This window comes from Amblyomma mixtum, chromosome 9 (genome assembly GCF_055824585.1).
Source record: "Amblyomma mixtum isolate Tamu chromosome 9, ASM5582458v1, whole genome shotgun sequence".
NCBI classification, from domain to species: domain Eukaryota; kingdom Metazoa; phylum Arthropoda; class Arachnida; order Ixodida; family Ixodidae; genus Amblyomma; species Amblyomma mixtum.
Genome location: NC_143020.1, coordinates 79,880,058 through 80,024,236, shown reverse-complemented (window position 1 = coordinate 80,024,236; position 144,179 = coordinate 79,880,058). Strand labels below are relative to the sequence as shown.

Genomic DNA, 144,179 nt, shown 5'->3' with positions numbered 1-144,179 from the left:
CTTGGTGGACAATGAACATGTTTGCCGTTGCCGCTTACTCTCTAAAGAAGAAGTTTTTTTATTATTTCACGACACTAAAATAAGTTAGTACAATGGTTTGTTCGCGACAGCTGAAAAAAAATCTGTGCGTACTTCATAAAGCATTTCTTGACTAAACCTTTGCCTTCAGAATCGGGCGTCAAACGGTAGTTTGTTCCTAATATATGTCTAAGTTCTGGTGTCTCAATGCAACACTTGTATGGCTCATTCACTATCTATGCGCGTTTAAAGAGACGTAATCCAAGCGAAAAAACTTCATTTGTAGAGTGCGAGGATGCCCCTGCAATGGTTGCAGTAGCTGCTATGATTAGACTGTTGGAGAACGCCCATTATCATGTGCTTCAAGCTCTTCTCACCACCCTCACCGAATGCGCACTGAGTGCCCTTGCATTGTGGGATTCTACGCTCGCCTCAGCCCTTCCTGCCAGTTCTTCCTTTCCCTTTTTCGCACTAGCCTCTTCTAGGACCTGACAAGTCCAAAAAGGAATAAGTAAACGGAAACTATGCATTCGCTACTGTCGTTACAAGAATGTTCCATCGTTCTTAAGGATAAATGGTGTTGGGGCATGGATAATTTTTCACTAAATGCATTTTTCCACGTAATGTTCCTCTGGTCTACCCGTGACTCACGGAGCCATTTCTCCCCTAACGTCGCGCGATACAGAGGCCATTTTATCTTTTTAAGGAAACTCCGAGTAACGGACTCGGTGCCCGTTTTGTTGTTTACCGGGCTACCTTTACTGAACATGGCGTAATAGTATTTCTTTCGGTTTGCTCAAATGCGACTGGAAAATACAGCGTATTAGTTTTCCAAATGGCAGACAGATGGCGGCAGCGTAGAGCCATGCAGAGGTAGGATTGCCAGCTGAGTGGAATCGGGTTACATCACGCCGCAGCGTGCGCCAGCTGCTTTGAAAAAGGCTGCGCTAGGGTTTACGCCTTCCCACATGTAAACAGTCTGCAGTGTCTCTGTCGTCTTTTTCTTTCGAAAGAACCCCAAAAACACTCCGTTGCGACTAGGCCTAAAGCATTTGCGCTTACCAGTAATAATTCCGTCTTGAAATAAATATATTATAAATATTGCGGTGGCGATGCTTTCAGTCGCCTCATAAAGTATGCGAAAAAAAATTTCAAAGAAGGGTTTATTTTTAAGGGAACTTAAAAATTTAGTTTCGTATGTTTCCAAATTGGCAACACTGGCAAGCAGAAGGTTAAGATCAAACTACACGCAATGAACTCCGCGACCCAACTGAATGGCGCAACACGCAAAGAAATTCATCGGGAAGCACAAGACGCCTTTTTTTTCTTTTAGTCTCAAATTGTAGAGTCGTAATACTAAGCGATAATGTTTTTACCAGCAGACAACATTTTAAAAAAAGTTAGTGCTGGTGTGCAATGCGGGACTGATGTCTCCCGTTTTTCTCTTGCCGGAGAAAAACGGAATCACTCTCCGGAGTGCCTGCACCTAAAAGAGTGAAATTAATCAACCTGGGCTTTTGACCTGTCCGCCGGCGTAGAGGAGATGGAGTAATGCTTTGAAGAGGGTACGCTTGTCCCCACGAACGAAGAGGCCGGCCGGTAGCCGGCAAATCCTCGGCACGTGCGGAGGAACTTAATTTTATGTAGCTGGCGCTTTACTGCCCGACCCGTGTGTCAATCTTTTCTAGTTGGGATAGTGCGACAGGAATGGAAGCCCAGTGAATGTGGTGCCTACTTCAAGGCTAGCCGGCGCTCACCGTCAGCAGTTTCTTGAACCTACTGAACTCATTAACTAAATGGGCTTTCGGATATTTATCATTTCGGACGTCATTTATTAATTTTTCAATTCTTTTGTTTTCACCGTAATCTTAGCATGTACTTAAAGCCTCTGCCTGGAAACTACGAGAGAACATGTGCGCAGTCATGTGACTTCTAGCAGAATCACGTCTGTCAGCCTCTGAAAGAGGATTTACGGCAACGACCGGAACGTGTTCACTCAAAGCTTTTAGTGTGTCTCGAGAAATGTGGTCACTTGAATAGATTTGCTCTGGCACGTTGAGCTTGTGGGCCATCCGGCATGCTCAGCGTTAAAGCTCACCCCCTGAGTTAGGAAGCGCGGACTTAGAAAACTTGCAGACTGCAGGCTTAGTAAATATATTAACAAAAACAAATAGAATAAAACGGTGAGAACCATTTTGCAGTACTGAAAACGACCTCAGTACTCAAAAGCAATGCATGAAAAGCTATAAAAAGTTGTTTTGCTGAGCTACGGCTAATATGGTTGAGCTGAAAGCAGCAAAGTTTAGGAGCTATGTAATTGGAGTTACCCTAAGCGCTATAACAGCGGAATTTGACTCCGTAGCGCTTTGGTAGCACGGACCGCTCGGAATATTGCGCACCCTGCCTCCGTAATTAAAGGTCCCTTCCGCTGACCCCTCGCTATAGTGCTGCCTAGCTTAGAGAGAGAACCGCTTCTAGAATATGTCGGTAAATACAAAACTTGTTATCTTCTCCGCTGCCAGGCCTTGGTCAGGAGAAATTCTAATCAAGAGCAGTCAAGAGTGCCAGCTTGTATTATTTATGGTTGGCTAGCTTCTTTGTTTTTACTTCATTAAACGAAAAGAAGTTCACACATGTGCTTGTGCGAGACATTTTGAAATTGCACTTCAGTACGTACTTTGCGGTGTCTTTCTAAACTAAGCTCTGTTCTTCAGAACCTTGTTTAACGCTGGAATTCGATGCCAAGAGATTGCTATATATAGATGTCTTACTGCACAAATTTTATGGCGTATTCAGATTACAAACTGCAGTTTATAAATAGAGAGGAATTTCAACGCGTGAAAGGTTCATATCCACTTCAAGGATGTGCATAAGATGGTTACAGCTGCCTATTCAGTTTACATCAAAAGCCTTCAAGCGTTGCACCACGTTAGTTTCCGGAAATGACGCTTCTTTTGCACTGTGTTCAAGGCTATAATGTGGATAAAACTTTGAACTTCAGCTTCAAGCAGTGTACGGTGGGCTCGCCTGAAATAGCAGCCACATCTCCTCGCTGGTTTAAACTGCTTGTGAAACGGCGTGCAATGACACTGGTTGCAAAAAGACTGCATCGTGGATTCATGGGGAGCCCGCGAAAGCGACTGACATGATGCGAGGTTTTCGGTGATACCTAAATTGGTGCAAAAAGTGCGCATGCGAACACCATGTCCGCCTCGAGAAGCCTTTAGTACCTTTAGTTGGAACGGCCTCAGTTTTATTACTTTCTGCCAAGCTTCAGAAGTGGCTTTTTCAATACTGGGTTCATGAATTTTGAGCTCGCATGGTATTTACTGTGCAACTTCATGCAAATAACACTTTCTTGATTACTCAAATCAACTATTGACTGACGGACCGATGAAGGTAATAATCATTCAATGAATGTATTGATTTTTATTTGGTTTACACGCAATGCAATGAGAAGCAGAAATGTAATCGTTTTGATCGATCTCAGTTCTTTAGTTTTCGCAAAATAGATGATATTCACTATCACAACAGCCACTATCTTGCGAAGTCGGCAGGATTGCCAGAGCTAGTTGATAAGGGGCAGTGAATACACTGCTTGATGGCGTATTCGTTATACAGAGCACTATTTTTTCTGCTCGAAACAGAGGTTCAAGAAATATGAGAGGAGTCAAAGAAAGCTGGAAGGAGAGGAGACGAAAAATTATTTGGAAAGGCATTGCTGCCTAGATAAACAGGAAGCACCTCAGCTCACGTATGTAGCCCATCCTAATTTTGTGCACGCCATTCACTGTTAAACAAGAAGTTGAGATCACCTTTCCATTATTGCAAGAGTTTTTCACAGGGAGCTGAAAGAGAGAGATGAACCATTGGTTGAGTAAACAGGCTTTTGTGCTAATGGTTGTATAAACAAGGCATCAAGAAGCGCCTGTCAAGGAGAGTGGTGCACTCATGCTACGTAACCTGGAATGATTTTCTTGCAGAGATGCGGTGTCTTTCGGTTTTAAGCATGAGACGACTTGCGATTCGCTTTTATCACTTAAAAAAATACTATGTACCGCATGAAAACCTGATACCGGACACGACAAAAAGATGAGACGTATCTCTCATGCATCGAGCCATCTGGGGAGTCATGTACTAAAAATTATTCCGCGATCTCTTCTAGTACGGCAGGTTTGTTACTTGAACTTGGAAGTAGGATTTTCTTTTTCTCGCCACCGATAATGTGAGATTCGGTCCGTACTAAGCGTGCTGGATTCGGATATCTTGCATTAAGGCAAAAACGTAACCAACATGTCTAGAAATTTTCACTCCAGTTAAAAAGTGATGAAAGAAGTTCGTCACTCAGAAAGATTAATATTCATTACTATCAGACATGTTCTACACTCGACTGTATGTAGAAGCTAAGGGAGGCGAAAATACATTCATTATGCTCAATTCTAAATTCCCATTATGACGTTTCCCACCCTGAGCAACGCCTTTTATTCCGACAGCATCAAAGCAGTATGGGGTGAAAATATGCGTCGTCGGTCATAAGCTTTGCCAATTGGCTGCAGGGTCAGGCCACTCCCATTGGTTTCAGAGAAGTGACGTCACCAGACGCGGAAGTGATGTCGAATCTGGTATAGGTTTGGTTTGGTTTGGTTTGGTTAGGTTTATGGGGTTTAACGTCCCAAAGCGACTAAGGCTATGAGAGACGCCGTAGTGGAGGGCTCCGGAAATTTCGACCACCTGGGGCTCTTTAACGTGCACTGACATCGCACAGTACACGGGCCTCAAATTTCTCCTCCAAAGAAATTCAACCGCCACGGCCGGGATCGAACCCGCGTCTTTCGGGACAGCAGCCGAGCACCATAGCCACTGAGCCACCGCGGCGGCGTGAATCTGGTATAAGCATCAGCAGCTGGCAATATTAATGAATTCCCACCACATGCTGGAATTCTGTACCCCTGAAATTTTTAGTGACATGATCTTTGGAGTGCTTTGTTTGCCTTCTGTTGCAGTGTTATGATGCCAACATTCAAGACTTGAGCCGTAATCTTGGCCACGTGCTGTAGCACTTACCGGTACTTAAATAAACATGCCCCCAGAGAAGGAAGTGCTTTTGACTGAGGTGACTCTCAGATGCGAAAAGAATTTCATGCTATCAAGCAATGTTTGTTTACCTTTTTTCTTTCGAAGCTGCGCGGCTCCGTTTCGACTGTCGCGCAGTCGGGTGGTGCAAGTAATTTTAGCCACAGCCTTAACGTCCATCAGGGCCGAAAAAACTGACCTGTCAAATCGCCGCTATGGATCGAGTGCTGAAGAAGGCCCAATATCATGAGCTCCGAGCACCTTCCATCACCGGCACCTTATGCACCCTGAGTGGCCTAGCATTCTGGAATTCTAGATATGCCTCAGCCCTTTAAGCTAATTTTTCTTCCTTTTTCGCTCTAGCCTCTTCTAGGACCTAACAAGTCGCGAAGAGAGACGATGGAAGCTAAACTTTTGCAAGTGGCCTTCCTTGTATGTGCTGTTGTTCCTGAGAAGAGAGGGTGCTGGGTACATCATTAATTTCTCACTAAATGAATTTCTCTACGCAATCTTCTTTCGTTCTACCCATCTACTCTTTCAGCCATTTCTCCACGAACGTAGAGCGATATACAGGCCATTTTCTTTTTTCAAGAACTCTCCGAGTAAGCGATTTGATGCTCGCTTTGTTGTTTACAATACTACCCACACTGAAGATGACATAATAGCTTTTCTGGAAGTTTGCTTAAATACGACGGGGAAAATTGCAGCCTATACTTTTCCAAATGGCATTCACGTGCGGCTCCGTCTCTTACTAACAGTTTTCTGTATGAAATATTAGTGTGTTCTTTCTTGTCCGCCTTTTCTTCCAGTAAAACTCGCAACGTCATTGTGATCACGATGTTGAGGTGGTGCCTAAAACGTAATTGGCGGAACTTTCCTGAGACAAGAAAGTTTGCGAAAAACTCAACAAGGTCAAAAATCAAGAGGGACATACGACTAAAGGAAATGCAAATGCTTGCGAGCGCAAATTAATAATATATTATGTCGCTGTTTTTGTGAAAGAAAGTCAGACAACATCAGCCAACTTCACCCACTCTACTCAGCATATGTTTACTTGCGCGGGTGACGCAAACGCTACCAAGACTGTCTCTGCAAAGATATTTTGCTTCTTTTACAAAAAAAAAATGTACGCGAAAGCTATGCTCTTCTTCCTCTCATATACAGCTGTCCATCAGGAATACACTTCTGTTCCTATAAAAAAGTACTGTGCAATATACATCCCATGGTCACATTCCTACAAAAAAATATATTTTGTATGTTCGCTCACCTAGAGTTAGCTCAGCTTTCATTGCGAATTGCAGAACTAACTCTAAAGCAGTGGTAGCAGATGACTACTTAGAACTAAGGTCGCGTTGAAGATGCTGAAGCAAAAAATGCCGAATCCATTTCTTTTCTATCTTTTTGCGGTAATGCATTTATGAGACTAGGTTTGCTTCCCCGTAGTGCGTCCAGTTGCATCTCGGTATCCAAGCGAACAAAAATTCCCCAAAGCGGACCTACATTAATCTTTTAAACGCCATGCTATGAGGCGGTATTTGAAAGACGAAACTGCTACTGACAATTTACATAAGCTTTCGAAAATAACCATGAAAAAAAATGTAGCCACCGTGAAAATGACAAAGCATTTTTTACAGGTTCCTTCTCAGGAACAATGGCGCTTCTTATATAAACAGGATGGTGATATCGTATGAAACAGCTTTCATGATCACTACAGTGCAAACTTCTTGCTATATAAAGACAACCGCATAGCTGCCTGCAATGTTTCGCAAAATCTAGGGAAAAGCTTTATGATTACAAAGTATTGTTTTCTTTCACTGTGCGAGCTGCATCGCATTCAGTGTTTCAGAAGCCACGGCAGGCAGGAGCGCACTTCTTGAGCAGTGGCTTTTACAGCATAGCTATGACAGACACGTCGCCCGAAGACACACCAGTGGCTCAGTTTCGTGATCACATGACCAGCCTTCGTCGTCTACAGGTGGGTTGCACGCTAGTCGGAGAGGGTTCCTTGACGGGCGGGAAGTCCTTTCTCTTCGTGCAATATTTGCCGTCATCGTGTCGGAAGTGAGGCCACGAGGCGTTCCCAAACGTTTCCAAATGGCTGGTAGACGCAGCACTTATACGGTAGATGAGAGGCAGAAGACATGCGGCGCGTTTGACATACGTCGCATGCGCTTGGGACTCTGCCTGCGAATGCACTGCCGTGGGTAGGTGGGTGGGTGGGTGGGTGGGTGGGTGGGTGGATGGATGGATGGATGGATGGATGGATGGATGGATGGATGGATGGATGGATGGATGGATGGATGGATGGATGGATGGATGGGTGGGTGGGTGGGTGGGTGGGTGGGTGGGTGGTTGGGTGGATGGATGGATGGATGGATGGATGGATGGATGGATGGATGGATGGATGGATGGATGGATGGATGGATGGATGGGTGGGTGGGTGGGTGGGTGGGGGGGTGGATGGATGGATGGATGGATGGATGGATGGATGGATGGATGGATGGATGGATGGATGGATGGATGGATGGATGGATGGATGGATGGATGGATGGATGGATGGATGGGTGGGTGGGTAGGTGGGTGGGTGGGTGGGTGGGTGGGTGAGTGGGTGGGTGGGTGGGTGGACGGACGGACGGACGGACGGATGGATGGATGGATGGATGGATGGATGGATGGATGGATGGATGGATGGATGGATGGATGGATGGATGGATGGATGGATGGATGGATGGATGGATGGATGGATGGATGGATGGATGGATAGGAGCGCCCCCTTTGAAACGGGGTGGTGGCAATTGCCACCATGCTCAGCTTCTCTTTATTTATTATTTTTTTGTTTACTGTGTTGGCAATTCTCATTAAGATTCTCCATCACCTTTGCCTACGCTTTCCTACAATTCTAACCTTATGCCACATCTCTGCTTTTCAGCCACCAATCCTCCAATCGCTTTTTGCTGACTTCCACTGCAGATTTATTTACATGACCATTGTTATCTTTAAACCCTAGGGCCTCAGAAAGAGTGACTGTGCCTGCATCGACATCCGGATGGATACCATCACATTTGATTATGAGGTGTTCAATTGTTTCCACAGATCTACCGCACACTGCACATGTGTCATCTTCTTCGTTAAATTTCTTTTTGTAGCTGCGCGTTCTAAGACACCCTGATCTAGCTTCAAAAAGTAGGGCACTGCCTCTTGAGTTACCATAGAAAAATTCTTTCCTGATCTGCCTTTTCCAGAATCGATATAGTTCTACACTGTTTCTTTTCCATTGAATTCATCCAATTTTTAACTTCCGCGTTTTTAACCTGTCGCTTGATGCTCTTTCTTTCTCCGTCCTCATGACCGGCATACTTACTGGTTAGTTTTCTAGTTCTTTTCCGCCACTGTGAGCCAACGTTCTTTCTTGGACACAGGCAGCGCCATCTACATGATAAATTTTGCACTACTGTTGCATTTTAGAGCCAGCTTCGCTACGCCCAGTATATTTCCTCCTTAAATCTGTTAATAAATTTTATAAACGTGTGGATCACAACACGACGAATCGTCTGACACCATCCGAAACACCCTGCGCCAAACGGTTCGCCCGTAACGGCCGTCTGAAGGTCCTCGGTATGCACGGTTTGGGGGCGGAAAGGTCGTCGTTGCGAATCCCACACATATTTTAGGCTTCACCTCAATTACTAATTTTATCCTCAGGAACACGCAAAGTCATTTGACACCACTTCGAACATTGTGCGTCAAACGGTAGTCCCCCAAATTTGATGCAAATCGAGGCCCGGGGGAGGGGGGCCCACTTCGATGGCCGCCATACTGGCACATATTTAACGGATTGAAAGTGTAGGTATCAAGTGAGGCGCTACGCGCCCACTGATGCTATGTAATATACCTTGGTCACTTTGGTACTGCTTTCTTCAATTTCACCTTCATTCACACAGACGCGTCGTTGATAAACGTGAGCAGTGAAAGCTAACGCTCTAAAAAAAACGTTGGTGCCGGCATGCAATGCTTGACGGGCGACTAAACGCACTCGGTAGCTAGAAATAGGCGAAATTACTCCCCAGAGTGTCTGCGCCTAAGTCCGAGTGAAATTAAGCAACTTGGACTTTTCGGCTGCCCTGCTGATCCTTTCCCGCTGGGACAGCCCCCGTTATCAAGTTGGGAGGACTGGGAGGTCGTGCTCTCGTCTCTGGACCCGCCATCGCAGCTTGCTGCGGTGCTTCGGAGTGCCGACGTGATTAACAAACACCACATGAACGCTTCGACGTAGAGTGGGACCGTACGGTGGTCCAGGGACCCAAGGGGGGTCCAACACACTTGCCTTAATAAAGTTTTTCTCTCTCTCTTTCTCTCTCTCTTGGACTTTTGACCTGCCCGCCGGCAAGAGGAGATGGCATAGCACTGCGAAAAGAGCCAGAGCCAGGCTATCCGGTAGCCTATAGATCCGCCGCACGTGTGGCGGAATTCAGTTTTATATATGTAGCTGGCACTTTAACGGCCCGACGCGCCAGCCTATCTTTCTTTAGTGGACCTAGTGTGACAGAAAGAAAGCCCAGTGCGTGCGCTGCCGCCGTTAAGGCTAGCCGACGGTCGCCGTCAGCAATATCCAGAACCTACTAAACTCATTGCGTACATAGGCTTTCGGATATTCGCCATTTCAGATTAATTTTGTTAATGTTTTGGATTTTTTGTTTGAAGCGTAATCCTAGTATGTACAAAAAGCCTGAAAGTACGCTATAACATGTGCGCAGTCTTTCGACCTCTCGCGCAGTCACGTCGGCCCCCTTCTGGGGGAGGATTTGCGGCAACGACCCGAACGTGTTCACTCAAAGCTTTTTGTGTTTACCGAATGCCCCAAGAAATGTGATAATGTGGACCTATTTGATGAGACACGCTATGCTTGCTGGCCATTTAGCATGATCAGCGTTACAGCTCACTCGCAGAGGAAGGATGCACTAGGGACAGAGAACATTAGGAAACTGCAAGACAAATTTAATGCATTGCACGTATCATAAAACAGTGGGAATCGCTTTTCGGTAATGGAAACGAACTTCAGTTCTCAAGATCAGTGCACAAAAACCTATAAAAAGTCGTTTTGCTACTCTATGGCCAATTTTGGTGACATACAGACGCTAAGTTTCATGAGCTATCAACCGGCTTTGTCCTATTAAGAGCAGCAAAGCGGAAAGATGACTGAGTAGTGCATGGAAGCGCGGGTCACGCAGAATGTTGTGCACGCTGCCTCTGTAAGTGAAGCTCCCTGTCAGTGAACACACTCTATGAGGCTGCGAAGTTTAGATAGAGAACGGCTTCTTGTTTGTGTTGGTAAATCGAAACCTAGTTATGTTCCTGGCTGTTAGTCCTTGGTCATGAGGGAGTCGAGGGCGAAGAGCCAAGCTTGTAGCGTTTGCGTTTGGAGTAGTTCTTTTTATTGCATTACACGAAAAGTAATTCACACATGTGCTTGGGCGAGACATCTGCAAATTACACTTTGTACATTCTTCATGATGTCGTTATTGATTAAACAGTCGTCTTCAGAACGGCGCTTAACAGTGCAATTCGTTCCTACTTGATTTAGATGTACGGGTGTCTTATTGCGACGGTTTTCGGACCTTCAGAATACCATCTGCGCTTGATTAAAAAAACTTATACCATGCACAAAATGTTTTATGCAGCGTTCAAGGATGTGCGGCAATAGTTACAAAAGCCTCTTGAGTTTAAATAAAAGCCTTGAAACATTGTGCATCTTTAGAAGCTTGAAACGATGCTTGTTGTGCAGTGAATTTGCGTCTCGAATATGGCATGGGTACTACTTTAAGCAACGCGCGATTGGCGGGGCTTGATTTGGCAGCCACATCTGTTGGCAGATTTTAGCTGCTTATAAAATGGCCTGCATCGTCTCTGGTTGCAAAAAGAGTGCATTGTGGATTCATAAGTAGTTGGTTAAAGCTACTCAAGTGACGCGAGGTTTTTCTCATGCCTGAACAGGTACAACACGCATGTGTGACATTTTCTTCGGCCTCGAACAGCCTTAGGCATAGTGGTAAAGGTGTCAGTTTGATTACTTTCTGCTAAGCTTCACAAGCGTCTTCTTGAATGCCCACTTATTGCATTTCGAGTGGAAGTGAGTTTCAAGTTGTCACATTCTGAACGGGTTCCGAACAGGAGTTCTAAATGCTGTGTCTAGTGACGTACTTCAAACGCCAGAAATAACTTCTCATTGAAAGTTAAGCAGCAGTTTCTTACCGCTTGGAGAATAAAGCAGGGAAACTGGTGGCAAGCATCAAAGCAGAATAAGGCGTTCTAATTAATTGATTTATTGATTGACTGAAAACGAGAAATGCAGTCAATTTGACGCATCAAATTTTCATCACTTTTTATTCAGATGATATTCGTCTTCGTCACAACAGACGCCATATTGTGAAGCCGGCGGGATTTCCAGAGTTAGTTGATTTCGGATTTCGATTATTGAATACACCGCTTGTTCAGACGTGCATTGCACAGCACTTTTTTCTTCCTCCTAAAGCTTGAGATTGAAGCAAGGGTGGCGGATAGAAGTAAGAAAATTAATTAGAAAGTCAAGTCAAGTCGTCTTTATTTACATCAGGAAGATATAAGTAGGCCCCGGCAAAAACAAAAACTGAAAAACATTTCACTTGGAGCAGCCCGGGCCCCGAAGCAATCCCGGAGAGGCATTACTGGATCGACAAACGGGAAAGCGCCTCATCTCTCAAGTCTGCAATCCGGGCTGCTCAGAAGCAAGCCATGCAATGCTAACCAAATAGCGGGGATCAGCTTTATGGCACTGCCAGAGCCTTTCGCAAAGATCTGAGAGACAGAAAGCATGAGTTAATGAAAAGAGCTTTGTGCCCGGAGTTGTACGAACGGAAGCAATAAAACCAATTTATCATTAAATACGCTGCACTAATAATACGGACCATGCAAAGCTTTCTTTGTAAAGATGCGAAGCTTTTCTCTCTGAAGCATGCGGCCACGTGCGATTCGTCGCTACGCGTTTGCAAAAAAAAAAAACGGCCTCATATAAAGCTGAAGCCGGACTGGCGAAAAAGATTACACGACTCTTACACAGCGAGCCACCCAGGGAATCCCGTAATGAAAATGTTACCGTTATTTTTTCTGGGAATGTTGGTTGATTACTTATGCTCGGATGTAGAAGTATTTCTTTTTCTTCACCACCCTTAACGTGAGATTCAGTCGGTACTAAGTAATTGGAGGGCTCGGATTGCCGGGATTAGGAGAACATAAGTGCCATTCCCGGAAGTGCGCTCTCCGAATAAAAAAAGATGTAAATAAGTTTACCAGTCGAGGAAATTAATTACGTTCAGTACTTTTAAGCAGTGCTTTGCATTGCACTGAATCTAGAAGCGAAGCAGGCTGGATATCCATTTGTTATGCTGAAATCTACAGTTATATAATGCCTTTTCACATCCGGAGACAGCCTGTCTCATTTTCGTTTCTTAAGAACTGTGAAGATCTTGGCTTGCTTTGTGCTGCATTATATAAAGCTGACATCAAAGCCTAGGGCCGCAATTTCCACAAGCAGCACATTTAATTGGTCCAATATTGGAAACGTATTAGCAAATGCCGGTCCTAAAAATTACCGGAGCGATACCATTCATTTGTAGTATTGGGCAAATTACCTGTGCCGCATATGTCGGCCACGTGCTGTAGCCCTTATCTGTACTGAAATAAACAATCTTCAGTTCAAAAAGGCATTGTTAAGTGCGTATTTTCTGAGAGGCTGAAATAGTTTCATTTTGCGAATGAGCGTTTGTTGAGCTTTTTCGCTCGACGTTTTCGGCGCCGTTTCGGCTTTCTTCCAGCCAGGTGGCTTGAAATTCTTTAACTAAAGTCCTAACATTCATCAACGCCGAAGAAATGAGCCTGTGAATAAGCTGCTATTACTCGGCTACTGCAGAATGTACATTTTGTTAAGCTTCAAGCTTTCCCATTACTCACACCTTGTGCGCATTGAATTCCATTGCACTCTTCACCCGCCTTAGCTCTTTTTGTTGTTTCGTTGTCTCCTTTTTTGGCTTGAGTTCCTCCTACCCCCCCCCCTGCCTTTCCTCTTCTTCCTCCTCCTCCTCCTAGCACCGAGCAACTCCAGAAGAAGATAAGACGAGGGAAAGCAATCTTTCGAGACGGGCGGAGGAGAGACAGTGCTGAGGCCATTTATAATTTTTTGGTATTTTTTTCGTATTGTTCCTCTGATCTGCCCGTACACTAGCTCACCCATTTCTCCTCTAACGTGGCATGATACAAAGACAAGTTTTTCTTCTTAATGGGAGTACGAGTAACTGATTTGCTGTTCCCTTTGTTGTTCATCATGCTACGGTTACTGAACAGAACATAATGAATGGCCTTTTTGTCGGTTTGCTTACATACGTGCAGAAAAAATACTGACGTACTTTTCCAAATGGCAGACACGTGCTTCTTCATTCCTTATAGGACATAATAGACTTTTCTAACACAGCGGAGAGGTACTAGCGCAGACGTATACCGGTTTACCGGCCGGCCGGCTGGTGCGCATGCGCTGTGGCTGGGGCGGAGCCCAGGGGTGCAATCAAATGTTTATCCATTTTCTGCGCCGGAAAACTCGTTTGCCGGCAAGTCGTCGTGTGGCGCCACTTCACTGCTTAAAGCCAGGCAGATAATAGGCTTTCGTATGACTTGAAAGCTACGCCGTACACAGCATCTACGAGCGATAATATTCATTATTATCCGCGCTAAGGAAGTCATGCGTTCACAAGATGCGACCGAGTTTTGAAAACCAACTGGCTAGGCTGGCTTCAGCCGGATTCCCTGGTTCGCTCGTCACAGGGGTCGCCGAAAGCCTCTTACAGAAGTTGAAGATGAGGGCAGTGAGAGCTGGGGCAGAGGTCCTTCGTGAAGAGGTGGGACCTGTGGCGGTGCCGTATGTGCACAAGTTGGCCCACAATCTGAAGAAGGTTGCGAGCAGGCATAGTATCCCGCTCGTTTTTTCAGCCCCCCTGAAGCTCGGAAGTATTTGTCCTCGAATCGACAGAAGAAAAGAAAAAGAACAAGAAAGAGGCTGTGGTATTAAGCATGGGCGACCTTTCATGAAATCTCCGAAGGGGTAGTTTACGAAATTCCCCTCTCGTGCGGTCGTTCCTATATAGGACAGACAGGGCGCTGCGTGAATGAGCGAATCAGGGAACATGAACGAAACGTAGAACAAAATAAAGAGGGCCCAAATTTGCCGAAACATAGAAGATCTTGCCCTTCACGCTCTTGTGAGCCATGCTTTTCATCCGTGCGGATTCTTGCCAGAAGCAGCAACATTAAAGACCGAGAACTGATTGAAGCGTTTTATATCTGTAAAAAAGGCAGTGCGTGTATGAGCGAAACTTACATATCTCTCTATCAGACGGAAAGAAAGTTTTTTGAGCAGTCGTTATCGCATTGATGCGTAATTTTGTTCTTTGCGCAGGCGCTGGCGTTGTGTATATATGTATCTGTGGTGTGAAAAATAAAATAGTTGTGAGTGGCGCTCTGTCCCGTTCTCTTGTTTTGTGTGTGTGTATGGTTTTTTGGCGCCTTTACTTTTACAATGAACCAAGGTTATCCGGCCCCGATTTGCTCGCAGCCGTCAGGAGTGTTTCTCGGTTTGCGCCAGAAGCGGACGCCCAGCGGTGCATTTCTGAAGGCGTTGACATGCTGGCAAGGTGTGAAGGTAAGCATACTGAAAAAAATTGCGCAGGAAAAACGAGTACGAAGCAAGACGAGACAAAGACGAGTGCTAGCGCTTGTCTTTGTCTCGTCTTGCTTCGTACTCGTTTTTTCTGCGCAATTTTTTTCAGTATGCATATAAACCAACTCGCCCAGCTTTCTGCTCTTCTAAGTGTGAAGGTAAATTTCCCTCAGGTAGCTTTTGCCGATACACTAGCGTTCAAAGTATTTAAACTGAAACATGCAGAGCAATGGCTTTTAAAAACTACAACCGCTCCCGGCGAAAGGTTTATAGGCAGCTCACGCCTAGCAAGCACGTAAGTAAAGTGATCATGCCTAATGTGTATTGAAGTTAGCCTAATGAAGTTTTCTAAAAATCCCTTCCAGTGGTCAGCGCTCCGTTTGCTAGTACTCGGCGCAGAGCAGTTCCAAAAGCTCGTAGCAGGAGCCTTAATTGCATCAGCATGTTCTAAATCTCCGAATATGAGCTGCGTGCTTTTCCTCTTTTAGGTTTTTGTTTGTGAGACAATTCTGCTGTATGGTCTGTTCGGTAACAGAGATCGGTCGCGGCTAGTTTACAGTAGGATGAAGTTAGCTATTTCCGAATTCTCATTCCCGAAAAATAATCACTACATGATTATATACGTTTCCAAAACTTATCACAGTGAATCGGAATTATCATAACACTTTTTACGCACCTCCTTCTTCAACTAGACTTAAACAGCCTTTATTAAGGCGAAAGACTTTAATGCCTCATCGTTGTCGACAGAAGGTTGTCAGCAGAGGTGTCAAGCTTTTTCTAGTCAGGCCAGAAAAAAACTTTGTGCACGATGGGATTCTAACCACCATCCTTCCCTTCCGCAGCCGAGCGTGCTAATGGCTACGCTACTTCCTACCAACGCATATGTAGTTCTCTTTGTCTAGGACGCTGGAGAGTGTTTGCAGAAAGGCGCCGAATCAGACGGATACCTTCCAAACGCCTTCCAATGTCTCCAGCATTTTAGATTCGCAAACAATTGTGTACTTAATTAACATCTTAACCACACATCAGTGACACAAGCAGCAACACCGCGCTAAAGGCTTTCGCTTCACTGCACTCTAGGTCAAAAAAGTGTCCTCCTGAATTTTTTTTTCACGTGTCAGTCGTTAAGTATGCGTGTAAAGCGTGAAATTCTCTTTTCATAATTCTTAATGGTTCTAGGGCCATCATTTTGTCCTCAAGGGCAGCTCTAAACTCGTTCTTCACAATTTGAACAATAACTTCATTCTGGACGTGACTGGCCACAGTTATATCCATCCGGCTACTTCCAGTGGCCCGCCTTCTGGCGAGACGACAAAGCGACTGCGTTATTTCTGCCCCCCTCTCCCCCCTTCCCACCACTTCCTCTTTAACTTCTCTTCGGCGCCCCTGCTCCACCGTTGTCATTCTATATCCGTCCCTTCCATGGTCAGAGGCAGAGCTTACGGCATCTCCAAAGTCGCAGGCAGGCACGACCAGAGTGAGTTTGGGAAGTAAATACAGGTAGTCGCGGATCTGTCAGAAAGTAGGAAGTAGGAGACGCTATCAGCGTAGGTACCTGTCAGTCTGTTCTGCTCTCGTGCAGATACAAATAAGCAATGGCAAATGGTTTTGTCTAACACGCGAACAAACAGGGCCTGTCGAGGACACGCTGTTGCACACGCCAGATCGTGCTGCTTCCGCCCGAAAAGAGTGCCAGGAGAAGAATGTGATTAGGAGTTAGGGGGAGGGGGGGGGGGGGCGCCAGCCCAAGCGTGCTCTCTTGGAAACGATAAGGAATGCAGAGTCTGTCGTAATTCACGGGTGAGAACTCTTCGGGGGTAAACAAGCAGGTGTCCTATATATATTAATATTTTTTCTTACGTTGGTACTCATATTGTGTGTTCTCAGAGGCTGCTACCTTTTTGTTTATTTTATCCTGCGACGGAGAAGAAATGCAGGATGCATCCAGCTCTTTGTAAATGCTGCCCGGCCCAGCCGTTCCACGTCCGAGCAGAACTCTATCGCACTGCCAGATTCCGCGCGTCAAGTCCAACTGGTACTTTCGCTTATGGTTTGTGAGTGTTTGGAGTAAATATCAACTAATCTCAAGAACATATGCCTTGCCGAAGAGATGCTGTGTGGTATGCGGTGTTTAACATCCCTCAGCACGTGTGTGCTCTTGTGAGCGCCAGAGGAATGAAACATTCTCTGCGTGGCATTTCAAACGGTTTTGTTCAGAGCAGTTTGCTCAGTGTTATGGTGAACCGGCAGTTTTCATGGAACGTAGTACACAAAAACAAAAAGCTAAATCAGGTGGACTTGGTTTAAAGGAATTCGTAAAGGACATTATTCACCACGGGGCCAGAAGGAGGAAGACACATGCCGCTCCTTTTTTATTTTTATGTTCTACAGCTGCGAATTTTTGGCACGTGCATACGCACGCACGCACACAATATTAATGAATACCTCCTTATTAATATTACTATGTCGTAATGAATAAGTGACCAGCTTTATTTCTTTTGCGACTATGTGCATAAAGAATTAATTATGCGGTAAAAAGAAGTTTCGATTGCCGTAGGTTTCATCTGCTATACGAGAGGCTATCGTGAATTCCATGCGGAATTCACGATAAAAATTTAGCCAGCTTAAATAAACGAATGAAGAGCTCGTTCTGAGAGCCAAGGTTAGTTCCATATCGCACTAAATGAACAATATAAGGAAAAATAATTCGGGAAAAATATATCGCTTTCATTTTGTTGCACCTCAGGACTCAATCGATAATGGAGAAAATACTGCCAGATAACGTCCACAGTGCGAGGATAAGTAAGCGTCAGCAACAGTAGAAAGACAGATCGCGAAGATGACGCAGCGAAACAAGAAATTTCTCTTACTTCAGGGTTATACGGTGATTTATCGGTTTGGTTTGGTTTATGGGGTTTAACGTCCCAAAGTGAATCAGGCTATGAGAGACGCCGCAGTGAAGGGCTCCGGAAATTTCGACCACCTGGGGTTCTTTAACGTGCACTGACATCGTACAGTGCACGGGCGTCTAGAATTTCGCCTCCATCGAAATTCGACTGCCGCGGCCGAGATCGAACCCGCGTCTTTCGGGTCAGTAGCCGAGCACCATAACCACTGAGCCACCGCAAGTTAGAGTCATTGACAACCGCCTGTGTCCGCATTCTCAAGCCGAACAGCCTTTTAGAAGAGCACAAACTGCGTATCAAAGAGTAATAGTATACCATTCCGACCGCTTGCGATAATAATCAGGCCGTAAATAATTTCCTGCTTACGAAATAATAGAAACTTTGCTCAGTGCATCAGGTGGAGGGCTTCCTGAGTTCTTCCTCTGCACAGGTAAAAACACGGATGGTTATGCCTACTGGGGATTATGGTCACCACAATGCTGAAGCTCGAAAGCAAGGTACCATGCGAGGAAGTTTTTTTTCTTATTCCAAGCTTTTTTTACAACAAGGCCGCCTAGCCGACACCGATGAGAGAGCCCAAATTTCTGAAAAGCCATTATCTCATCGCTGAAAGAGTGTTGTTATCTTTTGGAACGAGCATCTCAATTCGGTATCGCAGTCTCCATTTTGATGAGAACTTCTCAGTGCAGAGAACTCTTTGTCGCATCCGACTGTGAGTGATGAATTTATTGATCATCATTTTCTGCATAGCGTCAATAAACGAAGAAAGCAAGACAGGATTTTTATACATGCCATTTTTTATACCGGCTCAATTTGTTGTTTGCTGCCACGGAGCTCTTTTCGCTTCAAGCGCAAATGCCAAGCCAACTGAAAACGCCAAAACGAAAGCTTTTTGGCATCTCAGCTCATCAGTGCCTGATATTTTCGCTGAGCAAATTTTTTCGTTCCGTGACTCATCCGTTTTAAGACTGCATTTCGTTCTATCGCTAACTAGGTTACTAATAAGGGAGTAATTACTCATTTACGTCCACCCGAGCGCAGCCATACGGCTACAAAGGAAAGCTATACAGCTTTCTCGGAAACTTCGTAGTTAAAGAAAAAAAAAACTTTTTCTTTAACTACGAAGTTTCTGAGAAAGCTGTATAGCTTTCCTTTGTAGCCGTATGGCTGCGCTCGGGTGGACGTCAATGAGTAATTGCTCCCTTATTACAAATCTACTCCACCTTGGGGGATCCCCCTAAACATTTGGTTACCTAGGTTACTGTTTAGATCCGATGGACGGACTAATGAAAGCCAGAAACGCAATGTCGCAGAACGGATTACGTCCGAATCAAGCCCCGCCACCGGTATTTTTATTTAATGCATTACGAATTCCTGGTTCCTTGAAAACCATCAAGAGCTCAAAGCGAGAATGCCTTGAATGTTCAGACGCATAATTTTTTGAAAGATTCTGCAGGCCGTAGGTGCAAATCTTGTTCTTGTTTTTTTTTTAACATTGCTTTTTCAATTTCTTATTATGACTACAATGGGCAATATTTCAAAATGTGCAAAGCCTAAGCATTGGAACCGTTTCCACGGTTTTGGAATTTACATCGAAGGTGCCCTTTATAAAATGGCCTCTGGACGGAGTGTTCCTAGTGGCGTCTGTGTGCGGTTGGGGCAACTGTAGTTACGACAAGGTGACGGAATTTGGTTTGGTCTTCGACCTCTGCCTTTACCGAGGAGGTGAGCAAACTGCTTTTGTCTCGGAAGGATGTCAGAGCGATCTTTCTGGGACACTTAATAAAAGAAAGTCACCAGATGAATGTTTATTTGCTTTGTACTTTTATTAAGGGTTATAGCGATAACAAGAACGGATATTGCAGTAAGTGGGGTCATTATCTCCAAGAGATTATATCCAACCAGGATATATATCCAACCAGTGTACCCAGTATATCCAGTATATCCAACCAGGATATGAGAAAAGTGGTTACAGCCAGGTCGGGTATTAGTGGAGCTTTCATTGATGCGGTTCCTATTCAGGGGTCGATCTGATTTTTTGGAAGTATTCATGCATGGGTATGCTGACGATTCCTAAAATGTCGCCTGTGGTTCACCGTCTTGTTTACAGGAAGGTCCCGCAGCCGTACGACTGGTAGACAGACCGGGAGCCTCTCGGCCGGAGCTTAGCCATGGCCCTGACCGCCAACGTTCATGGTTTCTAGTAGACGTTAAAATCTGTCGCCACGGTTCGTGTTACAGCTTCGGTATGGGAGCTAAGGGTCCATGATGGCACACACATAGAAACTTGGTGCAAAACATGGTTAATGTCCTTGAATGTGAAAAAAACTTCGTTAATTTCTTTTCATCGGCGACGCACTTACCCAACTCCTTGCTACTTACATATCGCACGATCTTTCTTAGTCCACCCATATCACTGCCATTACTAATGAAGCTAATCGTGTCCTGTCTTACTTACGACGTAATTTGTCAGTAGCTTCTTCGTCTATTAAAACTCTCGCCTACATAACGTTGGTTCGTCCCAAGCTGGAATATGCATGCGCAGTTTGGGACCCTCACATTTCTTATCTAACTAAAGCACTTGAATCAGTGCAAAACCGTGCAGCTAGATTCATCCATTCAGACTACTCCTATCGTTCTAGTGTGACTGCCATGAAGTCAAGAACTAACCTGCCTGACCTCGAGCTGCGACGCAAAATCTGCCGACTAATCCTTTTCCACAAGTTTTATCATTCATCCCTTGCAGATCTAAAACCAGCTCATCACGTGTCTCCTCGCACCAGTCACAGCAAAGCCGTTTATCCCCCCCGCGCACGCACCACTGCGCACCTTCATTCCTTCTTTTCCCAGACTGCAGTAGACTGGCATGGCCTGCCGGTGCCGCACTCCACACCAGCCCCGTCCATTTTAAAAAAAGCCATTGAAAATGTTCTGTTTTAAATGACCCGAATGCGGAACAATGGGAGGGCCTGCTGACCAGCAGCGAGCTCACGGCCCAAAGGGCACTGGTGCAGCACGCCTGCGAAGCAGCAAGACTCAGCGGTGCCCTGGAATAGGGGCGCCGACCTTGTGAAGAGGCCGAAGACATGACGACATCGGCCCACCGCTAAAACCTGATTTTTGGAGCAATAAATGTTTTTCACTCACTCACTCTCTTTTAAACCCCATGTCATTCATTTCAGATTCATTTTTTGCATTGTTTCCCCTCATGTAATACCCCTATTCAGGGGCATTTGAGGTGTACAAGAAATAAATAAATAAATAAATAAATAAATAAATAAATAAATAAATAAAGAAGCATCACCTTGACACTCAAGGTGCCCTTGCGTGATTATATATAGTCCGATAGCTAGCGGGTAAACTATTCGCTCCGGTCGTGGCATATGACTTTCTCGAGCATCGTCCAGAGCGGAGTAGCGTTCCATTGTATAGTGCGATCCGAAGCGCGCCTTTGTGACCTCCGTTTGTGCGGATCTCATGGGGGAGTCTTCTTAGATTTATTCTGCGAAGCTCCCAAAAAAATGGCCTGGCTCAGCTTATGGTTAAGCCTACGATGCGAAGCATACCGCCGGCAGAGGCTGCGCGTCCGCAAGCGAGCGCACGAGTTGAGCCCCAGCTTTCACAGCTGTTGTGACGTCATATCACGTGGTGCGCCGATGTAGGTCAAGTGGTAGCTACGCGGCCGCGCGCGGCGCAGCAAGGAAGAGCTCGGTTGTGCGGCTAATATGATTCGCATAAAACTTCTCATTGCCACGTGGCATGGACTGTGGCCGCATGGCTGTGCCAATGACGGCACTCCCCTTCGTCGACCAGGGCTTTTTGTCCTCTACGCTGTAGGCAATGACAAATTAGCGTCCATCTGCGACTCAGTGACATTGGGCCTCATCTTTTCTGCCTAGGAGAACTTACCCTCCCTGCCACACCCTTTCACGTGTCATATCTGGCAGGCACCGCCACTGCCCTGCACCTTGCCTTTCAGTTCTCGTAGGTCATCTAAAAGACTTTAGCCCACAAGTCGCATTAGAAAAACGTGCCGAACTGGAAGATTTGTCATATCACCGTAAACTTGCTCGCTTAACCCTTTTCCATAAGCTTTATCACCACCCATCCCTTCGCAGTGATTTGTTTCAGTCACCTGATGCTATCTTTCCACGCCGTGATCATTCTTTCAAAGTTAAACGCGTAAACTGTCATTCATCGTCTTATGCCAATTCATTCATTTCCTGTACTATCACTGAATGGAATAGTTTGCCATCAGTCATCGCCACAGAAACTAACAATAAAAAATTCCAAGAGGTTCTTCGTTGTGACGGAAATGTGTAAAAGTTTGCTGTTTATGTTAGTGTTCTTTTTTCCTTTGTGTTCTGCCTTATGTTTTAATTAACATTTTTTGCTACACTTATCTGTTAAAATGTATCGGATTACTTATATCATTGTACACCCCCCCCCCCCCCCCTTATGTAATACCCTCTTCTAGAGGGCCTTTAGGGGCAACTTGAATAAAAAATAAAAGTACTCGTCTACCTAAAATCATGCATACAACTCAAGCAAAACAAAAAAAAAATAAGCAGTGAAAAAGGCAATTCGAAGTGCTTATGGTGCTGGGCTGCTGACATGAAAGACAACAGTTCGACCCTGGCCTCTGTGGTCGCATTTCGACGGGGACGTATGCTAGGGGCCTGTCAGTGCGATGTCAGTGCCCCACGTGGTACGTTTTCGGCAGCTGGTGCGAGTTGTGAGAAAAGATCAAATCGAAGGTCTCGAATTGACTCGACTGTCCAGCAAATTACAACAAATTGCTTCTGATTTTCCCACATTTGTCAGGAAGTTTGAGACGATATTTTTCGCGGTCGGTAGAAGTCGCATTCGTGTAGCTTTTTACTTCGTAGATCTATCTGACAGTGACGTTAAGCATTTAGAATGGGAAGCGCAAGCTGGCTGAGATCACGTTCAAGTCAAACTTGGTATACACGCTGCATTTAGTAATGACGGACTCTCGCGAATTCGCCATACTGGGCAATGAAGGATTAAGTGCTTTTTTTATTTTCCGAAATATACCCCAAAATAAACTTGATCGCTTAATCGTAACTGATATTGCCAGATTTTCTCAGCATAGAGTTATGCAATGCCATGCTGAACTGGGATGAAAGAGCTTTATGCAGTTTCACTGTTCAGTTACACAGCACTATGGCCATCAAATACAAAGAAACGACAAAGATATGAGTGGCTAGTACATCACTCCATCAGTGTTATTTCTATGTTTTCCGATGACAATGTTATCACTGTCCTTGTTAGTTACAAGTCGCATAAATAAACCAGACGAAGGTTATGACAGACAGCAATGAAACAGGTTATTTTAAAGTAATTTTTTCGAGCGATAAGTGAAAATAAACGGCAAAATTTATTTTCGCCTCTTGATATCATCGCCCTTTTTCGGTCGCATTTTATTTTCCTCGCTAACCATTCAATCTGCAACCGAGCACCAAAAATGCAGAAACCGAGGAATTCTTGCCGGGTTGATATTGTTTCAGAATAGTTGCAACAATTGGCGGGATAGGCATAAAATTGCGTCAATTCAATTATTATCGAAAAACTCAGAGTTGTTTCAATATGCACCACATCGATGCAGTATGCGACCTCTTTCTGCTCTCGAAGTCCGGAAAGCCTTTAGCACAAAGGCGTTTCATTGAGTCTGGCGTGACCTTGTCATATTCGAGCCTTAACAAAACAATCGGCGCCGTTCATTTATTCTCAATAAACAAAAAGCGAGAGTTTCTTTTATGGTTTCGAACTCCCAAAGTAAACTGAACCTCAGCCCTGCTGCATTTTGTGAAACGTTTTGTAATCCTTTCTTATCGCAGTCGCGAGAGTGAACAAAGAATACCAAGCATAACACGATTAGTGGAAAGTGAAACCTTACAGATAAAACGTGTGACCGCCGTTGCACAAAATAGCGCTGCCACGCAGGGCGCTCAATCCAAGTGACTGACTAAAAAAGTAACTTGCACCTCGGAGTTTTGTAACCTTCACATTTGAGAGGCATGGGAGGGAATGCTCTTACATCGATTTATCTCACTTTACCGTCAGTCAGGAGCTTCAGTTGGCGCTTGTGATGTGAACTAACTCAACCCCCCCCCCCCCCTTCAAGAAGAAAAGAAAGGGGACGTTTGAAACCTTACGACAAAGAGTGAACGTATATTACGGGAGCGTTTATTTCTCAAGGAGCCACCCTAGATGATTGTAAGTTAGCCGACAGAAAAAGCGCGAGTTTCCCTCATATTCGCACAATAGTGTGAAGCGCTATTGCGAAGTATTAAAAGAGTTTAAATAGGCAACCGTGTTCTCCAAACGACCGCCGTTTATCACCAGGCTACCTAGTGCAATTTCTGAGCATAAGGAAACAGCTCGCTTCTTGAACTTGCATGTACTTTGACTTTCTTTTTTGCGTTTCCATTTCCGCAACTTGTTTTTCACAATCCGGCAACGGCACTGAAAGACATTCCATTGGCAGACCATGACTGCAGAACTTAGAATCGTTTGTCACTCGGTTTGTGTCAGCATCCACTTCGGAGCAACTTGCACGAATGTGGGTTCCAGCGAAAGCTTACGCGTGGAGTACTTGTGCAGGAATGCAAATTTTATTAAACAAGCTAGAAATGAAACTTCATTTTTTATATTTTTCGAAGCAACATGACACTGGGGTGAACTGCAAAAGATCCTGAAGTAACTACTGCGCAGCAACCAATTAAAACTTGGCGCTTGGATGCACTCTGTAAAAAATGTCGCCGAATTCATACCTGCTGTTTGTCTAACCGAGTCTTCTTGCTTGTTCGCGTCTTCAAACTGAACATCGTTCTGTTAAAAGAAAATGTAACGTATCATGTTCATCCAAATGGAAGATGGCCCCAAATGCATACTGTCATTCGACAAGTTATGAATTTGCGTCTGAGCCAATGTCAGACCCACACCCAGTATTGATTTTCTCTGCAAAGTTCTGTCCTTAAGTTGTTAGAATCAAAAAGGGGCAGCCGCCATTTTAAAAAATCGCTACTATATATAACTAAAACTTCAAATATTTTACTGCAATCACTATATTGATACAGCTCAGAAGTGGACGAAGAAGAAGTGCTTGGCCATCTCGCTGCAATGATACAGCTCAGAAGTGGACGAAGAAGAGGTGCTTCGCCATCTCGCTTGTGACGAGGAAGAAGAAGTGGTTCGTCTTCTTGCTGGTGACCGCTCGGCAGACTGGAGCAGTTCTTGTGTCTCTGTGTGCTGTGTAATATTCGTGACAAATCTGGTGGAGGTGCTGGGTACGCTTCCAGACCCGCGTAGGCTACCGACCAATACGGATCTCACCCCAGTTCACCAGCGCCGCGGCCGCCGCCTCCGTGTAGCGTCCCCTGAATTTGGACTCCTTCCGGCTGCAACCAGGGCGACGCAACCCCGGCCTTCGGAGGCACCAGCTGCCATGGCAACTGAGACCACGCTCCCGGCGCACATCCTCTGTCATCAGCCACGAACACCCCCGTCGTTTCATGGCGACGTGTTCGAGGACGCCGAGGATTGGCTCGAGATATTCGAACGGGTTGCCCGTTACAACGGCTGGAGTGACAACCGTAAGCTCCACAATGTCTATTTTGCACTTGAAGAGTCGGCTCGGACATGGTTCGAAAACCATGAAGCTTCGTTTACGTCCTGGGAAGCTTTCTGCCGCAATCTTAAAGCCACTTTTCCGAATGCAGACCGTCGAGAGCGAGCAGAAGCTGCGTTACACTCGCGCAACCAGCGCCACAACGAGAGTGTACGCATGTACTACGAGGACATGACTCGCCTTTTTAAGCGCGCGGATCCCAACATGACAGAAGACAAGAAGCTTCGCTACCTCATGCGGGGTGTAAAGCAAGAGCTCTTCGCAGGACTCGTGCGCAGCCCACCAAGCACCGTGGCAGAGTTCCTCACCGAGGCGGCAACTATGGAGAAGACGCTGCAACAGCGAGCCCGCCAGTACAATCGCGACGTCAACACCTTCGGGCCTGATCCCATCTCCACGCCTCCCGGTATCGACGCGGCCTTTCTACGCGAGCTGGTCCGATCTGTCGTCAGAGAGGAACTGCAGGCCTTCCGTACGCCGTCCGAGACGCCATCTTTCACGCCACTGAGCGAAGTCATCCGGGACGAGGTGCGCCTGGCAGCACAACAGCACCAGATTTCCGAGGTTCCTCGCCAGCCTGATGCAAGGCCCACGTATGCGTCCGTCCTGTGCCAGGCCCCTGGGTACGACGGCACTGCCGCGACTCCAGCAGTGCTCTCGTCGAGCTCCCCTCGTGGTGACGCTCCGCCAGCCTATCAGCGACCGCGAAAGAGTGAAGTGTGGCGTGCCCCGGATCATCGGCCCCTCTGCTATCACTGTGGCGAGGCGGGTCACCTCTACAGGGCGTGCCCATACCGCCGCGTGGGCCTGCGTGGTTTCGCGCCGGACGACCCGTGCCCTCAGAACGGGGAACGACCGCAGGAGATAGCATTCCATCTGTCGTCGCGCCAGAACCACATCACGTCAGGCCACCAGGAGGCTCGATCACCGTCGCCGCGACGCTACCGTTCTCCAAGCCCCCGTCAATCCGCAGGCTACTCCGGACGCCGTTCTCCCAGTCCACGCCGGGAAAACTGATTCCAGCGGCCTCTGGAGGCAAGGCCGCTGATGCCGGGACTTGTGAAGATCCTCCTGCGCCACTACCACGCGACGATGTTTCTCCGGGAGCGAGTAGCGACAGCATCCGACGCGCTACCTCCGATTTGTGCGTCAAAATTGACGGAATCGACGTGACCGCTTTGCTAGATACTGGTGCCGACTATTCTGTCATGTGCCTGGCCCTTGCCGTACAACTGAAGAAAGTATTGACGGGGTGGTCGGGGCCTAGCATTCGCACTGCTGGGGGTCACCTGATTATCCCTGCCGGCAGGTGCACAGCTCGTGTCGATATCCGTGGTTTTGTGTACGTCGGCGAGTTTGTAGTCCTCCGTGAGTGTTCGAGGGACTTGATCCTCGGTCTTGACTTTCTCCACACGAACGGTGCTGTCATTGACCTCCACGAATCACGGGTCACGTTCTCGACGAAACGGGCCGTGGCACGCACTGACACAGACGATTCACGCTTCACTGCTCTGCGACTTGTTGACGACGACGTAATGGTGCCACCCCGGTCCAGTGTGCTAGTTCTCGTGAGGAATGATTTATTCCACGATTACGAAGGTGTCGCTGATAGCCACGTACCCCTGCTGCTCGAGAAGGGAGTAGCCATCGCTCGCGGGCTCGTCCAACTACAAGACGGTTGTGCTAGTGTGCTCCTTACAAATTTTGCCAACGAGTTGCAGCACCTCGCCAAGGGCACGGCTGTCGCCTTCCTGCATGACTTCGCTGTGGTGCCTCAAGTGTGCGCCCTGGAGACAAGCCCTGAAGACCAGGCCCCACCATGCCCTGTCCTTCCGTCCGTCAGAATCAATCCCGATTTGGCGCCTGAGCAGAAGGCTCTTCTCTCGGCGCTTCTAACCGACTTCGCGGGTTGTTTTGCCACAAGCTCCAGGGTCGGTCGTACGCCTGTCGCAAAGCATCGCATCATCACCGACGAGACTACACCACCCGTATGCCAGCGCCCATACCGCGTTTCTTCGACGGAACGCGAAGCCATTAAAAGGCAAGTGGACGAAATGCTCGCCGACGATGTCATTCAACCGTCGACAAGTCCATGGGCATCACCGGTAGTCCTCGTGAAAAAGAAAGACAACACCCTGAGATTTTGTGTCGATTACCGCAAACTGAACAACGTGACGAAAAAGGACGTTTACCCGCTCCCCAGGATTGATGATGCACTCGACAGACTACGTGATGCCAGGTTCTTTTCCTCCTTGGATCTCAAAAGCGGCTACTGGCAGATAGAGGTGGACGAGCGAGACCGCGAGAAAACTGCTTTTGTGACGCCTGATGGTCTATACGAATTTAAGGTGCTCCCGTTTGGACTATGCTCAGCGCCGGCCACTTTCCAACGCATGATGGACACTGTCTTGTCTGGGCTCAAGTGGCAGACGTGCCTCGTATACCTGGACGATGTCGTCATTTTCTCGCCCACCTTCGAGCAACACTTGAGCGGCTGCGCACAGTGCTCCGGGCGCTCCAATGTGCGCAACTTACGATGAAGCCCGAGAAATGCTATTTCGGTTTTGAGGAGCTTCGTTTCCTCGGCCATGTTGTCAGCGCGCGCGGTGTTCTCCCTGATCCCGACAAGACCGCTGCTGTCTTCAGTTTCCCGCGTCCCACTGACAAAAAGACTCTTCGACGTTTTTTGGGACTGTGCTCTTACTATCGACGATTCGTCCAAGATTTTTCCAAAATAGCTGAACCCTTAACAGCGCTGACCAGAGACGACACACCCTTCTTGTGGGGAAGCGACCAAGAGGATGCTTTCGTGGAGCTCCGCCACCGCCTGCAACGTCCACCGATACTCGCCCATTTCGATGACGCCGCAGCAACTGACATACACACTGATGCTAGCAACGTAGGCCTTGGGGCGGTCCTGGTACAGTGGCAGGATGGCGCCGAACGAGTCATCGCATACGCAAGCCGTACACTTTCGCGCTCGGAATGCAACTATTCAACGACTGAGAAAGAATGTCTTGCGGTAGTCTGGGCCATCAGTAAGTTCCGCCCATACCTATACGGAAGACCATTTCGCGTTGTCAGTGATCACCACTCGTTATGCTGGCTGGCCAGCCTCAAAGATCCATCTGGGCGGTTGGCGAGGTGGAGCCTCCGTTTGCAGGAGTACGACGTAACGGTCGTGTACAAGTCGGGGCGGAAGCACCAAGATGCGGATTGTTTATCACGCGCGCCAGTGGACCTTGCTTCCCCGGAAATCACTGAAGACTTCTCTTTCCTTGGTGCTGTTAGCGCAACCGATATGGCGCAGCTTCAAAGGGAAGACCCAGAGTTAGCGCCGCTCATCGCGTACCTGGAAGGCTGCGACGGTCCCCGCATTCCTCGCGTTTTTCTTCGTGGACTCAAATCCTTCACTCTGCAGAACGGCGTCCTCTACAAGCGCAACTTTGAGAGCAACACTGCAACATTTCTGCTCGTAGTCCCGTCCGAGTTGCGACCTGATATCTTGAGCGCTTGCCACGACGAACCATCTGCCGGCCACCTGGGGGTCAGTCGTACCTTAGCGAGGATTCGGCAGAGGTACTACTGGCCAAGATTACTTCCATCAGTGCGGACATACGTCAAAACCTGTCGCGACTGCCAGCGCCGTAAGTCTCCTCCCTTCAAACCCGCAGGATTTCTTCATCCCATAGCGCCTCCGAAGACGCCTTTCTAACAAGTGGGAATGGACCTACTCGGCCCTTTCCCGAAGTCATCCACTGGAAAACGTTGGATTGCTGTCGCGACGGATTATTTGACGCGGTACGCTGAGACAATGGCGCTTGCAAACGGAACTGCTGTCGAAGTAGCTACGTTTTTTGTACACAACATCGTGCTGCGTCATGGCGCTCCTGCGGTTATCATTACTGACCGTGGAGCTGCTTTCACAGCCCGCTTGACTCAGGCAGTCCTAGATCTGACCCACACCAGCCATAGGCGTACAACAGCGTACCACCCACAGACAAATGGTTTGGTAGAGCGCCTTAACAGAACCCTGGCCGACATGCTCTCCATGTATGTGGATGTGGAGCATAAAACATGGGACCAAATTCTCCCATACGTAACGTTCGCTTACAATACGGCCCTGCAAGAGACAACGCGGCTCACGCCCTTCCAGCTTGTCTTCGGTCGTCCAGTTGTTACTTCTTTGGATGCCATGTTGCCCGTCGACCCTCAGTGTGACCTAGAGCCAGATCTTGACGTCGCCACTTTCGTTCAGCGGGCTGAAGAAGCACGTCAACTGGCCAGACAGCGAATACACCGTCAACAGCACGCCGACGCTTACCGCTACAATCTCGGACGGCGATTTGTTACGTACGAACCAGGCGACCATGTGTGGGTTTGGACACCAGTTCGTCGCCGTGGGTTGTCCGAAAAATTACTGCGCCGATACTTCGGACCTTACCGAGTTCTCCGCCGCATTAGCGACGTGACGTACGAAGTTTCACCGGCAACCCCAGGCCGCCCTTCGCGCAGACCACCGCATCCGGATGTTGTGCACGTTGTTCGTATGAAGCCGTACCACGACCGTCCTGCTGATTGTACTTGACGCTGAGTGCCGCCGGTTGTGTGTCGTGATAGCTGTGTCTCACTTTCTGTGTCTAACCCATTTTTCCCTCTGTGAAAGCGGCCCGCATCGAGGCGATGCTGCAGGGGAGGGAGCAATGATACAGCTCAGAAGTGGACGAAGAAGAAGTGCTTGGCCATCTCGCTGCAATGATACAGCTCAGAAGTGGACGAAGAAGAGGTGCTTCGCCATCTCGCTTGTGACGAGGAAGAAGAAGTGGTTCGTCTTCTTGCTGGTGACCGCTCGGCAGACTGGAGCAGTTCTTGTGTCTCTGTGTGCTGTGTAATATTCGTGACTACGCCAATATTTGAATATTGGCGTAGCCAGCGTGTGATTGTCAAATATTTTTCCAGTACGTGCCTTTACTTCGGAACTTCAAACAATGTTCTAGCATTATTTTAATTTATTTTCACACGCTTTCCATCAATACAAGGCATCTGGAGATCGTTTCTATGTGTTCTTCAGGACTAATCTGTCGCACAAACAGGCGCATGATCCATATAGGCAATAGGCAATTCACATTACCAATCAAACAGAACTTTATCAACAAGTATTCTGGCGATGGAATATGGATGCGCTTTGACGCAAAGGTACGATGCGAAATAAACAAAATACGCCCGATGTGGTTACCAGTCGGTGTCAAGCCAAAGGCTTTCTTATTTCGTTCCCTGCACGTGACCGTTCTCGCAGCACTTTGAGCATTGGGCTTGACACCTCCTCCAACTCGAATTGCGAGCTAGGCCTTATCTGCGCGTTCTAGGTGCGTGTATTAATGCGGGAAGTCAATAACACCACCCACTGACATAGCAGTACCACTGGCTCTTAGCAAAAATGCCGGCTTTATATGTTTAAATCCTCGAGGAGTGAAGTTTAAACCTTTCCACTTACCTCCCGCCATTATCGATCCACCTCCCAGCCACACCCCCCCCCCCCCCCCGCCCACCATTTGCGTCTAGAAGTACCTCCTACCGCCAAACCATATAACGCCAACCATTACAAGCCTGCGTACACTCTAAACACAAATACGCCTACATGGGAGTAAAAATAGACTAAGCAGTCCTTTAGAGCACTCCCTTTTAGAAAAGGAGTGCACTAAAGGAGAGCTTACAGAAGAGGGCAAATACGGACTGGTTGGTACATGTTTTACGAATTGGAAAAGCGCTGGTGTTTCGTCCTTCTCTTGTGTCTCGTCTTTGATTGCGCTGTTTTTCCAATTCGTAGAGAGCTTACACCTTTTTTACTCCTTTCCGTTTATAGTTTAGCAGCGGAATGAAAAAGCGACGGCGAATCGAATTCAAATACACCCTGGGAAAGAATCCAGCTGTCCTCTAGAGGCACCAATCACTTCCTCCTACCGCCCTTTCATACACGGGGTGCCGACCCACCTCTCGCCACCCTCGGCTCAGAACCACCTTCGAAAAACCCCAACCACAGCCCTCCCGCCAACCCACCACCGCCCATCATCACCCTCTAGAAAAATGTGGTACCGTATGTGAAGCCTCGGCCTAGGGTAAAAGCATTCATTAGAGTAAAAGCCTGAAAGTTCTCCCCGAGGGTGAATCCAACTACTAACGGAGCTTTCTCGAATTGGGTTTCATGGCAGTCCTCTCAATTCTTTTGTTATGAAATTAAATGCTTACTGCCGCGGACATACAATCATATGAGCACATATCACGTTCAAAGCCTGCAGGCACACATCTAACGGCTATTTGCTGATAAAGCCTCAGTGGCCTTTTTTAAATTACGTTCGCGATTTCACTTGAAGAGTTTCTGCAGAAATCGACATGTAAATGTAGTAGACTAAGAAACGATGCCGTTTTAATATTTACAGCGGTGCTTCATCGAAATTTACAGCGGGCATAATTATGAAGGGAGTATTACCTCCTTTGATGAACCACTCGCATTACCAGCGCTTCTTGTATTCTATTTTGAACACATTTGTAGAAGGTGCCGTCGCTAAATGAGCACCAGAACTGCACATATCACTTAAAATCAAGCATTATTTGCACAGGTGCACTTAGTATCTCCAGTATCTCCACTTAGTATCTCTTACTCCCAATACCACCAAACATAAAACCTTTTCTGCATGGCAGGAAGCAGAGCGACATTTCAGGAGTCATAGTGCGCGCTTTGGCATCGCAACTTATTTCACTCGCGTACTCACTACTTTCCTAACTTTACATGACTAAGGAGCGGTAATCGCCTAAAACTGCTTACGCCTAATTCGCAGATCTACTTTTTGATCATTAGTGAAATAAAAAGCAGCTTCCCTGGAGTCTGTACAGAGCACATCCTTATCATGAACAGGCTGGAAATATATGCTGCATGCTTAGTGTCAGACAAGAAATTTGCGACATGTTTTGCACCGTTAGCATCTTAATGTTGCCCGCATCAAATAAAAAAAATAGCGGTACAAACATATGCCAGAATAACAATTCCGTAGGTATAAAACCTCAGCTTGACGTTCCTAGAAAGCTGTCCTGACCAAAAAAAGAGCAGGGATGCGTACGTTTTTTGGTGCAGCAAGTCTATCTTTGTCGCTTCTAAGAGCCAAAAAAGTGTGAACAGTTTGGGCGCTTTTGTTACCCTTATCTTTTTCTTACCTTTGAGTTCTCGCAGAGAGCGGTTTCAAAACACGAAAACCTTTAGAGTCCCTTTTTCGGAACAGCGGCTTTTCAGGATTGCTTGGTGAATGAAGAACGCCGAGCGGGAAATCTGAGCCTTCAATAAAAGAACACGGTTTCAAACTCTCTTATCTTTCGCAACGACGTTAAGGCTGAGCTAAAGAAAAAGCGTTAGTTGAATGTCATCTATATATATGTTTCTTAAAGGGGCTGCGAAACACTGCTTGGGGGGATACCGGATATACTTCAGGTGGATTCTTTACGTCACACAGATGCTGACTTAAAAAGAATTTCTGGTATCGATGCACAGGAACGGGAGTTATTCAATGAAGAAATTTCAAAATACAAGCAAACAAAACGCTGCCCTCAACTCGATTTTGGCGGGGCTTCCCACTCCTATTCCGCTCTCCCGATGACGGCACCTGGGGCAACCAATCAAAACAGCCTGCCAGGGAACGTCGCGGAAGTTTGCACTCCATGGTTGCCTGCTCTCTGTAACTCGTTCTTGCTGAGACTGGCAGCGTCGTTTCCATGCCAGAGCCCCTGGTGGTGTATTTTTATTTTACTTGCTTTGCAGGGCTTTTATCTAAGACAAACAAGTTGTTTTTGTTGATCTAATATAAAACACTGACAGGTGACAAATTGCGTCTCTATTTATTCACACAATTTGCAGTATATTTACTGTTTGTTCAATCTTCAAGGTCGCGCCAGGTGATGTCATATCCGCTGCTAAAACCGCCACTGTGTGGGGACACCATCAGAGCCATGAATTTGTTTTTTGGAGGACATTAAAATATTAAAAAACGAACTATACGCGGTATTACCGCCGCTAATAGCGCCATTGTAACTCACTGTATGCAATCAACAGGCAAAACAGTCAACTAGGATTGTGTTTCTGGGCCCCTTTAAACACTGTAACGCAGTCCAATTATTAGTCATAAAAACAAAGTTTAGAAAATACTGAAAGGTTGCTCGTTAGAGCAAATGAAGCCTCACTGCGCTGTAGCCTAGGAAGACCGACGCACCGCAAAAATAGAGAAGCCTTCCAACCAGGATTCTTGAGAAGGTCCTAAAAGCGAAACCCTTGCGGTGCTCTTCTCAGCAATCTAAGTTGGTGCGCTTCCATTGCCCTCAGTCGTATATGCTATCCTATTATTCATGGCTTCTTTTCCGGGTCCACATGTGCAAGGCGAGTCTTTTACCGACGAGCTTTAGTAATGAGATCAGTTTCCTAGAGCTTTTAATGGCCTCATATCACCACTACATTCTATTTCGTTATGGTAAAGCTTCTGTCGCTACCGCTCTGCTCTCCACATTTGAATACATGAAACTGCGGAAGACAGTTGCAGGGTTATTTTTCGCGGGAGGACAGCTGCAACGATCACAGCGCTGAGAAAACGACTAAGACAAATTCACGAGCATGCTAGCCATTAGCAATGAAAATAGCTGGTTTCTTCCTGTCAACATCGTAGTGTGCAGCGTATTCAGGGCGGATAAACTAGGTTTAGGTTTATAGGGTTTAACGTCCCAAAGCAACTAATACCCGTGCCACACGCTCACAAGAAATGGCAGTAAATGCTTAAGGCCTTAAGTTTGTTAATGCCATTATTTTCGGAGTTGGTGCTACACGTCCACATTTAATGCCATTATCGAAAGTGACGATGACGATAACGCTTGCAAGGTAGTCAAAAGTTTCATCTGAATATAAATATTGCTAATGAGCACAATATATGGGAAATGTTGTTCAAATGTAATATAAAATCGATTTTTCAGAAAATACGGCTGTTCCTGCTTTACAAGTCGAAAAAGTAGCCATAGACTCGCATGTCAGCACCCAAGTCGAGAGTACCTGTCAATAAGGCTGATAAAAATGGCGCTCTTCGCATCGAAAATGCAGTATAGTTGCCTCATCTGACTGAAAGTTAAGAGTTAACTATTTCCTACTGGTTAGGAAGTTGCTACTAACAAAGCTGCATGCTTTTCTGCGTGTGGAATGGGAACGAGAGTAGGCATTGCACGGGCGAATGAGTTGTGGCGAACTCAGTAGGTCGCGAATGGCAGTAAGGCTAATGCCATTAAATTTGTGCGTGTGGCACCGCACGAATGCCATTAAAACTTAAGGCAGTAAGCACTTAATGGCATTAAATATGTCCGTGTGGCACGGGTATAAGGCTATGAGAGACGCCGTAGTGGAGGGCTCCGGAAATTTCGACCACCTGGGGTTCTTTAACCTGCACTGACATCGCACAGTACACGGGCCTCTAGAATTTCTCCCCCAAAGAAATTCAACCGCCGCGGCCGGGATTAAACCCGCGTCTTTCGGGTCAGCAGCCGAGCACCATAACCACTGAGCCACCGCGGCGGCTGGGGGGCGGATAAACTAGCGACAGTTTTACCTGGAACTGCAGCCTTCTATACCGAACTTGGAGCTAGAAGCAAAGGACTTAAGTTTGAAATGTAGAGTTTGAATACAGCCCTGGAGAGCTACGACAAAATGCCTGCTTGTGCCTAGCGTCTTGCTGTTTGATGATAGAGAGACGGCGTATGATTTTGAAAACGAAAAAACACCGTCGAAAGCGAACGCAAATCATGTCGCTTCCTCTGGCGACAAATACGACGTTGAATAATATGGAAGATTCAAAATAATTAATCGAAAAAAAAACACTTGTCAGATATTGGAGACTCTAGAAACACATATTATGCATAAATACAGATCGCTATCTGGTCGTTGGCGCCTTCCTTTCTTTATTGTTTTTCATACATGGGTAAAGCCGTGCCTGGTGTCTTCCCACCTTCTTTCTGACGCAGCTACGACACTAAAACGAATAAAAATTGTACGCGAAATTCCTCAACAAGGAATTGTCATTACAAATAATGTCATGCACAGTATGGAATATCAGAAAAGACATGCGAGGAAATAAAACTATTTCATCCCTTCAATTTCTTATAAGTGAGAAAGAAGTCAATAATAAGGCATTCGCTTTCAGGTTCCTCAAAGCATTATCCCAAGCTGCACAGGTAATCGGCCCAATATTGGAAACGTATTGGAAAATGCCGGTCCTACACAGGACAAGAGTGAAGCCATCAATTTGCAACACAGGGCCCATTACCTGTGCTGCTTGGAATGGCCTTTATTAATGCCATTCCATCGCTCCTAACTGTACCTACAAGATAATGCATCTGCTTCAACACGCACGGAGAAATATTCGAGTTGTTCTGTTCTATTGTAAACAGCAGAACGCTTTTCACAAGTCGGAGTGTTTGAGTTATAACCAAGGGCCCTGAAAGTTTAGCAAGCCGGCTCAATAGCGCACGATATAATCGTCAGTCGCCAGCAATTCATTTGCTGTCTTCCACGTGTCCCTTCTAATCTCGCAATTTTCCAAGTTTAGCGAAGCGATTCGTTTTACTTCTTCAGTGCTCAAATGGACTACTAAGCCTGTCTACGCTGAGAATCCAGGTCATGTCACGAGAACGTATGTCTCCAAGGAAGAAGATAAAGGGTCGCCTTTTTCTGAGCGTGAGCAAATGAATTTAAATCTATTTCTTCGGCAGCGGTCTATCCTTCTGAGTCCCAAAACGGAGGGTAATGCTGTGTAAAAGGGTACTGCGTATTCTCAAAAGCAGGTCTCGAGCACAAAGCCGACGAATATCTTCCAAGGTTTTGAAATTTGGAAGGTCTCTTGAATACGGAGAGGTTAGAGCTTCTTTGAAGAACCCTTCTGGCACTGCGCCAGCTAAACTAAACTCTAAATCAGCAGCTCATTGCTGATAGCTTGTGGTTATGGTGCTTAACAAAGTGGCAATGTTTCCTACTGCAAATTTATCACTACTTAGACGCAATCTGCAGCATTCCCATGCAACAAATGTTTTACCTGCATGGATTTATTAGCCGCTACCATCGCCCATTCAAATAATTGAAGATTTCAATGGACTCTGTTAAAGCGCGTAGAATAGTAAAGCAGAACAAAAATTGGTTTGGTTTGCTTTAGGGGGTTTAACGTCCCAAAGCGACTAAGGCTATGAGAGACGTCGTAGTGGAGGGCTCCGGAAATTTCGACCACCCAGGGTTCTTTAACGTGCACTCGCATCGCACAGTACACGGGCCTCTAGAATTTCTCCTCGAAAGAAATTCAACCGCCGCGGCCGGGATCGAATCCGCGTCTTTCGGGTCAGCAGCCGAGCACCATAACCACTGAGCCACCATGGCGGCTAGAACAAAAATTAAATACTGCATTCGTGTGTATCGACAACCAAAAGAAACGGTCATGTAGACCCAGGCTCCGTCAGATGCTTGTGCATGAGATCTACTGAAAAATAAGTTAAACGAAGGACAATGAACTTCTCGTTAGTGCTTAAGACTGCGGACACATTTTCTTAAGGCAATTTTTCGCCCATCCTGTTTAGATAAACACTGAAACATTGAGGCAGATTTAATGGCAAGAAACTAAGACACTTATTTACATAAATTTACAAAAGAAGAACAAGGAATCAGAATTTAAGAGTTCATGACATCGAATGACTGGATGAGCCTTTTTCCCAGGGCCCAGAGCCAATGGATGAACCTATTACCCAAGGTTCTGAGCCACACTGGATGAACCTATTACCCAAGGTTCAGAGCCTTCGTGCTCACTTTGGGCGCAGGTTAAATAGCCCAAGGCTCCGCCCTTTCACCAGGCGGCAATTCATCGTGACACAAAAGATCGGCACCACACGTCACAGCCAACGAAGACCTGTTGAGCCCTTTCACCAGGCGGCAATTCATCGTGACACAAAAGATCGACATCACACGTCACAACCAACTAAGACACCTGTTGAGAGCCCGCACGTGGGAACTGGCGAGGAGGAAGCGTAAAGTCCGCATCACTGTAGCACTGAGTTGGCAGCTCGCGTCCATCGAACACAGGTGTGGCATGTTGACGTCGCAGACGCAGCAGCGCTGGCTACCTCTGATTCGTTCCGGGCCTCTTTCAGCCGAGGGGCAACCTATCTTCCCCGGCCGTCGGTCCTTCCAGAAGGTCGTTGGCACCGAGCCGTGGGGCCATCTTGGGGGTCAAACGACCCGTCGAAATATCCGCTGTTGAATCCACCACCGTTTCATCGCGGGTCTCAAGATGGGTCGTAACAGGCTCAACTACACTCTGACTATGCCAAGGGTCTCACGATATCCCGCGTGGTTTCGAGCCTCGCGTGGTGTCGCGAGGCCCTCGGCGCACTCGTTCTCGGTTGCTATGACGACCACAAACGCTTCTCCGTCAGGCTTAGGAGCTGCTGAAACTGATTTCTATCTGGAAAACAAAAGCTAGCTCTAACCTAAACCTTCATGCGAGAGCAAGATTGGGCCAACTGAAGGCAAATACAACAGTTTACAGCAAGAATACCACGTCGAGGGATTAGCGACGAAGCTGTATTCACTCTGAAGCGGGCGGGCAGGGCGCCGCCATCTTGCCAACGCGACGTACGCAAACAACGTGAAGACCGCAACGCAAAGATCCGAATCTCACGTACGTCCGTGAGACCTACGCAGACACTTCACGTTCTGCGCATGCGCACTGGTGACCCATAAGCGCTCTACGTACGTGAAGCTTCTGCGTACGTGAAGCTTCTACATACGTGAAACTAAAACTGTCTATTATTAGCGGCGTCCACAAGCCGCTTTAACGTGAGGTCGCTTGCGAAAGCATCCACCGTACTCACAGCATGGATTTCGATGTCACCTTCACCTGCTGCGTCATCTTCTGTAGTGGCGGCTGCGGCTCGAGACAGCATGTCGGCCAGAAGGAGCCGTTTTCCTGGAACATATTGCATAGTGAAATCGTACTTCACCAATCGCAGAAAGAACCTCTGAAGTCTGGGTGGCATGTCCCCTATTGATTTTTCAGCGATTGCAAGCAGTGGTCGATGGTCCGTCTCTAATATAATCTGTCGGCCATAGATGAAGTAGTGAAATTTCCCACCGCCGAATGCCACTGCCAAGGCTCCTTTTTCGATTTGTGAATAACGTTGCTCAACTGAAGTGAGCTTTCGTGACGTGTACGCCACGGGCCGCCAGTTATCGCCTTGAAGATGCAGTAGGGCCAAGCCGAAACCATTCCGTGACGCGTCTGATGCCACTTGTTTCTTTGCGAGGGTCGAAGATTGCAAACAGTGGCTCTTCGCTCAGGCATTTGCAGATTTCTTGCCATTCTTGCCCGTGGTTGAGGGCCCATTCAAAAAATGCGTCATGCTTAATCAAACTGCGCAACTGCGGCGTCTTTAGTGCCAGAGAAGGAATATATTTCGAAACATAATTTGCTACGCCGAGTAGACGTTGCACTCCCCTCTTGTCTGGTGGTACAGGTATTTCATTTTTGGATTTGACGAGTGCTTGGTTAGGCGTTGTACCTTTTTCCGAAACTATGTCGCCTAAAAATTCCATTTCCTCGACTCCAACCTTACACTTCTCTGCATTTAGTGCGAGTCGGGCCCGCCTCGATGATTCAAATACAGATTTCAAGCGTTGATCGTGCTCCTCCCTTGATGTTCCCCATACCAAAATGTCGTCCACGTAAACGTGCACACTAGGCAGAGACTCGAAGATTTCGCTCGGTATCTTCTGAAAGACTTCGGACGCGGAAGAGATGCCAAATGCCTCAAGAAATGGTACCTTCCAAATGGTGTAGCGAAAGTACAAATGAGCGAAGTCTTATCGTCAAGAGGGGTTTGATGGAAGCCAGCTTTTGCGTCTAGACGGCTGAAAACTTCCGCGCCTGCCAATTATGCTTGTATGTCTTCCCTCCGCGGCATCTCGTAATGCTCTCTCTTTATGCTCGCATTAATCATTCTCGGATCCATGCAGAGCCTTAGCTTTCAGTCTTTCTTTTTAACAATGATTAAAGGGCTCACCCAGTCCGTCGGTTCATTGACCTTTGTTATGATGCCAGCCTCTTCCATTCGTTGCAGCTCGTGGCGCAGGGGCTCTCGCAGTGCCAAGGGTATACGCCGAGCAGCTTGAATGGTTGGGACGGAACCTTCACGGAGCACCATCTTGTATTGGCGTTGGACGCACCCGGCGCCTTGAAAAATCTCGCTGTATTCTGCAAGCAGTTTCTCGGAGCTGTTCTTTATCACCGAATACACTTTTCGGGAAACCAACCCGAGCCGTTCAGCTGCTTGAAGACCAAAAAGCGCCTCACCTCCTTTCTTGACCACGAAAAATTTCAAGCTGCACTTTCGATCGCCGATAGCCAAGCGTTGGTTGATAACGTCCAAGTTCTTGATTGTGCATACACTGTAAGATCGGAGGGTGGAACTGATATGCTTTAGCGGTGGCGTCGGCTTGATGTTCTTGTAGACGGAGTAAGGCAATAGGTTCGCTTGCGATCCTGTGTCAACTTTCAACAAAACAGCTGCATTGCCAACGTTTGCCTTAACCATCCAGTCCCGTCGACTTGCCACGCTGTCCACGCAGACGTGTAAGATGTCGGAGTCTTCATCATTGTCCTCTCTCAATTCACTTACTTGCTGTGGTTTTCTTCATCATACGGCGAAGTGATCCTTTCCCTGGCATGTTCTACAGGTCTTCCCATAAGCAGGACAGTTGCGTGGCTTGTGTTCTCTGCCATACTTCGAGCACCTTGATTGGCTTTGCAGCCTTGTTCCTCTTTGAGTCTCCACAGGATCGGCCTGTTTTTCTTTCTGTCCCCATGGTTCGTTCTGAAGAGCTGCTGCTTCGAATGCTTTGCAGATTTGTTCCGCTTTAGGCAGCGTCAGCTCATTATCCTGTAGAAGTTTTGCCCTGAGGCGCTCATTATTGATTCCATTTTTTTTCTTGTTTCGCTGAAATTAGGAGCTAACAGTCACCCATCGCGTTAAATAAATAAATAAGTGAATCAACATGCTTGAATATTTGGATTCTTTCGTCCTCCCCCGCAACTGCGAAAGCCACCCTCGCGTTGTAGTCGTAGTTGCGCCACATTAATAATATTACTATTTGCAAATTACGACGGACACTAAGTCCAACAGGGTGGGCGTGAAGGGAAGCGAAATTGCAAGCAAGAAACACTGCGAAAAAAAAAGGCACAAATAGTGCTTGCTGCTAGATTTCACGGGGAAATAGTTCAGTTGTCAGAATATAAATCGGTAAGCCATTTCGTTTTTCAGAAATCGCAATACCGCACATTCGTCTGCCTTGCAAGCTGTCTGAGCAACGCCTTGAGCGAGTTCGTCAAATGCCCATATTTTTAGCGCGATGACGTTAAGAGCGTTAACGTTAACGTTCAGCGGCAATCCCGGCGTCTGAGGCGCTGACGAGCCAAGAAAAGCAGGTGGACAACCTTACACCTCGGTCACGTGATCTGGTGGCTTCATCACAACCTGCCCGCCGGATAGTGAGCAAACTGGCACCACTGCGCCAGTAGTGGTATGAGGACTACCTGGGATCTATGAATGCAAAGTAGAGAGGGACCAATCCCGCACATATGGGCATTACACGTACTAACGCGACCTCGTCATACGCTTAAAGCGGCCCTACAACAGAATCGGCAACAACAGCAAATGCTAACCCATTCAAACGATCCACCGAGCATAGCCCATGAGTGTGATTTTTTTTACATCATTGGTTCTCTCAGCTTCGTTCTTCGGTTTCGCGTTGTCGCTGTTGTTGTTGCCTCTGAAGCAATGGCACATACCCACGGTGAGGGACTGGCCAGAGTTTGGTGCAGATCTAAACAGGAGAAAAATTCATCTAGATTTATCTATAGTAGGATACAACTTAAAAAAACAGCAGTTGCTAACACTGGTCCGCGGTCCGCGGCGTCTTGTATTACTCCGCTGGCCAATCGCAACTGTAAACGAAATAAGCTTTTTAATGTTTCACTATATCAAATAATTCGTGAATAAAAATTCTAGAGGTCATAATTTTTTTTCTTGTCATAAGCTTCTTGTTAACGTAACAAGAAGCGTTTAAGCAGCGGACTACTTTTTTGTCGTGGAGGAATTCTGTGCGCGAAGGCTGAATATGGGCGGAGCTTCACTGCAGACTTAAGTTGTATCCGACTATAGTCAGTACAGTCCCGTCGTCATCGATAACGTGCCTCGTGATACCTTCGTCATCTACTGCGTCACGCGCTCGCCCTCGATCCCGTGACCACTCCCGTGACCACGCCACCAAACTCGAAATTCGTCGAGCTCTCTCTCTCAGGATTTGATAGCACTTCGCCTATCGTCCTTGCTGGTGATTGACGCCGTTCGTCGTCAACGTAAGATCATGGAGCTTTACTAAGGAAAGACATTCAGTGCTTTCGACAACGCCACGAAACACGCGAATCGATCGAGAATTCAGCTATCAGCGCAGCGAAAAACCAATTACGCCAAAGCAGACGCATTTCTCTACGAACAAAACAGGCGTTATTAGTATACATGAAACCGAAGCGGCTCACAGCCGATTACCGCAGTGGCCAGACGGAATATCACGCGTTCGCTTCATTTTTAGTGATTCATGAACATACCACCACAACCATAGCAAGAATCACCAAACTGGTTTTAAATTGTACAGTGCGATGTTAGTGCACGTTAAAGAACCCCAGGCGGTCGAAGTTTCCGGGGCTCTCCACTACGGCGTCTCTCATAGACTGAGTCGCTTTGGGTCGTTAAACACCCATAAACCAAACCAAATTGCGTCATCATTTCGCCAATCATTTAGCTAACTTGTTACCGCTGATCCCTCGCCGTAAAGTTGGTTGGTTGGTTGGCCTGAAATAAAATGGCACATACCCACTACGGGGGAGTGGCCAAGACACAGGCGGTGAGCCGTAAAGTTAGAGTAAGCACCCGTCATTTTTTTCTCTCTTTTTCTGTTCCGCCGCGAGCGCGTCTCACTTAGGGTTAAAGTAGAAGAAGAAAAGTCAGCTCGGAGCTATGGCTGAGGACCCGACCCCTGCGCCTCCGATGTTCTCGATTCCAAGACCCCCCGGTTCCGACCTGGCCCCTGGTCCGAGCGGAGCTGCCTCAACACCTCCCGATAGCACGGGAGTCGGTTCATCCAGAGGCAGCAAACGGGCCGACACCTCTGTCACCTCTCGTGTTCGAGGTAGCGTTTCTCCGCGTCTCAAGTCATCATCTATGACCAGCGCCAAGTCGTGGCCCGGGGCGAACGTCAGGACGCTGCGCAGACCAATCTGCGACCCCGAAATCGACGCTGACATCGCACGTCGCAGACCTGGAAACCTTGCTTGGGCGGAAATGAAAACGAGATACCATGAGGGTGAGTGGCGCTTGTCATATCATAACCAGCAGAGGTCACCGCTGGCTGCACCCGGTTTGGCGCGCTTCTCTAAAACTTCTCTGGGCGCTCTGAAACCCAATGGCGTCGGGATACTGCCGGTACCAAATTTTGCGGGATCTGCGACCCGTGGCGGAGCGAAACAAAACGAGATTGCTGCGCCACCTGCCGTCGGAGAACGTGGTGTTGGGGCTCACGACAGTTCCATGCCAGCCGTAGCATGAGCCTCGACACTACGGTTTGTGACGGCAGATTACCGATCCCGCATATGTTTGCAGCTGGCAGTGCCTCCTGAGGGCGATGGCATCCCTGTGTGTGCTGTTGGTCACGCTTAATTCGAATCCGGGGGCTACTTTAAATGTTCACTACTGAAAAAAAATAGCCAAGCGTCGTTGGAACTGAAGCGGGCGTGTGGTAGTGCACTGCACGGGCTCGGGCCAGCCCGAAAGCCCGGGCCCGGCCCGGCGCGCGGGCCGGGCCGGGCCGGGACATGCTTTATTTTGCCGGGCCTGGGCCGGGCCCGGGCCTGAAGTTGCGGACCCGGGCCGGGCTCGGGCTTAAAGCTGCGGGCCCGGGACGGGCTTGGGTCTGTACAGAAACGGCTGGTGTCCGACTTTTCATTCACTATTGCCGAGTGAAGTGCACAACTGCGGCATTGAAGCAGCGACACGGATGAGATATGAGTTATAGTACGCACTGAGGAAAAAACTAACCTTTTTTCACTGACTTATTTATTTCCTTATTTCCACGCCGCGGTGCAGTAAGAGTAAAATTCAACCGGCCTTAATTAGGCCATTGATCGTTCTTCATCCCAAAACATACCTATACACTACTAGAAATGCATCCGGGAAGAACATATCAGTTTAGGACGCTTATAGTCTTCAAGTACATACCGTGAAATACTCAAGCCTTTTAGCTTTTCGTTTCTGCTGAAAGGCGATCACTTCGGCTATGAGTTCAACCTGTGAAATCGCGTTCACTAAAAAAATGTCATCCTACTGCTTGCTAGGCAGCTTCAATATGTATACTTCGCGGGCGGCAGAATATAACTGATTACAATCATTGGGGAACGCATTGTAGACTATTACGCGTGTATGCAGCCCTTTTATTTAGCTCTCGGAACTTCCGAGTTTATCTTTGCCCACCTACACGAGATCACTCTCCAAAAGACGGGCCCGGCGAGCACTACTCCTCATCACTTCCTTCTGGGTTAAAAAGAAACAACTTTCTGGAAGCCAAACTGCGGTTTCAGAACCTTTGTCGACCAGTTCCTTATCGGTGTAGTAGCAGTCTACTTGCTCAGAGTGAGCAGTATACCTCAAGCGTTACTGTGAAACGGGCCGGGCCAGGCCCGGGCTGGGCTTCACTCAGGGATTCACGGGCCGGGCCGGGCTCGCTAGAGCGATAATATAGCGGGCCCGGGCCGGGCCCGGGCTTGAAGCCGCGGGCCTGGGCCGGGCTGGGGCTTCAGGTATCGGGCCCGGGCCGGGCTCGGGCCTCATATTGAGGCCCGTGCAGTGCTCTAGCGTGTGGTCCTCTGATCCAAGGACTGTCAGGCTTTTTTAGACAAAATGTAACCTTTCTGTTGAGTTCACAGTCGTTTTCTACTGGTAGCCTTCCGCATATTCTTTTCCAGTTAGATCTCTTGGCCGACGACTACGGTCGACTGGATAGTCATGAGTCTGCATGCTTCGAATCGTACTTTTAATTCCAATGAGCAAGGCCTAAGTAAGGCAAAAATTGACGTGATTGTCGATCTACAAACTCGAAAACACTGTGTCTGCAGCCGCTGCGTGCAGCTCGTGTGTACAAATAAGCAATAAGAACCATAAGAGGCGATTCAAAACAAGTACGTCACCAAAAATCTAGCGAACTTCCTTAAAGAAAAGTGCACTCTCGTAGGTTTCCATTTGGCGGATTCAGAGTTCACCTTAAAATCACAAAGGCTTCGGCAAGTCTTTACGCTTTCTACTCTTGTTTGGTGAACAAAACAGCAGTGTTAAATTTGCCACAAAGTGGTTGTCGCCTCGTATCAAGAAGACCGGGTATATTTGACTTACATGCAATTCCAGGCGCAATCACCCTCTTAAAATGCCCCCAGTCACTTCGTTCATGATACTCTGCTTCGCTCCAGCTCTGGCAGGTGCTTTCAAAGCTGAACCATATACGAGCGTTAGTACAGCAACCTTCGCTTTCAATGCCATGAATGCAATAGTGACTTCCCCTATCGCTTTTCAGTCTTATATCATAAACCTCGTTTATTACTTCGCACTCATTGATGTTTACTTGATAGGATCGCCGTTAATTAAACACAGGGTATGGACTTTGCGCACCTTGTAGTGGAAGAAATAGCGTGTGAACGATTGTCACTTGTGTTCCGAACCATTGCAGCTAAAGAACAAGAGAGGAAAACTCGAATGAACCAGAGGGCCTTCTCGTTCCTCTTCATGGTCCTCATTGTCGTTCCTGCTGTTATCGCGGCCATCATCGGCATGGCTTTCCTGCTGACGCTGCGAAGGCGCGATCCGAGCGGTGAATCCTCTGGCTACCGCTCGAAGGACGCCATGATGGACCTCGCCCAAGCCTGCAGGGACCTGCCAAGGAACGACTCCTGCCATGTTGCGATCCAGGAGCTTCAATGGGCCATGAACCTCGAAGCCGACCCCTGTCGCGACTTCTACGAGTACGCGTGCGGTCGTTGGAAGCCACCAGTGAGCGAAGCCGACAGCTACCTATCAGAGGTCGTGACACTCTTCAACTCCCGCGTCCACGACAGCCTCCTGAACGTCTCCTTCGACATCTACGACGGCAGGACGGCACCGTACGATCTTCCGGTACAACAGATGGCACTTTTTCACTCCAGCTGCTACTGGATGTTCACTGGGCGCAGCTCCGGAGGAAACATCGCCGACGTGTTGGACATCCTATCCATCGACCAGAAGTCTTGGCTGGAGGTGCCTTCGGCGGAAAGACTTGTCGAGCTGGCGGTGACCACGAGCCAGAGGACCGGCCTTTCTGCCTTTATTGACGTCAGGCTCCTGAGCCATAAACTTTTCCTCGACGTGGGCTTGTCAATCGCCAAAACTTTTGTCTACAGTCCAGGTGTAAGGCAATATTTCGTGGACGCCGTCATAGACCTTGACCTGAACCTCAGCCAACAAGTAGATCAGGCACTCAACTTGGACTATAAGGTGGACAAGCTGGTGTCTGCGTTTAACTATAGCGACACTTTTAAGACGCTCACTGTCGGCGAGCTCGTCGAGGGGCTCCGACCGGTCAGTTGGCTCGATGCCCTCAACATGGACAGGCCGAACAAGTTGCCAAATGTCACGGATAAAAGTTCCATTCTTGTGCGAGGGGAAGGTGTCATCAAGGACATAATGCAGCTGTTCCGCGAAGAACAGCTTCCAATCATCGGGCTGTACGGTCTCCTCAGCATGTTGTCCATGGTGAGTCATTTTACAGGGAAAGCCGTAATAGCTTTGTACAAAGAATTGAGGGTTCCAGGGCTATTCCAGGGCTTCCCTGGCGTGAGCTGTCCAGCAGACCTGTAGGATGAGGACCAGCTGGTCCTCCAGATTATCGCTGCTCAGCACCACCTCGTAATGCTCAAAAGACTTGTTTTTCCCCTGTATATTGTTTGGTTTACCTCAGACCCTCATAAAATGTGAAAGAGTGTAAGGTGGGCCTGGCACCAGCGACATATGCGAATAATAACTTTGCCTTTCAGGTTATGAAGTTTCCGTACTACGCTCGTTACGTGAGCTTCCAGGACCCGTTTGCTGGCGTCAAGTGGTGCCTCATTCTGACTGCGTGGCACTTCAACCACCTCTTCCCTGTGTGGCTCGGCGGGATGTTCCTGCAAAAGAACGACGTAGCAAGGATCAGGGATGCGTTCGGGGAAGTCATGGGCGTCGTACGCAGCGACAACGTTGTCAACGCCGGTGTCTACCTTGACACAGAGCTCCTCAACATCACCTCCATTGATATTATCGGTAAGGGCCACTTCACCGCTTTCACAGTGCGGCGATATGGAGAGAATTAAAATCAATCCATGTGAGAATGATTGCAATACGAGTCAACAGCGAAAACAGCAGTGACTAACTTGTCAACATTCTTGTATAAAAATTTTTATTACCGGAAAACTGTAAGGTACTGGAATAGCAATACTGAAGGCAATGGTCCATCCTTTATGTATGCTGCAAGATCTTCCTTTTATAGTGTTTTTATCTCTCGCATTGAGCAGTTAAGACTGCCACTGAAAACGAATGAAAACGTGATTGACGATAGAAAAGTCGTTAATAGCAAACAATGAAAGCCTGCCGACGGGAGATCTCCAGATATATTGATTTTTATTGTGAAATCTTACAACATATGAGAAAATTCCACTTGAAAACTTTTTCCCGTTCAAAAATGAATTTGTCCAGAATTTTTGGGTAAGGGTATACTGCAGAGGAGACTTAACAGCCCGTTCATGCGAGGACACTAATGCGATTTCTTCAGTCTTGTAGAATAGTTCATTTCACTACCGCACAGCCTGTACTCACTAACACTTCGCACCATTCTACAAGCTATAAATGACGACAGCTGAAGGCAGAATGCAAAGAGGGCGAGTCCCGCATCGACGGACGCCACTTATAGCTTCAGCAACCTTCCAAGGTTTCCGAGAGGCAGAGAAGAACTGTATGGTGGATTCGCAATGTCTGCTAGCACCAAAGCTAAGTGTACAGAAAATTATTAAAGAATATAGCGATGGAGTAAAATGAACTTCGTTTCAATGTTATGATGATGATGAGAATTTTAGTGGCCCAAAGGCAGCTTTGGTCAAAGAACTACATGGCTCAAGGTGGCATTTTTCGTTGCGCAAGGTTCAAAGGTTGCGCAAGGTGGGGTCAAATATCCATTGTCAAGCATTCCTCTTCGCATCGGCCCAGCACCAGGCTAGGGGAAAGCTTGCACCCATTGTATCACCGGTCAGTATCCGGCGGCATTTGGCATCAAACCCCACACCTCCCGCCTGCGAGGCGGATGCTTTTCCTCGGTTCTACCTAACTTTCTTTGTTTCCGCTAAGAAAAACTCTATAACAGTGCATCTTGCCAGTAGTCAACTATTAGGTGATGTAGTGAAGTTGGCTGGACTAATGATAGCGATGACGATTATGTTTATCTATGAAAGCCCTTTCACATCGCCATGACCCTCTTTCACGTTTTTATAACGCCCCTTTTACTCTTTTTTTTCTGTAGGCGAACCAGGCAACGACACCATTCGCGTGGAGCCACTTCCGGTTCAGATGAACGCCAGCTTCCTGTGCAACATGGCGGCCGTGGTAGCCGCCCGGGTGGGCACCGTCGACAGAGACGCCGTGTTAGCCGACGCCCACGCGCTGGTCATGGGAGAACTAGGCTACCACAAGACCAGTGCAGGAAGGTTTGGCATCCCAACGGCGCTGGTCAGTTCTCAAGGTCTTCTCTCCCTGAGCGTCCCGGATTTGAACTTTGGTCGGCCCATGCTGCGGTACCTCATTCTGCGTGCCATCTATCAGAGGGCGGTGTCATACCACGTCGCAAAGCCTCCCATTACGCGCAGAGTGGCGGTGAACGGGACCGGCATGGCTGACTACGTCAGGTCGTGTTTCGGCCAGTCGTTAAACAAGAGCCTGAACAGGAGCCTCCGGAACGGTACGAGCACTTATTTCTTTGCAGTGTTAGATGTAACTTTCGTTGGTTCTAAATCACGTTTTTCGAACTTCAAGTTAAGTCCAACTGACCGCTTTGGTCCCATCGTCATCAGCTGTATCAAAGCTTATCATCCGTTCAAATAGCATTGATCTCTAGGAGCATGCAGTCTGAGAAGTTGGAGCTCTTAGGAGCGGGTTGTCTACGGATATGCGTCTCATGTAAGCTTTGAAGTCGGTACAATAGTGATGCTTGGCGAACGTCTACTGTGTCAGCTGAACAAAATTTTAATTACTGAAGAACAAACCACTTGCAAGCTACGTACGCTATTATCTCAAAAGTGAAACGCAAACGTAAAATAAACAATCCGAGAAAGCTTTGACTGCTTGACATGAGCTGTGAGTTTGGTTTGTGTGCGGTGCTTTTTTATAAAGCAAAAAAGGAGTTGTCACTGGCACATTATGTGCACTGCCTCAGTTGCAGTGCTCAAATTTTCCCACATGCTTTCTAAGACACTTGTGTTCATTGTTTTCTCATTACCTTGTGAGATATGTCGACACTTTGCTCACATTGCCTTTGGTAAGTTTCTAATAACCCTAGTTTATGCATTTCAGGTCCACTGTACGGTCTTGTGTAGGTTAAACAAGCCTGCTGAGCGTGCAGCAAATCCTCATGTGGGATAAGTTTGTTTTTTTTTAACAGTAATGAGGCACCAAATTGCCAGATAAAGAACCTTACTGCAATAACAAGTAACCCTTCCAACTCTTGGCGGTTTCTGCCACAGACACGGTCGAGTCTTTCATGGGGGCGAGGTGGGCGGCTGCCACAACCATGGCCTTGGCCGAGAAGGACCCGGCGACATCCGGACGTCTGGACATTCAGGGCCGTCGACGGCTCCTCTTCCTGGGCCTCTGCGCCGTCGGCTGCGGACGCCAGGAGAACGCCGACAAGTGCCGGGACATGTCCCGTACGATGACCGATTTCCCGCTCGCGTACGGATGCCTCGGAAATGTGGACGTCAAGTGCGACTGCAGCGCAGTGAACCACTGCGAGACGCACCTGCCTGTAGCCTGGAAGGTCGGCCATGCTGCGAAATAGCTTTCATTTCATCAGCTCCCTTTTCCTACAGCATCTGGCTTTGTACTTATTAATAACTACGATGAACTAGCCATAATAACTATTTTCTGCTTTTCTAATGACAATTTTCAATTTCTAATAACAATTTCTGGGCATTTCCGCTGAGTTCCGGCATGAACTGTCTTGTGCCTATCATTGATGCTATATTTGCTGTAGGCTACCAACGTGCTCCCACACGTGTTACACTAGATGTACGCTTGCGCCCTTTCTGCTACTGAAGGCGATGTATTGTTTCCGAGAATACAGTCGCAAGTTTGCGCTCATGTGTGTGTACGTGTTTCTACCTCCGGCTTGTGTTAATCTGCGCAAAGTTTTCTTGAATATGTCGCTACACCAACTGGCCCAACGTTCTGCTCTACTGCAATAACAATCAACAGAATGCAATATGAAAAGGTATCACTCTAGTCTTGTGTTCGTCTTATCTTAACGATAGCTCTCTGAGAGAAATTTTGGCGCAAGCCTCACCTGTCTGTGTCCTTATCGCTGTCGCCCATTTGGTCCTGTAGGAGAGATGACTCTAAGGAGGATGTAAAACCATGTCACGTGGTTCAGCTGGCTTTTCGGAGTGGGCGCTCTCGTAAGCGGTTCGATTACATTTTGTCGCTTCTGTGGGGACGGCGAAAGATGTACGCGTTCGTTCTTTAGGTGTAACACAATACATTAAAATACAGAGTAATCAAAAATAAGTTTCGTAATTTTTTTTTTTTGAATAGGCACTCAGAGGTACGTGAATTTCACCCCTGCACATTAGTTCCCAGTCGAACAAAACGACATAACTGCATAAAAAACACGACAGAAAGTGTTGTAGTTTAGTCGAAATGACAGATTTTTTCTTTTGATTTGTAGAATTTTCTGTAGTATAAGTTTTTCTTGTAGCAGTTTTTGTAGTCTACTGTTCTGTAGTACACCTCTGCAGTAACTACACAAAATTTTGTTACTGTAAGCTTTGGGTAAAAAAAATCACATCATAAACATAGATTCTACGGTCCCATTTAATTTTGTATGCTGATGACAGCACATTACTTATTCCTGCTACCAATGTCGACAGGTTAATATCAAAGCAATGAAGTCCTGTAAAATCTATTCATGTGGGCTGAACTAAATGTCATAAGAATAAATGCTAATAAAACAAAAGCAATTATATCCCTTGCCCGAAATAAACCTCTTGGAATAAAGCACCGTATTAAATTTGAATGGCACAATATATACCATAAACAACCATAAAATTCTTCGTGCACATTTTTATTCTAACTTAAACTGGGATACACATATCAACTACCTTAGGAAAAAACTTTCTTCAGTTGAAGGCATATATCGAGCTCCCGTCGCCTCCTTCCAGTAAAAGCCAAACTTCAGATGTATCATGATTTATTCAATTCATATCTAAACTATTGTTAGTTAATGTGGTGCGCAACTACAAAGACGAATTTAACCAAACTTCTTTTATTACAAAAAAAAATTATCCGCTGCCTAGCAAATATCGAACCAATGTCCACCACTAAGACGTCATCGTCATCATCATCGTCATGAGCCTAACTACGCCCACTGCAACGCAAAGGCCTCTTCCATGTCTCTCCAATTAACCCTGTCCTTTTCCAGTTGCGTCCACCGTATCCCCGCAAACTTCTTAATCCCATCAGCCCACCTAACTTTCTGCCACCCCCTGCTACGCTTGCTTTCTCTTGGAAACCACTCCGTTACCCTTAAGGACCAGCAGTTATCTTGCCTTCTCATTACATGCCCTGCCCAAGATCGTTTCTTGATGTCGGCTAGAGAGAATGTTATATACGGGAGCGCCATATATGATCTTTCCCACGGCAACAGCCATAGATAGCTAAGGTGCGACAAGCAAGTTGCCTTGCTGCTCTGAACTTGTTAGACAGGCGACGTAGTGAGTAGCATGGCCGGCCATGCCTGTTATAATTTGCGCATCCACTTTTCGGGGCTGTTATAGCTCGCGATAGCCAAACCGAGTACTCTAATCTGTTCGTCTGAGATTGCACGGTGTGCAGCCCAATATTAAGTGAAATGCGCATGTCGGGATTGGTCCGATGCTTACCATCTATGCTGATAAGTTCCGTTCTCGTAGGAGAAAGTCGCAAGCCTTTTTCCATAAGGATGGTCTCCAGACTGAGAAGAGCTGCCTGTAATTCCACCTGCATGCTTTCTTCGTCAGTCTAGTCCGCCGCTTCGGTCCAGATGCTGACGTCATCAGCGCAGTTTGCGAATTGGGCCACCGTGTCACGTTGGAGGTTCCCTACGGCTATGCAAATGGCCGGATTAAACAGCATGGGCCCCAGGATGGAACCCTGGGGAACTCCCTTATCCAAATAATAGGTGCTTGAGATCCATCCAGGCGCCATGCCATGTAAACTAACTGGTATGCAGTTAGCTTCATGTTTTCCTAGTTCATGTTACCGCGAACAAACGCTCAGCGTATCTCATGGAACCTTATGTATTCAGACTATGACAGGGCTATTAGTGCTTGTGCTACTCCGAAGAATGGCACCCCGAGGGGTTTCGTACGTCCACTAGACATATAAACCTTCATTTTAAATAAAGTTTTGCGCTCGCATGCGAGTGTTTTCCGCGCATAGAACCACCCCAAGAATAGAGTGTAACCGAAACCTCCCCCATTGATCGCATTTAAGACTATCCTAGGCGTATTGTGGGCACCTTATCCCCGCAAACTTAGCAATTTCGACCACCCGCCTGGCTCTCAGCCGTTCCTCGCTACATTCGCTTTATCTGATCTGGATGTCATCTAACAAGGTCCGCTAAAAAGGGCTGCTTCACTATCAGAGATCACGCGCACCTTGTCTGCGCCCTGGCGACGGTCAAGTCACGTCAGGGTGCAGTTCAGTTTCAGCTCTTGTAAACATTGTCAACGAAGCTATAGCTCTTTAGGCATAACTTAGCAGTGCATCTTTAACAATGGCGATATTGATAGCGTGCGTGAAATCTGTTTCGATGAAATACATTTCCCTCGTGTCTCGCTTTGCGTAGCCCATCACGAACGCAGTATTTTCTGAAGTCCACCATATCTGATTTCTGTGCGAAGTAATGGAAGGCGCCCTAGGTAATAAACCCGTTTCTAACAGCGTTGTCATGCATGGCACTAGCCCTGAACTTTTGATATGTTGAAGAGATTGTACTGCTCAGCTGTTTTTCACGAATGATAAGCGAATGCATCTGCGTGCTTAAAAATTGGCCAGCTATAAAATGCGTACTTGTCAAACTGCTTTTTTTAATAAATTTTGAGACTTTTATACGCCTCCACGCATACCATTCAACCCACTGTCACACGCGTTGGAACGTAGTTGCACGTGTGTTGTAAATGGCAGAGTTGTCCTGCAACAAAATGAACATTAATTATGCATTGCATCAGCCCACTGCGTCCTTTATATCAGAATAGACTTCAACAGTGGATTTCGCCTGTATAGCGCAACGTAATTAAGGGAACATTTTCCGTTGATCAGAGAGAACAGTGTTTTGATGGAACCATCTCGCATTCATCGGACATTGATATCTCTGGTTCCTTACTAGTTTCGTAAAGATTATAACAATATAACTAAGTTATAGGAAGTTAACTGGGTATGAAAGACCTCGTAACGGTATAGCATGTTGCTGAGAAAGGGGGGACTGGTATTTTTTTTCACCTTATCGCGATATAAACGCATATATTGCGGAAATATGCGCGCCGAATGATCTGCACATAGCGCTAGCCATGCATCTGACGAGCGCACAAGTCTGAACAGTGCCAGAACGATTCAGCATACCGCTCTTTGTTGCACGGGACAAGGCCGTTATGGACACAAAATTGCCGCCGCTACTTGAGCAATAGATCTGGCTTACTGTGTAGGTTACAACTGCGTGCATAAATTGTAACGTCCCAACTGTGCTTGCAGCCGCGAGTTAATGAGACAACCCTCATGCCTATATTTTTTTTTTTCTATTGGCAGTGAAAGAATGGGCTTATTCTTTGCCAGACGAGCCCGTCACCCTTTATTCTCAGTGCCGCTTTGGCTTCTTCGCTGGCCCGGTGAGTTAGAAAATGGACGTAGTATTCCTGTGTCACGTGGTTAGTGAGAAATTACGAAGAATCTTTGGGAACTCAGAACCTCTACGTACTTGTATTTGTGTTTTCCCAGGTGTAAAAGCTCTAGGCGTGGCATTACAGGATTGAACGCGGCCGTGGTGCGCGGTCGGGGAACGAAATGAATTGGTACCTCGAATCACTCTGATATAGTGACAGTGACTTAGCGCTCAGCCACTTTTTGAGCAATTCTTTGTTAAAAACTTGCAAATAAAAGCGTTGCTTGGTGTTTGTTTTGTCATCTCTCCCTCCTGGGAACGCCGGGCATGGCAGCACCGGCTTTAATATTAGCTTCCTCACATTTGTACTTCGGTTGGATTTACAGTTAAGAAATGTAAGGGGTCCTTTGTTACGGTATTTGAAGAATGAAAATTCAGCATTTTGCACGTTCGCGCTCATGCGCAACTCGTAATGCATCCAAAGAAAAAATGTGCACTCCGAACAAGAAAACCTTGCTATGAACTTGCGTCAGTTAGAAATCCAATTCTTCGAACCTTTCTTTAAGGCATAATACAGATATGCTGTAGGGTTGTTTTTCACTTGCGTAATAATTGCAGACCCTCATTTTGCGCGCGATGTTTTAAGCCTGCAGAGTGTAAATTCCGATCATTCTTAAGAAAATTATTATGGCCGCAGTGAGAACTGTAAGGTGTCAAAGCGTAGGCGTGGACCACTTCTCGCGCCCAGCGTAACCCCCTTGATGCTGGGATGTCGACTACTGCTCACTGACCGTTGCCGCGGCGGTATGATCGAAGCCGCTTGCTGCTTAGCTACGCACTTCGAGATTCTCCAATAAGCTGGGCATGGTGGCTCCATCTCTAGACATCGAGACCACAATCACGCCGAACAACGGGAATGTCCCGTTCTCTGGCGGTAAAAAATAAAAGCGCTAATATGTAGCCTGCAAACACAAACACTAGGTGGCTGGACCAGTAGATGCACTCTCTACAATGATGCTTTGCCGTACTCCGTACTGAGAAGGTCCGCCTACTTACCTTCACTTACTCTGTGCTTTTCCAGATCCATATCCGATTTTTCCAGTGATCCGACGCGATACATAGCACCCCTCCCAGCGGCTTTTATTTTGCCTCAGAAAAGCTTAAAATTTACAGCGCATACACCGGAAACCACCACATCGTCGCCGATTGCACGAAAGATTGCATAGATGTCTATCCAGTAAGAAGCTAAAGATTTACTTTGAAAACTGATTATAATCGAGGTAAAAAAAATCGAAAAAGGTTCGCGCTTTTTATATCCGCTGAAAAATTGTTATCTTTATTTAGCGCGCTCGCAAAAAATAACGCGAAATTAGGTTTCAGAAGCAAACCTGCATGAAAAGGAAAATAATAAAATTACAATCCACTTATTTTCCCTGTACACCAGAAAGGAGCAACACATAAAAAACTACCGTTGTCTGTTACTTGGCGAGCTCCCTGCTTCTACAGACGACGGAAGAAGCCACGCACACATCGATGTGCAGTTGAAAACAAACATATCTGCATACAGCTGAATTCAAAACCATATTCGCATACTCTCTTAAATACAATAGTAAATAAAATAAAGTAAATAAAGGTACGCGGATGAGGTTAAGAAGTCTGCGGGGATAGGGCAGGAAGGCAAGATAGCCGCTGGTCCTTAAGGGTAACGGAGTGGATTCCGAGAGAAGGCAAGCGTAGCAGGGGACGGCAGAAAGTTGGGTGGGCGGATGAGATTAAGAAGTTGGCGGGGATAGGGTGGCCGCAACTGGCAAAGGACAGGGTTAATTGGAGAGACATGGGAGAGGCCTTTGCCCTGCAGTGGGCGTAATCAGGCTGATTATCATGATGATGAGGAATAGGGCGGCAGCTAGCAGAGGACTGGGTTAATTGGAGAGTTACGGGATAGGCCTTTGTTCTGCAGTGGGCGTAGTCAGGGTGATATGATGATGACTGTAATATATGCAGAACGAAAGGAAAGCAGTCAAACTTAGAATAATACTATAAAGCTGTAGACAAAGCAAATGATCATCAACAAAACAAAAGTGAAAAGTCTAAAATGGAAATCATAAAGACAAAAGAAAGAAGCGCTGGTACATGGTCAAATTTAAGCAAAAAAGATTTCAAAGGCATTTAAAAGTATATATTGGTAATGACAATAGTAGTAGTAGTAGTAAAAGACTTTTAATCGACCATAATTTACAGGCCGAGCATTTCGACCGCCTGGGCGACCAGAAGCCGCTGTTCTTCTTCCCCTTCAGCGCCAAGCCAGTCGAGCCAGGTGGTGATGGATAGAGAGGGTGGGGGGAAGGAACCCGACTGCTGAGCAGCCGTGCAATAGAATAGGCAATGGGCCAGGTCCGCATAGATACAGGGGCAGTTGGGACAGGAAGGGTCCGATCGATAGCGATAGAGGAAGAGGCGGGACGGGGTGATAACTGCATTCATCTGAATGTGCCCAAGAAGGCGAGACTCCGGCACCGTGAGTGATGGATGAGGGGGAGGGTAAAGGCGTTTGTCGAGGCGGAGCTCAAGGTAGACCTCTTTTATGGTGCGGCGAAGGGTGAGTCTCCCACCGTCCTCCGAGGGCTTGGGCCAGGGGATCAACGGTGCCCGGAAAAGTGTGTCGCGGGCGAGCTGATGGGCCAGCTCATTGCCGTCAATCCCTGAATGCCCAGGTACCCAGCGGAGGAAAACGATGGAAGGCTGCAGTGCGGAGACCGCTCGTTCGACCTCCTGTTGGAGAGAAGGGGTCAGGGTGCGTTTCTGTATGTGGTGTATAGCGGCTTGTGAGTCCGAATAGACGTGTACTCTTGGAGAGAGGGAAGGAGGGAAAATGACTGGAGGGCATGCGCAATGGCGAGGACCTCGAGGGACAATGCGTCCGGAGGGTGTAGATACGATTAAAATTACGTACTATACACAGAATGGCAGGTGTTATAAACCAATAGGTTTGGTATAAGATTTGAAAGATCAGTACTGTGGGACCCGCATAACAAGAAAGACATTGCTCAACTGGAGCGTGTTCAGCGAAAAGCAGTTCGTTTTATTTATGGGAAATATAGAAGGACAGACTCTCCAACTGCATTAATTCGAATGAGTAATTTACAGTTCTTGGCCATAAGAAGAAAAGTTACCCGTCTAGTACTGCTTCATAATTACATGTCTGGAAATCTGAAGGCAGATCTTCCTGATTGTGTGAAGCTGGCGGGCACTAGGAGAACACGACATGTACATGAGCTGTCATTAGCACCAATTTTCGCACGAACTAGTGGGTTTAAGAACAGTTTTTTTTCCGAATACTGTCGCGGAGTGGAATGGTCTTCTTTCGGGCCTACGTAAATCTAGGAATTTTGAGAAGGAGCTAGAGAACTTATTGTATGGCTCCTAGTGTCTTGTTTGATGACTCTGGATTTGTGTCCTGTTTATTGACTTGCGGTGTTGTAGCTGATGCTCTTATAGAATTTTTTTTAGTTGTATGCCCCTCCTGCTTAGGCCAACTCTGGCTTGCAGTATACTGAAATAAATAAATAAAAAGACGGGATTACTTCTTTTAGTGGCATTACCATTGGAATCAGCCAAATGTAATTGAAAATTAATAATACTAACTAATTTAAAATGGTCAAGTAACCTGTATAAAATAAAAACGCACATTTACAGTAGAGTGAATAGCAAATTATTCAGTTTGGTCCATGTCCCCAAGCCAACTGTTGATAAGTTAGCTTGGACAAAACAAAGAATTATAAGTCAGGAGTTTTACTCGTTCCGGTAAATCTATTTTTATTTAGTAGGCTAATAACCTTGCCCAAATTTTGCGCATTTCATTTATACGTTGGTCGTAGCTCGAATTACTGGAACCCCAAAATGATTTATGCATTCCGCAATGTAGATAGAACCGGCACAATTATTTGATTTTGGCAGAACAACTGTTTTATTCTCATGCCAAAATCGTAATTTTTATTTGTGCGCTCTTTACAACAATCATTTTTTATTGATCTAATCTACCACAACATTGAATAGTTAGCTGGCCGTTTTTTTTAATGCTTCTTTTATTTGGAGATGTTTGCCATAAGGCATAATGAAAAAGGGGCGGAAGTTATAAGAAGGAGTGTAAACAAGCCTCGCTTAAAAAGTGGCAAAAGTTCTTGATAAAGCGATTATCATGAGTTCACTTCCGATAGTAGCCGGCAACGTCCCATCGCCGGCCTACCTTCGTTAGAAAGCGTCGTCTCGCGGAGGCTGTAGCCGGGCAAGTCCACATCAAGTGTTTCTCGTCACATTGGTCTGGCGCAGCACCACAATGGGGACACTTGTCAGTCACTTCGAAACGTTTGTCACGCCACCGATGACGCACAGATACCTCCGGTGCACAGATACCTCCTCCTCCCGAGTGATACTATGGGGGAGAGGGTACGAACACGGAGGAATTACGCCTGTTCGCTGACGCCAAGCCTGTTTCTCGGAAACATGGAACAGGAACGGATCTAGGGGAAGAGGGGAAGGTGGCGGGATGTCTGATGTGTCAAGGTGTGTCATTGCATCCACATGAATATTATGCGGATCCTGGGCATGGCCGCGAATCCAGTGTATACGCACAGGACATGGGTATTTTGTGCAAAGTTGATGAATGGATTGTGTAATTTGGAATGTGCGCCGGGCAGCCATCTGCTTTCTTACCTGTGATGATGACGATGATTGATTTTAATGGCGCAAGGGCGGCTTTGGCTGAGAGCGCCGTGGCACAAGCCATTTTCATTACACAAAACGTGGTCAGAGACCCATTTCCAAGTATTTCACTATGCAGAAGCACAGCATCAGGCCAGGAGAAAGTTTGTACCCCCTGTATCATCCGCCGGCACGCAGTGGCACTGAGGATGGAACCTCGTATCTCCCGCATGTGAACCTGAGAAGAGCAGTGCTGTATCATCAGCACAACATATGAGAGAGACCTGCGGATCGCAGAAGATATCTTACCAATCATCAACATATACAGAGAACATCCTCAGAATGTCCCCTTATACTGTGCTCCTATACTGTTGTATTTCAGTTCAGATAGATATTCACCCAGTAAAGCATACTGCTTACACGAAGGCGTAAATAAGATGTCACAAGGTCGTGCACAGTGCGCTCCGTATGCAAAAAAAAAGTGTGCCAATAAGCATTCTGTAATCGAGGGTAATAAATTCTTTCGACAGATCAGTGCATATCCTTAGGGACGTCGGAAACGGGGTGCTGGGCGGGTCCCTAGTCCCCCTCCATCCCCATGTTTTCCTTTGGCGGGGCTCAGCCGATACAAATGGGCGCTTACAGTTCAAGAAATGCATACCTGTATTATTTACATTTCAAACAATGCAAATGAAACAATGGGGAAGGGGGGGTCTTGGGTGGCTCAAGACTGCTGCCCTCTTCTTGAGAATGCTAGAGAGCGTTATCTTGCGGCTCATGTGGCTCGTAGCCCAGGCCAACTTGCATTACATTCGCACATAACGGCGCGTAAAAGCTGCAATTCTCGATTACGACGTACTGCGTCGTCTCCTCCAGATGAAGTTCCATCCGCTGTTCATCAAGCAATAAAGGGGACGAAAAATCTGTAGCCGTTATTTGTATCATTCGGCCGCGCTTCTGTGTACTTCCACGCGTCTGCGGCTAGTAGTTGTGGCGTTGGTATCTGAGGAGGAGGCGCCGCACCACTATTGACACGGTGGCTCCCCCTATGGGGGCTGAAAACAAGCTATAGCTCAAAACAGCAGGAAAGCCCCACCCTCTAACGGTAGGAAAGAGAATCGATAACGCACAACCTTTGGAAGTGACCACCAGAAGGCTGTACAAGTATAGACATTCATGCTACCAAATGCTTTGGTAGCATATACAGTAACTCTAAGACATTCTAGGGGCGCGCGCACATCGAGGCACACATTCCCCTCATGGAGGATTCCCCTGCAGGTTTCCTCCTCGAACAACCGGGCCGATGAACTCCGTTACTAACGTGCTAATAAGTGCTAGACATCTCATGGTTATAAAAAGCTGCAAAGCTTTGTCATTTTTCACGATTTGATGGTTATAATTCTTTTTTTTATTTAAGGCGTAATTCTACCATTTGGTAGCCATTAATGCAACAGATCCTTCACACGCGCCCACGGTGCGGTTGTGTCTTGCACGTGCGATGAAGTTTTGACCCTCTTCCGAAGGAAAGTAAAAACTGCCGCTGGCCATGTAATGCATCGCGTCACCACACTGTACCAATCGAAGATGCGGAATGCAGGGGCAGTAGGGAAGGATAAGTACAAAAGTTCGGAGGACAGCGGCAACGTTCAAGAATGTCGCTATATATGTCCAGAACAAGCGGATATCTATAACTAAGTTTTCTCAGAAACTAGGTAAAGCCGGAATCCGCCCTTAAACAAATTATACCCATTTCAAAATGCCCACTAAGTATCTTTTAGACCTCTGTAATGAGAGCCATTCTCGCCCTCTGTTATTTGCGATTGAGAACATTTCTAGGACCATTTTCCAAAAGTAATGTTTCCACTCATCCGGGTTTACCGCAATCGGTTTCCAGTTCCAAATACGAGACTTCGACCAGCAGTCGGGCCGTGCACACTACAGTCCTCATTTGAATTCGTTGTTCCCCTGTTCTTTATTTCTCACCGGTGTCTCTACGTCGTTAAACATTGAGTAAGCACTTGCAATTAATATTCCTTCGGTTTCGGTTTCCGCCGAAATTCCATGGTGTATATGCGCATTGCTGTCTGGAAACAAAATGCCAAAGGTTCGAGACGAAAGTAGAAATGGCAGAGTAGCACGAGTAGCACGTGCGATATATCACTTGAGTCAACACCGCCTCAAAAGCAACAGCATGCAATATCTTATTGTCAGCTGCTATCAGCAGCCGCACGCGTGGAGTGGGAAGTGGGTGGGGGGGGGGGGGGGGGGGGATAAAGGTGATGGTTCCGCGCATTGACTGAGCAGCTGTGCAAGGCCTCCACCGCTGACGTTCCTTCAAAGGTCGAATGTTGAGGCTTCACACATACCTCCGGTTTTTCAGCTCTGCTAGTGAAGTAGCTACTTTAGCACTAAAAGTTACTGCAGTGAAATTAAATTTATTACAGTGCACTACAGGAGATACCTACGCCTGCGGGCGCCGCCACTGCATGGGAGTGCGCCCGGAAGGGTCATTTCTTGTAAGAGAGGCGGGGGGGAGAAAATTTGGTAATGAGTTTTGCGAGGGAAGGGGTCGCTGTTTCAAGTTCGTTGCCTTTTTTTCAGCCTCCTCGACAGACTTTTTTTGTATTTCTGTCGAAAATAAACATTCATTCATTCATTCATTCATTCATTCATTCATTCATTCATTCATTCATTCAAGTGGGATATGGAGCTACAACCAAACTTGAGAGCGCACATAACAAAACTGAAAGCTTTCCATTGCATTGCACCCGAATTATTGTCAATTCTTGATATAAGTAGCTTTTATTAAAATCATTAGTCACTATTCATGAAGTCGCTCGTGCAGGCGGCGACAACGCGACCGTGCATTGTGAATGCGGTCAAATTCTGACCCTTTTCCTAAAAATTTAAAATCACCACTATCCTGATGATACATATGACGTGCATGTGTGCGTGCATAGTCACGGACTACAAGACGACAAAGTGGGCAGCGGCGTAGCACGGAGCGCTTGCACTAGGCCCGCCGCCATTAAATCTTTCATTCTCCATATGTTGTCCTGTCATCATCGGCTTGCCGTCAACATTCGGCGAGAGGTGCGGGGTAAGCATCGCCATGCTGGTCTTGGAGTTTCGGCGTGCTGCGTCTGTCATAGTCGTCGGCTTTGTGTTCCTGCATGGTCAGCACCACCCAGCTGTGCCCCAGCCCGCCTGACCAGAACCGACCTCGCCGTTCGCCCCTGCCACCGTCCTCCACACCAACCACAAGACACGAGAACTGATCCTGCCGACCAGACCCTACGCGACCCGACCGATCCGAGACTGTTACAGCCCCCCTGCCTATGCCGCTTGGTGCTCCCATGGACATCGGCCGTCGGCTCAAGGTGACCTATGGCTCGGGAGCTTCCTGGACCAGCCCTGGATCGTCATCTGTTCATCTATTTCATCGTGACGGCAAGCCCTTCATCTTCTCTTTTGTGTTCGCACCTCCTGTCACGCCCATTGTCACGTCCGCGGAACGGAGTCAGTGGTGCGGAACGGAGTGCTCGCGCTAAGCCCGCCGCCATTACATCTCCATCGCCAAATGTCATGTAGTCCTGTCTTCATCGGCTTGCCGTCAAATAACAATGTATTCAATTAATAAAAACGAAATAGACAAAGGAAAATAACGAATAAAAACAGTAAATAGAAATGAATACAGCAAAATACTTCCTGGTCTTCCTATCACTCAGTTTTTACCGTTTTTCAGCTTTTCTATACACCCAAAATGAGCAGGTTTGCACGTTCTTCTCTACCCACAGCTCACGCTGCACCAAAAGAAACACCATACTAGCATACAATCGCACCACAGAGAACCCTTCAACCCTTTTGCCCACGAGTTGCCACATTGATTGATGCATATTAACTTGAGGAAACGACACTGCTAGTAATCAGATACACGCCGCAGGGGAAGAATCCGGGTTAAATTCGAACCCCCGAGGTTTTTTTAGCGCACAGAAGTCTCAGCGTATGGGCAACATTGCCTTTCGCATCCACCGAGGTCTAGATGACATGGCCAGAAACGAATCCGCGACCATGGCCATAACAGCCCATGACCATGCACTAAGCCATAATGGTGAGGATGGATGTCTAGCAGGAGCATATCAATTTATCTACTGTTCCTAAATGCTTTTTCTCCTCTGGGTGTAGGTCATTGTGATGTGAGAACACCGGGGCTGTGCCCGCATGTTAGGTCATACGAATGATTGCGGCAGCCTCTGCCGTAATATCAGGCTGCTCCATTTGGAGCTGTTCACCCACAAGCTACCGAACGACGTAGAGGCGCGGGTAATTAGCCCCGGCGGTGAGCATCCACTTCAGCCAGGAGCCTGTTCATTTCGATATTGTTTTCATGTTTGCTTTCTTATCCCCAGGCAGTTTCAGGGAAGTCTGAGGGCTTCTTCCTTGAACATTTAGGGCAAAAGGGTCGGCACAAGATAGAAGGGACTACCTTCACAGGTTCTGAAAGCATCGTCCCTGTATATTTTGTGTGGTCTCTTTCGCGCTAAGTCTTCATCTATGCAGAAAGAACTCGTCCAGCCACGTATTACTCTGTTGAGGACTCGAGTGTGGCTGTACCCATATGCTGTCTCACACCCATTACTCAGAAGGTCACCCGAGCACCATCACATGAAGCAGACACAAAAACTGAGCCATCATAGCGGATAGCAACTTCAGAGACGGGGCTGAGCATTTAGGTACTGTTAGTGAGGTTTGTAGCCTTCCTTTTCTTGTGGCGTAGGTTCAGTGAGTTATCAGTTCACATCTCAGTGATTCTACTCGTGGCTGTGCCCGAACGCCGCTCCTGCAAATAAATCTGCCGCTATCTGCCACGACGCTAACATACTCCATTCTGAGTAGACCACCCAAGAACTCACAGTAGGAAAGCCGAACTGCGGGCTTGTTTGTAGTGCATATCGAAAGGGGTATACAACCAGCTAAAAAGACGAACACACGGCAATCTTTGTCCCGCGCTTTTCGCTGTAGTGTGTGCGCCTTGTTTGGCTGGTTGAAAGAGTGTTGAGCAAATTCACGCACTACGCAAAGGCACCAAGCCACAATGCCGGTGTTTCACTTTATCCAGGATATTGCTCAGTTGTAGGTACCGCTAACAAACTCTGCACAAACTTTTTCCTTCCGGGTGTAGATTCGGTGAAATGTGGGAACTGTTGGGGTCCTGGGCTTCGCCCACATGCTGGCTCAAGTGCCGTTTTCGAGCCCTCAGCCATACCACTAACCTGCCCCTTCCAGAGTAGTTCACGCACGTACTAACAGATGACATTAATGGGAGACCAGTTAACAATCGCGGCAGGTTACCACTGCTATCAAGAGCCCGTTGATTTGGTTAATTTTTGTGTAACTTGCAAGCATTTTTTTTTTATCTGGGTGGATACACTGAAATGTGTAGACCAAGAAAATAGACCAACTGCCCCAATTTTGCTAGAGATCTGTGAATTCTTTGCTACACCCACACACTGGTTCGTGTCAATGTGGCGCCGCCTGCCGTATACACTGCCCAACAATATGCAGAGTAGTTTATGTAGGTTCTATGAGATGGCGCAGAAGTGCAAGCTGCCTACCTTAGGGCACGGTGTAAGGTGTAGGGCACCGTGCCTTAGGGGCATGCTTAGGGGTTTCCGCGCTTTTTTGCTGGCTCTCGCCCGTGGTGTTCGAGCGGGGCACGTGCAGTATCATGTATTTAAACTGGTGCCCTCTTACTGGTCCGTTCTCCATTGTCGACACATTTGACATGGTGCATAGCGAACACCATCAATGTGGAATAATTGCGTCATCTGCAATTCTGCGATCTGTGTTCATTGGTCATATAGTAACTGTGGCAGTGATGCAGGTGTTTCCGGTGGAAGGTGCCACAGCTACCACATGGCGAGTACTGCTGCATATGAAACAAATGTCTACCGCCCAGGCGCAAACGGGACCTGCATCACCTCGTACGTAGTCATATTCATCAGGACCATTCATAGATTTTAGGATGCACCCCCGAGGGTATCGAACCAGAATATTTTTCTGCTTCCTTGTTTCAGAGACTCGAACAGGTTCAGTTCCGAGTTCAAGTCCAGAGAGACATCCGTTCCTGTTCAATCCAGTTCGACACAAATGGGTTGAAGCGGTTTCAGGGTTAAGAAGAAATTATTTTCAAGTGGAGGGGATTTCTAATCAACCCTGTTGGTGTTTTTGTTTTCTCTTTGAGATGTTCATCTGCAAACTGAAAGACAAAAGTGCAGCAGAAAGTACAAGAATTTACTGGGGAATACGCAAATTTAAACACCCAAAAAAGCTTTTCCTTACATTTATTTAAAATTTCAGCAGTATTTTTTTCCCTTATCTTTAGAGTGGTAGGTTCCTGCACACTACCTCCATGTAAAAGAGACTTTCGCAAATATCTGCGCAAAAGACGCCGCTGCAGCGTGGAGTCTTTTTTGAATAACCATTAGTAGTGCTCCAATGGGAGGAGGTGTCATATGTGATACCGCAGGTGGTGGGAAAAGGCATGCAGCCCGCATCTGTAGGCAATTTGGAAACTGCATCATCTTCTCAAGTAATTGAAGTATACCTGTAAGCGTGTGCGTGTGTGTTGATCATATCAAATGTGGTAAATGATAACTGCGTATGTGCGCTCTTGAAAAAAATCATTTTCATGCATTCTCTGGAATCACTGCCGCTCACAGCTATACAGGAATACGCAGAACGCCACAAATATATGCAGGGATCTTTTTATTTGCCCTACGCCGTCATACATATATATAAATCTATATACAACCGTATATATATTTATATATATGTACATATAAAACACAATTGGCAAATACTTTGCTTCATCACAAATGTGCCACATGTTCATTGCATCTAATTGATATTAAATAAGCACTCCACAAAAAAATGCAAGTCGTAATGAGGCAAATGAATGCATACATAATTACTCGGCTGGAAAAAGAAAATAAACAGAGACAAGGCAAGCACTATATAATACGTGTGCATGGCGTGAGACACGCAACATTTTTATCTACACTCCAGCATTGGAAAGGACCTATGTTCCATGCGTTGTCGTAGCCTTTATTTGGCATGGAACAAAAAGCAAAAAGCTCTTTGGGTGGCGGAGTTCTACACTTTTTGTGCAGTTTATTGCTTCTTGAGAACCGTATAGTATGTCAGGCGCCTGGTCACAGTCTCCTATATCCACAGATCCATGTCAAAAAGACGTTCACGTTGTCAGACGTTCAGATTTGATTACGTAATGAAATGCGAGATATCAGCAGCAGTAAAGAAGAGATCATGTGTGAAACGTTTTCTATTTCCAAACGGTGTTCGGCCAGCTTTGAAGCTTGCTAAAATTACAGGGTCAGGCTCACAAAACATACATGCTGGATGGATAAAAAAGCAGTACTAAAGCAATGTTAGGCAGCTTTAGCACAAATCAAAGCAGTGAAGAGCGAAAAAACTAGCAACTTCAGCTCTAATTTCCAGTTCATAAGCCCTTCAAACCAAACCACATGCATAAAAGCCTTGCAAGAATGGAACCCTGACAGAAACTGAATGGTCATGGAGTCAAAGAATTAACTTGAACAGCCCGTAGATGTTCAGGGGCAAACAACAGTGTCCTTTGCACAAAAGCCACCTACCACAAGTTCAGCAAATAAACCCTTGGATCTAACACATTGAAGCCGAATGTTCTAGCAGTCAACTAGCAAACCGTCTGAAATGTAAAACCAGCAAATTAGCTGCCACAAGTGCCTTTCCTAGAGAAAAAATTCTCAGGCTGCAGTACTCAATAAAACTGCCGATGTTAGAAGCACAGTATAAGGAATAAACTGCACAATAAGCTGTCGGAAAGCCTCAATACATTATTAGAGCCCACAAACAAAAAAATTGGATCTGATGTTTGGACGGTGTTTGTTATTGCGAGCGGACTCTGCAATTAAAATTAAGACATATAGGCCTAGTTTACCACTGCCATTTCTGAAATGCTTCAAAATATTTAATTGCCGAACATTCTTTCTGGTGTTCTTGCTGCACCTCAATGTTGTGTGGAGAAATATATATATATACATATAAAGTAGAAGTATGGCTATTAAGTATAAGTACAACTGACCACTCACAACCCAAAATCAATTCAATGACAACCAGATTCAACTCTTTTAAAGTTGTGCAAAATAGAGAAAATATTGGCCGACAAGCTTTCTTTGGAATTCTACAGAAGTGAAAAATTTTTATGCCTGCTGAGCGACGATTATATCGAGTATCTGAACTGCTTATACTGCAAGTAAAATAATCTAAAAATTTATTGAAATGGATTTTATGCCTCAATTATTTGGAAGCTCACTTTCTATAGTAGGATACAACTTAAAGAAACAGCAGCTGCTAACACTGGGCCGCGGTCCATGGCGTCCTGTATTACTCCGCTGGCCAATCGCACCTGTAAACGAAATCAGCTTTTTAATGTTTGACTGTATCAGACAATCCATGTATCAGAATTCTAGAGATCATAATTTTTTTCTTGTGATAAAACTTCTTGTTTACGTCACAAAAAGCGTTTAAGCAACGGACTACGTTTTCGTCGTGGAGGAATTCTGTGCGCAGAGGCTGAATGTGGGCGGAGCTCCACTGCAGACTTAAGTTGTATCGGACTATAGTAAAAGCCGCAATCACTTTTTGACTGGAATGAAGCAGAATGAAATAATCAATGCCGATGCATGGTTGAACAACCTGCTCTTGAACTTTTTGCTTGCAAATATTATAAATGCATTGCCAAAGAGTTTTTATGTAGTGGGAACTGTGACAGCAAAAACACTTCAGTTTGTGTTCCTGATGGATGTAAGAATGAATGGAGGCTTCAGAAATTAATTTCACATGCTGTTGAACAATCATTACAAAAATAAGCTTTCCTGCAACTTGTTCAATCCAAATTATGTCCTACAAGTTTTCAAATTGTATCTTCCGTAACATAGCCTACTGACTAAAAAGCTAAAACCTTGTCAAAGTGTCTTACTGCAGATTGCATTTAAGCAGCTTTTCAAATACCACGTTTTTTTTTTCTTTTCAGATGTGCTATTTCTCCAATGAAGGTCAAGGAAAGGCTTTTTTATCATGTGCAGAAAATATTTTTCAGTTCCAACAGTCCTTAACATGCCGTGTCTACAACTGGTCTGAATGTGCATAGCTCATGACAGCATAAACAAGAAATTGCTCCACCTTCCATAGCTTCATAAATGAAACTTGAAAGATTTTGTTGCCAGTTACCAGTACAACATGTGGCATGCTATAATTATCTCTCAGAACGCCTTTCTTCGAGCATGGCAAATGAGAAATGGTATGTTTAAAATATCAGATATTATAATCTATGCTCAAAGCATACAAAAACAGCTGCAAGATAGTTTGATGAAAAGCACCGACCTGAATACGACGGGAGTCCCTTTCAGACAGCAAAGGAGGAACATGGAAATCCAGTGGTCCGACAGAAGAGTAACGATTTCGCATGAATGGCACTCAAGTACATTGCGCAACTTTTAGAAAAAAAACAAGTGATGCAAACTACCGCTAGGAGCACCCTCAAAAGAATACGTTGACGACAACCTCTGACTGCTACTGGTGATTGCGAGAGCTCCTTTGCAGGGTGGCCGCGTCTTCGCATAATGGCGTTATCACGAAAAATGCACTGACACAAGCCAAAGTGGCCAACGTGGCAAGCCATCTGAGCTTTTCAAACACTCATTTGGCAATGTAACAAACTGTAACACCAAAAAATATGACTTGAGATCATACAATGTTACACATCAAAAACCTGTTCCACTACGCCATCTACGTAAACATATCAGACGTTTCAGTGCAGAGAAGTCTCTGTGCTTTTTGGCGCAGCATTATCACTTTGATGCAGTATCATGACGACGTAGGCTGTCCATTGACCTGACGAAAATAACAACGGTGAACTCATTTTCAAGGGCACCTTCAACACTTCTCATATTCAGGCACACAAGCGAGTCAGAAGGGCAGTTCCACTACTACGTAGTCGTATTTTGCATTTCGTATGTGCACTTTACTTGACTCGTTTAGCAGCCAACATGAATTTATGCCACACAAACTTTTACGTATTGGTCAAATGTTTAGGAGAATCCCCCAAGCTGGAGTAAATTTGTAATAAGGGAGTAATTACCGTATTTACTCGCATAATAGGCGCACTTTTTTTTCCAGAAAATCCGGCTCAAAGTTCGGGGTGCGCCAATTACGCGGGGTAAAATTTCCGGAAATTTTTCGACTCGCAAAATTGAACACACCGCGTAAACGCACTCGTGTACGTGCCGCACCCCGTTTTCGCGAAGAAAATGTTAAGAAAAAAAAAAGGTCCGTGTAAGGGCCGCACCGAAACTTTCAGAATGCACGCGCCGAGGCCTCCGCGATCGGCTCCGGCTGCGCGCAACGGGCGCTTGATCGCGGAGGCCACACACGCGCACAGGAGCTTCCAGACGCCGCCCAAGGCCAAGCTCATCATCATCATCATCGTTTTCCTCCGCCGCGAGCTTTCGCTATCTATATCGCCATCAGCATCTCCAGCTCGTTTTTTTTTTTTGTTGTTGTTGTTGCTGTCAAGTGGCGGGATTTGCGGTAGCGCGATAGTTATCGTGGTTTATGGCTTTGCCGCGGAGCGTTGATGTTTTAGCTCGACGGGCAAGCACCTTAAAGGGACTATGAAACAAATTCTTAATTAATTCTTTTCATGGTCCCTTTAACAGCTACACGGCTGGGAGTTCGCTCTCGAACGCGGCAAGCATGCGGCAGGTCGGAAAATACGACGTGGCCGAGAAGTGCGGCAGTTGCGACTGCGGCGTCCTAAATTTTCGTACGCGACTCCAAGCGCTGAGGTTTTCGCGGGCCTAAGTCGGGAACGTTTCCGGCTGGAGATGAAGCTTTCCAAACAGACGTTTAAAGTGAGCATCCCTGAAAACTGTGTGCGACTGTTCTAAGCGATGTCGTTGTACGTGCTGTGGGTCCGCAGCAGCTGCAACGGCAGCAGCACTAGTGAGGACTAGTAGTCAGTTCAGCAAAAACTTCGTTAAAATAAAGATTGGGAAACGGGGGGTGGCGAGGCGTCGGCTTGCAATCGTGTAAATACAGTATTGATCACAGTGCCAAGTTCGGGGTGCACCTATTATGCGCGGAAATAAAAAAATCTGATTTTTCGCGCCCTAACTAGGGGTGCGCCTATTATGCGAGTGCGCCTATTACGCGAGTAAATACGGTACTCATTGCCATCTACCCAAGTGCAGCCATACGGCTACAAACTTTCCTTTCCTTAGCTTTCCTTTGTAGCCGTATCGCTGCGCTCGTAGCAGCGTACGTAGCACATCGTCCCTTGGTCAGACAGTTTCAGATGTATGCCGTGCCAGTTTAAACTGACCCCAAAGCCACGAAAATGTAAATTACTGCATCAAACAATGCTGCGCCTTGGTAAAGACACAGGAAAACAAAAGGCATAAGAATGAGCACAAACTGACACTTCAAATATGAAATGCACTCACACTGAAAGATATATACCAAAGGAAACAAACAGCAAGACCACAAAAGAATTCCCAAGTGCAAAGTCTGCAAGGCTGCTATTGCCACTACAAAAAAATAAAAACAAAACGCGCCACTGCAAGCTGCAATGCCATGCAAATGTAAACATTCACACATAAACCTCCACTATCGATTTCAACATAGAGCACACTGAAAGTGCATTTCGATAATTTTCAACATACGAGAAAAATAAATAAAATTTATAAAATTTATAAAATTTTCATGCTCATGTAAACTGAGGCATACAAAGAAAATTGTAATTTAGCCGGATAGTATGTGCAGTAAACAACTGCAGTGATATTTTAATATAAGACGCCCCTATATTAAACTTCCTTTTCTCTTCATACACCGTAAAATCCCATGCATTAGAAACCTATTATTGCTTGCTGCATGTTTGTAGTAATGGTGAACAAATGTGTCCAACATATCTGGCATAAAATGAACATGGAGGAAAGAGTTTTTAAAGCTGCTACACAGAATTACTGTAGTGCACCTAGACCATACATTCTGGCACAACTCAGCCCAGAGTGGTTTACACCTAGCTGTCTTGAAATGTCTTGAAATGTTCAGAAATAAAGCCAAATGCGCACAACTCTACAAAGAATTTCCACTGTTTACTAATTATCAGAGTGTTCACGCTCGTTTCCTCTATTGCCCTGTATGCAAGAATTTAGCATTCACGACTGGCAAGCAATGTACAGGCTGCCCAGCATGTCAAGCACCGTACTAAGCAAACAAAATAGATACGAAAAACTTTCACACAAAGTCTGGGCGCAGTGTCTCGTATCAAACTTTGTAAACCAAAAAACAAAAACGCAAAAACGCGACGCGAGCTGCGCTTATTTTTGTATAACTGGGACACAAATGGTAGAAAAGTACCGTATTTTCCAGTCTATAAGACGCACCCGCCATATATGAAGGCTCTCATTGAAAAAGTTGGTATACAAGACGCACCCGTGTATAAGACGCACCCCAATTTACCCACTTAGTCTAGTGAGGGCTAATTAAACACGCTTGCTCGACCATCGCGAAATGAACCATGGATCGACTCATCTGATCGCATAAAAGCTCCGTAGCTCCGTAGGCCCGCAGCCCGATTTCCGTTTTCGGTAGCATACTCGACCGCAGATAATTTGAACTTTGCGGTCTAGCTCTTGCGCAATTTCGGTCGCATACTGTAGTAAGACCGAGCACGACAGGTGTAGATAGTGGAAAACACACGCCGAAGTCACCAACACAGACGTAATACGTACACGGTTGCGAAGTTGCAAAGAATGACTAAAAAAGAACGCCGGCTTGGCTTGTTTTGACAATGGCGAGAAGAGCGACTTCCGCCATCTTTTGGAATTTCACATTACTTTTGCTTGCGCCTCCGAAACGACCGCGTGTTTGCGATTCTGGAAGTCGTCATCCCCGCCGTTTCATGATAAAGTTCACCTAAAAAAAGTTGCGCACGGCGGTCCCCGTGCTCAAAAAAGGGCCACAAATTAGGCTTATGCCGCACGAGGCGGACTTATGGTTGCTTGGCGGGGGAACTTATTACTCATCTGTCGAGGCAACTGTTTGGTCTAAGACCCTTTTCCCAAGCATCTCACCCTAGAAGAGCCGAGCACCAGGCCAGGGGAAATCTTGTACCCATTAAAGAAACCGGTGGGTACCCGGCGGCACTGGGGATCGAACCCAGCACCTTCCGAATGCAAGGCGGATGCTCTACCACAAGGCCACGCTTCGGTCATGCACCGTGTTACTACCGCATCATTGGTAGTGATATTTTTTCGGTGAAAAAAGCTTGAGCATGAACCTGAGTAATTTCTGAACTCGCAAAAAAAAACGAAAAATTCGCATATAAGACGCACCCTTGTATAGGTTGCACCAGCAAGATTTTTGACAAAAAACCGCGTCTTATACACCGGAAAATACGGTAGATGACAGACAAAAAAAGAAATGCGGCTGGAGAAGCCCGCAACACACACACACACACACACACGCACACACATAGCATGAGAAAACAAATAAGCAAAGCACCAGGAGGAATTTGCAGGGGAAAAAAAAGACCCAGCAGAAAAAAAGATCGCGGTGGCACTGCTATGTACAGATGATGCACCATATTTTTTTTTTTTCCATGTCCCATCCACACACAGGCATATCTTTTTTCTTTTTTTGCTTTGTGTGGCTGCGGTTGATGTGAGGCACTGAGAGTGGCGAGGAGGACGTGAGCCGAGGCACTCAGTCTTTGACGAGACGATAGATGTGATGCTGGGCTCCGTGAACACTCGTGGAGACTTCGAACACGTACGCGATGCACAGAAGGGTCTCCTGAGTGTCCCGATTGGTCACGACCTGCACGAAGAAAAGGGGAGCGTAAAATTAAAACGTTGATAACGAGTTGCCACAGTATATCTACACCACTTGCACTATAGTCGGATACAACTCAAGATCAAAGCGGCTTTTCCCCGTCAAAGGGCCCCCCTCAAGCCAATGGCGTCAGCCGGTTCTCATGACCCTGCTAGCGTGACAATGCAGGGAGTGGCAGATGAAAGGGCAAAGTCCCCTCCCTCCATAGTCCCTTGGGGGATAGACCCCTCTCTCCATTGTGGCACCACTCCCTGCATTGTCACCCTAGCAGGGTCATGAGAATCGGCGGACACCACTGGCTGCAAGGGGGGTTCTTTGGCAGGGAAAAGCCGCTGCCTTCTTAAGGGGGGACACTGGTCTTGAAAAAAAAAATTTTTATTAATGAAGTCACAGTTGCGAAGGCTTCTGGGAATATGTATTTTTGTGTGCTGATTCTAGATATCTCTTTTAATTTCATGTAAAACAATTCCTTGAGCATTTATGCACTTTTTATGCTAGTATTTTGCGAAGAGTTTTGAAGAAAATTTGCTGTGGGAAACTCGCTGAAATATATGCCATTGGGTTCTCTTGACACCAAGGAATACAATAGGGGTGAAATTGTCTTCCTGCCTATCATAGAACTTAAGTTATAGAGTTTTGAAGTTGTTGCTTCAGAAATGAGACGAAAAGTGTGTATTCCTGTTTCTGAAGTGGCAGCTTCAGTACCCTATTACTCAAATTCTATGAAAGCCAGGACGATTATTTTACCCTTATTGTATTCCTTGGTGTCAAGAGAACCCAATGGCATACATTTCAGCGAGTTTCCCGCAGCAAATTTTCTTCAAAACTCTTCGCAAAATACTACTTGCATAAAAAGTGCATAAGTGCTCAAGGAATTGTTTTACATGAAATTGAATGACATATCTAGAATCAGCGCACAAAAATACATGTGCCCTGAAAATTTCATAACTATGGCTAAATTAATAAAATTTTCCTTTCAAGACCAGTGTCCCCCCTTAAGTTGTATCCGACTATAGTTTACGGAACGATGTTCCTGCTTTACACTAGACAATCGATAGCCACAATGTGTCTGCACCACTTCAGCTACCTTCTCTTCCTAAGCAGTGCAATACACTCCTTGCTTTTGAGTTATTAGTTTTCTTTTAAACATTCGTTATTTAAGGCTTCATTCATTTTAAAAGAACTCGACGTTAGAAGGTGAAGGATTACTTCTGTTAGAAGAAGCTTCCACATGTGGTACTAGCTGCACCAGCAATGGATTGAGAATAACGAGGATACCCGAACTTACGGCCCAAAGCTAATTACTACCCAGCTCGTAACAATGACGTCTGGTATGTGCCATCCTTTCGTACTAATTACGGTCGTCAAATGCTGCGACATATAATTCCAACTCTTCTTAATCAGTGCAATGAGCCCTGATGACTTAAAAATACATTTTTTTTTTCTTACTGCAAGTTTTCTCCCCCTTTCTCCCTTTTTCTTTTCTGACTTATTCTTCATTTTGCATTTTTCGATGTTCCTGAGCGTTTTGTGTTACTGTTGCCGACTTCACTTATCTATTAGTGCAAGAGGATGTTCACTAACTTTTATTGAATATGATGTTCACCTATGCACTGTAGTCTTTTTATTACTCTGTCCGTGTTCTGTTGCGGCCGGTTTTTATGTACAGGGTGCACCCCTCTGTCAAGCCAGTCATAGGCTTTTTGGGTGCACCCCTAACATCCCTGATGTTGAAATAAAGGTATTTGTATTTGTAAATGCATGCATGCTTAACCCCAACCTTTCCATCACCCACATTTTTACTTAAGACTTTCACTATACATGCGCCCTTTATTAATGTGATAGTGTTAAGGCAACTGTTCTGCAGAAAGTCCAGTGTTGACGATGTCGACGTTGCGGGCGAAAAAAGCAAATGGCCCACGTGCCACCTAGGTCTCACAAGCTGCCCACCGGGTTGTGAACAAACGGCCCAATATGGCAGGAGGCAGTTAAATTGATAACTGGTTGCAAGAGGCTGCTCAGGTGAGGCAGTTGCACAATGCTTTACCGCTGCACCCCTGCACCAGGAATGGCATAAGGAGAACCCCCAGTGATCTACGAATGTAAAGTGGACAATGGCCAATTCCGCTCATATGGGCATTAACCCATTAGCACTATCACATCATAACCTTATGGGAGAGCTCAAGTGTCATCTCTCCATTTTTTAATTAAACTACAGCCTGTTTTGGGTGCTTGTGCTTCCATGTGCTTTTTTTCCACCCACATCAGGCAGGATGGTATAAGACAGACATGGTTCTTCAGCCCATTTTGAATGTTGTTTGGCTTCCCGAAGTCCAAAATGATTAAGAATACCTTGTGCACATAAATTTCATAAAATAAATCGTTGTTTTTATTGAGATACTAAGTCCTTTCACTTTTTCTCCTTACCACAGTGACCATTACTGTTATGGCACCTGGCAACAGAAACAGGAGGTGATGAAATGCAAAGCACCACGACTTTCTGTTCTCCATCATTTTTTGTTTGCACATACATTACACTGGGGGTAATAGAGTTCAAGTACACATACAACGCACAGAATGTATGCCTGCACTATGCGTCACAAAGTATGTGCACCACACACGGTACGTACTCAAACAACCTCCACTTTTGACAATGATGTTTAAACTGACCATATGCCTACTCACTGAACATCACAGTGGCAGCAAAGTGGCATGCATAAACATGATTGCCTCTCAAAAAACACAAAGGCAATACCCACACAGACAACTTGCAATTACAAGCATTCTGTAATGAGCGCCAAATCTCCAAATAAGTTAAAATTAGTAAGCCCTTGCAGACACCTACACATAAAGCCGTCTTACTAAATTTTTCGTGTAGCATCTTTCTTACCTGCAGTATTGTGAAGTTTTCAAGGACGCTGTTCATCATGTACTTCTCAGGCAAATGCTTCAACTTGTGAATGAAGTTGATCATGTATTCACACATTGGTGATCGATGAATTCTATACACAAAACGGCCATTCTCGAACCTTGCATACTCAGTCTGAAAAGAAAGAAAAAATAAATTCGTAATCGGTTTTGACAGTAATACTTGCAAACAGCTTGTTTCATTTCCATTATATCAGGACACAAAAAGACTACACAACTTTTTCATTTAGCACAACTCTGATGACTACCAGGTAAATTAATTGATATGAGCTTGAATGAATTGGTGACAGAAGCTGCAGTACAGCAAAAGCTCATTGATGATTTTTTTGTTAATGCGGGGAAAAACTTATCCAGGAAAACATATGATGCAACCACCTAACTTTGAAAAAGTAACTGCTGAATGAAGTACACTTTTGAACTGACATTTCACCTCATAACAAGATTGACCAGCTCCTTTTCTAAGACTTGAAGATTACATTCCGCATTTGCATCCAGTCTGCTGATGGCAATGGTGAAATCAGCAGAAATCGCTTGCGCATTGTTTTTAGATCCTTCACCTCTATGCGTCAGTGCACTGCATGGAACGCATCGCACCGGCTGACTGTCACTGTGTTCTTGTTCCTAATGCTGTGCTCTCCAGACCGAGCCTGCTTGCATATAAGCAAACTGTTGTAGTTTTGAACAGCTGTGAAAAAGCAGCTGCGTTTCTGCTCTTCGTGTCATGTCACTACTAGAACAACCCGCTTGTACATTAGTTGTTTACTTTCAGATGCTTTTCCCCTTTGCAGTTGTGCCCTCCAGAGAAGCCACTTTGGCAGAAGACTGTGTCACGTGCTCATGTCGTCATGAAGCTCATGTCTCCTGCCCCCATGTTCGGCTCACTCAAGCACTTGGTCGTAAAAAATGTTATATGACCAGAACCTGTTGATTTTTTTAACAGAGTAAATGCCAAATCATGTTATCGAGGAATGTATTAAATGGGATACGTTTGCCCGCGATTTTGAGCATGTGAACAGAGAAATCATTTCAACCGGGAAAATATCAATGAAGTTTTACTGTATTTGTAGCACTTCAGCTATGAGGCAGCTTTTTACAATATTACACTACAAACATGGTTCGCGATCTGCATTGATATGCACACTGTTCACTGCAAGTACTATATTGCAGACATTAAAATATCTTCTAAAATTTTCAAAACATGGCCCTTACAGTGTACCAAGAGGTCATAAATCTTGCGTTCTGTATGCTAACTCAAGTTGAATGAGACCACAAAAAAAAAGGCAATTCTTACAAAAACAGAACATACGTACCTCAACTTTCTCAACAACCTGCTTCCCAAACGAGCAAACCTTTGTAGAGCAAGTTATTGTCATGTTGTCATTACTTTCATATCTGTAAAACAAAAAGGGAATTTCTCAGCTTTGCTTGAAAGACAACTTCACAGCACAGTTAGCTGAGCAAGTTGGTGATGATTCACAGTGGCAAACAATGCAGAGGATGAAAGATTTAAAAAAGCAACACACGTAACCTTCCCTTTTTCTAGTTTTAGGGCCTCCGCATAGTATGCCACAATGAAAGATAGCTTCCTTTTGCAGCAGTAAGAATCTAGTAAAGTTCACCTCCTAAGCACTGTCATGCAATTTAACCCTTTGAAGGTTTTTGCCGTATAGGTACGGCGGCGGTTTTCTGTCCCGCAAGGTCTTTGCCGTACGGGTACGGTTTCGATCTTCCGTTTGAAATTTTGCACCAAAAGAACAATGCGTGCTCACTGGGGGGTGCTGCCACCTATTAGGACTTACAAGAAGTGTTTGAATTTTGTGCTGCTTTTTTTTGAGATAAGCAGAACTTATGTCTAGCTTTCGCACGGCGGCAGTCTGTGCACGGCGGCAGTCTGTCAGACTGCGGCAACACCCCTTTTGTAGTTTTGGTTTCGCGGCGCGAAATTTGAGTTTTCTTTTTGTCAGCACTATCTTGCAGGGGCTGCCGAAGTTGATTTCTATCTTTATTGGCGCTGCTCTTAGCTTGCTTATCACCGTTGCTCATTTCTATCTTTATTGGCGCTGCTCTTAGCCTGCTTATCACCGTTGCTCCTGAGGTATTCTTTGTGGCAACCCGCCTACGCGGTTTCCACTCCGCCACCGCCAATGGATCGTAACGGAGTCGCGCGAAACGTGTTTTCTCTTTGTGGGCACTGTTTTGCAGAGGCAGCGAAAGTTGATATCTATCTTTATTGGTGCTGCTCTTAGCTTGCTTATCACCGTTGCTATTCTATTCTATTGAACATTTTCCAGTTGTGAGTGATGCTGTCACCAAAGTACTGTTCCTAATTTTTTTTTTACTATTTATTCTCGATTATATACATTTTGTAGATTCAAGATCTGCAATAAAGTAATTTGACCACCTGGGAAAGTTTTCTTCAAAATAATTCGACCCTCAAAGGGTTAATATATAGTGCGCATATTTTTCTCCGCGTGCAAGCATTCTGCTGTGTCCTCGCCAACAGCTGCAGCATAATAGAAAGCATGCATCAGCAATTACACTGCGCTCACAGTTTACCTAGAGAAAATTATGAAGTACCTAATATACATCAGCAAACACTATTGGTGTGCTCACATAAAAGCCCAAAACATACAAATTTTCTTCACGTAATACGTCAAGAAAGTTCGAATACCAAAGTGCACACTGTATTATTTTTGTCATATCGCCCAAGCCCTTTCACTGTGCCATTCTGATTCTCAAACTTATCTGACACCTGCGCATTGAATTATGCTTTAACTCCAGTCATCTGTCCATTTTCTTCTTTCTGAGAGATGGATTTATTGCCTGTACCATTGCATGATATCCCCTGTTTAGGTACAAGTATACCTCTATCTTAAATACACTTCTTGCAAGTTACCATCTTCTCAGCTCTGCTGTTTCCTAATTGTTTCAGGTCCCATTTATCATTTCTATCCAAAGCAAATCTTTTTCTGCTTAAATAACACAGCCAGGACTCACGAAAGCCAATTTGTTGGTTCTACAAAGAAACACACTGATAACTAATTTTTACACGCATGTACAAAATTTCTTACAAACTCTCCAATTAGCTGGAAAATATAACATTAAAATATCAGCACTTGTGAAATCAGCACCTGGGCATCATGAAATCATTTTATTTTTAAAAAATGCACATGATGCTAGAAATTTAAAAAATATAGAGAAGGTATTACAGTCGACGACCGATTTTTCGCTCTCTCTAGGGACCGTGAAAACGATCGAAAAATCGGGCAGTCCGGAAAATCAAATTTCACCGAGAAAATCACAAACTTATTTACCAGTACGCCGGAGAAAGCAGCCAATTGTATTGCACACATTCTAAAGCTTCTCACGACTATATTTCGCCACGCGACATACCGTATAAACGCGTATAAGGGCCGCACTTATATGCGCACTTATACACAAATCGGTGCTTCCTAGAGCACATTCCAACAAAAAAATGCGAGTTTTCAATGTACACAATTGCGCACAGAGCACCTTAAAGAGGCAATAATGTTTTAGCATGATAATACAAATGTCAGTGTATGATGTGTTATTGCAACAAGATGAGTTAAGGCGACAGATAAGGCGAACACATGGCATACAGAGATGAGGTGTATAATGAGAGACTTCTGACATAGTTTTACTCCTTCTGCACAAGGCATGCAAGGGGGGGACCCCGGTCTTGAAAAAAAAATTTTATTAATCTAGATATAGTAATGAAATTTTCAGGCCACATGTATTTTTGTGTGCTGATTTTAGATATGCCATTTAATTTTGTGTAAAACAATTCCTTGAGCACTTATGCAATTTTTATGCAAGTCTTTTGGAGAGAGCATATAAGAAAATTTGCTGCAGGAAACTCGCTGAAATGCATACCATTGGGCTCTCTTGACATGAAGGAATGCAATAAGGGTAAAATTATCATCCTGGCTATCATAGAACTTGAGTTAGAGTTTTGAAGTTGTCGCTTCACAAACAGGAATACACACTTTTCTTCTCATTTCTGAAGCGACAACTTCAAAACTCTATAACTCAAGTTCTATGATAGTCAGGATGATAATTTTACCCTTATTGTATTCCTTGGTGTCAAGAGAACCCAATGGCATGCATTTCAGCGAGTTTCCTGCAGCAAATTTTCTACAAAACTTTTCCCAAAATACTTGGATAAAAATTGCACAAGTGCTCAAGGAATTGTTTTACACGAAATTAAATGACATATCCAGAATCAGCGCACAAAACTACATGTGGCCTGGAAATTTCATAACTGTGACTTCATTAATAAAAATTTTTTTTCGAAGACCAGGGTCCCCCCTTAAGATTCACAAAGGCTAGTTGTACAATGTGCAAGAGAAAACGATCTGGCGAAAGCATGGCTGCTGCATGTGTAAGATAGCAGCTCAAGATCATCATGGTAGCAGCTCTGCTACTGGCATGCCTTTTTGAAAATTTTTACGGCCTGTTCTCCATTCTCGATGGTCACAGACATTCCCACAAGACAAGATATTTGATCAAAGAGGGGGTGTCAGCAGGCTATTCAAAGAGAAAAGCATAGCTGTGATGTTGAAGAATTTCAAGTCAGAACCCATACAAACAAATCCAATTGCCACTGATTTTATTTGATACTTCTTGTATCTTACAACTCGTAATGGTTTTATGATATTACAGTAGATTTCATTTGATTGGATGGGGTTTAACGTCCCAAAGTTACTCAGGCTATGATGGATGCCGCAGTGGAAGTTTTCAGAGCACACAGGCCTCTAGAATTTCAACTGCATCGAAATACGACTGCCATGGCCGGGATTGAACCTGTGTCTTTCGGGTCAGCAGCATAACCAGTGAGCCACCACCATGGATTATATTACAGTAGAATAAAGCGCCTTATCATATCTTCGGTGAATGCCTCATCTTGTTGTGTTGGTGTAGCAGCAGCACATAAACTGAATAGATTCAGTGCACCCAATATAGTTGCAAAATATCAACCCATGTGTGAATGCTGCAAACTAATAGCACAGGTGTAATCATAATACACACAGTATGGAATTTTTATCTGGGCAGTAGTGAAATACGGTCAAATCTTGACAAAGAAAAATGGATATTACATATTATTGGCTCTTTAATTGTAACACCCACATGCAGTTTTCACTTTATATATTGAACCCAGTTTGCCATAAATTGCAAGCTTGAGATGGCAAGAATGCAAGCCCACGATGGCGAGCCGCAAGCTTCGCCGCACAACAGATGTGATGTGTGGTGGTGCACCAAACGTTCGTTCCAAGGCAAGCGCTTTTAACTTGCATCCCATTCAACAATACCCCATACCCCAGAAGCAGCAGCATAGGTTGAAGCCTTACAGTAATTAATCCGTGCTCATGTCCACTGTCACGGAGGTTGTAAAAACAGGGATAGCTTGCCCGCTGACATAGCATATTGCATGAGACACTGCCGCAATGCGGGGAAGCCGCCCTAGTTGGCGCTAAGCCAGCCGCCATTTTCTGCAGGTGGTGCAGTGCGGGAAAGCCAACCTAACTGGCACTTGTTTTTGTTTTTCGAGGGGGCTTCTAGAAACAGCGCAAGTGCCTTTGAAATCGTGCTAAAGTTTCCGAAAAGTCTCCCACTTCTTCTCGTAAAAGTAACCTCAGTCCCTTCACTGATTAAAGTGCGCATACTCTTGCGTGCGTTCTTGATTAAATTTTATACTACAAATTTGAGCTATATCGAATTATTTTATGCTTTTCTTTACCTATTTGCTATAAAAAAGGTTCACCTGTAAGCGCTAGGTGCACTCGAAGAGCAAGGCAATGACACTCACTGACTAGTGACGCCATAAAAGACGCCAGCTTCGTCTTGAATGCTTGTGTTGAGATCGGCCCAGAACTTGACCAAAAAGAAGGCGTCCTGAGGACCCTTGTCATACAGCTCCTTAAGGCCCCCCTTCTTCTCGGGAAACTTGTCATAGATTTGCCGGATGTCCACAGCCTGGGGAAGAGAAACGGGGGAAGAGAATTGAAACTTGAAGGAAAACAAAACAGAAAGAAAGTAAAACAACCCCAAGAGGCTGGCAACATTTCCTTGCCACCACATGTTTAGTGCTTGATTATTCCTTTAGTCCATCATAAACAAAAGTATGGTTGCTATAAAGTGACAAAAAGCTTAAATCAGGCATGTCTTGTTGGCATCCTAGGTGTGCAAAAGAAATGTAATTCTGCAGGTGTGAATGTTGCACACTTGAAGAATCATGTGTGCATGACAGATCATGCGTAAAATCCCACAAATTCGTTGTCTAGCCTGGTTGTTTTTTGCCCACCTGTGCATATGCATTTTCTGTATCTATCATTTCCCAGAGTAGAGACTAAGCAAACTGGTAACTAAACTGATCTTGTTGTTTTATGGAACTATAGCTTATACCAAACACCGCATACGATCTTTCTGATAGCCATTTTGGAAAATTGTTGTACATTGCAACTGATGCACATATATCAACATGCAAGCACTCTATGGCCGTGGACATAGGCAATATAACTGCTCAAAAAAAAAGAAAACAATCAGACTTCATAAGCATCCAGGACAGCAGCTTGGGAATGTTTGTTACTCACTTGTGATGGAACAGCGCAAAACACCGAGACAAGAGACAAGCGCTGACTTACAACTGATTTTTATTTCGAAGAAACACTGCTTCTTATACCTTCTTCACCCCCTCAAAACACATGGGTTACCACCATATCATTCAGGAGTTCGAAAATGACAATCTAACACTTATAATCAGAGAGATTTATAGTCACATTTTTAACATGACGAATTCTTTCTTTGTTAAAGCAACAGACGGTGTGCTGACACAATCGTCATGCAGCCTCGCTATCAAAGCTGCCTAGATTATTTCGCGGACTAACTGGTCTTTGTGATTAGCCAAGGCTCTGCATTTTTGGAAATCAGGTGCACCACTTGTTGAAGGGCAATCTCTGCAATGAATTCCTAGGTTCCTGCAAGCTTGCTCGAAATTAGTTTTGTGTTCTAGTAGCCTTTCGTTCATGCACCTGCCAGTCTGCCCTATGTATTGTTTCCCACAGGTCACTGGCAACGAATAAACAAGGCCTTCAGTACACTCCACAAAGGGGCTTCGACGCTTTATCGTGCTTCCCTGCTTCTTTTTGGTCGGGTCGGAATTGACTCATCTGCACAGACTTTTCAGTTTATTAGGAGCAGTCATCACTACATTCATGCCAGCTTTTCGACCAATGTGATTATAAATCTCTGATTATCAGTCTTAGGTTGTCATTTTAGAACGCTTAATCAATATGGTTGTGACACGTGTTTTGAGGGTGTGAAGAAAGTATAAGAAGCAGCATTTCTTTGAAATAAAATTCACGAGCATGCACTGGATTGCACATGGTGCACACAACTAAAAATGACGACTTGGCACATGGTTTCAGGACAATGTAGCAATTGAACCTACCTCCAGGAGTGGGTCTGCATAGGTAGGTGGGCCACCAATGTGCACAAACAGATGCTTGTTACACTGGAAAGAAAACAGTACAACACTGCTTTAGACTACAGTATTACTATAAATCCACCTGTTGACATATCAATCTCATTTCAGATTATTCAGGCAATCTCTTATCTGAAGATTTCAGCTGTGTAACCGGCTGCACTATTTGCACCATTTATTTCTGACCTTTCAACACGGCCTTCGCAAGTATTCAAGGACTTTTCAATAAGGCCTTTGAACAAGGATTCAGCAAGGGCAATAATCTCATTGTTTATTATTATTTTACTTTTTTATTTAGGTAGAGAAGCAGATGCTTTATGTCATGGTCCACAAGACTGGCCGGGCTGCCAACGCAGCCATACCGATACAAAGTGAAGGCCGATAGTTTCCACTAAAACTTTGTAGTTGAAGAAAAATTCATCTTTGTACAGGGATCCAACCTGCCCGGGGCATTCGCTCTATCGATTAAGCTAACCAGAATGGCTGGGAGATGTTAAAGCAAGGCCGATTTGATCGGCAACGGGATTCAGTCTGTAGAGCAAAACGTACCACTGCGCCATTTGTCGCATACTTATAAAACCCCCAGTTGGTGCGCTACACCACCGGCCATTTGTGTAGTGCGGCGAAGCCTGCCGCCTGCCATAGGCACAGGCAACGTTTAGTGCTCGGGGTACAATATACCAGTTCTCAGCACGATAGCATTGAGCCTCCCATGCTGCAGAAAATCCAGCATCGTCGTCAGTGTTGTGAATGAAAAATCCGCGGAGAAACAACCTAGATGGGCCACCTAGGTCACACGACCTTAGTCGCCATCACAACCTGTTGCAGAGTAGTCCCTCTTGAACGGCATCATCATCATCACCATGCACTCGTTGCCAAGCACCGCCTCGTGGTTCATGGTTCTGTGTCACCCATCATCCCGACCTCTAAAGTATTTCATAATACACTCCGATTCAGACAGTTTTAAAATTTTTATCATCACAAACTTCGGATAAACCATAATCATATCGTCAAGAGCATACTGTTTTACAAGGTGCCATCCACCAGGAGAGTTCTAAGAACCTGTAACTTTATTTGGACTGCTGAAACATAGGGGCCCGGCTTAATGAAATTTGCGACTTAACGAAGTTTTTTGGTACAAGTGTGGCTTTTGTATCGAGGTTCGACAGGATTGCGACAGGTACCCCAAAAGTTCCCTATACAGTGATTGCTGCATAACTCTATCACTCGCAGTTGACGTCGCAGAAGAGACGAAACAAAAGAAAACGACCGTTACCATTACCGTGTCAGCATCCTGCTGCAGTTCCATGAAGGCGGAGAACTCGACCAGGCGCAACTTGTGGGTGGCGATGGAGCGGCCTTCCCAGGAGGGCGTCATGCCGCCGTGCGGAGGTGGCAGCAGGTCGACACCCGCACCACCACTGCCGGGGGGAGCCTTGGGGCTCTGCAGAGCATAGGGCTGGGACGCAAAGGGCTTGACGCTGCAACACCAGGGGGAGAGGGGGGCATAAGTCTCAGGACCTAACTAGGTGTCACAGTCGGGCACAATGGCTTCACTTGGTGCACGGCCCAGCCATGCACATTAGGGACATTGATTTAGTTGAGTAAGACTGTAGGCCAGTTGGCAAGACATAATAGGCCTAAAGAAATGCAAGAAACCACAGCACATGGGAATGGAACAATGTAGCCATCTTGTGTTACCCGCTTCAACTGCCTGTGTTTTTTCTGTGGTTCTTCAGTCTTATTAATAGGTGCACAGGCACACATACACATAAGAAACTACTGGACGTTTCACCCCCATTCAAGGAAAATATTGACGGTGATTCACCAGTAGTGCCCGCATCTCTCCCCAATACCACATCAGAGTGCCTACTCGAAGACCAGCACAGGAAAACCCACCAGGGTGACATATCAGAAGAAGGCACACTACCGAGTGTGCTCAATGTTGCCTTTAGTGATATTTCCACATGAAAATAGAAAGAATAATTCCAGCTGGAAACGCACTTTTGGAGTTTCTAAAATGGCCTTTTTAAGAGATTTCAGCTTGAGCTAGCTTAAGGAGGACATTTTCCAGCTGGAAGCAAGGAATCCACTTACTAATTGAGATCCGCCCAAGCACAACCATATGGCTACAAAAAAAAAAGCTATACAGCATTCTCAGAAGCTTTGCAATGCAAGGGAAGTTCGTCTTGGTCTGATAACTTACTCTTCAGATGTTCCAGGCTGACCAAGAGGTGATTGCCAAAACTGGAAAAGGAAAAGGAAAATAGATTTATGAAGAATAAAGGCACTCCAAAAAAATTCTTTCTATCGTCCTACAAGAGCAAATTTTGAACCTTCACACAAGAATTCCCATTTTTTGTGAACACTCATCGCAGCATGCAGCAGTGGCATCGTTCTGAATAAACTTTGGCATGAATAAACTTTGGCATACCCTGGTGAAAATCTTTCCCAGCCTAACTGGTTTATGGAACAATTTCCTGCTGGTTCCAGTTGGAACCAAGTGGAACCCAGATGGTTCCAACGGGAACCCACTGGAAATTGTTCCATAAACCAGTTGGGCTGGAAAAGATTTTCGCATGGTAAATAATCATGCTATTACTTAATGTTCCCTAATGTCTTCTATTATAAAATAGATAAGCTGACTGGACCAAATTTGGAGGTCAGCAGGTCGTAATTTCGCTATGAATAGGCAAATGAAGTGTACGCAATGAACAAACTGCAGGCCAGTGATATAGACACTGGAGCCACAGTTTGCTGTTCATGAAGGCAGACGTGTACCCATTTTTGAAAGTTTATCACAAAATATTGGAGGATTTCAAAGTGGAGTTTTGCAACTGGTATCAACAAAGAGAGATGAAAAGAGATCAACGTGGATTAAAGAACAGATGCAAGTTCAGCATGTTCCAATCAAAATTAGGAGGCAGATGAAAGATGGCAAGACGTGTCGTAAGCAAAATATACAACTGGTGATCACGGGGATGAGAGTGTAGACACAAAAGGAATGACAATATTGCAAGGCTTTGGCAAAAGAGGGCAAAAAAAATGACGTGGAGTGACATAGTAAAAAAAATTTGGTCATACAGTCAGCCCTGTTAGCATAATTACTGGGGATTAGACAAACCACTCGATGAGTCCTTTAGGAAGGGATCCCGCTAGCAATTTTTCACTATGTTTCCATGATCGCTGTACTCCTCCAGCTTAATATAGAAACACAAATTTTAGCTCATTAAGAAGATAAGTGTATGTTTTAAAGGCCTGTGTTTATTAGCATCAGCATTCGTTAGCAAGCATGGAGTGAGCAATAAACGTGGTGCATAGAACAACACTTTTGTTCAACTTACCTGCTTACAGTATACGTTTTGGAAAAACTACAGCACCAAAAAAGGAGCTGCCTCTTCAGAATTCAAATAAATGTTAATCTCGGTGCACTGAGAGTAGTTTCTGGCTGCAGTGGGTAGTCATTTACAGTGGTGCAGAAAAAAGACCAAAAATTTTTTTAAATGACGCATTTAAGGGACCAATAGCTTTTTCTATTATGGACCAAAAAAACATACATCTGACACATTTGTCGAATCCGCATATTCCGTTAAGTGTGCAAAACTTCTTCAGGCTGCATTTGGTATTAACATTACTTTTTATTCAAAGTTAACTGTCATTGCCAAAAACTGTGCACACAGAGGTCTGGCAACATGGTGCAAGACAGCCATGGGTCGCATTTTGGCGGTGACGGTTAACTCTGAACAACAAAACCTAAAGAACTGTTAAGTGCATCTCAATGGAATTTTGCACACTTAAAGGAATATGCGCAATCCATAAATGTGCCAAATGTGCTTGTGTTTTCACCAGTTGGATGAGAAAGCTATTGAGCTCCTAATATCCACCACTTTCGTCACTTTTTTTTGAGCACCGGTCCTAGGTAACTGTTCACTTGAACCAAAAACCTCTCTCAAAAGTACCGATTATCAGATTATCATTTCGTTTCAATGCTGAAGAAGCTGCCCCCTTTTAGGTGCAGCAGGTTTTCTCAAACACATCTTGCAAACAGGCAAGTTGAAAAAAAATTTGTTTCATGTACTATGTCTTTTCGCTTACTCCATCCACTCCTACAGAAAATTATTACACACTTTATCTTAGCCAAAAAGGTTCCGAGAAGCGATCGTCTACTGTGCGATGGCAGTGCCCGTTGAAGAACCGCAGGTGGTCGAAATTTCCGGAGCCCTTCACTACGGCGTTTCGTGGGACGTTAAACCCCATAAACCAAACCAAACCAGAAAATTATTGCTATTTACAAAGCATGCCGCTGAAACGCAAACGCATTTATCTTTCTAAAGAGCTATAAACTGTTTTTCTATCATAGGCGGGATGAATACAGCGCTAGCCCAAAAATTGCGAAAATTGACCCGAGGCCGCGCAGCCGTAGGACCCCCGCCTTAATTCTCCGGCGGCGGGAGTTTTTTTTTTTTTTTTAACTGCTGGCAGCTATCGTCACAATTTAAAAAAAAAAAAAGAAGGAATAAACCTCGAAAGTGAGTGGGTCAAGCAACAGGCATCCCTACCTATATGCCGTCAAGTAGCCGAGAGTTGACGTGGCGCCCCTCAGAACGGGTTGTGTTCCGCGTTCGTCGCGTGTCTGACCGCCGCCGCAACCGCCGCGGCGTTCTTAGTAACGTGCTTCGCTTGCCCACTTGGCGCGATAAGTTAAAGGAGCGGGAGCCCCCCCACTTCAGAGCCAGTGCCGCTGGCGCAAGCATACGAAGCAAGATCAAGGTGCGCACACGCGATGAGTGACAGAGCCGCGCCTCGTGTCGAACGACGCTCGGAATCATGGCCCCGAAGAGCACTCGACACCGGAATTCTCCGGAGTGCCTGGAGAGATAGGTATCAGCGAGAAGAGGGAGCGCATAACCCTGTCAGCAAGGAAACATGTTTATCTAGCGAGACTACTGTCTTTTGTTTGTTTGTTTTTTTTTTTCACGGTAAAGCAAACACCAAAGTCGGATGCACGCGCCGTACGCCCATAACACCTATAGCATATCGTGTACCGTGCTACCTTCTTCGGTAAACGTTAGCGCCGCATAAAACAATCACGTGAAAGGAAGACAGGACGAAAAATATGCACCAACTCGCCCAGCAACAAGTTTTGCTTGAGTACCGTGCTACCGTTAACGTAGCACCCGGCGCCTGCGCGTCGTCAGTGCGTATGCGCACATCGCCTTGACGGCGATAGATGGCGCCAGGTACCTGGCAGATGCATGCGCGCGTGCCTAATCGCTACCAATCAGCGCGCGCATAGTAGCGGTGGGCGGGCTCCCGGCATTCCGGTAACGGTAACACGGTACACGGTATGCTAAAGGTGTCTAATATAAGCACTGCTACCCCAATTCATTTTTCGATCACACCGTCGCTGGTCTCAATGGGTAGTTTTCGCGTGACGTCAAGGGCGCCATCTTTGGGTAGCAGGGCCTAAGGCGGAAACGCTCCTTTGTCCCCCTGTCGAAGGGCGTGGGCCCTACAGCCCTAGCGAGCCTGCATCCCCTCTCCAACTTCTCCTATTCACTCCTAGGGGCCACTAGCCCCAGCAATGAACAACCGACACCTCACAGCACCGGGGACGAAGGATCGTCTCCCCTTACCTGCCTATCCACTGCTGCATTGCCATAAAAAGTAACCGGTTGGTGAATAGCGAATTAGGAAAAGATGACAGCCGCTGTGACGTCGCTGCAAACTATGTACGACGTCAGTCTGACAGCTTAGAAGTTATGTGCTCCTTCAGCGTTGATATGAAAGGCATGCAATGCTGACAAATGACAAAAGGCCACAATAATAATGAATAGAAAAAACTCCCACGACCCTCATCTTCCTTAAGGACAAGGAAACGACAGTGACAGCTAACACAGCCCTTCCCCATTTGTGCGTCCGCTCTGTAGACATACCTGTATCAAACGACCACAGATATATCCCTTATGGCCCACGAGCCTGCCTACATATAAAGTCCTCACTTGCCGGCAGGGGGCGGAATTTCGACAACAAATCTGTGCCGACCGCGACGCCATTTACTCCAGGTGGGGGTCCCTAACCATTACAACATCTCGCCTGAGCTGCAGGACAAAGGCCAGTTATAAAATCTGCTTCCAGTGAACTTCAGTTAACACTGTCCTCCGCCCGCCGCGGCCACCCGTGCCAGCAAAGAGAGACTTTTAGCATAGCGCGTGCCGCTACCACTACAGCTTACCGCGCGCCGTAATCTCCAACCTGACTATCGATCGCGATCGCCTGCATTTTCGTTCCCATGAAGTCTATACAGCGGAAGTTCCTCTTGCGCCCAGCTATCCCTATGAGGTTGGTTTATGGGGTTTAACGTCCCAAAGCGACTAAGGCTATGAGAGACGCCGTAGTGGAGGGCTCCGGAAATTTCGACCACCTGGAGTTCTTTAACGTGCACTGACATCGCACAGTAAACGGGCCTCGAATTTCTCCTCCAAAGAAATTCACCCGCCGCGACCGGGATCGAACCCGCGTCTTTCGGGCCAGCAGCCGAGCACCATAGCCACTGAGCCACCGCGGCGGCCTATCCCTATGAGAGAATTTACAAATCCAAGGCCTAAGACCTGCCTCATCCCTCGCAATCTTCCGTGGCACGGCACCCCAATGGGCACTGAAACTGCCTTAGACGTCCTGTAGACGTCCAAGACGTTCGTGAGACATCCAAGACGTTTGTGAGACCTCCAAGACGTTTGTGAGACGTCCATGGGAGTTTCAGTGCCCATTGGGACTGCACGGACGAGCACGTTTTTTTTTTTTTTTTTTTTAAAGGAGGCTGCGCAGCCCGTAGGAACTCACCGGTGCTCCAGTGTAGCTGACGGGAGGAACTAGGGAGGCCAGGCTGGCCTTGTTCTGCATGGCCGTGGCCGACACAATCTGCGCCGAAGACAGCGACGTCAGAGACTGAAGCGCTTTCTCCTTCGCCGCCGTGTCCTGGAAGGGCGCAACAAAAGCGCCGGTATCAATAAGACGCGGGCGATAGCAGCGACTACCTCTCTTAACGGCGAGCTGCAGGGGATGCGAAAATATTCGCGAAGGGTCAATACACCTTCGAGAGGTGCCTTTGAGAGCCCAAAAAAAGGTGGTTAGATGCGCAGGTACCGGCAACACGGAGGCGAACATAGATAAACAAGCATATACAACCAATGATCACTGCATAAGTGTGAGCGAGAAGCGGGCTTTTTTTTTTCTTTTCTCCAATTACTTTTACTAACGCTATTTAAACACCACAGAAAACGTAGGGAAAATGTGCTTCTTCAAACACAAGGTGCGGAGGAGGCAGGAGGGAGCAGTTGAAAACAATTCCTCTTGACGAAGCGTTGGCTACCGGCTTGAAGATTCCCTTCCGCCTCTAGTTAGTCTTGCGTTTCATGAGAAAAATAGTTGTGAAACAATATGCGCAACACAGTATAACTTTCAGTGCAAAAGTTACAACGAACTTGTTTCTTATTAACAAACTGAATGTTCGCTTTCACATTGCACTTACCACACAGGAAAAAAAAGTATGGTGCGTGCACGCGTCTGCGTGCGTGTATGTTACTCTTAATTAAATAAAAAAACAGACTGAAAAAATTGGCATTGGCTTAGCTCTGCTATGCCAGGATATACATAGCGTAAGTACTGACGTAACGTGGCTCTGCGCCGGCGGCGGCAGCAGCGAGGCGCACCATCTGTGCGCAGTGACGTCACTCGCTCCTCGCGCATGCTCAGTATGGTCAACGGAGGGAGCACGCGAAACGGACGGACTGTGGCCAATGTACCTCACGCTACAAAATTGCTAGAAGTACGCCGCATGTTCCGCTGCTTCACGACATAACTGCGTTCGTGCAACGAGTTTGGGGACGTGTGTCTTTCAACAAATAACATATGCGCGCACAACCACACGTACGAATGCATTTACGGGGCGTGTGTGCGCTTGCATACCCCCCCCCCCCCCCCCCCTTCACTCTCCTACCAAAAGGAAACATTCTACAATCCTGCCGAAGACAAGTTTTCACAAGTCACATGCCTAAGTCACTCCAGAAACCTTTGGTTTTACAACAAACTAATGTGCAATGTGTTGATAAGCGCATACCCAAATATCTTCAAGCATGAGAAGGATATCTTTAAATGGACCCTGAAATGGTTTTGATGGTCATAATCTAGGGCAAGATATCTGTAGAGGTGGTCTTGCGAGTAGCCACTCGCAGTAGCTTGCAACCGATTAGGGCGACACCTCACCTCGCGTCCCCTACCCCGATGACGTAAGTGGGCAGCCTGGGCGAGCCTTCTCGTTGGGCCTGCCCAGATTGGTGTGGGTGCGGACGAGGCGCGGAGGGCTAGACCCGACCTGTTTTCTTTCTCTGTTTTCTGGAGCATCGGCGTGTATAAGTTGAAGGGGGGGGGGGGGGGGGGGAAGCATCGTTACCAATCGCCGATGTCATCGGAGTTAATGAAGTTCGCTTATAGAATTTTTGCAATCCGCTGACGTGTGCTGCAATACCGATCGCTAGTGCATTCTTCCTAACCTCAGCATATACCATTTCCTGGTGCCTTTAAACGCTCCATCTTTTCTGACCTAGCTGAAGACAAAAATGGGGGTTCTGGTGCTAAGGATCACCGCAAAAGCGATCTGTCTATCAAATCGATCGCGTCTGTCGCCTGTTCTCTCTACGTTACTGTGATGTGCCTTAATTTTGAACACCTGCGAACCTCCAGCGCCGTCGACACTAGCGGAGCGTCTAAAAAATCCGTCAATCGGCTCGCTCCTTAGAACTGCTCTCACCGCGAAAAATAGCGGAAGCCACATATATGCTTGCATGCTTCAGCTCGCAAACATGCCGGCACTCACGGAAACGTATCCAGCCACATAAGATAAATATTAAAAGACAATCACGGTCGAAATAGTTTTCGGCGCGCAAACCCACTGACGCACATTTACTGCAACTGAGGACAAGTTCATTGTCACGTCGGCCAAAGTGTAATAAATCGTACTTTCATCTATTTTTCTGTCTCGTGGGCCCGTATTTTGTAAGCGCACACAAGTACGCGCAGAAGCAGTATTGAGAGTGGCTATAAATTACACCAGGAGAACCTTGCCAACAGGTTTCTTAAAATTACTTTTTTTTTTTTTTTGAGCTCCCACCATTCAAATGCCCGGCTCTTTGTGAGATAAAGGCGCTGACAGGCGTGCCTAACCTTGGACGCGTATGAATGATGTCTAGCGCGCCCGGGCTGGCGTAGTAAAGACGCCTTGCAAGAAATATACAAAAAAAAAAGAACAACACGCAAGAGTTCCCGCACGGAGCACGTGAACAGCATGGGGCCAACGGGCTTCTGCAACGGCTGAGAGAACAGGCCTTTTCCTGCGGCAACGTTGTTACGGACCCGTGCCAACTGGCAACGCTCGGGAGGTCTTTGTGGGAGAAACAAAATACGAGACCGGAGGCTTACTTTTTTTACAACAGCCAGAAGTTTCGCGCCACCTCAAAAGAAAAGAAACACCTAAAAGTAAACAGCCGACTGGAGGCCTGAAGAGAAGTTTTGTTTCCGAGAGTAAAGACAAAGAAAGCTGTCTTCCTCGAACGCTGGAGCTTTTTTATGAATTTGTAAAAATACGAAAACTGGCTTTGTGTCAGTGTCATCGTAGACTGCGCTTTTCAAACAGGCCAAAAAAAAAAGGTGAACTTTTTAGCAGACTCTTTTTGTTATTTCCTTTTTTTTTTTTTCAGGGGAGCTAAAGCAAGAAGTCTTCAGCGTTCCGTTTCGTCACACGGTGGTGAGACCACCCGGAATGAAAGGGGAGTGAAAAAAAAAAAAAAAAGGAACGAGACCAAATACAGAAAAAAGCATAGCCTCGAACAGTGGTTACGAAAACGCGAAGCCTCCGCTAGCTCGCCTGCCGTATATATAGAAAACGATGGTTTGCCAGACACTTGTTTAGAGGGGATGATTGACTGTGGCGGCCCTTAACCCAGCTGCATAGAAGCGCGGCCGCGCTCAACAGATATACGGGCGAGCCAAAACAGACTTTCGCGGAACTGTTCGGTTCGCGAAAACGGTAAACAAAGCTGCGGCGTCCGCGTCTTCGCCAGAGACGTTAACCAACTACGATGTCTCGCTGCGGTAATGGAGCCGTTCTCTGGAGGGAGTGCTGGATACATGGACGAGTTCTTCGGCCCTCTAGCGGTTAACAACCGAAGTCCAGCGCACCAATTTGGCAGCGCACATGAGAAGAGAGACACTGGTGTGCTCAGGTCCTTTGTCGCCAATACTTCTGTTCTGGAGTTACCACGAGACGTCGGGAAGGTTTTCCTTAAAGGGCCCACCTCCTGGTCAAAAATATTTTCTACCTCTCTCGTAGCGAGGCATCGTCCCCGGACGGCGCGGCCGCAAATATTTTTTGAAACGCTCTTTAATAGCGCAGTTACAGTCATCGCAATCAAGCTACCTCGTCATGCTCCTCTCCTTCCGTTCCCTCCTCGAGATTTTTCTCTCGCGCGCGCCTCGTCGAGTAGGCTCCGCAAGGGAAAAGCACCCTTCCTCCTCCGATGTTAGCCGGAGTCGTGGTGTCTGGTGGAGTGCGTCACATGTCTACGTCATGGCCCCGCCTTGAAAAGAATTCTTTTCTTACTTTCGAACTCGTGGAGTTCGAACTGCACTTCTCTGCCTGCAGTACCGCATTGCTCGGCTTGACATGTTCAATATAGGCCGATGAAAAACTTTGCTTACGTGGCAGTTTTCAGTAAGAAAAGATTTCCCAGCGGTATGCGTGGCAAGTCTTGAACCGAAATTCTATGATTAATGAAGTGCAGTTGACACTGACCAAATATTCAGTGGCCACTCAACAGCTTTCAATGCCAGAGGCTACGACGGAAACATATTGGTGCCTACATGACATGCCGGCCAACTCGAGAAGGACTCGGGTTACGAGAGGACGTGTGACGCAACGGTGATATTATAGGAGGTATCCACGTGACGTCGCGGGTACCGTTTTGGCGTCCAACGCCCAGTTTCAGCGGTGCATGCCGGAGAAGGCCGATTAGACGCGCCGTAGCCTTTCAACGTGTGCATGGACGCCAAAATGGCGACCACTGTGGCTTGAGCGCATACCTCATATAGGTTGGTCCACTTTCGTAGCGGAAATGGCGCACTGGTTATATCGGCCTTGTATTCAATAGAATTTCGCCGCTGGCGTCAATAGCAAGGTCATTGCGCAGCGCTCGTCCTGTGGTATATGTCTCTTCCCTTTCGTCCTGGTTTCCTTTGCGCCGCCTCCTATAATGATGCTTAACCGACTAGCCCACACGAAGATACTGATCATTGCGCAGCCTTGAGCTCACGCCAGATAATCAGATATCCTCAGCGGCTTACGATGTACTTCAGTTTTAATCTGCAAGCACTTTTAATCTTTAGCCACCGACCCATGATGCCGTTCTTAGATTGTGCCCTGGGCACGTGCGCGGGAGCCATTAGGTCATGTGTTTGTTAGCTACAAATATGCCTTTTTTTTAAATAAAAAGATGGTAGTTGCGAGTCAGCGCTCGTCTGTGCGTTTCCTTGTTCTCTGTCTGTCGTCCGTTCGCGCTGTTTTCTACCCAAAATGAACACGTGCCAGTTAGCCCAACTATCCATTCTACTATTGCAAGCTCCCAGCGGTTCACTTGTACAGTCAGCTATCATGACTCACAGACGCTATAGTACTGGCCTGAAACAGCCCAAGTAAATACCGAACTCTCATCAGGAACAAGAAAGCCCTCCCATTTACGCTTGCTTCCACAAATGTACAGTCTTGGTCAAAGGTCTTCAGGCCAACGGCTTTTCGCTTCAGCCCCATAACAGAGCCATTACGACACTATTAAAGACCGAAGGACCTTGAAATGCTAGCAGAAGGTTTCTAGTTCTGGATGTAGAGAAGCCGCCTGCTTGACTTATGTTTTGAATGATCCGCTACACGGTTCATCTTAAGAACATTCATTTAGAGGCAGCTGAACGCTGTGGCCTTAGGACTTTTGACCAAGACTGTACTGTGATATGGCACAACGGTGGGCTTTCCGCCCGATGCGGTCGGTGCCAGGAAGCGAATCAGCTTTTTTTATTTTTTTTCCCCCAGACGTATTTCAACCATCTTATACGGGAGTCTAAGTTCGTGCACGCTTCTATATGTTATGTGAATAATTTCATTACCTGCACGTATGTCTTATTGATGTATGCACATCTTGGACTGGCGTATGTTTCACTGTCACTTATTAGTCTGCTTTATGCGCTTATATATATAGCGCAGTATACGCTTCGTTAAAGGAAACATATTTATTCGACTCGACGTTTCGATGCCTTCGCAACCAATATATATATCACTGCAGCAGTAACTGCTGATTGTGTTCCCAAAATCCAAATGCTGTTTTTTTTTTCTTTTCTTCTTTTTTTTCTTTTTTTTTTCGTGCGCTGCCTCTGTTTGCCATGTATTGGGGTGCGGGCCTAGTCAAGCCTTTATCAGGCTTTTTGTCTGCACTCCAAACATCCTTGAGATGTTGAATAAAGATTATATTGCATTGTACAATTGACGCCAGTCATGCACACGTCGCCAGCCGCTTTTGTGGCCCACTACTCACCTTTAGCTTGGACTGTATCTCCCGGGCTTTTCTCCTCGCCAGGACCTGGATGTGGCTGGACACCTGTTTCCGCGTCCTCGTCTTGCCCGTCCGCAGCTTGATGTACCTGGCGATCAGCTCATTGCGTCCTGCACACGGCCGAGGACACGGGAAACACTTTTTTAGGAAAAAGCGTCGTGTGCGGCGGTCGCGTCTGTTAATTTACACACTGACATCGTGAAAGGGAGCAAAGACACTGAACATGGCAAGGTATGACCCACCGCGGTGGTTCAGTGGTTACGGCGCTCGGCTGCCGGCCCGAAAGACGCGGGCTCCATCCCGGCCGCGGCGGCCGAATTTCGATGAAGGCGAAATTCTAGAGGCCCGTGTACTGGCCGATGTCAGTGCACGTTAAGGAACACCAGGTGGTCGAAATTTTCGGAACCCTTCACTACGGCGTCCCTCATAGCCTTAGTCGCTTTGGGACGTTAAACCCCAATAAACCAAACCAAACCATGGCAAGGTATGAGGCGTGATTTAGGCGCACTGAGCCCACTTCGGAGATATTCAGTTCACCGGGGATACTTTATTTATTTATTTACATGACACTGCAGACCTTCTTGCATTGTATGAGCAGCAGTTTACATAAATACATTTATGTTTTAAAATTCATGCATGTAGATATAGAAAACACTTCGATTACATGCCCGTTCATCTCCTCTAAAATAGCCACAAATATAATTGGCAGGAGGTCACTCTCAGTGGTTAGAAAATAATGTTAATGGCCTTTTTGAAGTTTTCATATGTGAGAACCTCTTCAGGTGGTGAACAGAGCTTCAGTGTGCTGGTGAACAAGCATGGTATACCCGCAGGTGGGCTACGACAGCACAGCGTCCCGTTCAGAGCGGCAAGCTTGTAACACGTACGCTATGTATTCGTTCATTGTTTCACAACCTCAATATTAAGGCGAAAGCCTATAATGGCTCATACTGTCGTCGGTCCGTTAACAAAGCGTGTCGTACGCGTTTAACTCGGGAACTAAAAGAGATAGAAGAAAACCAATGGTTGCTTCAGATAGAGGAGGAAAAAATAAACCTAGAAGCCAAGTTTGATGACTGTAGAGTAATTGGTGAATCAATTATAGGCAAAAATGTAGAAATTGCGTCAAAATAGCACGGACGTCGATATAGCCACACAAACGGTGTGACGTCGCATCCATCGGAAGTCGTCACGGCATAGTGAAGATTATCACAGAATGGTCGGAAAAACATCACATTTGTGTCCAATTAGATGGGAAAATGAGTAATTAAGCGTAATTAACACTTAAGATCCCCGAAAGATGTATAATTTGGGTATCGATATAGCCATGGCAACGGTGTGACGTGACATCCACCGGAAGTCGTCATTCAATAGTGTCCTCGGCTTTCGCTTCTCAGCACTTTAGTTGCCAAAGTGTCCTCGCAATATTAATGCACGGCCTATACTGCAATCATCCATTAAATGAAATCAAATAAATTTTGTGCCGTCCTCACCTGCCTTCTTAATCGCCAGCCGAGTCAAGCTACTGCAGGACGAAGAGCACACTGAATCATGTAGAATCGCTCTTACCTTGCGCTAGCAAGTATGTTCTTAACCCGCCACTCCATGAGAACATGTCGCGCCTTCAAATTCGTCCATACTTTTCTAGTAAAGGGTTAAGCAGCGGATGTCAATGCCTTATAAGTGCGGCAAAAACGGCTGCATGCGTATCAACGGTTTCAACACACCATGTTCCCAGGGGTGGATACAATGCTGAACCCATTCTTGCGGAAAGAAAAAAGTAAAAAAAAAGGGCACAAGGCGGATGCATGGCATGTCAGTGTTCGCACATGAGTGTATCGACTCATATCCATGCTTTCTAAAGGCGACAGCGCGGCTGACGACTGGGAGCAGCGTGACCGTCACAGCCTTTCTTCAAACTCCTTTTTTCGCCTTCCGACTCTGCACCTCGCAGCAAAGCCGCCATTGCGGCCCCAATATCTTCCGTGACCTTCCTTTTACAGCTTCCGTTTGTTCCTTGCCGCTTTTCTATCGCCTCCACTTTTCGCTTCACGTATGACCTTCCACTCGGAGACTCTAGCGTTTCGCTATCCCCCTTTCCACTGATCCCTCTTCACTTTTCTTCGTAGTGCACTTTTAGCGCATTCGTTCCTACGCCTTTTTTTCTTTTTCTTTCTCTCTCTTCTCGCTGTTCAGTTGCCGTTTCCTGTCTGACTCTCTCTCCTCTCGGAAGGCGACCGTCTGCGTCTTGTCCCAGTCTCCATCTCCTCCCAATGCCTTTTTTTCGCGCCGGGGCCCGCTTTGATCCGCATCCTCCCTCCTGGCATCGTTCGCCGGACGGCACAGCATCCGTTTCCAAGGGATACCCCGCATTCCTCACATTCCGGGACGGTTTCGCTCGTCGCGAAAGCGTATCGCTCCGAAAGCGAGCGCTCGTCCCCTCAGTCTCCGTGCCGGCGTCCCTGTCGCCATCTCCCGGCCATATCCTCTTTTTCCCCCGCGTCGTCTGTTGATCGCTTTGTGCCTCCACTGTCGTCGTCGTTGTCTTCGCTCGGTAACGTTTCTTTATTCTCGTCTTGTACACCGGGCGCAAGTCCCTCTCCCGTAGAGCCTTCTGCGTCGTCTTTGTCCTGTTCGCGTCAACTAGAGCCCTAACGTTATGCGTTTCTCTGCTCGCCAGCTAAACTTTCGCGCCGCTTTCCAGCCGACTAGGCTTAGCTCTGGTTCCGCCGCTTCGCGCTGGGGAGCGCCTCTGTACGTCCTTCCTCCTCCTTTCTTCCCCGTACGTCTGTTCATCGGTCTTGTACCTCACCGTCGTGATCGTCTTCGCAAAACTTGCTTGGGCAACGTCTCGTGCTGAAAATCTTCCACTATCTTCAGGCGCTTCTTGTGCTGTCTATGGCATGACCATATGGGCCGTCGCAAACACACGTGCTTATTTAGAACACATCTTCACGCCGATCAGTATAGGCTCGGAAATGATACAGCGCTGTATCGTCTTCCCTTTCTTTGTCCGTGTCTCAGGAGTGCGCTGTGTTTTTCCCCCAACCTGATGTGTATGTGGCTTTGCATGTAACACATCGGATCGTTGCTTCAATTATGGGAGTGCCTCACGGTCATTCCGTTATCACATAACTTCGCAGCCCCAATGAACAGTCTGTACAAGAACTATCGTTTGCGTGCACTACCTTACTTTTCCTTTTCCGCTCTAATATACTTTTTTCTTTTTCATGTTCGCAGCTCTACACGCAGGTGCGGAACTGTTACAGTGCATTATCCCGCCACCGCGAAACGTTTTACAGGACGCTGACGGCAAGTGAATCCGATCATTGTTGTCAGTAAAAAAAACAACAACAAAATATTCCCGAGCTCTTTGTGGCTACCCTGAAATTTGTCCGCCAGCAAAACACTTTTTTATTGCCGAGAAAATAAGGTTTGAATATCTTCCCGCCGGTGAATACAAACTTGTGACGTCCTAATTGAAGAGGACCAGTTGCCACCGCTTTGAAGTGAATGGCGATGTAGCGTGGCCTCTGGGATCCGCAACGAAAATTCGGGGTCAATGCCCACGTTTTACTTGAGAAACAGGCCGATTGATGGCGACACCTGTTTTTCGTTTTTATGTCTTTTCTAGCTTATAAAAGCTTCGTTTTCGATGAGAATGGCCTCCTTCTAATAGAACGTGATGCCCTATCGATAGAGGACAACTTATAACTTCCTCGATGTCCTTTTAATAATTCACTTTGTTTTTGCCTCATCTCCTTCTGACTAGATCTCCGGCCCTATGCTTTTCCTTTTATGCGTAGCATATTATTATTGCAATCACTCAGTTCAGCCCTTGGGCGCGGCCGGGCAGTCACCAAACCACGTGGAAAAAAAAGAAAAAGAAAGGAAAGAAAAAAGAAAAAAAAAGGACGGCTGAGCATGGTGGCGGTTGCCACCGCCCCGTTTCAAACGGGGCGCTCCTATCCATCCATCCATCCATCCATACGTCACGGAGGAAAAGCTGCTGAGAAAATCGAGTGCCGCCAAGCAATACCTCGCGCAAAAAGACCGCGCAATATGCAACGCATTCTTGGCTTAACCAAGCTAAGCCTGGGCATCTTTTTTCTTCTATTTTTGTGGTTTTCCTTTACTGCCCACAAGCTCACAGTTTGTCCACGGCGTCCGCATTCGTAAACATATACATTCATTCCAGTTATTGCAACTTCTTTGTTTTGTTTTAGTTTTGTTTTGCTGTGACGCTCTTTTGGCAAGCTGACCGGCCGCCCGCCGCTTCTCAAGGCAAGATAAGGCCTATCACGTTGCGTGTTGCGTGCTTCCTTTATTTGTACAACGCAGCTAGCACCGACCTCGGTAATTACTGCGGAAAAGACGCGGGTTGTCTTCTGGGTAATTCCTTTCCCACAGCCCAGAAATGCGCATAATGCTTGTTTATGCACTCCCTCCCAAGAGCAGGGGCTTTTTATAGCATAGGACTCGCTGTGACAAACAGCGGAATCACGACACGTTGTCGTGCGTATATAAATGCATTCTATATACACCATTACCGGTATGCGCAGCTCACAAAAGGAATGAAGGCGAACCTGAACGAAAAACGAACTATGCACAAGAAAATGTCCACCGCGCGAAACTTGAGATTTCGGTTCGCTCTTTATGTGTTACGGGGCCATTTCAAGACCAGCACACATTAGAACATCCAAAAAATGCCAGAGTGCAGTATGAGTGCCGAAAACATACACAAAACAACATCCTGAACTGCACTGAACGTCTATCAAATATCCCCTTTGCAACCGCTCTCTTTGCCAGGGTGATGAAGGTCACATCAACGCGCAAATAAAGGTGAAGGTTACAAGAAAGGTCATAATGCGTGATGAAGGTGACTCCGCTGTCGCGATGTACTCCTTCCCAAGCAGCACATGCAATGGGCCCAGTATTGCGAATGGATGGTTTCACTCGTGTCCTTTCTAGGACCTTTGTTGGACCTTTTTTGGACCTTTGTTGGACCTGGGCCTTTGTTGCCAACACATTTCTAATATAGAGCCTATTACCTGTGCTTCTTGGGGAAATCCGCTATGACTCGCCATGTTCGATGGTAAAGGTAACGTCGCTGGTAGCTACCAATCGGTGGAAATAGTATATTGTGCTTCTTTTTTTATCAGTTAATGCTATCAACCACTTATTTATTTCATCAATATCGTAACGTAAAGCTGCGGTCCATAGGTTAGAAAAAGGTTTTTCTTTTCCCCTGTTCGTTCTTTCGGGGCCACGACCACAGAGAACTACTCCGCGATGCTCACCCTGTGCAGAACACAACGCGCAGTTTCAATTAACATTCCACATCTGTTCGCAGGCACGGCTTTATACGATCACGGGGAATCGCGGGGGAACGCAGTTTTCAAGGTCACGGCCAGCGAAAACAAAGAGAAAAAGAAAGAAGCCGTAATGTTTTTCCACAACGGCTGTTTCATTGTGTTTAGACCTCCGCTACGGGGGACACTAATTGTAGCGCCGTGGAACGAAGGCAAAAAAAAAAAAAAAGGACGAAGACGTTACAGAAAGAAAAAAAAAAGAAACTCCTACCAGTACTGGAGGGTTACATGTGCACAAGAAATGGCAGTAAATGATTATGGCCTTAAGTTTGCGAATGTCATTACTTTCGGAGTTGGTCCTACACGCCCCCGTTTAATGTCATTTTACGAGAGTCGCGATGACGATAACGCCTGCAAGGAAGTCAGAAATTTCACCTGAATATAAACAGTGTTAATGAGCGCAATATCTCCGGAATTATGCTCAGATGTAATATCAAAATGATTTCGTAGAAAATACCGCTGTTCTTGCTTGACAAGTCGAAAAAGTAGCTGCAAACTCCCGTGTCAGCACACAAGCCGAAAGTATCTGTTGCTGGTAAAGATGGTTCCCATCGCGTCAAAAATGCAGGTCCGCCTCATCCGACCGAAAGTAAGAATTAACCATTTGCTACTGGTTAGAAAGTTGTTACCAATAACGTTGCACGCTTTTCTGCGTGTAGAATCGGGACGAGAGTACGCACTGCTCGGGTGAATCAGTTGTGGGGAACTCAGTATGCCGCGAATGGTATAGTGAGGTTAATGTCATTGAATTTATGCGTGTGGAACCACGCGAATTCCATTAAAACTTTAGGCGGTAAGCACCTGATGACATAAAATTTGCCCGTGTGGCAAGGGTGTAGCGTGAGATTTAGCGACAGCTCCTTAGGTATTTTCCTTTCCCGATATATCCAGCTGAACATTTTGACAACGACACGTACATATGTATCGCTGTAAGCCTCTAGCACCCGCGATACGGCCCTCCTGATAACTGCACTGCTACTAGTAGCTGTAGAGATAGTAGTAGTAGTAGTAGTAGTAGTAGTAGTAGTAGTAGTAGTAGTAGTAGTAGTAGTAGTAGTAGTAGTGCTGGAGTTTCTTGCGCGTTAGAAAAAACACTGCGCACTAATAGTCATGCTCAAGGACAAAACAAGTACTATCCAAACAAACAGCAGTGCCAGCACACGTGTAGTTGAAACATCGCTCTGCGAAGGAAACAGGGTTCAATTTGTCTACATCTCTATCCCGCCATGCACGTCTGGTGACCGAACAGCAAAGTGGGCGCGAGGCAGCGACGAAGGAGCCAGAGCTCGGAAAAAGAAAATAGAGACTTCCAGACAACGCCTTGCAGCGCGTGCTTCGCATCAACGTATAGTACACTACACACGAAGACAAGCAGACACACAGACACAGGCGCGCCCGCATATAGTTCTCGCATTCGAGCGCGTCGGCGTCGCGTCTGCGCTCGACCGGCCGGAGAGACCGACCACATGTGGTGGAAGCTTTGACTGCTCGCAGTTGCTGTTGGAGTTGCAACGGCGGTATGCACCCCTCCCCCCCCCCCCCCCCCCCCCCCCCCTTTCTTTCTTGAGTATCGAGTGTCTCTCTTCGAAAGGCCTTCGCAATACGCGCCCTAAGGAGACGGAGAGTAAAAAAAAAAGTACTGAGTAAAAATACATCGTCGTAACGGCGCAGTCGACGACGAACAAACACAGCGGTAAAAGTAGATACTCCAACAAGGTTGAGAAACACGAAAAGGGGGGGGGGGGGGGGGGGGGGGGACATTCAGTCGCAGTTCCACCAGCCGGTCGCGGGGAATTTGCGCGCTCCTGCACGCACGAGATGGTACCGGGAATTGAGGAAGTCAAAGACGTTCATTGTGGGCGAACGTTTGGTTTGCGTCTTTATGCCGACGAACGGCGCGCTGCGGCAAGGTTCCGCAACGTGTGTGGCTATATAGGTATCTGAAGGTCTTAGCTCTCGTATTGTGGTTCGTTGCTGCGAGTACGCGTTGAGTGCGCAGTCGTTATAACCGATTCAAACGTGTAGGAATGCCGTCGGCAACGTTAACGAACAGAAACAACCCGAAGGCTGTATACGATGAGAGCAAAAAAAAAAAACAACAACAACAAAGGTTACTCAAATTACGAAAGCGGCAAACCTAGTCTCAGCTGTATCGAATTCGCAGAGAGAGATCTTAAAACGAAGTCTGAACGTTGGTCGACATTTCGGAACCCTTTCGGATTGTGAAACGTAAACCATCCACGTGACTTCTTCTCCGACCTCGGATTTTGCTACCATGCTTCCGACCAAACTATATTCCGATAAGTTCGATAGACTACAGCCTATTCGCACTAGAGAGCCTCATGGACACGGAAGGTTCTGGTTATCACATACTACGACAGCGAACGAAGCTAACGGAATGAGACGCCTTAAAAAATTTCGAGGGGGCACTTGGTGATCTAAAGCGCGATGAGGCGAAAGCCTTTCCCGCAACGCCCCCCAGCGTCTTTACGCTACCGAAGGAGAACTGCATATGCGTTGGCAGGAAGTTGGCGAAGCATAGTGGTTAGCACGCTCGGCTATGGAAAGGATTTTTTTTTTCTGGTTAATGACTAGTTAGCCATGACTTGTGACTAGTAATGAATTATTATGGCTTTCACTTCAGATGTAACGGACGGACGGACGGAGAGAGTCACGGCCGCGAATAAGCCATTAAAGGCTTTCGCCTTTAATACTGAGGACCCAACGGAGCCATCCCATCAAACGAAGCGGCGATGACGCGTGACCTTGCGGAATACATTCTGCTTTAGATTGTGCCCGCGGTCTTCAGCATGCCTACTTCAGCTACACCATGGTTGACTAGGGAACGCTCTCCTCGGGGTGTGGAATTCGAAGAGAAACGTATACAAAGGTGTGAAAAACAGAGCACACGGGGCGCAACACTACGGGCACCGCGGAAACAGAGCGGTCCAGCTGAGCGTCCACGAAAGGAACACAGCGGCTGCGCGACCACCCGCACAACAAAACCCAGGAACAGAGTTGTTGGTCCTGTCTGCGTCGTTTGGGGCCCATCAGGACGCAAGTAAAAAGCGACTGCCCTTCGCTACCGCCGGGCGGGGAACAGCGCCCGAAAATGGGGAAGACGAGAGAGTGATGCCCCTTTTCTTCCCCTACATCGTAAGGAGACTAAAGGGGAAAGAGGGAAAGAAGGCATGCTCTATCCTTTTCCTCCTTTCCTGCGCCGTTACGTCCCGTAAAGTCCCCCTCTCCCTACTGCCTTTCCTAGGCAATACACTGCTTACATGAAAGACTGGAAGAGGAGGCAAGCGCCGAACCTCCCGCTCTTCCCTAACTTCGCCATCTGAAGCGGCTTTCCCCTGCTTCTCCCCAATTCAGCTCCTCTCTTTCCCTCCTCGATACCTGCTCTCCGTCCACCTCCCGGCGCGAAACGCGGCCCGAGCCCGAGCTCCGACGGTGGCGGCGAGACGCGTCACGTGTTCTCCCCTCTCTGCACTCCCCTTCTTCCCCAACCGACCTCTTCCAATCTCCAGCTCCCTCCTCATCCCTACTATACGTCGCCCGGCGAGGACTGACTGCGCTCCCGCGACGACGACGCCGCTACCGCGCGCCGGGGAGAAGACAGGAATGCGTGGAATGTGCAATTACGCTCCGAGCAGCGCAGCGCTCGTCCCGGGACGGTCGGCGGCGGCTGCTGCAAAACGGGGCTGCAGTCCGCGCGCCCGCTCGCTCATCAAGGCCCAGCGCCGGTTGCCGCGTCGGAGCCCAGGAATGCCAGGAATGTCCGCTCGCTCGATCGCCCGCTGTATATACGCGAGGATGAGGGGGAGCAGTGAAGACCCCCCCCCCCCCTCCCCCATCACGTTATACACAGCGCCGACGGAAGAGGAGAGAGACCGTTCGTTCGCTCGCTCGACGACGCCGCTGGAGGACGACGCGAACGTTATACGAGAAGGGAGGACCCACAGCGCCTGATGAAAGTTCCGCCGGCTATTTTCTTTTTTTATCGCTTTTTCCCTTCGCACTCGTTTCCTCCATCTTTTGCTTCCTTTTATTTTTCTGTCTGCCTCGTCTTCTTCCAACCTCCCCGTATACCGTTTTCATTTCTCCGCAGCTCTCTCTCTATCTCTCTCTCTCTCGCTGTTTCGCCCTTCCTCCCTCGGTTGGTTTGACTGTTTTCTCTTTCTATCTGCTCCGGGCTGTGTTTTCGCCCGGCGGCCAACACCCGTCGTCGTCTCGCCATGCCTGTGGGGCCCTGCTTGGCTTCGTTCCTGACTCTTTCTTTCTCCGCTTATAGCGACTCCACTTTTTTTTTTACTTCTTGCTTGTAGATTATTTCTTTCGGTTCTTGTCGCTATACACCGAACGTCTCATCTCTCCGTTAACACTTGCTTCGCTTTGTCGTGTGAACTGTTGTCTTGTGGTGCATTTTCTCCGCGCACCGTTTTCTTTTTCATCTCTTTAGCACCATGCAGAATTCTCTTTTTCTCTTTCGTCTTTATATTCAATCATTCATCCCGTCCACTGATTTTTTATTGCCAGTTTTTTTTCCGTTCCCTCGTCTCCTCACTCCCGCTGACTGCCGGTCTACGGCTTTGTGCTCGTCTTGTCTCTTTTGAGGCTCTGGCTTACGGCTCTCCACCAAAAACCTTTCGCCGCCTCTCTTTCGCCCACATTTATCGGTTTCGCGTCGTGCGCAGCGCCGCCTACAGGCAACACCGTCAGAGTTCTCCACTCTGGTCTACGGCTGGGTGTTTACGCTCTAGGATTCCGCCCGGGAGGCCCTGCGGAAAAGATCAAACTTCCCGCACTTTCCTAAAAAGGTGAAGTAATGAAAGGGGAGCGTTAAACCGAATTGCCGATGCCCGCATACTAGTAATCACGCTAAACGGCGGCAAGCAGTCGTCTGAAGACGACTGTAATGCAGTAGCGAGCAAGACAAAGAAACAAAGCGTTATGTTAACGGCCTTTTCGGAACAAAATACTGAAGGGACGTCGTGAACCCCGCTGGGGCGCTGATATCGCGTTACACAATGCAGGACGTCTGCTGAGCTCAACACACAGCATGAAAGGCGCCAACAGAGAGAGAAGATGTAAGGGATGAGAACAGTAAGAGCGGTATTAATGGCAAGCTTTCCAGCGCTCGTAATAAATGAACGAACCGAATAATTCTGGAGCTACACAGTTAAACAGTTGTGACAGCAAGCGCGAATGCGTGACTGCGCTGTGGCGTTGCCAATAGTGCTGCTCAATAGTCATATTACTTAGTCGATACAAATCAAGAAGGAAACGGCTAATGACCGTCGAAGGCGGCCCTCCGACCAATAGCGTCGATCGATCGTCATGACGTCCTGGTGAACTGATCTTGCACCTGCTATCGTGACAGAGCTCGGGGCTGGCAGGTGCAAGGGGTGAACGACGGATTCACTGCATAACAGACATGACTGTACATGACTGTAACATACATGACTGTATGTTTCCCTTTTGTTTCCTATGGTTATTAACGCACTGTCCAGTATTATTTTAACACCCCCCTTACACAATGCTCAATGGGCCTGTAAGGTATTTCAAATAAATAAATAAACCCAGACGTTGTGGCAACTGGTCGACGCCGTTGGCAGGAGAGCCGCCCTTGAGGGGAGTTCGCCGCTTCGTTCTTGAGTTGTATCCGGCGATACCACCACTGAGGCTACCTTCCACAGCGTACGCGGGTACCTGTTGGCGAGACGCGGATTAGCGAAACGCCCAGGTTTTTCTCCGCACTTTCTGGCCTCAAAGACGGCGGGCGCTATGTCGTCGCTGCAAGCTGTGCACACCGTGATCACATTGCGTCCCCTCTCTTTCGCTACCCGCTTCGGCGGCCTTCACCCGACGCTCTTCATTACCTACAACGTCGCTTAAAAAAAATTACTTTCCAGGTCGAAGCCCTCGGACACTTTTTTTTTTTAATCACTGCTGTTTTTGTTTTTTTGCGCGCGCCCGAGCGAATACGTCAACGAACGAGGAAAACTGCCCGCCAAAAAGCACAAGCAAAACAAGATCAAAACAGTAAACAAGAAAGACGGCCAAAGCAAGATCAAAACAGCGCGCGGCCGGTTGTAGCGACGGCCGTTTCGATAACCTCCACGTGCGGAAGCACGAGATCGAACAGCTGTATCGCGGGCGCCGGAACAGGTCAGCGGTGCGCCCACAGCACAACCGCCGCGCGCAAGTTGCGCGCATGGAGACTTTATAGGGCGGCGTCCCGAAGAACCGAGACCGGGCCTTATCGCCGAGGCACCCCGTAGACCACGCGCACACGACCGACGCGTGCACGGGTACACCCTAAACACGGGGCGCGGCGGTGCAATTCGTCGTATCGCATCCTGCCATCGCCACGCGCGCTAAGCGTTCGACGAAGAAAAGGATCGCCTATGCTGTGTCGGCCACTATACGCGGAAGGCGGTACTGCATGGAACTAGATCGGGGCGGCGACAAACGGAAGGCCCGGTTATGTACACGCGGGAAGCGTTCGTGTGGCGTACCGCTTTAACGCTGTAAGCCGGCGAATGTTGGTCACGCAGTGCAGTTCGGGTCGATTTTGTAGAGCAGATCTAGAAAGCGCGCAACGCGAACGGCAAGAAAGGGGAGCGAAAATAAAATAAGCAAACTGCGCAAGATTTGGTACGAGACAATGCAACCCGTGTAAAGGGATCCCACTGCAACAATGTAAATAGACAACCGGGAAAGTAGATGCGTTGATGGTCTACCGAACAAATAACGGCGCGAAATACGCGAAGTTCGGTTAGAATGTCGCTGTAAAAACTAGTCCCTTTCCTTAACTGTCAGACTAGTTGACGAACCAGCACTCTTCCCTCTATATGACAATGAGTGCTAATTCTTTTTGTGTGGGAACAAAACCACATCACACCTTCGGTACTGTTATCACCCCTTCTAAGTTGATGGAGCAACGTAAGTGTTTCACAAGAGACTCCGGAACAACCCGTATGATTACAGCTGCTCATTGTATGATCGATCGTCCACGGTTCCGCAAAGACCCACCTCAAAGCACAGTATCTTGAAGCAGTTAGCAATGGAAGGAGACTTACGAACGCTGCAACGGAGGCCTTGAGGTTAGCAAATATAGGAAATTGAAACCTCCGTTAAAATCTTCATAACTTCCAGAACTTCGCATACTTTGAAGAAGGAATCTGCTTCCGTTGCCAACCGTAAGTGTTCAGTATTTTTAGTCATAGAAACGTACCCCAGGGCTTGGGCAGCTTCCTTTTCCCTATTAGAGAGTGTGCTGGAGGACAGTTTACTCTATTTTCCCTCTCTTTGAGGGTAATTCATGTTTAGAATGCAGTCGTTCGGCAAACATTACGCAACGTAGCTGAGAACAATGAAACGAAAGGGTGGAACGGAAAGTCGAAAGTAGCCTAAAAATAAATATACTTTGATCTCTGCCATGAGTGTCACAAAAAAAAAATGCGTCATCATTAAGCAGGACACATAACTAAAAGACGGTGTTCTCGAGGGGTAAAAAGCGGGCAAAAAACCAAATAAACAAAATAACCTCCAGGCGCCCTGAACCGAACGTGTATACAACGGTCCCAACACAAAAGGCTGCGTGGTTGGAGCCCTTTGTTCTCCCCACACTGTCAGCAGGACGCCATAAAAGCACGAACAGCGAGCGAGGCGGCTCCTGGCGACAATAAACCACAGCACACCAAAGCGGGGACAAGGGGAGGAGGAGAGGGGGGGGGGGAACAGAGCCCTTAACCCCCAGCGTGAAAATCATATGCCTCCGTCAAAGCGCCCCCAACCCCACCCCAGGCACTATATTAAAAGAGCAGAAGCACACGGAACAATGGAGCCCCGTACCCTTCGCGCGTGCAAAATATGGGGCACTTAGGGAGCTCTTCCTCCCCACAGCCACGCGCCCGTTTCTCATCGCTCGCAGTGACGTCACGACGCAGTCCTCGCCTTCTCTCCGGCTCACATGTGACACGTACGCGAACGCCATCGAGTGAGGTGTCGCGCGTTAGCGCCGAAATCTGTAGCCACGTACATTACGACCTTCTGTGATTGACGCAAAAAAAAAAAGAAGAACGGAAGCATCACGGCTGGTGTTTTGTGTTGTGCGCGAAGAACATTTATTGTTGCATTCATGCAGCGGGTCACCATACGTGAAGTACCCCGTCTTCGCTCCACTGACTTTTCAACCAAACAAGAAAGCTCTCGCTGCATGTATGGTGATATAGAAACAAAGCGAACCGCGTTTGAGACAGGTATGAGGATAGGAAGAAGTGCGAAACAGTCGGCATGCAGTCCGGTTCTGAATTGCAGGCCACGGGTTCGCTTCTGTGTTCTGTATCAGGAGTTCATTGAAACAACGTTGAAATTCGGGCTTGTTGGTTCATACTTCGGAGCAATAGCGCAAACAAGACAAGGGACAAAAGAACGAGTAGACACACACAGCGCTCTTTTGTCCCTTGTCCTGTTTGCGCTATTGCTCCGAATCATTGAAACACTTCATCCACCAATAAAAACAGGACGAGCACATCATAGAAGCGTTGTTCCTCGTCTCTCAATCGGCTTACCATACGGCAAGCCGCGAGCTCTGGGCTGCGAAATTCGAGGCAGTGAAGGAACGCATCACATAGTTGAGCCACAAGCCAATGAAGCGCTGGATTTTGACAGGGAAAATATAGGTGTGCGTTTAGCTTCTTGTTTTCAGCGTCTACAGACAAAGATTACTGTGATTACTACAAGTTCATGGACAAAAACATTACACAAAATCTGTGACGACAGAAAATTATCTGCTGTGCTTTTCAACTGTGTACGAACCGTGAGCAACCACGCCGCAGGATGTCAAGACAATTAAGAGGCCGTCAAATATACGCGCCGACACCGCTGCAGAGGCTACGGCGGAATTTAAATTTGCCGGGACTGCCGATGCACTGATACTATAATGACACATGTGTCAGTAATGCCTCCATTAACAGCTGCGGACAGAAAAGCGGAGTCCTTGCTATAGTCAGATACAACTCAATAACGAAGCCACTTTTCCCCGACAATGGACAACCTTCCAGCCAATGGCGGCGGCCAATTCTCATGACCCAGCAAACATGACAGGGCAGGCAGCGGTGCGACAAAGCGGTGCGACAATGCAGAGAGGGAACTAACCCCGACCATGGAGGGAGGGTCCAACGCCCTTTCATCTACCACTCCCTGCATTGTCACACTATATCAGGGTTATGAGAATCGGCCGACGCCATTGGCTGGAAGGGGGGGTCCTTTGACGGGGAAAAGCCGCTTCGTTATTGAGTTGCATCCGACTATAGCTTTAACAAGCTCCATTCACACCGGTACCAGTACGTTACTTCAACGCCACCCGCTTTGTTTGTTTCAGGTAAGGAAGTAACCTTCGGACGACACCACAAAGGCAAGTCGGTGGACACACATCTACCAGGAGCGAGACACTGCCCGAGCGATGACCTACATCCGCTGCGTTGGCTCCGTCAGTTTTACGTCACAGAGGAGAATCACAGCAAAGCTCGCAGCTCACGGAATTTTTCGCCTAATTAATATTCGTTAATATTATCTTTTTGTTCGTTCTTCCGCAATTGTTAACCACACAGGACTACAGCTGCGTTTTCTATATCATAGCACTGATATAACAATTACGCCCCAAAACAATGTTAAGGTTACACTGCAGTCGCATACAACTCAAGAACAAAGCGGCTTTTTCCGGTCAAAGCACTCCCTTCCAGCCCATGGCGTCGGCCGATTATCATGTCCCTGCTAGCGTGGCAATGCAGGAAGTGCCAGATGAACACAACCAGCCATGAACCTTATCCCAGGTTCATGAGAATCGGCCGACGACACTGGCTGAAAGGCGGTCCTTTCAAGGAGAAAAGCCGCTTTTTTCTTGAGTTGTACCCGACTTTAGTTACTATACTTGTATACAGTACACGCAGTATTGGGCGAGTTGGTTTTCGTTTCAATAGACGACTTTTTTTTTTTTAATAGACAGCCATATGAGAGTCAGAGCAAGTGTCGTTTTTCTTTCATTCCCTTGACGTCGTTGTGCTGGGAAAAATATGTTACAACACTTGTAACTTGCAGGAGAGTTCGCAAGTAACCAAGTACAAAGCATAGGTCGTAACGGCAATTTCACCCCACATCGTGCCCTTAACGCTCGCTCGACATCATAGCTGCGCGAGGCTCGGCCGCGAAAAACTATTGCGGCAAACATTACAGAAAAACCCGTTGATGCTGCACGCATCAATCATCTTCTTCGAGAGGGCTTAAGTGACAACTCCAGAAAGCGGAGAGATCGCTATGACCGTACGAAATGTCTGTCATGACGTAAAGTTCATAAACGTCAACCCCAAGCTAGTTATTTGGTCTCGGAACTATCAAGCGTGCAAGCACGTGGATATCAGACCTTGGCACATGATTGTTGCGGTTTAGTAACCCCGTTCTAAGAAGTGCGTAGGCCAATAAATATCTCCCCGGATTTGAGCGAGACGCAGAATCCTGACCTATTATAGGACCTTAAATGCTGAGTAGCCCCGGTATAAAAAGTGTGCAGACAAAAATATTAAGGCTTAAAAGGTCGCTTAGCAACCGTTCGACCACGCGGTAAAAGGGGACGACTTTAGGCAATCATACGCTCACTTCGACGAATACGCACGAACAGTAAATACGCAAGAATAAATGACAAGAAATCAGGCCCCAAGCGCAAAAGCGTTACGACATCGACGGGAACGCGAGCGACCTCTTTAGCACCGAACCGCAAATATGCCGAGACCGCCATGCCAACGACGAGTAGTGTAGTTCGTGGCGGCAGTGTGGACTCTTCGCGCAATCCGCCATACCAGAGATTACGAGAAAAAAAAAATGCACCCAGAGAGACGCGCAAGGCATGTAAGCACCCCGCCACGCGCCATGGATCCAGCTATCCCGCGGACGGTGGGGAAACCGGCAAGGAGGGTGCCGGGGAAGGAAACGCACGCATCGGGAGAGTAGTGTGCCTTCCCGATTTGCGCGCCAGGAACGCGACCCGAATAACATGCGCGCAACCTCCTTTCCCCTCTTCAGGGAGCGCGGGACGCCAGAAGCTTCCTTTCCCCTCTGCCGGGAGCGCGGGAAAAAAAAAGAACAGGGATGACCGCTCGCTCGCTCTACCGACCTCTTCCCTTGATTTCGCTCCTGATGCACCGAGGAGGTCTGTCCGTCCGCGCGCGTAACGGCAGCGGCGTAGGTGTTGTGCTACAGCGGGCAACAAAGCGAGCCGTACATATCGATTCGGCATGGCATACGAGCGGGCCAATCGTGGGCGCGCCCGCCCCTCCGGTTCGATTGCAGCGTGCGACTCCGATTGGCCGACGATTCCCGACTGACTCCCCAATCGGGAGGCGGCTTGGGAGGAGCTAGGGAAAGGAATGCGTTAGGTAAATGTGTTTTGTTTGTTGGGACTGGTGTATCTTTTTTTTTTGTTCATTTCCCTTTCAATGGCCGCGCGTCTGTTCGCTACGTTCGTTCACTGTAGACTTGTGTAGAGCAGCTCTTCAGCCGAAAGAATGGCTCAGGTCGGGCGCGCATACATTCCGTCTTTCTTTTTCTTGCTGTTTGCATCACTATCTCCTGATATGTTTTTTTCCTCTGCTGTTTTGAAGCCGTGTCGTTCTGTGTCATACCGGCGATGTACAAATGCGCGTCAAAATCCTGAAGAGGCGAACTCGATGCGAGGCTCGCTTGAATAGCGTTACATGCAGCATACCTCGCACGACGTGGCGGTCTGTTTTTTTTTTTTCTTCTCATCTGGTGTGTGTTGTGTGTGTGTAGGGGGGAGGGGGGGGCTGCAAATGTTTCCCCTGTCTGTCGCCCTTACATTCTACAGTGTTTTCAGCTCTTTCGGTAAAATCGACAGCAAAACCGTTTTCCTAGCTTGCAACGGGAAAACCCCGCTGCTTGTTTACAACGCAATCGAAACCGTCAACACAACAGGACAGGACGACGTTGCATTTGTTGCGTGTCTGAAATGCCAGCGAAATGCTAGCGGGACACACAAACCGTCTGCTACGTCGTGCTGCTGTCAAGAATGTCACATGCGCCGCGGAATAAGTTCTACACTATAAGAGTACAGTCGGATAGATCACAAACATCTGTTCTCTGTAGCGGCGGACCGCATTGTTATCTACCGCAAGCGACATTATCAACAGCTTACTGATATCCCTCAAAAAGTAAAGTGTAAAACTGATGAACCTGTCAAAACTGAAACCTTCAGGCCGAAATTTCGGGCTAGCGCATCGTACAGGACCGTTTCAAGCTAAGATTTGGTGTTGGTTTTATGGGGTTTAACGTCCCAAAGCAGCTCAGGTTTTGAGGGCCGCCGTAGTGAAGGGCTCCGGATGATTTCGACCACCCAAGAGTCTTTAATGTGCACTGATATCGCACAGTACACGGATTTCTAGCATTTCACCTCCATCGAAATGCGACCGCCGCGGCCGGGATCGAACCCGCGTTTTTCGGGTCAGCAGCCGAGCACCGTAACCACTGAGCCACCGCAGCGGCTCCACGCTAAGATTTAGTTCACTTCGAAGGTTCACATTAGGCTCAGCTTTGAGTACATTACTGCGACAGGAAAATAAAGGTTTGGTTTGGTTTATTGGGGTTTAACGTCCCAAAGCGACTGAGGCTATGAGAGACGCCGTAGTGGAGGGCTCCAGAAATTTCCACCACACGGGGTTCCTTAACGTGCACTGACATCGCACAGTACACGGGACTCTAGAATTTCGCCTCCATCGAAATTCAGCCGCCGCAGCCGGGATCGAACCCGCGTCTTTCGGGTCAGCAGCCGAGCACCGTAACCACTGAGCCACCGCAGCGGCTCCACGCTAAGATTTAGTTCACTTCGAAGGTTCACATTAGGCTCAGCTTTGAGTACATTACTGCGACAGGAAAATAAAGGTTTGGTTTGGTTTATTGGGGTTTAACGTCCCAAAGCGACTCAGGCTATGAGAGACGCCGTAGTGGAGGGCTCCAGAAATTTCGACCACACGGGGTTCCTTAACGTGCACTGACATCGCACAGTACACGGGACTCTAGAATTTCGCCTCCATCGAAATTCAGCCGCCGCAGCCGGGATCGAACCCGCGTCTTTCGGGTCAGCAGCCGAGCGCCGTAACCACTGAGCCACCGCGGCGGGGCAGGAAAAAAAACTGATCCTTTCCCAGCAAAAGACGGCGGTTACCGAGAAAGCGCCCAGTCTTCAAGCTCAAGGAGACCATTATGAGGTCTTACAGCCAGCAGTTCTTCGCCCGCTGAAGGCACACTGCGGAGAAGTTGTCCCACGGGAGAAGGGAAAAGGGAACACTCACCGTACATCTTTCCCTCGTCGGAGAGGATGATCTTCCGGCGTCCGCATGGCGGGTAGATGGCGAGCGCCTCCTGGAAGCTCTGCTCGATGTCGGGGCTCCAGACGCCCTCGGCGTCCGAGTTGGAGACGTCGTTGGCGCCCCGTCCCCCTCCGGACGAGGGCCCGTCCTTGGAGTTGGAGTCGTCCGAGCCGGCGTCCGAGAGGGGCGCCTGCGGCGGAGGGGCGCCCCCGCCCGTCAGGCCCGGCCCGGAGTTCCAGGGGGACGAAATCTTGAACACCGAGATGGGCGCCACCCTGCGGGGAACGGAGAAGGGAAACGGCTCTCAGCACGCTGGTCGGCGGAACGACACAGAACACACAGTTTCGGACTTGAAATGCACCGAACAGAAAGAATCAGTAGAATCAGTAGAATCAGAAAGAATCAGCGTTTCACCCAAGACTTCCCACAATTTCTAAAAACAGGCTTTTTGATTAAGAAGAGTGTTTCTTTTTTTCGGTATAGCATTGTCAGCGGTGTAGTCCAATTGTCCAGTTGTACATAAATGTTCAATCTGAAATTGCTGCAGTTCAATTTTAACCAATCACTCTGAATTTCCATCTCGTTTTGTGTTTATTTTATGCAGTGAATGTCTTGTGCTCTCGAATGGGAGCAGGAGCGCAGACTCTTTCTCAAGTATCTATTTGTCTTTTCGTCTACGCCCCAGGCCATTGAGTTGTCTGAATAAACATTTTGGCTTAGAATGCAGCTAAGACGTGCCATCTAGCAGGCTGGTTAACTAATATTGAGCAAGCTACCTTTTTAAGTATTACTGTTAGGCTGCTTAATTATAGACATGCATGTAGAACACCGTAGGTAATAATACCCATATCAGTTTTTAGATTTCGAAAACGTGGTTATCCTCGGGCCCGTGGCCCAACAAATTCTGGCTGCATCGCGCCAAAATACATGTGCTTTCAAGAAGGTCGCAGGCAAAGCAACGTCTCCAGTGCACGTAACTCGTCGAAATAGCCATAATTTCTTAGGCCACAGCGCCGAAGGGAACCGTGATTTCGGAATTCTAAAAAGTTATATGGATATTACTTACGGTGTTCTACATGTCTTAATAATTAAGAAGCCTAACAATTATTGCTGAAAAGGCAACTATTAAATATTAGTTAACCAGCCACCTAGTTAGCACGTCTTAGCTTCTGATGTACTATACCGCTGACAATGCTGTGATAAAAAAAAAGAGCTCTTCTAACTGAAAAAGATGAATATTTAAAAATTGTGTAGAATCTAAGGTGAAACACCCTGTAGCCAAGACAACTTATATCAACCCTGTCAACGCCATTTTTTTCGTTATCAGCTTGGCCGAGGTGGTGATATAATGGACGGACAGAGTCCGTGATGCTCAGTAATCATCCTTGATCCACTAGATACTATCAATGATCCTCAAAATCACTCAGTACAGAAACTAGGACCGCTGGACAGTTTCAGCACTTTTCAGTAGCGTTCCGTCACTGCCACGTTCAAAGATACAATACCTGCAACGAAATAAACACATGCGCTAGTTCATTTAAATATGTTACCCTCAGGATCTGCGAGCAAGACAGAGAGGATGTTGCCGGACGCTCAGTATTTCCTTGCGCACATGCGTCGAAATGTAGTGATGACTGATTCGTTTGTTCATAACGTTACCCCCCAAGCATAATTAACACTGACTAGAAGTTTTGTGGTTTACGGTGCTTGAACTTCCCAAAGCGACTCAGGCTATGAGGAACGCCGTGGTGAAGGGCTCCGGAAATTTAGAACACCTGGGGCTCTTTAACGTACACTGACATCGCACAGTACACGGGAAGGTAGAATTTTCGCCTCCATTGAAATTGGACCTCCGCGGCAGGGTTCGAACCCGCGTCTTTCGCGTCAGCAGCCGAGCGCCGTAACCACTCAGCCACCGCGGCTAGAAGTGAAAAGCTAGGCTGTTTCGAGAAGCGGCGGTGCGCGAAACCGTCAACCTCACCCGTTCCCTTCACGATATAGCGGGATTATACGGAACGACTATCTGCTATCTTCTTCGAAGTATTCTAGAAGACCTCATCCGAGCATAGTCAGACGCTCCGCGTTGTTTCATATCGCCAAGAGATGGCGACAGTGCAGCGGCTTTAGTCTCGGCAATAAGCGGGCCCCTTCACCTCCGCCACTCCCCGCTTTCTCCGAAACATTCGTATTCCTCGATCTTGCCTTCATCGCTCTTTCTTGCTTGTTTATCACAAAAAAAGCCGCCGGCAACCCAAATCCTCGATACCCCCCAACCTTACGCCGATAGGAAGAGACCAGACCGACGCGATAGCGATCACGTCAGACAGACTTTGCACTCGGGGCTCGGTTTTTGGTTCTCCCCGCACGCAAATCGCTAAGACATGGCGCGCCGCTGATTCGGCGACTCCGCTCCCGGTACCTGCGAAAAGCGTGCCGGTTAACGGCGACAACCAGATCGTCGCAAGATTAGCGGCAACGCAGCCATCGTAAGCGGAGCGCCCTGGCGGCAAACGGACGAGACGCACGAAGGCTTGGTCAGCCGGGCCTCGACGAGCAACGGCGACGGGTAGAGAGAGGGAGAGCACGGCAAAGAAAAAAAAAACAGAGAGAGACTGCGATGAGTCACGCGAGAAACACAAACTGGTTTTTCCCGCGCCCGCCAACCCGGCACCGTCGTCATGCTCTTGAGAAGCCTCCGAGGAGGCAGTCGGCGTCTCCGTAGTAGTCCCGCGTGCGGCGGTGCACAGTAGTTGCATGCAGAGAAACAAACCTTCGGACCTGTTCTATCTAATCAGGCCGCTTGCACTGAGATTGCACCGGTGCATGCCGTTGCTGCTCTGATAAGCCCGCTCCTGAGGTCGGCTGCGGGTATCTTGCTTGTCCGCAGTTTTAGATAAGCACGGCGCGAGAAGCACTGAATGCTCTTCGCGGTGATCTTGAATTGTCTTCTGCGTCCGGACACGACCTGCGCTTTTTCGTGCAATTTGTCTGTTCCGTTAAGCTGAAGCATAAAGCGTAGCCTCCCGGGAGCGGCACGGAACCAACTGTGAGGTCATTTCCCGGAAATGGTCCTAAATTAACTAATCATGATAACCACTCCTTGGCTTTTGCTTTTGAAGCGGCGGTGACACAAGGCACGCAAGCGAATGCGCGAAGCGGTGTCCATGCGTATGCGTCCTTGCTGCTCTGGAATACTGAATTACTAGACCGGCCCATGTCTGGGCTCGTCTTGGACACCCGCTCTTCGGCCTGCCGCGATACGTCGAGAATGAAGAAGCCTTTCTTGGACATCCGCGCGGATGCAGTAATCAAACGCCAGTTCTGAATGTCAATGCTTGTCGTTTTATGAAAGATTAGAACAGGAACTCTGAAATCGGCTAATTTACCTTCAAGAATTAGGACATCGCTTGTGCTTACGAACCCGACTTCGAAACAAGCTAGACAAGCATAGGCCCTTCTGCATCGACGGCGATAACTTCTTCCCATGTGGCGAATTCCATTCAGTGATGCCGCGGAACTCATACGCGGCTCAGGCCGCTCACAATTTCCGCTGAAACGGGCTTCTGCACATACACCCCTGTGAAAGTCTATACAAGCAAAGTGTCCTTGAGCTTATGATCGGAGGAGTTTTCCTTTCTTTGTTTTTTACGATCACTGCTGACTGCCTCGTGCCACACAACATAGGTATCGCCAGCAGTCATTTCACTAAAATATGGCAGCATCGCGGAGAGCTCAGGATGCATCAGCAAACTTATATGTAAACGCGGCTAACAACGGTTGGACGCTGAACACGCCTGCTACTCCGGAGGCCATGACCGTCCTGCGCAAGACAACAGAGGGAAGTCATCGGCCAAGTCTGATGCATGAACCCTCTTTCGTACCTCGGCCAAAAACCCGCTAAAGATCGTTGCCAGCGATGTATACAAGGGGCACAATGTAAAAATGTAACGCACCCAGCCTTGCACGCAAGTCCCCGGGTCATAAGGCGTGATCGACGATGATGTGTACGTTAATTATCGTGGAGATATACATTACCCAGCGCGAGATGGGGGGGGGGGGGGGGGGGGCACATGCACGCCCTTAGCCCTTAATGCGTATTGTGTGTAATGCAGTGGAGTGTAGGTGCTGTATTTATGGACGCAGCAAATCGGGCGCTCCCTGCAAACCCAACTTTCCATACCCGAGTCCAGATGGTGAAAAGACATCATCTTTCCATAGTTCAGAAGAATAGAGTCGTAGGCGAGTAAATTCATTAATAGACGAAAACAAAACGTGTGCGTATAGGTTTCTTTCTTCGTCCTGTGTCCGTTTCGTGCGCCTTGTATTCAACTGCTCCCTGTGACTCAGTGGTTATGGCACTCGGGTGCTGACCCAAAGGACGCGGGCTCGATCTCGGCCGCGGCGGTCGAATTTCGATGGAGGCGAAATTCTAGAGGCATGTGTACTGTGCGATGTCAGTGCACGTTAAGGAACCCCAGGGTGGTCGAAATTTCCGGACCCCGTCACTACGACGTCCCTCATAGCCCGAGTCGCTTTGGAACGTTAGACCCCCGCTAGAACTAAACCCTTCCACACCTTCAGCAGTGTAGTAAGCTCAACCCGAAACGTAGTGGCCCGGTAACTTTTGACCCAGTCTGTACACTCGTGGCCTATCACGAATCACAAAGGTCTATGCTTGCGACAATGCGCGCTCAGAACAGAAGCAGTTCCTTCTCCGTCCCACCACATCAGGCAGGCCGGGACCCTACACTACGTAGTGTCTCGATGCCCACGCAATGGCCCTTCGACTACACGGCGGCGCACACAAAGACCAAAGCGCTTCCGGCTCCACTGCACGCAAGTCCATGCTGGCGCACGTGCGGCGCAGGGCAAGAGGCCCCGCGCAGACATCACGGTCCCGCGCGGCGACCCGCTGACCTCTGCGAAGAGCAGAGAAGAGCGTCGCCACCGCCGCACCCATAGCTGGCGACTGCCTCTTTACGCCGACCCGGAGGGAACAGTACTTCTACTGTTGCCCCGCTGCCGCACTTCGCCTGCACTTATTGCACGACGACGCTCTGAGTAGAGAAAGGGAAAGAAGGAGGAAGCTGCGGTGAGAGTGATGCGACGAATGAACGCCGAAGCAAAACGGAGAGACGCGGGTCCTCGAAGCAGGTGGTGTGTGGAGGAGCGGCTTTGCAACAACGCCTCGGGGGCGACGCCGGCGAAACGCTGCAGGACGCGCGCTTACCGTCGCCAGGGCGCGGGGAGCGCCGACCGCAGAGGACGGAGTGGGTACAGTCCTTGTGGAAAGTAATAAGTGCGCTGTGCGACTGAAGACGTCTAAGGGAGGGCTCACACAGCACTTCTCACGTTCATGACTGGACGCTAAAATCAGTCGGGCCTGAAACACGCGGGCCTAAAGACTCTAATAGGGCTAAGTTACTAACGATTATAAATGAGAGAACGTAATAGTGAGCTATGCAGACACACTCAGTCAGGATCGTCAGTCAAGGTGGTGGTGGTGAAAACTTTATTTGAAACTGGGGAGTTTGGGACACGTAGGTCCTTGGGCCCCCGCACGGCCCCACTGCACTCAAACGTTCATGTCCCGGAGGTTCATGACGCTGGCAGCCCGGCCTGCGGCGATGGCTTGCTTGGCCGGGTCCTCGGAGCCCAGTAGGGTCTCCCATGCCTCCCAAATGGTAAGGCCAAGAGTTTGACGAAATTTTGTCTGGTGAAGTATTATAATCGGAACGAACGATTGCAGCCAATGAAGAAGCCAATTACAAACGGCATAGACGTTGCGGAGCTTTTGCGGGCTCCTCGCAAGAATCACGGTCTCCGATGCATCGATCCGGCGCTATTCGACGCCGGGAAACCCGAATAGAAACCAGCGGCGCGTTCACAACTGTTAACGCGCAAAACACGCGGCAAGGTTTTCGACCTTGATCAAGCGCTCATCAACGTCGGATACACCTGGAAAATGTCATCCCGAAAATGCGAACGCACAAAGCTGGAAAGCGGAGAGGACCGGCGCCCAGACGGTGTATTACCGGGAGAATCCTCCCTTTTTGTTCCGCGCCGCTGCTCTCGCACGCGCTAGGCGCATCGTCTTCGCGCAGTCAAAGGGCGACGAGAGAGAGGGGGGAGACAGAGAGCTCCACCGCGGACAAAACACTCCATCACAATCTGTGGCTAGCAGCACAGCAGTGGCAAGGCGGCCCAGCCTCGGCTGCGCCTGCTGCTTCTTCGGCAACGCTAACGGCACGGTCCGTTGACTCGACGCGGCTCTGCGAGAAAGAAACCCTCACCCTCGAACCTCGAAACGCACTGTAGACGCGAGAGGAGGAAAGACAGGCCTCGAAAATAGACGCGCACCGCACGCGCGTGCGTCGCTCGGAAGAAAAACCACAATCGTTGGAAATCAACCAACCAGGTCCGGATGAGTTCTCAGCGGGATCTCTCTTCGCTCCCTTCTTTTTCATTTTTTTTTTCAATCTCTTACTGAGGCGCCCTGACGAGCGCCCCCTTTTCTGGAGAGGGGTAAGAAAGGCTAGCCTTGCCCCTATGCCGCTGCTGGCCATTCGCACCTGGCCCACACACCTTTTGGCACATTTGCTGAAGTGGTTTTCATTTTGTTCTTCCAGTCTGCACTCGTCTCCGCCGAACCCCCTTGATCTCTTAGCGTAGGGAACAGGGAGTACGCAATGACCGCCTGTTCGAAGAAACCGGAAGGTGAACAGGACACTGTTGAGCGATCAAGCAGCGTCTGACTCCGCAATACGTGTATCAACGGTCAACCGACAGACGAGTGATCAATGTTCTATATGATTACACGACACTGTAAAACGAACAGAGACAAGTGTTTCTTTCTGCACCACCAATGAAAGGATGGAGACTGCAGTCCTGGACACGACCATCAGAGTACTTCTGAAAAGGTCGCATTGTTCCGTTTCGGTGCAATCGAGCCCAAGATTTTGAAGTGTAACTTCTAACATATTTTGTCTTCATTCGTAAAACGACTGCGAATGAAGAATACATGGACAAGCGCAAACATGTGAGGAAGCGAGAAACGTACTGAAGCGAAAAGGATACACTTAAATGACAGTTAACAGTTATCTCCGCGTTAACGATCGGCATCCCACCCGGATACAACGTGGTGGCTGCTTCAACCGGAAATCACAAAACACCAAGCAAAGTGTGTCGTAAGCCCGAAACTATACCCTCCCAGTGAGAAGCTGCAGCAAACGTTTCGTAAGACAAATCGCAGGCTGCGCCTTCGAACGCGATGTCAACAGAGCCACACGAAGGGTGAGAGGGGCCGACGCACTCCAGACCCAAAAGAGAGTAGTGACCAGACAACGGAAACACGGAGGAGGCAGATAAACAAGGATGTAACCGCAACAGACCAGCCGTCGAACGGCAGGAGGCATAATAACATCGCAGCACTCGTTCGTATAATCGAAGGACAACACGCCGCCACAATCAAAGGTGGAAAGGGTGGAGGAGATTGTAGACACAAGCCGTACAAAGGGGCGCTACATGAGGTCAGGAAAGAACGAAGAAGAGGTATATAAATAAGTAAAACAACATCCATGATACAAAAAAAAGTCAAGGGCCTCAAAAGCCTGAGCAGGCCAGCCTCTGGACAAACAAGAAACCAAGCGACCACAGAGGCGAAGGCAAGATAAAAGCCTCCGGAGAAACAGAGAGAATGGAAAGAGAGAGGTACCCAAACGACCGCTAAAAGCGGGGGAGTGAACGAGTGCATGAACGGCCAGCCGGGGGTTGTATACTGCGCCAAGACTAGCGCAAACCCGAAAGACAAAAAAAAACAAAAAAAGCGCAACGAAAGCGGGGAAGGCGGCCAGGCAACTGACGGAGGCTCCTCCTCAAAGGCGAGACCACAAGCACACGAAGCGGCCGGCAAGGAAAGCGTGCCGCCGCCAACGCCGCCAGGCAACGGCGGGAGCAGCCAGCCATCACGGCTGCAGCAGCAGCGAAGAAGCCCGTCCGTTCCGTCGGCAAGCCCGATGGTGACCCCGCGGTTCATGGACCTTGGAGACCTGCCGACCGCTCGGCGCGGAGGAACTGGAAGCGGCGGCGGCGGGGCAAAAAAGGCGGGAGCCCGCGAAACCAGAAGAGAGGGGGAGGGGGGGGGGGGGGCGACGCGCTGCTGTTGCTGCTGCCGACCGACCGAACGGCGATGCCAGCAGGCAGCGGAGTTCATGGAGGCACTGCTACGGACCTCCTCGCCTTCCTTCCGTGCGGCTCAGACGTCTTCTCCGGGGGCTGGGGCGCGCTGAAGACTAGCAGGGAGCTCGTGCTCCCTCGTCTCTTCTCTCTCCACTCACTCTCTCTCTCCGTCCCAGGCGCTGCGGGTCCAAACTGGTTTTATGGCAGTGATTTATCTCTCAGCGAGGGTGAAAGAACACGCTGGAAGAACAAGGGGGACAGTGGCGGGGACAGACTACGACGCAGTGAAGATTCGGGGCGGAAAGCTTCTCCATCCCTCTCTGCGTCGCCGTGCAGTCATCGTGGTCGCCCGAGGCACGCCAACGCCACGCGCGCCGCTGTCTGTCTCGCTATGCTTTCCGTTGTCTCGGGACACCTCCTCCTCGCCCCCGCGCCCGACGTCCCCCATTGTCCGTGGTCGTACGCTCGCGGACTCCGCGGAGAAAGATGACGTCGCGACGAGGGCGAGATAGGACGGAGGGAAGGAGGCCAAAAGAAGAGACAGCCTGCCTGCTTGCAGCGACAAGGGGGAAAGAGAGGGCTGGGGTGAGAGAATAGGGCAGTAAACCCTGACACCCCAAGCAGCGGAGACGACTCTCTCTAGGGCTGTGTTGTCGGCGCCCCGTTTCCTGCTGCAAACCCAGTCTCCTCCCCAGCGTTCGCGGCTTAGAACCCCGGCGCTTCGGGTCTTGCGAGAGACGGTTCCGCGCTAACAGTGGTTTCAGACGACTGTGCGGTTTTCGGCGGCGGACAGTGCGAGATAGTAGGAACAGCGGAAGGAACTGTTCTTTTAGCAACAGGAAGTATCACGCGATTGCCTATTGCAGCGAGCGCTAACGTAAGGTGGCAGAGTACATCCTGACGACTGAACGGAACTGTACGTTTCTGTGTCTTCTTTCTTCTCAGAATGAAAACAACGCGAGCGACAATTCGATCATCGCAACAACGAAAGTCAGGGATGTCCTTTGTCAGTCGCTTATCTGTCGCAATATGTCCCAGTATCTGGACAGGTAGCTGTCAAGTGCCGGCATTCGTCCAGCTCGAAGTAAAATGTCAGTCAACTCATGCCCGACACTACTTTGGCACTACGTTCAACTCAACAATTACTTGGCCGTTGAATGGAAGCGGCTAGAATGCGTTCTCTCCACCTAATGCAAGGCGGTTTGCAGTTTAGTAGCTGCGGAGTGATCCAGTCAAAATACAATCTATCGCATGCGTCTTGTCAACGTGACGGCGGCTGAGCGGACTGCGTGCTTGAAGTCAGGCCCCTTCCTGGCAGCTGTGAAGTTTTTGACCTTATTTCACGCACCTACGAAGCCATTCATGGCCAGATTCACAAGTCCGAACTGCCCCTTTCGCCCGCCTAATATGCAGCTTTGAAACGGTATACACTACGTGTCTCAAGGATTCCCAGGAACGCGACGTCCCAGCGCGACACTTTTCAATGTCTGCCGTTGCAGTTGTTGAAGACAACCTCTTCGAGCGTAAAGAAGCCTTTGATTGACGACAAATACTACCAAAAGCGAGATCGGCCCCAGGCTGCTTACACGCGCCGACGAACTTAGCAAACTTCTTCACGTTTTAAAAGAAAAACGAAACCACAAGCAGCTGACGCTTCGACGCGATTCTGGGAAGACGTTTGGAAAACGGAAAAATCGACCCATTTAGCCTGAATCGGGCCTTGTTTTCGAAAGAACATCCAAACAATTAAGCAAGGCCGCGTCAAGACAAAACCCAAGACCACAGTGCAGGGAGCACACGTACACGAGCTGCTGCTGCAGCGTCATACAATATATATATATATATATATATATATATATATATATATATATGCGGGAGAAAATTGTATCGCGGCGCGCAAACCGGATGCGTTCTGCGTCGACCCCGCCTCGGAATTTCCCGCTTCGGTGGAGACGAAACCAAAAGTCTGCCGCAGGTGGCTTTGCGGAAGAGGCAGGTGTCTGGCAGGCAGGCAGAGCTCGCTTTTCGCCCCGCATGCGTCGGTGGCGCCAGGGCAGTCGAGCGAAGAAGTGCAAGCAGATAAAAAGCGAGCGACTTGCTTCCGCGCTGCTAGGGATTCTCGGCATTTCATCCCCCCCCCCCCCCCCCCACATGTCCCGCTTATTTATTTTGTTTCCATGCTCGATGTTCCGGAGAAAACTCGCCTTAGAGTGAAGGGAGTAAGAAAACATTGTGCGGTTATAAATTTTGAGGCTGGGAAACAGTGATGGGTGCAAGCGTAGAAGACGCAATGCGAGGACTCCGCCGCTCGTGTAGCGAAAAAAAAAAATGACGGACGATTTAACGTGGTCATGTCGAACGCAAATTGGGTGCGCTAGTACCTTGGTTTTGACTTGGGTTCCAGTTTCGGTTCGGGGTTCGGTTTTCAAGGTCAACCAAGCACTAAAACTGGAGGGGCATTTATGTTCCGTCCATGGGGCGGTAGCGTCAATGCTTAATGCCATATATGCAAAATTGGTCATTCTCGACTTCACATTCATAGATCCCTGGGAGTCCTCATACCACTCCTGACGCAGTGGTGCAGTGGTTAAGTGATGCGTCACTATCATGTGATGACAGGTGCTGCCATTGGTGGGACTCGTGAGACTCAGAGTGCTCTTCCAGAACAGCCTCTCGCGACCAATCACTGATTTAACTGTCACGGTGGGCAGTTTCCTCACAATCCAAAGGGCGGATTGTGATGGCGCTGCAAGGTCACGTGACCTAGCTGGCCCTCTTGCCACTTAGGTCAAGATCAGTCAGACAAACAGCGACGAAATCTATGTGTGGGGTTCTAAAAGCCCGCTAAAAAAAAAAAAAAAAAAACTTCTGAGGAGTTCAAAGTGTTCACCCTCAGAAAGAAGATAGGTAGAGAGATAGCCTGGTGGTAAGGATGATTCCGGCTCATGACACCTACTACTCTTCACGCCCAAAAAAAGTTTTTGTACGCTTCGTATGTAGCGTTAAGGCGACGCTGACGGTAGAACGACAGAGAGAGTTGTTAGACGTCCTCTTTTGTTCTTTCCCCACTTTTCTGAGCAATCATAGGAATAATACCCACATTTGCACACCGATACCGCATGTTGCTTCTGAAGCATTTCCTGCCGCCGCGGTGGCTCAGTGGTTATGGCGCTCCCCTGATCACTCGAAAGACGCTAGTTCGATCCCGGCCGCGGCGGTAAGCATTTCGATGGAGGCGAAAATCTAGAGGCCAGCGTACTGCGCGACGTCAGTGCATGTTAAAAAGAGCGCCAGGTGGTCGAAGTTTCCGGAGCCCTCCACTACGGCGCCCCTCATCGCCTTAGTTGCTTTGGGACGTTAAACCCCCATAAACCGCAAACCTGACGCACTTGCCGGCTAACCTGTGTACCATTCCCACGACTATAGTGGGAGGACGCGGGTTTCCGGTAAACACACACTACGCGCAGCTGCGGCACAGTCCCAGAGTTGTCGCTTCTAAGTTAACGGTGACAGCCGAACGGGTTCTCCGATGTACAAATCCTAGCCGGTACAGCGCGCGCCACTAAAGCGCTTACACCGATAGCATAAGGCGACGCACCGTCGGCGTTATCCAACTAGTCTCAGCTCATCGGCGTTATGGCGACGACGCGAGAGCAACAAAGACATGGAGGGATGAACAAAGACGATCATGCAGCGGACCAGCCTGAGTCGTGCGCGTCGGTAGCGCCGCCCCGGTCACGGAAAAGTGGAAGCCAGCCACCACCGCTCGTAGCGCCGTCCCCGACCGGCGGACGAGAAAGAAAGCGAGAAAGAGAGGAACGCCTGTACGCCCACACTGCGCTCCCTCCACCATTTCCGTTAGTTCCGTGCAGTGAGCTCCAAGGCTGACACTTTGGTCTCCGGTCGAACAGCGCAGCGTAACTGCCGGGTAACCAAAGCGGTTTCCTGACCTCTGCTGCTTTTGTGCTTATTTGTACAATTTCCTCTTCCTATCGTATGACACTTTTATTGTTTCTATTTTTGCTGGCAACGTACATCTCTCTGGGGAAAAAAAAGTTATTTGAAGCGTCATTTAAATGCGTGAAATGTTTATACGAATATATATTTCTAATTATATCCGTGAAATGTTTATATGAATATATATTTCAAAGCGAACAGTGTTCCCTGTTGCTAAGGCGAAGACTTGGGCAAGTTGGTATATCATATATAAGTAAAACAGCGCTAGACACGGGACAAAGGAAGAACAACACAGCACAAGGCGCTACTAGCAACTCGATTTTTATTGCGTCAGCAAGCCATCCATTAAGCTACTTGACAAAGAAATTCACTATCTAACCTTGTGACTTGTGCATGCACCTGTAATGACTGCACTTTATGTATCTGAGTGTCTGTACTGTTTATCTTTGTTTTTTTTTTACTTTCCGGACATATATTTCGCTTTTAGCGGAATAAAAATCGAGTTGCTAGTAGCGCCTTGTGCTGTGCTGTTCTTCCTTCTTCCTGTGTCTAGCGCTGTTTTACTTATATATATTCCCTGTTGCGACATGTTCCTCTGTGTTATTTTTATGTATTTTCCCTGACTTACCTTGCAGTATTTTTTGTACCCCGCTTACAAGTCCGAAAACACTGCGACGCAACGAAGGCAGCACAAGAAAGAAAAAGACAATACACGTGCCTTCAGACTAGCTGTCGAGAAGGTGATTCCTGCCTCCTAATATCCCCAGCTCGGTCCGTTCACCTTGAGCAGGTCTGATACGTCCCTCGCATCACTCGGTGGCGTTTACAAGTCCGCTAGGTGGCGACTGCGCATCATCATCACTATCGATAAAGTAATGCTCTAGTAGATCAACCAGTCTCATCGCACTGCCAGACTCTGCCGTCCCTAGCTGTGTTACCTTGCCCCTGGTCACCCTAAAAAGCCAGCTGCTATCCGCTCGCCACATTGGATGCCTCGCAGAAATCAATTATCTCCCGTTGATTTCAGGGAGGATGCCATTAATGTTTCACTCTGTTTATTAATGCTGGACCGGTCGGTTTCCTTCCCATAACTAACCGCGCTATTTCCAACTCAAGTTTTCTTTTCTGAAGCCTCCACAGGTTTCAGCGTCACTAGTGAGTACCGCAGCGATTTCGTAAGGAAGTACTCTCTCACTTCTACCTGTTGCCCACATGTATTTAACCGGGAGATGACTTCACAGCATAACGAGCAACACCTTCATCTTAATAAGGGAGTAATTACTCATTGACATCCACCCAAGCGCAGCCATACGGTCGCAAAGGAAAGCTATACAGCTTTCTCAGAAACCTCGCAGTTAAAGAAAAATTCGTCCTGGTCCGGGGATCGAACCCGGGACCACCGCTGTACCGGAGCAGTCGCTCTACCAACTGAGCTAACCGGGACGGCAAGCTTATGGTAGGGCGAGAGCGAATTGATCAATAACTCGAAGTGGGAGCAGTGCTGGTCAAATTTTTAGGTTGAATCTACTCCACCTTGGGGGTTTCCCCTAAACATTTGACCAACACCTCCATCTCCTCCACTTATGGTCAACAGTACCATGGAATCTCAGCTTCAGCGCATGCGTAGACCGTCGCGGTCAGTTTAGCGCATACCCAGTATCACTAAATCCATCTGGACTCACCCAATGACTATTAATAAACAAGAGCGGATCGGAAGGCAGCAAAATCATGCACGACCATCTGGTCCCATGGAGATGAACTGCTCCACATGTCTCAGCCATCACACCCTCAGCCATGACTCTTTTCCGTCGAATTACTCCCGAGCAACGACATCGCAATCAGAACGGAAGCTCTCGCAGCGGGCAGCCTTCGAGAACGGACAAAGTCGTTCGCTCAAACGCAAGGTGAATGCGCCGGACACCAGGCGACAGGTCACCCGCTGCCAAGACGCTGTCACGGGACACTCCCGGAAAGTCGGTTCTGCGGGTGCGGGACAGATAGCAAGCAGCAACAGCAGCTTGACCGGGAGGGGCGAGCACCGCCAAACACGGGACGTATAAACAGTTTCTGTATACCTCCTTTTCTTTCCGCCTTCTTGCCTTTTCTTTTCTTATTCTTCTTTCTGTCTTGTTGCGTAGCGTATTGCACAGACCCACCCTCATTGGGGTCACGCCTGTCGGCGGGTGACACATGAGTGGTCCACGTGACACAGGAGTGGTCCTCACGCACCCCGCATAAACAACACAGCGCTCGCCTACGGTTGCGCGGTTTGAAGGGAAAAGAAAAACCGTAAGACAAGACCACCGAACGACGAAGCGGGGTCACGGGTGGAGGCAGGATTACAGGAGGGGTGCCGAGAGGGAGTGAAAGAAAGAAAGAAAGAAAGAAAGAAAGAAAGAAAGAAAGAAAGAAAGAAAGAAAGAAAGAAAGAAAGAAAGAAAGAAAGGAAGGAAGGAAGGAAGACTACCCCCTGCGTTTAGCGACTCCCCCGCCGTGGTCATCGGCGTTCGCCGCCAAAACACCTGTTGTCCCTCGTCCGAGCCGGCTCACTCGAGTTTTGAGTGCAGCACGGATCGTCGAAGATGACTCACTTCAGACGCAGAGCTCTGTCTCCTCTGATGCATGCACGACAGTTGAGAATTTGCGCATCCTCGCGTCTAGACGCTACAGGCGACGGAAATCTTGGAATCCGGGGCCTTTGAAGTCCGCGGGATTTTACGCGGAAGGTTTCAAGGGCCGCCGCTGATAACAGTGTGTGTAGGGACAAACTGCGTCTCACAGCTGCAGTTGATGACAGATGTCAGCGAAGCAGTGTGGAGATGAAAAAAGCTTACCGTAAAAATGCTTTGCACAATCCTATTACTAACTGTCTATAGCAAAAAAATGTCAAGCTGAAGTCCTAAATATTGCGTCACGCGCCTTCGTGCACTTCATTCTTCTTCGGAGCGCAATTCCGCAAGTGCGCACGCCCACATAACTATGTTGCCAAAGACGAGGTGGCCGACTTCACTACGAAAAAAACTGCGAGGGCTACAGGAAAGGCGCTAAGGGTGTGGATAGAATGTAAGAAACGTATTTTGGAAGAATCAAACAAAAAAACTAGTCCTTCTTGCTTTGTTTCATCTGGACACGCATGGTCAGCCACCTTGTCTTAGGCAACATTGTTATGCGGGAAAGCGCACTTGCGGAATTTAGAACATCCACTAACGAAAGGAGAAAAACAAGCGTTGCTCATGAGAGTTTTGCCAAGTTCCGGACGACACAAGCGAGCGATCGTCTTCGGGTACTCCAAAATAAAATATTTCAAGAAGCAATACGTCCACAGCGTCCCGTATGCCAGAACCGTCAACAAATGAGACCCGTCTCTAGCGCATTGTCCTTCGTTTCGCCTCACAACCGAGTATCCGCAGGGGGAATGACCTACCTGTCCAAGCACCAGTGGCACATCCCAGCTTCTTTTCTGGCGCTTCCTACAAACTCATCAACTCAACGACAAAAATCATTATACTCATCGACCGACAACGTAGCCGCCAGTCCACAGACTATATCTACGAATGAAGCCACATTTATCTCATAGTGTAACTGTGCTCGCTACCCCACGTGACTGAGGCTAAGACAACCGGGACGATGCACGAAGTCAGCGTCCCCGCAGCGTAGAGACGAACGACCGACCGTTGCTCGGCGCCATACGGCAGCACTTATCGACAAGCGAGAGAACGGAGGAGAAAGAGAGAGTGAAGAGTAGAAGAGGCGACCAGCGGATCGGCGATGGAGAAGCGGAGGCGCGGAAAGCGGCGACGGAGAAGTTGCGCGGCGCAGATGTAGAGGGCGCCACGTTCCAGTGACTTTAGCCGTGCTTTGCTCCGCTTTCTTTCCCTCCCTCTCTACCTTACATCCAGTGAACCCTTCTCCTGTTAATTAGCACTAACCCGCCTTTTTTCACAAGATGTCGCGCCCTCTGGCGAGTGGCGAAAATTCGTCTGCTACTGGTTGAAAACAAACGCACGTGGCAGACGGATCTAATTCCACGAGGAGCGAGCTGCCGCCATCTGTCGCATGCGCCTGTCACTAGCACGAACTGCGCATGCAAAGTAGGAGCTGGCGGTTTTCTGGAGAAAAAAGGCGCGCACGCGCAGAGCGGACCTGTAAAATCGCGCAGTCTTTCGCAAGCCGGAACGAGCCAGCGCCAATAATCAGACGAGTTTTAATGAGATGGCAGAATTTATGATTGCCCGACGTTGTCAAAATGACCAATCACTACGAACAACCATTCAAGAGACGGAGTTCTAATCGAATGATTACGATATCCGCACCACAGTGGCTGACGGCTGAGCAGCGTACTGCACGGATTTATCACGCGGCAAAAGTCCCTTCCAATGCACGCAGCAGAACCTCTCTTCCCCACCTCCGTTCGTTCCCCCTCTCCACCTACTCCTTGGCCGGCGTGGAGAGCGAGGCAACAGAGCGCTTCCTGTGGGGCTGGAGCGGCCCTGATTATTCTCTTAACAAATATCGAAGCCGATCGGCCGCAAACTGGTTTCGCCGTGTCCCCCTCGCCTCGCCTCTCTCCAGTGTAAGCTTCGCCACCACACGACGGGTCGGCCCCAATGTTGTTGCTGCTGCTGCTGCTAGCGGTGATTCACACACGCGAGATTGTACTCCGAGATGGCAAGGCGCCATGGGGGCCCATCACGCACACTGAGAATACGTACAAAAATTGCACTGAAAACAGCAAAATTAGTAGTAGTAGTAGTAGTAGTAGTAGTAGTAGTAGTAGTAGTAGTAGTAGTAGTAGTAGTAGTAGTAACAGCAGTAGTAGTGGTTGTACTAGTGTTAGTAGTAGTAGTAGTCGTAGTAATAGTAGCAACAGCACTAGTGGTGGTTGTACTAGTAGTAGTAGTAGTAGTAGTACTAGCAACAGAACTAGTAGCAGTAGCAACAGCAGTAGTAGTGGTTGTACTAGTGGTGGTAGTAGCAGTAGTTAGTAGTGGAAGTAGTAGTCGTAGTAGTAGTAATAGTAGCAGTTAGCAGTGGTGGTGGTGGCGCTGGTGGTGGTAGTAATAGTAGTAGAAATAGCAGCAGTGCTTGTTTTTCTTATAATACCCAAGAACTGACGCAGGACTACTATTTATAACAGCAGCACACTAACCTCAGAACAAAACGTAGTTTAACAACAAGTTCTGCGCAATAACTGCCCAGAGGAACCACGAGTGAATTTCCAAAAGACGGACCGTTCCTCTGTACAGGCCCCTTGTTACGCGACGCCCGATTCCCTTTCATGCTACACCTTACTATATTTCAAAAATGCCACTTAAACTGGGTACTGCAACCAGCGCTACACCAAGATGCCACTAGAGGCGTTTAGTGGGCAGCTCCTAGCTCGTGCAACACGACTGAAGTATCCTTGTTAACGCTTTTCCATCTATCGACGGAGTACGTTCACATTCAAGGCTCAAGAACTTTACAAGATTTGTAAGTCAGTGCGCACGTGCAATAGTGTGAGCTGAAAAAACACAAAACGAACTGAAAAAGCCGCCGTTGACCCGTTTTCCCAACGCTGAAGGCTGCTCTAATTGTCCGTAAGGTTCTCTAACGCACGTGTCCTGCTGGTTAGGAGGAGAAACAGCTGAAAACGTCGCGGTCTACTTCACATCGTGTCCCTTACCAGTGCTAGATTGGGGCAACACCGAAAGTTTCGTCCACACGTTTGCGGAACCACTGCAGAAGCGTAAGCACACTTCTCAAATACGCCCCCTCTAGACCGCCGTAACTAGGTAGTTACACACGCTTTTTCCACAAAGACAGAAGAAAGAAAATGCTGAGAGCCCTGATAATGGTTAAACGTTAAAAGGGAGTTGGACACAAACAGAAACTCAACGTAACACAACGATGTAAACCAGAACTGCTCCTTCCAAAGAGTTGTTTAAAACTCAAGCGTGGCGCAGCATGCTCGAGGAGTGCCGAGGCCCAGGTCGAAAATTTACTCACACAGAAAGAAATAGCTTCAGATTGAAAGAACAAACGCGGATTAATAACGTCATAATCGAAATCAGAAGATGAAATGGGCTTGGGCAGGGCATGTAATGCGAAGGCAAGATAACCGCTGGTCCTCAAGGGTAACGGAGTGGATTCCAAGAGAGGGCAAACGTAGTAGGGGGCAGCAGAAAGTTTGCGGGGATACTGTGACCGCAACTGGCGAAGGACAGGATTAATTGGAGAGACATGGGAGAGGCCTTTGCCCTGCAGTCGGAGTAGTCAGGCTGGTGGTGGTGGTAATGATGACGCTGATGATCATGAAAATAACTTAATACAGCAATTCCTGGCAAAATGATGTCGCGCTTCCTCCTTATATGCGCATATTTGGGGGGGGGGGGGGGGGGGGGGGGGCAATGATGTTCAATTGGGAGAAATGCATTAATGGGAGTTTTCGTGTTTAATTCTTTCGGAAAAACAACCTCGCTCGCACTCGTGACAGGAATACGCAACGAAAACCATAATTTTCAAGTTCGTTATAAACGGTGATCAGCCCGATCAAGGGGGCCCGCACGATTCCTCTGCGTTCTTCCATTTTCTTAAACTTATCGCAACGCTTCACAGCCATGGCGCATAACGATTACGATCGACGTTCGCACGGAAAGCGGTTAGCTAGTCGTCATTTCTTTAAGTGGCCGAAGGTACGTAATTATTTTCGGCAGAATAATTGAGCCGCGTTGACGTTACCACGCCTACCTAACACTCGCCGGTAGTAAAAGCAGGGACGCCCAAAAATAAAAACTAAAGAGAAAAGGAACTATCGAGCAGCGACCGCGTTCGGAAATTAACCTCGAGAAACACAACAGTCCGGCTATCTCGAACGACTTCCTGCCGCATTCAATCCCGCCGTAGGCGAAAAAACGAGGGACGGCTAGATCCGTGAGAAAATCGGCTCCTCGCTTGCTGACCGGTCTACCAGGACACCCGAGATTAAAGAGGGAAAAAAAATGGGAGGCAGAAGCGCTTCTAAGGAACACCGAAGGAACAAGAAAGCAGTACGTAGTAAGCGTCGACAAAGCTGCGGACGGATAGCCCGACCGGACGTTCCGGAAACGACGACAACGCGGCCGCCTCTTATTTTCACGGGCCACCTTTTTACACACAAGAGCCGCCGCGCGGTCAGACCCCAGAGTAGACCCGAAGCAGGCCCCGAGGCAGTTCCCGCCGTCGCCGCAACCCGCCCGAAACAAAAAAGACAATTAAAAACCACAACGTGAGAAAAACACGGCGGTATTACATATATCCATACTCTCTCCCCACCGTCTTCGTCCTGTCGCGCCGCGCCCGATGGGTTTGGGTACGCCGGACACGCCTCAACCTTCTCATCCTCTTTCATATCTCTCTCCGGACCCGGTGACGCATCCCCGGAAGATGTAAGGTTCGATCTCCGGATAACCACCCGTACAAAATCACCCCAAATCTCTCTCTCTCTCACCGACTCCCTTCTCACCAAAAAACCCTTCTTTCAAGACTCGAAACACGATCACCGCAAAACTCTCAAGAGAGTAGACAGCACGGCGCTCGACACGGGTGGAGCGACCGGGCAGTGTGTGTGTCCGGAACACGTCGCGAAAACAAGACACAAAACTAGACGAAGCGCCCGCGTCCAGACTTCCTAGGGCGATTCAGGAGCTCGTTCCCACACGGAGAGGAGAACGACGCTGCTTTTGCCGCTGTTGCCACCATTCTCTCTCTCTCCGCCCTCTCTCTTCTACTCCACACCCTTTCCTTCCTTCCTGTCGCGCCCTCTACGTTCCCGATGATGCCCCTCCCGCGCCGTAATCACGTTTCAAATTACGGTGGCCGCCCCCAGGGCTTGGCCTGGCTCGGTCGTGCTACATGCGGGCCTCTGTAGCCGCTATCGCGATAGGAGACCGACGGGGAACCGATGGGAAAGCGTCGGTACTTGTCGCGGCACCCCCCCCCCCCTCCCATTTATTAGTACAGTGCCCAAAGGCTACGCTCTGCTTAGAGACCTGTTGCTGAGCGAGTTGGCGCGTTGTACCAAGATACGAGGCAGGAGGATTTCTCCAAGTGGCTGGCTGACCGACAACAGTAGGAGCTGGAGCCTACGCTCGGGTTCCTGCATGAAAACAGTTTACATGATTTCCTCTAGTTAGTATGCAGCGAACTCAAATTGTGCAGTTGATGGCGGCCCGAATTTCGACGGAGGCGAAATTCTAGAGGCCCGTGTATACTGTGCGATGTCAGTGCACGTTAAAGAACCCCAGGTGATCGAAATTTCCGGAGCCCTCCACTACGGCGTCCCTCACAGCCTCGGTCGCTTTGGGACGTTAAACCGTAATAAACGTAACTAAATTAAACTAGCCTTTCTGGTAAATGTGCGAAATAAAAGAGAAAGAGACAGCCAAGAAGTAAACAACGACAAAGGAGGTTCTGTGTACTTATGTCAGCACATAACAAACGAAGAGCGGGATTGAGAAGCCTCAGTACGCCAGCCGACGTTTCGACAAAAGGAACTGCCTTCGACTCGTGGCGAACAAAGACATCGTTTTGAGGAGACCTCTTGTCGAAAAGTTGGCCAGCTAGCGTACTTAGGCTTCGATCCCGGCCCTTGCCCTACAACCATCGCATTTCCTACCACGACATGACCGTTACCTACTACCATCACAGGGGCGGATTTATGGGTGACTCTTGGAGGGTGCGGTCCCGTTTAAACCGTGCATTTCCTAACAGTGTTTTATTAGATGTACATTTCTTAGAGGTAGCAGAAAACGGGGTTCAGGGTGGTTTTCTTATGACAAATCTCTAGCTTAGAGACCAGGGGAGGGGTTTCTCTCTAAATCTGTCCGCCCCAAGAACTCATTGTCCAGGCCCTCACTTATTGATTCTCCTTTACATTGCTCTGTGATCGCACCGTGCTGCACTTCCGTTAAACACTCGCCCTTGGTACAGGTGAATGTCGGGAGACCGTTGAACACACCCCTAATCTAAAGTTCCGAAGCTCCATTAATATAAGACAGAGCGACCGATTTCCTGATAGCTTTAGTACCTAACGAAAGCAGATTTGTTGGTTTCAATAATGTAGGTATCACCCAGGGCATGTCAACCGATTGGTCGGAAGGAAAAGAATACGTTCATTATGATGGTCCCATTTGATATTATTAATGCACAGGAGGAGCTTGACCAAACGATGACATGACTTATGCGTTGCGGTTTGCACGAGGTGTGGGCGAAGAACAGTTTCCCAGGCAATGCACCCCACCCCAACCGCAAGCCCCAGACCAAGGGTAAGCATAGACCCACGCGAACAACCAGAAGGTATACACGAAACTAAAGCCTTCCGCATACGAGGCGAATGCTTTTAACATCTAGAACACGGCCACCGCTGCCACGGCCACTTCTATTTTGTTGCGAAAGCAACACTACGCGAGTCGCCGAGCCATTTCGCGGAGCTGACGAAAGGCCATACTGCGCATGCGCGAGGAGCTGTGACGCCACACGGCGGACAGCTGGCGCGCCGCCGCCGCAACGCTCGCCAGTTGCGCATGCGCAGTAGCGGCGCATAGCTAGCGTGCCGGGGCCGCCGCCGCGCGCTCTCCATCGCCTCTCTCTCTCTCCTCGCTGCTTTCGCAATCATCCAGGTTAAACCATACCTAAACCACTGCCAATTTTTTTTTTTTTTCAAACACATCGCTTCCCTTACAGGCCGGGCTCTGCTCCCGTTCCTGCATACGAGGCACAAAGGGTCAGGTCCGAACGGAAGAGACGGGAACCGCGGCAGCGCTCTCACGGTGGTTTGCCTAGAAAGCAGCCACTGCTGGGACATCGAACGGACGGGCCCGGTCAGGGCCGGCAGCGCCAACCAGTATTTCCGGCTTCGCCGAGCAGTGATGGTCACTTGGTCGCCTCCTTTCGCTTATTCCCCCAAAATCCCTTTTATCATCCGCGCTTCTTAGTTTCGGCTTTCTACATCCAATCCCTGCGCCATCCGCTCCCTCTCATAACCGCCGGGCGCAGAGACGACGCGCCCGCATCCAAAGGTACAGTCTTTGTCAAAAGTAACCAGGCTGCATGGTTTGTTTCTAGCTTGTATAGTGGATCCCTTGTGGCTTTCCTATAGATCAAAAGGTGTTGGAAGGTAAGAAGGTCCTCCGTCCTTACCTTTAACGACTATTTCAGCTTCAGGGAAGCTGTAAGGGCTCCACTGTACGAGCTAGAAGCAAACCATGCAGCCTGGTTACTTTTGACAAATACTGTACATACACCACTGGCAAGCGTTTCAAATCGCGGATTCCCAATTTGCGGAACGGCAGACTCGAGTTGTTCGCGGACAGAGCTTTCTCGGATGCAGAATCCACATTGTAGCGAGAGTTGTCAAAGCCGTCAAACTTCGACGACGATGATGGAAGACAGTGCTTTTATTTTTTTATTTTTGGTAACCGAACGTGAACCCCTACGCCCGCAAACGGAGTGTGCAGATGTCGCGCTTGGGAAACGCGGGTCAAAGTTCACTGTGTCGCCGGCACAAAGTGGTCGTGTCAGCGCAAGTACTAGGGCCGCGTAAGGGTCAAGTGAGGTGAAAAGGAAAGCGATAAACAAAAACGAAGTGGTATGTGCATTTTGTGGCGCACCAAGTGTTGTCCTGAAGACTAATATATAATAAATAACAATATTAATTAATAATAATAATAAATAAATAATATTTATATAGATCCCTTCACGGCTGCGAAGCTCACTGTATTTATTTATTTTTTCGCGGGGTTCAACCACAAAATCGTTTCTTTCATTCGTTCTTCCTAGTAGCTGTTGTGGTCTTACCAAAGCAAAAGCAATGTTACTGCGAGATAGACAAATACGCACAAATAAAGCACACATTTCATTGACATTTGAACAAACCTATTCTAAAACGGCCCAATAATGTCAAGTATCCACCATCCCCGCGCAGCAAATTAAACGAAAGGTTAGGTCAGGCTTTGAGAAAGGTGCGATTAATGTATCACTCCTACTTAGACCTAACGCGCCGTAACGGAACGGTCGAATGGGTTGAAAGGAAGCAGGACGAGCGAACTACTGCACCTAGCCACAAGCTCGGCAAAGGCCTCAAGCGGGGCGATGATACCGACGCCGATACGGAAGGAGGCCCGATCACTTTCCTGAAGCTCAGCTCCTTTCTTCGCCACAGGCGCTGATTGCCGGCTACCGCCGGGGGAGCTCGGCGGGCGGCTGATCCTTATCGCTCCGCGCCTACGAAGGCCAGCCACACCGCACTGAGCCCCCAACTTGAACGGCCGACAACCGCGGCGACGGAAACCCTCTCGATTTTTACGCGCCGCGGTGCGGTAACGCGCCGAAGGACGCGGCCCGCGGCGTCACGACGTCGTTAGCCTCGTGCCGCAGTGGTATAAGCTGCGGAGCTGCTCGCCATCTAACCACGTGCCGGGGTTTGCTACACCACGCAACGCACTGTGAGGTCCTGGCAACACAACGTTAGCGCGCAAATTTCATATGTGTGGTTTCTTTGAACCCTGCAGCAGCACTCGCACTGCTACTCCGCCAATTCATAACACATTAGACAGGAAAGCCTGTTTTAAGGCGAAAGCCTTTAATGACTCATACTGTCGTTTGTTAACAAAGCGTGTCACACGCGTTCAACTCGGCAACTAAAAGAGATAGAAGGAAACCAATGGCTCCTTCAGGTGGAGGACGAAAAAATCAACCTAGAAGCCAGGTTTGATGACTGTAGGTTAATTAGTTGATTAATTATAGGCAGAAATGCCGAAATTGCGTCGATATAGCCACGGGAACGGGGTGACGTCACATCCACCGGAAGTCGTCCCGGCATAGTGTCCTCGGTTTCGCCTCTCAACCCTTTAGTTGCCAAAGTGTCCACGCAATTTTTTAAATACGCCGCTGCCCATAAAGTTTGCCCACTGGATGGAAGGCAGTGACGTCACCAGAGCGGAGCTGTCTTATTGGCTGGAGGAAGTGACGTCCCCAGGTCGGAACAATCCCATTGGATGGAGGGAAGCGACGTCACCACAGCGGAGCTGTCTCATTGGCTGGAGGAAGTGACGTCACCAGATCACAACACTCCCACTGGTTGGAGGAACTGACGTCATCGGGTCGAAACAATCCCACTGGATGGAGGGAAGCGGCGTCACCAGAGCGGACGTGACGTCACTTTTGATAAAGGCATCAGCTGCTTCTAGTGCTACCGTACTACGAACGCATGATGTAATTGGAAGTGCCTGTTAATCTTATTGATTACACCTTTAGATTGTTTGGATAATTCTAAAGACAGTTTATGAAAGGCAAAGCATGAGTCGCGCGTTTCGACGTGCGCCTCGGTGAAGGAAAGTCAGCCTTTGACGTTTGTGTTCTCCGAAACACGCTGCAAGGGCAAGGAAATTATACACTGGGCGGAGTCACCTGCCATTATCGCTATATTCAGCGGATGGTGGCAGATTCTCCACGATCGACGCAAGACAATGCCTCAAGTAGTGGACAGCGTATGCGCTACAGGTCATCGATATCGTAAACAAAGCATCGGCAGAAATGTGGAGGCCCCATAATGTGTACAGCCCTGAGCGATAGTATGAAACCTCCTCTCACTTTAGTCATAGTATTCACGGCCCCAGCGATAAATAAATCCCTCAATTTCGCTACTTATGGCGTAATTTGCGACCTAAATTACTCGCTCACCAATGAAAACAAACAGCTTTGTTTGCTGCCGTGTTGCACACGTCTCGGTCCCTACGTTGCCTTGCCTCGTGCTTCGCAACAATCAGGAGCCGGCATGACAAAGACCAAAACGCAAGGGGCAACCTCGTAGATCCTATATACCACTCTCCTAACGGCTCGCCATTGCTGTCTTCCATTATACTTTACCTACAACCCCCTCCCCCACTAGCGGCAGCCTTCGGCAGCTATACACCGAACGGTCAAGGGTAGAGAGCGAAGAGGCGTTTCCATTTCCCTCACGACCCGTAACGAACCTTCGAGGGCGCGCTGCAACGCAGACCCCCGACGAAACGATTACACGCGCTCGCCGATGACGTGTCCCGGCGCGGCGTCAACCTTGACCACCACCGCCGCTAAGCTAAGCTCCCCCGACGACGATGCAGTCGCATAAAAGCCAGCGCTTGCAAATGAGGCGACGCAAATGGTGGAGAGGGGCCGCTTATAAGCGCTCGGCTCCCAAGGGCGATTACGGACGGGGCTGACGGCATCGGCGCGGCGGCGGCGGAAATGGGTCATGGGCGACGGCGTTGGAAAACCGGTAGCGCCGATTGTTTCTGCAGACGCGAGTGCCCGCTGCGTCTCGGGACGACCGACAAGCCTGCTCCCGATGCCGCCGCCGTCAAACACCGGTTTGAGACGCGCTTCTATTGTCGCTATGCCCCTAGACTTCATGCGCGCCGCGGTACAGAGTTCACGCTGTGGACACGGGGCCTTTGATCTTTGTTGTGTTCCAGGTCATGGAACTTTTAATCTTTGTTGTGCTCCAGGTCATGGAACTTGCGCTTAACTCTACGGGAGAGTCTCATATGCCGCCCTTACTGGAAGCAACCACGTGCTATGCAGCGTCGATTAGAGGGCACAACCTTGTATTTGTGAAGAGTTCGCCGTGGCGTTCGTTGGGCGTGGCTCGGCGACCCAGACAACGGCTCCGCCGCTCGGGCTTAAATGCGCGAAGCGTTTGTAGTTGTGCCGGCACCTTCTTTTAGACATGCACTGGTGGCGGGGAAAATGGGAAGGGTTATTGGCAGGATAGCGCTTTGCTGCCGTCAACGGTGGTACCTTTTATAGTGGTCGGTCGACATGATACTTTCGGGCAGATTTCTGACCGGCAGGAAGCTACGGATGGACGAAACATGCAAGCCAGTGCTATTGACGAGTCACGGGAAACGAATCCCCGTGACCAATACCGGCATACAGTGGAACTGGCAAAAAGACTATGATAAGTGGAGAATGGACAATTGCAACATCAGAAAACTTCGCGGCTTTAGTAGCGAAACTCTCCTCAGCACTCATTTGTGTCTCCCATGTGTCTAGTGGCGCATTCATCAAATAACAAAAAAAAAAACAGGCCAGCACGAACCTCGCCCTCTCTCTTCTTCTTGCATTATGTTCGAACTCCTATACATCAACATTCAAGTGTAGGAAAAGTTTTTTTTAGCAGCAAGAAGGGCAGCACGTCCACTGGAAGCAAAGACCAGAACAGGCCCTCCAGATAAGACCTCAAAGTTCGCTAATCTCGGTCCTTCCCCTCTTTTCCTGGCTACAAGCACGCATTTAACTTGCCACCAAACCAACTCCACAAGTCAAAATTCCGTTGCTCAGACGGGACTTCCAGGAACAGCAAGAAAGATAAAAGGTTATGATTGGAAGCCGAGTCCAGGACACAGAGTCTCGGGGGCCCGTTCCCCACTCGAGTGCCTCGTGAAAAAAAGGAGAGATGAGATCGCCGCGGAAACTGCCGAACGACGGAAAACCTGACGCCGAGGTAAACGTGCTATCGAAAACGTGCTGCCCGCCGCAACACAGGCGGGGAAAAACAGAGCTCAGCGTCTACACCACGTGCCTTCCATGCGTCCAGAGCGCGGACGCGGTAGGCGCTTAGCGAGATCAGCGTTCTTCACCTCTCTTTTTGCTAAGACGTAGTGGCGGGACAACGCATAGAATCACGCACTTGGAGAGCCGTGTCTCTATATATACATTTATTTATTTATTTATTTTTGACAGCGACCGAAGAAGGCAGTCTAGGAGCGCGCAGACAATGCATGTTCGTCTTTGCACGATAAAAAGGTGCACGTAGTTTTCCACAAGACGGAGGCTGAGAGAGAAAGAAGCGAACGGCCTGTGTGCACAGCAGGCACGCGGGGAGCGGAGATATGGGAAGGGGTCGCGATGTCGCAACGCAGAGCCGGGAACGGGACTTGAGCGTAAACAAACACAAGTGTTTACAAAATAAACGCGCTTTCGCAGCAGCTTTGAGACACTAGTCGAAACCTTGGGACTACAGCCAAACGCGTTTTGCCAAGCGCGCTGAGGATTAGACACCTTTAGCATACCGTGTACCGTGTTAGCGCTACCGTTACCGGATTTCTGGGGAGCGTGCGCGCCATCAGTGCGCATGCGCAGATCACCTTGAGGCCGCCAGCTACCTGGCAGCTGCGCGGACGCCTGCCGCATTGGGACCAATCAGCGCGTGCGCAACGGTGGTGGGCGGGCTACAGGCACTCCGGTAACGGTAGTAGTAGTAGTACAAGACCTTTATTCGGCCATAATTTACAGGCCGAGCATGTCGACCGGTAACGGTAACACGGTACACGGTACGCTAAAAGTGACCACTCAATTGACGTTGCTTGACATTCTGAAAATCAACGAGTGCTTTAGCCTGCTGGTTAGCGCTCCAAACACTCGCGTGAGCCTTCCGCACATACGTGAGCGTTTCACAGCCCCTGCATCGGGAAAGCTTTGGCAGAGTCAGTGGCAACGCATTAATTACCCAGGCAATATTGCACGCTCCGTCCCATAACTTATGTTTCAAATCGGCGCATCACATGCAGCTTTGGGGCTGGCATCGTCACGATGGTCTAGCTTGATCGCAGTCGCTAGGAAGTGACGGCCAGTCGGAAAAAGCAGTTTCTGTAAGGTTTTCCCCGAACTTGCATTTTAGAGGGTTTGCAAATTTTGAGATCACTGCTCCACCCGCATTGGAGCAATGCGAAAGGAAAGCGTCCACATACTATATCGACGACCGTGGCTATTCTGACGTCCAAGTGTAATTTTCGTGTCTAATTACAGAACCAAATCTTTCCAACAGCAAGACCTCATCACGCACTACCGTCAAGCTTTTGCACATTATCTTTATTGGACGACACAATCGTGCCGACAAGTTTTGACGACGCGACATAGCCATCTAATGTTTTAGTCCTAATAATGCCTACACGTGGTGCTAGAAGAATTAGCATCGCTGCGTATTCAAACGTGTATTATGAGCAAGGATGGCAGGACCTGTGGTGCGTGGCGACCACCACCGAGGTTCCATGTTTAGCGAATGTCGGTGAGTAACACGCACGCGTGTGTGTGCTTGGTGCAGACTGGAGAGGCAGGTTAGTCATACGTGTGTTCGGGGAAATCCCTCGAGCCGTGATTCCCCCAGAGACACGCGCGCTTCCTGCAATTACCTTGACAGCATCCAGGCGTGAAGCCAGGCGAGCTCGGTTCATACACGACGGACTAAAGGGTTCAAACGACAAAATACGATAAGCGCACTGTCCTAGAGTTGTAAATACTTTTAATTTCTTTTAATATTTACAATGTGGATCTTCTACGAGGTCATTACGCATAAATATCAGCCTAGCATATTTCAGTTTCGCTTCATGGGCTCGGCGCACTACAGGCCTCTATAAGTAGACAGCAGTTCAGGCGGCAAGGCGACTGCCCCTATATGCAGGAGGTCCGGGGTTCGATCTTGTGCTGGGAGAAACCCTTCTTGCACGGAGACTAGGGGACACTTTCGAGTCTAATGTGAACTTGATCCGGTATGTGAACTTGAGCCAGTACGGCCAGTTCGGGCAGTCTAGCTCTGATCTGGAGTTTGGGCCCGCGTTCGATACTGCATTAGCAGAAGACTTTCTCCACTGAGGAGACGTGAGAAGCTGCACAGGAATTCCTTGAAACCACCTCGCTTTTCGAAGTCTCCTGTTGATCGTAATTTTTCACTAGTTTTCGAACGAAAGGTGAATAACAGTATATTCGAACCTTTCGCAGTGCTTTATGCTTCAAACACACTAGCCAAACGGAGTAGTAGCTCAGGAAGTCTAAACGAAACCGCCTAGAGCTACGAACCATCGCCATTACAGATCAAAGAAGCGTCCAATTCGAAACGAATTCTCTCCAAACACCGCTACTGCACGCCAGTCATTTCCCCTCTTCATCCCAGTGTGCCCACATTTAGCTATGTTCAGAAGAGCTTCATGCATGTGCAAAGAGAAGCGATAAGGTGTCGCCGTTCACGCGAATAAAAATCTCCATAGCCTGAAATGTAACAATGCAAGGCCCACCAAAACAGATACACTGTTACATCAGCCGATGTCGACTACATCCCTCTTTTCGCGACCTATTTTTCACTTTCTTTTTTTTTTCTTTACACCTCCATATCGCGTTCTTCCGTCGATCAAACTAGCATCAACAAGTCAGCCGCCAATAAACTGCCCCGCTCTGTGCCCGTTCAATGCATTCAAAACAACAATGTTGCAAGCGCGAAACAACCGCGTCAAAGGGCCGACCGGTAGAGGACAACGTTACAACGTTGCGCGGGAGGGGGAACGTCGCTAGGCGTCCCGAACAGCTCATCTCAGCCTGTATTGGCGACGCCAGAGGCTTATACGCGCTACAGGTCAGGCGCGCGTGTTTTTCGCATAACAAGTAGCATCGAGTAGACAGGGCAGGCAAAGGCCGACCGAAAGAAGAAGGGAAAGAGAGAGGATCGCGCTCTTGCGGCGAAGAACAGACCCCCCCCCCCCCCTTCGCCTCCTCCTCCGGTAGCTGCGGGAGGGAGGGAGCGTCGGCTTATCGCCTAGCGGGGTCAGCGCGTCTCTTCCGCATCTCTTCTACTTAGCCTTTCTTTTTCTTATTTTTATTTTTTTCCCTCTCGCGCGTTCTTATCTGCACAGTCAGCGCGTTCGGAAGCGGCAGGAGAGGAGATAGGGGGAGAGACGACGCGCGCGCAAAGTGTCGTCGTTGTCGTCAAAACAAGCGCTTGCCTTTCACAGAGAGAGAGAGAGAGAAAGAGGCATAAAGGGGTGAGTGAA

The 144,179-nt window shown here is 47.8% G+C and overlaps 2 protein-coding genes across 3 annotated transcripts; one reads left to right on the top strand and one right to left on the bottom strand.

Annotated features, from left to right (window-relative positions):
• Positions 1-42,517: 42,517 nt before the first annotated feature.
• On the top strand, positions 42,518-49,655 carry LOC149329860 (uncharacterized). The gene is made up of 5 exons (XM_089559314.1): positions 42,518-42,863; positions 45,273-46,330; positions 46,612-46,876; positions 48,126-48,560; positions 49,342-49,655. Exons 1-5 carry the CDS (start codon positions 42,518-42,520, stop codon positions 49,653-49,655), a joined length of 2,418 nt encoding a protein of 805 aa, XP_089415440.1.
• Positions 49,656-65,181: 15,526 nt separating this feature from the next.
• sd (TEA domain transcription factor 1 homolog scalloped) lies at positions 65,182-114,498 on the bottom strand. Of its 2 annotated transcripts, none has more exons than XM_089560603.1 (10): positions 114,208-114,498; positions 95,451-95,578; positions 89,659-89,793; positions 85,022-85,062; positions 84,092-84,296; positions 82,783-82,845; positions 81,142-81,308; positions 76,625-76,706; positions 75,277-75,429; positions 65,182-72,371 (listed from the first exon to the last, which is right to left on the bottom strand). In XM_089560603.1, exons 1-10 carry the CDS (start codon positions 114,212-114,214, stop codon positions 72,258-72,260), a joined length of 1,095 nt encoding a protein of 364 aa, XP_089416729.1. In that variant the 5' UTR covers positions 114,215-114,498; the 3' UTR covers positions 65,182-72,257. The 2 variants fall into 2 exon arrangements, with proteins under 2 accessions (XP_089416729.1, XP_089416730.1); XM_089560604.1 differs by having other exon boundaries at positions 84,098-84,296.
• Between the last annotated feature and the right edge of the window lie 29,681 nt (positions 114,499-144,179).

Excerpts from the sequence above, each read along its gene's own strand:
- sd (XM_089560603.1), bottom strand. Across the intron at positions 76,707-81,141 it reads TTTTATGGCGTCACTAGTCA|ATATGAAAGTAATGACAACA; the intron begins GTGAGTGTCATT and ends TTTGTTTTACAG. Across the intron at positions 75,430-76,624 it reads AGGTTGTTGAGAAAGTTGAG|ACTGAGTATGCAAGGTTCGA; the intron begins GTACGTATGTTC and ends CTTTCTTTTCAG.
- LOC149329860 (XM_089559314.1), top strand. The coding sequence starts at position 42,518 with ATGGCTGAGGACCCGACCCCTGCGCCTCCGATGTTCTCGATTCCAAGA. Across the intron at positions 46,331-46,611 it reads TCCTCAGCATGTTGTCCATG|GTTATGAAGTTTCCGTACTA; the intron begins GTGAGTCATTTT and ends TTTGCCTTTCAG. Across the intron at positions 48,561-49,341 it reads GAACAGGAGCCTCCGGAACG|ACACGGTCGAGTCTTTCATG; the intron begins GTACGAGCACTT and ends TTTCTGCCACAG.